The sequence below is a fragment of the Brachionichthys hirsutus genome, chromosome 11, assembly GCF_040956055.1.
Source record: "Brachionichthys hirsutus isolate HB-005 chromosome 11, CSIRO-AGI_Bhir_v1, whole genome shotgun sequence".
Lineage (NCBI taxonomy): Eukaryota > Metazoa > Chordata > Actinopteri > Lophiiformes > Brachionichthyidae > Brachionichthys > Brachionichthys hirsutus.
In genome coordinates this window covers 9646290-9764889 of record NC_090907.1, presented here as the reverse complement: position 1 = coordinate 9764889, position 118600 = coordinate 9646290, and the positions used below count along the sequence as shown (strand labels likewise).

Genomic DNA, 118600 nt, shown 5'->3' with positions numbered 1-118600 from the left:
AGTGTTTGGCGACCAGCGACCCGTCGAGCATGTTGCATTCTTCGCTCGAACTGAGGCCGTGCGTCGCCGTGCCGCCGTTTCCAAAATTGCGCACGGAAGAAGATGCGCCCATGAGAGTTTGAGACTCGTGACATGGTTTCGTATTAGAAAATCCAGCTCCAGCTGTTCCGTTCAATCTCGCTTTGGCGGATTCGCCGATCGAAGTATTGATGGTGCTCATCCTGTCGTTCGTTTTACTTTCCATCTCCTGAAACGCGACGCGCGCGCACCGTGCGCCGGAGAGTGGAGTCAGTGCGCTCTGCGCTCTGCGCTCTGGCGCGGACGACGGCGCAGTGATTTGTGGTTCAAAGGCTTCGCCGTAATCCTCCTCCTCGGCGTGGAAGGCTGTGATTTCGCCTTTCTTTCGGAGAAACGTTTGTTCCATTCAATAATAAAGCTGCTCAAAAACAGATCGTGTTTAAATGTTTAGCCTTTGATGGGGACGCATTTATATAAATTTGTTTACAAGAATATTTCGTAGTTCTCGACAAGGTTGTCATGTCTAAAAGTTATTTTTATTTTCCCTGTCCGCACATTTCCAAAAGCTTTCCCCATTGAGAATTAACATCCAATTCTAATACGGCTGGAAAGAGTCAATGACGCAAAGGAGACAGACGCAGGCTGCGACACGGATGTTACGTCAGAACTTCAGTAACACCGGCAGCCAATGAGAATGAACAGCGACTCACTTCGATTTCAAGGGTCATTAATGTCCACCCTGCTGTCTGTCTGTCTGTCTGTCTGTCTGTCATGTCAGCCCTGTAATGTCATTTTATTTGGCTTTTTTTTCTTCAGAAATGTAACACGTCATTTTACATATTTTAAATTGTTTCCATATTTGTATAATTAAGGCCGATAACTTTCTTAAAGTTCTACATTTTTAGTATTTGCTGTGTAACTGTAGGATATTTACCTGTGCATCTTCTGTACTGCGTTTCTTTATACTCGTAAGGAAACTGTGCGATGAAAGAACGCTCACCTCATTCCCGTCAATCTAATTTCTATTTCTGTAATCAAAATCAGATTACAGAGAGGGTTCACTGGTCACATTAATCACCCAAACTTGTGTGAATGCTGCTGATGCGTGCAGCTATGATGCCCTCAAAAGCCTTGGCCCTCTCGCCTGCGTCATCTGTTTGATATCAGAGGGAGTTCCGCAAAGTGGCCTACATAACTCTTAGATAACCAATTTGCAGTTCATTCTCATGATATGATGAATTCTGTAATAATATATTCTTTGATACAAGGGTTAGTATGTAAACATGAAACTCATGGTTTACTGTGATCACCAATATTTTAAATATTTGTGTCGTGGTTTTACATTCATGTCACTAGACCTCATGATGTTCATGTTACGCAACATTGTTTGTGATTATTTTAACAGTGTTGTTGTTGTTGTAGCAACATCTACCGGGTCTGTCCTTTAGGTTTCCATGGTATGAACAGTTCTGTCGCTCTGCTCTGAGACTATTGGTGGAGGTGGGCGGTTTGTCGCTGTGACATGTCAGACTGTTCCCACGCATTTGTCTTGCTTCATAGCAACCATAACAGTAAGAGAGCATCTGCTGCAATGGTTGAAGCAGCCCATAAACCCTCTGAGGTTCATGAGATGGAAATAAGTGTTTAATGTTGTTCATTAAGCATGGTTTTTAGTGGTAGACATTTTAATGATTCATTACATTTAAGAATTGATCTTAATGTCTTGTGAGAAAAATGAAACTGAAGTCGTGTAGATTTCTGCAAAAAACTATCCCATGCATAGCTTGAGATTCAGAGTAATTATAATCATAAACGTTCTGTTATTTTCATGCTACATCTGACTTTTTAATCTGCCATTTAAAAATACAAATGTATTTAATCCAAATTGCTGTTCTATTCCAAAAAAAAACTGTCCGTAAATGAAACCGTAACACCTGGTTAATAAGCTTCATCATGTTAGTGGTGCACATCACTATAATGATCATACAGAGTCTGTGTAGCAGGAAAGGTTAATGACAATAGAGATACATACATACAATTACATTATGTTGGAACCAGCAATGTTATAACTTTTTGTATTTAAAATGCAGAATGCTCATTTTTATCTATTCAACTTTAGCTCAAAGTTAAAGCCTGTTTGAGGCCCTTCTAAATGCCCATTAAAGAAAAAAAAGTACACTGTGTCCAGTAAACACAGCTCTAGCATTTACATTCTTAAAAACATTCTTCTTCATCATTTTTCTATTTTTATTTCTGCTGAGCATGCATAACGTGTCCCAGTTGCCTAATGAGTTTTGTCAGTGTTTCCAGATCCTGGTTTCCCCTTTCCAGCAGCTCATCGCGGAGACTGGAGACGTCCCTTTTGATCTCTTTTAGTTCGCCTGCGGGGCAATAATGAAACAGTTTCACGAGGTTTCACAATTCAGTGTGCTGAGAACCGGCTATACTCACCTTCATTCACTTCACCGTTGTCTTTGTCTCTCTGAGCTTTCAAGATGTATCTTTTGGTGAGGCGATTCATTATCTTCTGCATCAAGGAATGCAAGAAGAAAGTCTTAAACTGGTGCCATGATTTATGGAAAGACAGTCAGTTAAGCAGTAAGTAGGGCAGCTGCCAATTTGAGTATTTTTGCTAAAGGCATCACAGCAGGATTTGACACATACCTATTTTAGGTTTATATAGAGTAAGTTTTTTTTAACTAACCTTATTTGCACTTTATATATGATTTTGAAAAAAATAAGTTCTGAATGTTGCATTATTTATATTCATGTCTATGTGTATAAAACCAAACTCGTAATAGATGCACTGTTAGCACAATTTTTCAGGTGTAAATAGTTAATCAACACTGAAAGCTGCTTTACTTGGTGATGGGTTGGACACAGAGATGTTTCCACAGTCAGATCTTCCTGTCGCCTCAACTAAGAATAGAAACAAATATTGGAAGACATATTAATATATATATATATATATATATTAAAATGTTCTACTTAGGGAAAAGCTTTCACCTGCTATTGCAAGTTATGACACAAGGGGGCGCAGTAGATCAGTATCAAAAAAGCACCAATACATGACATTCATTCAATATGGAAATGTCATTTCTTGATACATATATATGTATATATATGTGTGTGTGTGTGTCTGCAGCTGATACCTCACCTTTTTAATCTCCTCTTTTCCATTTGAATTTTGCTTGTTTTTGCTGTCTGGTACATTCCAGAGAAATGCCTTTATCCCCAGCATAAGGGAAATGATAGATGTGAGGCTGGGTAGGAGGTTGAAGGGCACGGGCAGTGTCCCACCATGCTCAAAGTATGAGAACCAAAGCTTGGCTCTGGCAAACTTCCACTCAACATCAGCATCGTCCTGCATTTAATGTGCAATAAAATAATATTCAGAGGAAAAACAAGTAACTTATGTTTCTAAAAAAAACAAAAACACAGTAGCTTGGTATCATTGTCTAAATGAAATGAAATGTACACATTTAATCAGCAGCAAATTGTCTATTTTTGCCAAAATAATAACTACAAAATAGTCACAGTCTGTTCGTATGAAAGCAACTTTGAAATGTGGATCATCACTGCGTACCTCAATTTCTTGAAAGGAGCTGTTGAACATGGCGATAAGCATATTCAGCAAGACAATCACCATGATGATGTTGTACACGCCATACAGAACATAGCCGATGTTTTCAATGAATTTATGGTCAATGTTAAGGACCACTGATTTCACTTCTGACAAGCCGAATATTGCCCAAAATAATGTTTTAAAACTCTCTTCAAGCCTAGATGAATGGAAAGACAGCAATTAGAATAGCATTGTGCAATAGAAGCATTAGGATTACGCTGTATATGTTATATACATATATATACATATATGTATATGTTCAACAGAAATTGTATCTGAAGGTGCAGTATAACTGGAAAAAGCTTCACTCTGATCAAATCTTTTTTGCAAACAAACGGTTTCCCTGGAGGAGTAGATCCAGCACTTACGTTGTAAAAGCGTCGTTGTGTTTTGCGCCGAGGTAGTACGAGTAGAGATTGAACATTCCCACCATGAAAGCCACAAAAACTGTGATGAAAATCACCATGAACTTAAAGATGTCCTTTACTGTTCTCCCCAATGAAATCTGCAAAGGCCCAAAGCTCTCATTGGCAGGGAGAATGTATGCAATGCGAGAGAAACTCAGCACAACTGCAATTGCATAGAGGCCTTCAGAAATAAGTTGTGGGTCCGAAGGCATCCAGTTGATTCGAGCTGAAAAAAATAAAAACAATGCATTCAAATATCAACCTGACTATTTAACTCGAACTACGTGTGTTTGATTAGATTATGAATTTGAATGGCTATAAAAAAAATGAAATAAATACTATGAGGATATTTTGGTATTATTTGGGCTACACTTACCCAACTGAAAATACTGTATGTCAGAGGGCAAGGTCCCGTTGGACAGGTCAGCGTGGTGCCTGTCAATATAGCACTGGGCAGAATATGCATGCCAGAAAGCCATTAATCTAGCGATGAAAGACGTCATGAATATAGCCAAAATACTAAAGTCAAGAAGGTTCCAGGGTTCTGAGACGTACTCCCGCAGGTCCTGGGACCAAATATCCTTGCATTCGTTCCAAATCTTACCTGTTGGAGAGAAACAAAAAGCATTGTTAACATAACGGCTAATATAATTTTAACATGTGCAAACATTAAATAAGTGTTGTTGAATTTAAAGTTAAATTACATTGGGTTTACTGCTGCTGTAAATAAATCACAATAATAAACTAATTTTTACTACATGTAAGTATTTTTGATTTTTGATTGACATTATGATATGGTGTGGGGGTTGACTCATGACCTATGACCCATGACATGATGAGAATCTCCATCCAGGTGAAGGAGGTGGTCTTCATCCGAAACAGTTTTGAGGGGTGGTCGTGGATGGTCATGTTGGGCAGCAGTGATGTTCCAGCAAAGCGGTCCGCTGCGTTCAGGACCAGTAGGCAAAGAAACATCATAAACGAAGCCGCATGGGCCACAAACGTCAGGAAGGGCCCACGCATGAGTTTCCCCAGCTGTCATAAATCATGGGATGGAAAACTGATTAACACATGGGATTACTTCACGGTACAGTGTCTGACAGTTTAGGATCATTATGTATAGAATGACATCCAAATATAAGACGAAACACCAAACTGTCATCTGTAGAGCAATGGGCAGCGGCATGCATGCAAAACACGAGTGCTGGTTAACGACTTCCTGTAAAGCTGCACAGCCCGGCATCACAGCCGTCTCTGCAACACCGGCCTGATTCTAAAACCCTGCAGCCGCGGATCAACATAGCAGAGCTGTTTAAGATATAAGTTCAGCATTGGGCTCACCATTTCGCTTTGTTAAAAGTCTTTTAATACATTTAGAGAAAGTTCAGAAACCAACCTTACTTGATGGTGCGATCCAGCACGCCAAGGAGAGGACAGGCAACCCCGCTGTTACGCCAAGGACCAGAAGGACTTTCACTGCTGTGGTTTGCTGACGTAGTCCAGACACGTTCTCGTACCAGATGGAGAGGAGTTGCTGCTGGCAGTTTGGATGTGCCACAAACTGCTCCATTGGCAGTGTGTGTGTGTGTGTGTGAGAGAGAGAGAGCGAGAGAGAATGATGGAGATAAAAAAAGAGTGGAAGTGCATCAATTCTAATCTTGTCGATGGACGCGCTTACCTTTTTAACTTCATAGTTGATTGCGAGTTTTAACCTGATCAGGCTTTGCTTGCGGAGCGTTTCAGAGCTTTGACATGATTCAGTGTCCCCATTTAATACGGCCTTCACTTCCTCCGTGTTTCGACACAAGTCCAGGAGTCCCACCACAAAGTCTTTGCACTGCATGGACAGCTTCTTGTAATCATTCTGAAATAGACGAAGGCAACATCCGCTGTCCACTTTTGTCAATCAGTGTCAAGAAAACTGTCAGATCCTCGAATCTGCTCGAACAAAAATCTCTCCAAGTTAAATACTGTACCTTGAACTCCTTCTCAATGTTTGCCAGAACTGCAAGCTCATTCCCCAGCTCCAGAGCCGCCATCACGGGCTCTTCATTGGAGAGGGACAGATACGCTGGACTGGCCAGTCCTTTATATGCATTGATTCGCGATTGCGAATGACTAAACGAGTCCTGTCTCTGCTGTCCATTGCAGATCCTGCATTGACAGAAGTAGTCATGGGGCCGCTCTATACGGGCCCCCTTCATTAAGAGTGTCTGTACAATTTCGTACTCATGGCACTGAGAAGCCAGGATGATGGGAGTGATGTCATGAGAGAAGCGTGTGCCGTCTTCATCATAGGCAAAGAAGTCATCATGTGTCCCCGCCTGGCTGGGACTATTTGTCAGCCTCTGACCGTCTGCAAAGGCCTGATGGCTCAATACGTCTTCCACTATGCGGGTGTAGCCTTTACTTATTGCTAAAAGCAAAGCGTCTCCTATTCTAGCAAGGTCTTTCTTGCTGAGGAGGAGCCGAGTTACCTCCAAATGCTCATTAGCAACTGCTAGCTGCAGTGCATTCTGGCCCATGTAGTTTGCACAGTTGATGTTAAGCTCTGGGAATTCCTCCAGCGTGCGCCTCACCTCAGGAATGTTGCCATATTCTGCAGCATCTAAGAAAAGCTCCTCTGTCTTAGAAAGGCAGGAGGAAGACTGAGCACGAGACAGGTAGCCGGCGCCCCGGAAAGTTCTTGTCCGTGGTCTGGCCAGGACCTGCTGCAGTGTCATGGCTGTCCCTTTTTTTTGATCTATACCGAAAAAGATATAAACATTTTAGATGATAGCTGAGATTATCATGCGGCTGAGCCTTTGTGTAAATGTAATATTCATTAGATTTAATGTGAGTATATCAAAACACAGACAGTACATTAATGGACGAAGGTAAACGAGCATCCGTTCCTCCTGTATGTCCAAAAACCAAAGACCTAACAGTGACCTAAGCGTGGACTGGAAGACGGGGCGCAATAAACAGCTTGTCTCATCTAATTTGCTCGCCGCATGTGTGTCGCCACCCACAAACTCACCGTCTGCTCACCCTCGTTTCATTACCTGGAACGACCCGTCCACATCTCCGGCTGATCGTTAGTGCAGCGGTAAACTGTAATTTATTGATTAAAGCGGGGCATTGTGCCTTTCATTATACATTAGACCACAGTACTAATGACAGCGAATATGTTTTAATAGTCATTTGTGCCATTGTCAAATGAGCAAGTGGACCGTCTGGTCAGTAATTGCATTATAACAATGTGGTTATCTCAGGAACTAATTGCTTGGGCACAGATGATGATTGATGATAGTAACAGGCTTTTCAATCATAATTAGTGTTAATAAGATTTTACCTAAGTGAGCAACCTGGTGACCACATTATAAACTGAATTATTAATTCATCATAAATTTAGTCTATATCCACTGAGATAACATGAATATGGTGCCATGTTTTGTTTTTTTCATCAATTTGACATTTAAAAAAAACCTTGCTGTAGGTTTTGTTTTTGTTTTTTACTTTGTTATATTGTATGTTTGTTTTCCTTTACTTTATGTGCATTAGTAGCTGCTAGTTGAGGATTGATCTTACATTGATTAGACAGACACAAATGGCTTCAACATAATCACCTTAATGATGCACCGAATTATGTTTATTTAGCATTTTAAATAACTGAAACAATTTTTTCACACCAACGTGTACCTTGAAAGAAAGACACGACAAAGGATGTCAAAGCAGGAGCTCACGAGATCAGTCTGATACTGAGAATATCTTCAGTAAATTGTTTTACAATACAAAGGATCTGTCGACTCACCCCTCCGAGCAGACGATCAATGTCCTGATGTCTCTACAAATGCCGATCATCTGCAACTCGCTCAGTTGATCACCTGGACGTCCCGCCTTTCAGCGCCTACGGGAGGTCTCCCGGTGTTCCGGTGTTCAGACCTGAGTGGTTGAACCGTGGGCTGAGGCTGCGGGGCCAGCGAGTGACTTTCTTAATAACTAGATATCAGTAAAGGTACATCGTCACTAACACTTTATATATAGTGACACTGAAAATCAATTATACGATGGAGTGGCTCCTGTTGGAAAGGGCCTGATAAATGATCTATCTCTTAAAAGCAGATTTTATTTTAAATCCTCTTCTAATCTTAAATGTGATTATAGGAGGATGCATCTTCATTTAATGAGAAAAGATCCCCGTGGGAAAAAAAACACGCAAAGCGCAGAGGAAAAAACAAATAAAATCTAAAGTTACGGCTGGAACTAAATGCAGGAATGGAGCTTTCAGAAAACTATTTAAGATGATTGAGGTTGTCTCATCTATTAGTCATTCTGGTGACTCCCTCTCTCTCTCTCTCTCTCTCTCTCTCTCTCTCTCTCCGCCCCGATGTATTTGAAGCATTGAGCCGTGCGCCCCCTGCTGGTCACAGCTGGCACTGTCACCACTGTCCCCAGTTGTCAAGGAGCCGCGCGTCTTCGGTTGCTATGGGAACTTATACTATCATTGAAGTTAATGTGACGCTGAACCCCCCCCCCTCCCCCTCCTGACCCCACAGCAGATCTGGGAGCTTGAACGAGCCACGACTGACGTTTCGCGGGTCAAGAGAGGAAAGGGCTGAAGCTGCATGTCTGCGCCGCGTCAAGATCAGCCTGCGAAGATGAAAGTCCCTCAGGACAACTTCATCAAACACTCGTATCCTCTAAGCGTGTATTTACCTTGTCTTGTTATCGGATCTTTGTTCAAATTATTCATGTGGGAAAGCAAGCTGTTAACATTGTAACCGCTATATAATCAGGCTGTATAACCAAATAGATTTTTTTATTTTTATTTACAGTCATCTATTGGTGTAAGTCGGAGGCTGCGTTAGGGCTGACATGTATCCACACCATGCATGCAAACCGCTTGACTCAGCTGCTCACTTCCAGAAGGTCGAGGTCGGGAGACGAGGGAGGCCTTGAGGACGAGAGAAGGCGTTTGTTTGAAGAGCAGAAGTTATCCAGAGCCCGAGGTCGTAGAATGACGATGGAAACCAACCGACGCAGGAGGTCGCTTTTAATAATCATGCAATGATGCTTATATTTAATAACCAGCATCCTTTTACATTTTGTTACGAGCACTGGCAGAAAAGATGATATTGTGGATTGTAGACAAAAAGTTTAAAAGTGGTGCCAGCTGTCGGTCCGTTGTTAAATACTTGACTTTTTTTTACCGCTTTCATAAAGCTAGTATATGAGATTGTCACAATACAGGAATTGTAAAAAAAATTCAGGTTAGAAAAAAAAATACTTGCTACTGTTTTGATGCGTCATCAAACTGGCTATATATATTTATATATACTAACAAGAACAAAAGATTATCACTGAACACGGTTCTTCTAAGCCAGGGCTCTGGAGGAAAGACAGTCTGAGTGGAATATGCAGCAGAACCAAATGAGGGAGAACATCCTGCTGCAACGCAGACATCGAATACAGGATGCGACCGAGCGCTTCCAAAGAGCCCATCTTCCTCCTTCTCAGAGATATCGACATGGTCAGTGAGCTGTTTTACACATGCCTCACAGAAATCATGTACAGCAGTCTGGACACATTTCACTTTCTGTCTTCTGTTTTTATGGTGTGTTCTAGATTTTAGAAGAAATGTCCCAAATGTTGAAGATGCACTCAATCAAATTCAAGGTAAATTGAGTTCAGCCAAACAGCAATCCTATTTCCTGCCCAGCAACTCTAACACCACCAGGTAAACAAAAACAATAAACATTTACATAATTATTATTTACTAAAACAGTCCAGTCACTGCTGATGGATTAAACCCTGAGAATTTAAATTAAAGTTTGCTGATATTTGTGTTCAGAAATGTGGATTTTATTTTACTTTTCACAAATTGCATTTATTGATTTATTTCCTTTATAGAAGATGCACTTCTTCTGCCAAGCCTCCCACACCGTTTAAATCCTCTCATCGCCAAACACTTTCTGCTGTGGAGATTTCCACTAAACCGATTTTGGAGCAAAGCATGACTCCCTTCAATATTTGTCAACAAACTAAGAAGTCGCCGGAGAAGCAACAGGATCACAGTCCACAGGCATGTAGATTATGTACTAGAATATTGATAAAAGATTTGTTTATGGGACATTCTCAAAAAAGATTTTCTTGATTATTCATTGAGGTTGTTTCTGTTAGTCATCTGAGTGACGATTGTCCTCGTGGGATTCCTCCGGGTTCTCCGGTTTCCTCCCACCTCCAAAAACATGCAATTTAGGTCAATTGGCTACCCCTAATTGTCCATAGTGTGTGAGTGGTGGCCCCGTGGTGCCCTGGCGATGCCTCCGGGGTGTACCCCGCCTCTCGGCCATAGCAAGCTGGGATAGGCTCCAGCAACTCCCGTGAGCCGTGAAGCAACAAACTTGTTTGAATTCAGCAGATCGAAAAAGATATGAATGAATGAATAAATGAATGACATGCTCTAAAACCAGACTGTAGTAATTACTAAAATTTTAATATTTAACATTAAACAAGGATCATTTTTAATGTTAAATATTTTCACATACCAGACTTGGTATTTCCACCTTATTAAAAGACATTGAAGAAAAGTCGGACTTTTTTGAAATTCATATCTTAGAGCGAACAATCTATCCAAATAAATTGTTCCGTTTATTTTACATAAACGTCAGGCCAATAAAAAAAAACACAATCACTCTTCTCTGTGATTTTGGTTTGGTTTGGATCTGTATTCTACACATATTAAATCCTATGATTGTTTTCTAATAACTTTTCATTTGCTCCCTTATTTTAGGACAACAACCTGTTTGCTCCCAGTGATTCAGACAGTATTTCGAGTAAAGACAGTTTGGAGTACGAGCAGCCTGCCTGCAGCACACAAAATCTACAGTCATTCCATCCATCATTCCTGCTCGGCCGAGAGGAGCCTTTTCCAGCCCTGGAGCGGATCAAGCAAAATTATTTGTGTCCGACAACAGATCTAACTTCTTTCTCAGAAATGACGCTACATGCTGATAACTTACCCCCATCAAGGAAACTACACGAAGCTAAGCAGCAAATGCAAGAGGACTCGCAATGGTCCAATAATCAGCTGCAGACCTCTAAGGCCTCTTGGGGTTTTCCATCTGTTGAGCAAATGCCGGGACAGACAGATCTTAGTGTTTTCATAAACAATCTCAATAAGCCCAAAATTGAGAACCCCATTAACACAGTGTCACAGCAACGTGCCTGCTATGAGGGTTCAACAAATCTAGCAGGAAAGTCCGTTAATATAGCATCACAGGAACATCCTCGCTATGCAGTCTCGACAGAGCTCCAAACTGAGAAGTCCGATCACACAGAATCACCGCAGCACACGTGCTTGTACAACATTCAAGCAGGTACCCCTAAGTGTCCTGAGAAAGATGTACAACAGCTGCCCGTTTCAGCGGGGGCATCTCATTCCATACTTCAAGTCAGATTTGCGAAAGGAATCCTTAAACAGCAATCCCAAAATATGTCAGGGTCTCACATGTGCGTGTGTGGGTCGGGACCTTTGACCTTTCCAGAACAAGTAGCTCTAGCGATCAGGGATAGCGTTGAAATAGCCAAAGCAAAGACCAAAGGGTCAGAGAGCAGCAGCGTTCTTAAAAAGAAGCTGCACTGGTTTGATGAAGAACACGAGGAAGATGAAGATGAAGACAGAACACAGGACAGGAAACGACGGATGAATAGCACATCTTTTCGTCTTCATCAGTCCAGCAACGACCCAGAGGACCAACGGGAAAGTCACACTGTGGTCTCGTGTGCTTCCAAACCTGGACACGACATGACTCTTCCAGCTTCCACTGGTATTCGCTTTACAAGGCAGGCCACAGCAGATGTCGGGGGTCGAGTCAGTTTTCCCCAGCAGCCAGCAGAAGAGGTCGAGGTGCCATGCAGCAGCAACAGGGCCAATGGCCCCCACGTCCCTCAGAGGGCATGCTCTGCCAGAGTTGGGGCGGTTCCGGTTTCATCATCGCGTACCAGGAGAGGCACCGTCTTACGACCCGTGTCCGCTGCTGAGATGAATGCGATTGCAAAGACCCATGGAAAGATAATAGCTCCACGCCCACCTCCAAACAAGAAACTGCTGAAGGGACAGACAACCAACGTCATTAAGTTTCCATATCATTTCAGCGCCAACTCTGAACCGGCTCCGGCTTTAGAGCAGGCGGCGCACAAACACCATTCAGAGGATTTGTTTTCACAGGACACACTGATTGACATCAAAACTGTTCCAGGGGGCAACACACAAAAGAGCAAATGCACTTCAGCCCATCAGGAAACTCAGAGCTGCACAAGGAGAAGCAGAGTGGTTGACTTTAAAACTGGACTCCGTTTAGATTGCACTCCCACAGATGAGGAAATCTCACAGCTCTGGCAAGATGTCCGTAGCGTTTTATCCACCAAGGAGGGTAATGTATGCAGTATTTTTGGCTGACAGCCCCTCTCAAAACCTAAATTGTTTGTGTGCAGAGACGTGTCAGTCCATGTAGCTGCACAGCTTCTGCTCTCAAATTCAAAAGGATTCCTTTAAGTACTGGATACAGGACTGTGTATCGATCCCTTTTATGATTTATCCTTAGTGTAAATGACAGTCCTCATGAGCCCATGAACCTGCCCTTTTATCTGTAGCCGTCCTCTATCACATTGATGGTAGATGGAGTTGAGTATTTGTGTCTGCCACTTTTGTGCACCACTTGCAGGCACAAGTGCAACAATTGTACACACACACAATACAGGCAAGTTGAATTAGATGAAATTCCCAAGAGGCCATTTTCCATTTGAAGGCAATTGTTCGTTTTGCATCACTCTTGAATATTAGGAAATTTTAGGAAATTGATTAACATAATATAGAACATCGACTTTATCCTTTGCTGATATTGACAAGTTATTGAGAAATATGAGTAATATTGTGGAAAGAAGACCCATTGACTTAAAAAAACACTTATTTAAAAAAACTAAAATTTAAACTGTAACAGCTTAATCGATATAGGTTGAATGGAATAAACACAACAAATAAATGTTATGTACATTATTCCTGTAGCATGGCAAGGTATAGACAAATGCAGCACCTTCCTTGCATATTTTATGCTTGGTCATAAACCAATACAGGATGCTTTGTCAATTTTGATGATTAATTTTTTTCAACCTTGGTCTCTATCTTTTAATGTGTTTGTTTTGCAAATTGTTTATAGTCTTTACAAATCCACAATGTCGCTTACTTCTATGAACGTATTTGTGTTCTTATGTTATTTTAATGTTGACTCAGAAAAAAACAAGCTCAGGAGAGAGGCCGTGGAGAGTGAGCAAATTGTGAGGAAACCCAAAGTGAAACCGAGCACACAAACTCCTGGCTCAGGACACAAGAACTTTCCTCAGCCCTCACAGGTACGTGCATGAATGCCCTGTAGGGAGGAAGACTAGGAGTACGTATCTAAAGATCAGTGAATGGGTGTACATTTGAAAATGTTGAAAAAACAAATCACTATTCATTCTATTGTTTGTCACTTTGAATGTGTGCAATGCACTATTAAATAATTATTTAATTGTCTTTAACTTGTTTATTTTTTTATGTGTAGCCAACAAGACTGATGTCAGAGCCAGTACTTTCCAGATTTTACAGGAAGGCATTTCCAGATGAAGGTACTAAGATTACTGTCTGTGCTTATGTTTCTATAAGCCTTGAACCAGAACTTTCACTTCCATAAAAAACATTTTGGATCCACCCTCTGGATCCACAAGCACCTTGAGGCTCACTGATGTGAGCCTCACTGATGATTCTGGAGGCTGCTCTCTCCTTCATCCTCTGATTCTAAGGTGTCTGCGAGCTCAGCACAGAGTTTGCCCATGAAACCCCTGCAGCCCACTTTGAAAGTCTCAAAATGGGCCAGGTATTTGAGTGACGTCCTTCCTATGTCCTCTGGATACTTTAGCTGCTTCCACAGGTCCACCTTCAGTTGCCAATCACGAGCAGAGGCGAGCAACCTGGTTGGGACCTTGTGTGCTCTCTCGGAGGTTTCTCTCCTGCCCTGATGAAAGCGATGTTGTGCCTTGCTGGGTGGGAGCTGCTATTTGCTCCGCTGGATTGCCGTTGCAGATGGCGTCACCTACTGCCTTTACCACCTGATCATCTCTGACTTTATTAGAAACCAGAGTGGTCCCATCATCCATCGTCTGCGCGCCATGTTGCCACATGACCGCTGTTCTCCTGAGGTATTCGTCTTCTGCACGGGTCTCTTCCTGCACCAGCTGCTGTCTTTGTCTCCCATGAGCTTTGCCATATCAAGGTCTTGTGTGGCTACCAAAAATCAACTCGTTGCTTCCATCTAAATGGCTGCTGTGTTGTCTGTCCCACTTCCTTGTCTTTGAGGCATCAATATCTTACCCAGACTTTTAATGGACTTCTCTGACACTGATGGAATAAGAATTCCTTCCAAGTGGAAGAGGTTCTTCTTCCACTCTCCCCTTCCTCAGGACCAAGAACCTGGATTTGGACATCATTCTTGCCCATATCAAGAGCCTATCTCCCATAATCTTGGATAATGTTTGTACACTTTAAATGGCACATAGAGAGCAACGAATGAAAAGTGTAAACAGGAGATAATGCATGCTTCCGATGTGGTTTGTAGGTTTAAAGAGTGCAACCCAGTTACACCTGGCGAGAGAACATGCTGAGGGCTTCTCGGAAGAAAAGGACATTACCGTTGCCATGGAAATGCAGCAAACACATAGGCCTGGAAAGGTGCAGCAAAATTGCAATCGGCGGGGTCTCAGCACCATTTCCATCGAAGAAGAAAAAATCCTTCTTTCTTTGGATAGACTCGACCACAAACTTCACTGTAAGCAATTTGCTTTTTTTATTTTAATGACCAGAACTGATTATGAGATTGTTGTCTACATCTCCAGATATTTTCAGTGAAGACTAACCAGTATTACCTGTTACTGTTGCAGATGTGCAAGACTATATGGGAGTTCATAATGGCCTGGTACATGATGGACCCTCTGTACGTAAGAATGCATATTCATTGCTCCCGTCATTACATATAAGATGACTGCTATACAGGTTTTTTTTTTACTTACATACTATCCCTGCTTTCAGGCAAGGGATATGAAAATCCCAAACCATCACAAGCACTCTGCATCCCCATCTAACAACCGTGCTGGATACAAGAAGAAAATGTAATTTAAAGCTACTCACATAGGTTTTATTGTTCACTCTATCGCCTCCAACTGCCTGCTTAAAATGCCATTGTTTGTTTTTTTTCCTGAATAATACAGAGCAGAGAACTCATAAATGTACCCCCCCAGAATAAAAAATAACGATTCAGGACTGAAAATGGTGTAATTAACACTGTAGAATGGGATTGTTTTAGACTTTCCTTTTGTTTGAATCCCATGATTTGGACCAAACTTAAATTTTATATCTAATAAATCATTGAAGATTTATTAGATAGTATGCTCCTGAGACAATCTGATCTCAGAAAAACCGTTTTGCACTATTTCCTTTGACAGGAAGGTTCTTGGATTTTTTAAATCTATGAAAGTTTTCCTTTTTCTTTCACTTCAAACAGGAAATGTAAATTTTCCCTATACAGTATAGTTTCAAAAGGGAAATAGTTTGCTCACGTTGCTACATTAACCAAAACCAAAAAAATCCTATGTTCTGTTTTCCATGATGGGCTATTGTAAACACTAATACTCATACTGCTATTATTATTGCTGGTATTATTCCTGTCATTGTTAAATACTGCCACATTTTCCGAGATCAATATAACAATGTGAAAATCTCAAACCGTTGCAACCCCAGCGACTCACTTGGCAGAATGCTACAGAGTACATGCAGACTTGTATGTTATGTTAGTTTGCTTGATTCTAAGTCTCGGAACACAAAGTCAGAATGTCCCAGAGGATCAGAGGTCTGCATCTCGGACTGACCGTTTTGGCCGAAGTTCATTTAGCGCTTTATCAATCACATAGTAGGATTTCAAAATCTGTAATTTGACACAACGGAAGCAAATCCAGTGATCTGACATTCCACATCATGTGCTCCACTTTATTGATGTTAATGAGGAGGATGGCAGTCACATTCTGGATGGCCTGCAGCTGTCTGACCTTTTTTTTTTGTAAGTCCTGCAAAACACAGTTTTACTGTATTCTGGTCAGCTAAAAATAAATGCACGACATGCATTGCTGCACCCCCTTGACCGAGCCTCCCACACTTTCAAAATCCTCCCAGTTCCCTCTGTCAAGAACTTTGTGTTCTTTAGTCCGTACGTACAATACGCCGCCTCAGGGGCTAAGCATGACTTCCTGTAAGATCCATCAAACCGTCAACAAAAGAACCAATAGAATCACTGTCCATAGGAATGTTGGTTATTTAATTTCAATGTCCAGAGAACAATGTTTTGGTAGCATTGCCACAAACATTTTGACTGTTGGTTATTATTTAAAGATTACAAAATATCTAAATAGTTATAAATATATATATAACACACACACACACACACTCATTGATTCTGTATGTCAGCTGAGTGATGAGTGATCATTGGTATTCTGGGCTATGGCTTGTTCTAAACTGCAGTACTTAGCATCACTTTTGATGATGCCTTTCTTTAAGTATTTTTTGGGGGGGGAGGGGGGGGGGGGGGGGGGCTTAAGAATGAGACAAAAGTCCAGTATAGAGTATTGGTACTCTTTATTCTGTAGGTATTTGCATGCTAAAGAGTAAAAGCAGATATCAATATTGTAAAATAAAATATTAATGCTACCATGTTTGGCCTATGTGTGACTATTTGCTCATAGAACGTGTGCATTGATTAGTTGACTTCTGTATGTACAAACACAAGCATGTATTTGACAAATTCATGAATATATCAGGTGAATTGGTTTTCTGTTTGAATATCTTCTTCTACACAGATAGACTGCTAGAGGGCAGTGTGACACAAGCCCTTTCCGGCAACAGAAATACGCGTGTCCTCTTGGCTGCCTTAGAAGTTACAGAAAAGCCATTGTTTGGAGCGCAGAACCTTGGTTGGATTTTTCTGATGGCACCCGCCTCAATCAGTGGCAACTCGTACAGGACAAATGTCTTTTTGTATGCTTGAAAAAGAATGGATATTTGCATGAAATACAGATTATTATTTTTTCTTGTAAGTATCAAGATAATATGTCTCTGTGCATATTCCACACAAACTGATCTAGGGCCATTCCAAGAAGCACAGAAATGTCTTCATAAATATGTCCCTGTTAGGTCAGTATCATACTCATTATTCCACAGTGAGCCAGCAATCCCCATGAGCATGTGTTTAAATACAATGGAGAGAGAAAGAAATTAACAACCACAATAATAATGACGGCTATTATATAGAACGATTACAGTTTGTAGTATTTATAATAAGTATCACAATAAAAACACAGTTAATAATAATAATAACAAAAACAATTTGAGTAATAGTAATAATGATAATGATGTCAGTGGCGGTCAAAAAAGTAAAAAGACTTCATGTACGTGTGCCAACACAGAAAAATTGTAATTAAAAAATTAAAGTGTCAGCTCATAGCGTAATACTCAACCAACATGGTGTAATTTAGTACAGAAATCAAATGTAACTGCTGATTTAATCATAGCTAAGTCATTCTAAATAAGTTTGATTTACTATCTTATACTACATAACATTTAGCTTTTAACACATACTTGAAGTTGTACATTCAGTGTCCGAAGAAAGTTCACTAATATTTGTAATGCTTTGATCGAGAGTGTTTGTAACTGCCTCCTTAAATGCCCACACCTGTGCAGCTACTATCCAAAAACAAAGGCAGTTCAATCTGACAGCTGCAGATTCAGTTCTGTCTATCAAGTTTCTATTGACAAATAGAATCCCATCCTTCACCAAGGTCTAGGCAGGGTTTAACTTGAGTGGTGGTGGTGGCCCTTTGCATATTTCATTCAACCGTATATATTTTGTAAGACATGTTTGATGGGTGGGATGACACAGCATTTTGTACAGATAAGCCACATGCATGTCCTTTATTAAAATGCCCAGTTTTAGGTGAGCCAATGAAATATAATATTACACAGAAATCAAAGGAGAGTAAAGATTATTTTTTTTGAAAAATACTTCTCATTTTCAAGAAATTAATTCTGTAAAGGTAAGTTGCAAAACATTTTATTTTAAAATAGATCACCTCTATCCCAGCGATGATGCTATCTGTGGCTAACGCAGCTCAGTCAAGATAATTGCATGAACTCGAGATGCAACAGGACTCTGCCAACAACATCTTGGGGCTTCCAATCTGTTGAGCCTAATATATGCCTAAACATATACTCATTCTGCTCAGCACAACTGCAGCTATCATTAATGCAGATATATTGAAAATAACATGTGTGTGTGTGTGTGTGTGTGTGTGGCACAGGACATTTAGAGTTGATCAATTAGAGATAGTGTTGAACTGAACAAAGAAAAAAAAAAACAAAGGAGAAAGTGCAGCAATAACTTCAAAAAGAAGCTGTGCTGGTTTGATGAATAAAATAAGAAATAGGAGGACAACAAAACAGAGCATCATAACACGTGAAATCTTTGTCATCTTTTTCAATCACATAACGACCCAGAGGACCACCAGCGAAGTCTCACTATGGTCTCATGTGCTTCCAAACATGGACACGACATAACTCTTCCAGCTTCCACTGGTATTCCCTCTACTAAACAGGCAACAGCAGATGTTGGGGTTCAACTCAGTTTTCCCCAGGAGCGAGCAGAAGAGGTCGAGGTGCCATGCAGCAGCAACAGGACCGATGGCCCCCCCAGGTCCCTCAGAGGGCATGCTCTGCCAGAGTTGGGGCGGGTCCTGTTTCATCGCACACTCGGAGAGGCACTGTTGTACAAACTCAATCTGCCACTGAGATGAGTCAAATTACTAAAACCCGCAGGAAGATCTTAGCTCCGAGGCAACTTCAATGGAAAAATAAACTCCTTATGAATCACTCAGGCTCCATATGGCATCTTTCATTTAGGTGTCTGAAGAAGGTCTGGATGTCGGCTGTACACAAGGATAACTCAGAAGACTCGTTTCCACCTGACCCACATGTAATCAAAACACACTTTACGCAGCATTTTTCTTTTTACATTGCAGTTTTGCAAATAAAGTTAACTGTTGTTTGTTTGTGTTCTCAGAAACGTCTGTGTTCATGACACCAACGTTTTGGAAAAGATCCTTGTACACACAGATCAGGGAATACATTGAAATATATTGAAAATATTTTCAAAGATTACACCCTGAACATTTTACATTTTCATGCCCCCAAAATGTAATTGTTGCGTAAATGAACAGCCATAGTGCAATAATGGTTTATGCAAGTACCCTTATAGTGTAGTCGCCACCCTTAGACTTGGGTTGTGTGTGCAGCGTGCACACATGTCTCAGTTCATACAGTATTCAGCTTATGCATTTTCCTGCATTTGCTTTCAAGCTTAAACATTTTGCAGTTTGAACTTTGTTAGTTATCTATCTGATTTTGAATCGTCTTTATTGCAGACTGAGGATGTAAACCTATTTTATTATGTATTGTCTTAATGACACCATATTGTCATTTATCATGTTTATGCATACTGTATTATGTGTTCATGTTATTTTAATTACTAATCTTCTGTCCCCCCCCCCAAAAAAACCCAAAGCAAATGTAGAGGAGAGGGTGTGGAGAGGAAGTTGTGAGGAAACCCAGCATGGAGCACAATGTACAACCTCCTGGCTCAGGGCACAAAAGATTCCATCAGCCCTCTGAGATAAGTGCATGCAGTTGTCCTGTGGGGCGGAAGAATAAGAGCAATTACCTAAAGATCAGTGAATGGGTGTGGTTGTGAACTTGTTGAATCAGTTCCGACGTCACTTTCAGGCTATCAAGACAAGATTTCCCAGAGGGAGTCGTCACCATTTTTCCTTAAAAATCTATGTTTCTTTACAACTTACCTTTCCTGTTTGAATTTGCAAGATTGTTCATTACATAGATGATTTATTTAGTACAACTCGTATTTGTCTTTGATATGCAATTATTGATTATGTGAAGCCAACGAGACAAATGCGAGTAGTTTTTTTAGTTGGCAATAAAGTAGATTCAAATTTAGTAGCAAGTTCATAATGTGTGGAATTAGTGTCAAGATGTCGTCAAAGCCTTTTGTTTGGTCTTCAGAATATGACGATGTATCAGTCACAGAGCTCAAGACTTTACATGTCTGTCTGTCTGTCAGACATTACTCCACCTAGTGGAGTAATTGTCCACGTCCTCTAAGCTTTTTTTTTGTTGCTCTTGCTGACCCCATAATATTAAGCAGAAAAATCCCTATGAAAGTTAACACATTACTTTACACATTAAAAATAAATTCTTACATTCTCAACTCTTACTATGAATTTATTTAAAAATATATATATTCTGTTGAAATCAATTTTGAGACCATATAGTTAGTGTAAAACACTGATTGGGTGCCTTGTGTTTCAGCATCAATGTGTAACGCAGCCATCAAATGATCTGAGGGCTGGATAAGGTTTATAGAAAGAAGTGTCAAAATGAAGGTGTGTTTGTTTCTTTGATGACTGAAGAAAAAATGATAATGTCTTGTGGCTTAGACTCGACCTACTGGCTCAACAAGGTCCTGCCAAAAGGCTTACAGCCTGCTGCAATTGCGTCAACCCAAACTTTTCTCTTGCTTTAATATATTTCCTTTAATATATTAAAGGAACCCCAGTAGTGCAAAGTATCTAGGTTTGGTTTAGTCCTTTACTAAGTCATAAATACATGTTTATCTCTATAGGTGCATCTGGGACAAAAAGCAGAAGGAATTGATGTGATTTATGTAGCCCCGCCTTCACCAGCATGTCTAGTTTTGCACCTCAGACAGCCTGTTAGGACTTGCTGTAAGGCAGAGGAAGCCCAAAGTCAGTTTAAGAAAAAGACTCTGACTTGTGATGAAACTGTCAGTATGTGCTGGGATGAATGTTTCAATGAGGTGGCGTAAAAAAAGATCCTGATTATCTCACACCAAAATTGAGAAAAGGAATAAACATAGAAATGTTCTTAGCTTAAGCGGACAATTGAGCCTGCAGCATCAGACATCTTTTGATGAGTTTTGTGCAAAGAGATACTATAATGTACAAAAGATTGGTTTCACTTTTAATCCAATGGGCAAAAAATCCACTGTCAAGCATGTTCTCCTGTGTGGGTCAAAATTAGTGGTACAGTGTTTTGCATCTCCCTGTCTGAAAAGATCTCAAATGAGGAACAGTGCATGAAGAGTAAGAGCCAGAGTCTGAGTAGGAGATCATACACACATGCAATGGCTTGGTCTGAACATGCCTAAAATAGTGCTGAGACATATTGTATGGAAAACGGAGCTTGGCTCAAAACAACCTGGTTGGGAATCTGTGACCACCAAGATGTAGGAGCTGGATCTGATTTGAGGCAAGGCTCAACACATGGCCCAAAACAGGCTCAGATGGAGAAAGGCTGTTGATGCATTTTTCTCCATGAGGAAAGCAAAGGATGAACCAATATCAAAGAAATACAAGTATTACTGAATCAAAAATCATAGTTGTCTCTGATTATATACACAACAGATACGTTTTGTGTGTTTTGTGTTTTCATTAATCCACCCGTCATTGTATCAGTGAGTGAAAACGATCTGAGTGCACATGCACAAATGAACAAGTAATAGGTTTCCATCCCTGCAAAGTATCTGCACGACCATTGCACATACTTTCTACTAGGAAAAACATTGAATATTGAGTCATGGCCTAAGTCAAAACTTTATTGAAAAAACAATTGTTTTGTTGTGCTCTCTCATAAAACAATTCAACACATTCAATCAGGGAACATATCTTGAGTGGCAGCATGCTTGCACAGAATGCGTCAAAATGTGTGGCATCGATTCACAATCATGATGCAGCCGTTTGCGCAGACATTAAAACACAAATGCATTCATACATACATACATACACAAACCATAATAAATGAACAAATCAACATTGAGATGTAGTGTGTACTCCGTTTGTGTCTGTGACTGGCGTCAGAGCTGCACAGTGTCTGTGGGCTGTGGGTGTTTAACAGGGCTTTATAATAATTCATTCAGTTGATGTATGGGAAACAGAGCTGAAACAGAGCCTCACATCCATAAAATGATTTATCAATAGAAGAGGGCCTCATTAGCATAACAATTGTGGGAACTGCATGGATCTACTTTCCATGAGGCAGTAATAAATAAATAAATACATAAACAATCGAAAAGAATAAACCACAAGATAATTCAAAATCCTGACACATTAAATGTTAGTGGACTTAGATGTGTTTTTGTTATTTCTTTAACAGTACTTTCATGTGTTTATGTAACGCCTGTAACGCGGCTCGTGCCCTTCTGGGCCCCCCCCCCCCCCCACGGCCCCCCCCGGGCCCCCCCGGGCCACACTGACTGTACCTTTAAACGCTCCCGTCCCAATTGAGGCGAAGCCCCGCCCCTGGAGCAGACGTCCCGTGAGTCATAAAGTTTGATGTCCTGCCCAAAGTTTAGACCCGTCTGGAGCAAAAGTTTTTTTTTTTTTTTCTAGCAAGTGAAGTGCGGAGATTTGTTTCGCGAACAATGATTCTTCCCTGAAAGAATAATTTAGTGAGTTTTGCAACTTAGTCGAGGTTCAGAAAAGGTGTAACTCTTCGAGCCAAGAGTTTGTTGTGTTCTTTTCTCCTCTTTTTTTTTTTTTTTAAAGCTGCGTCTGCGGTTTTTTTTTTTTTTTTAAGTTTGGACCGGACGACAACACAGATTTCAGTGTGAGTTAGATATGCTTTGCTGAATTCCCAAGTATGCCAGCAGGAATAACCGGAAAACGCCGTTTTCCGCCTGTGATTTCAACAGTTAACAAACTTTAGAAGAAAGAAAAGTCGTCGTCGCTGAACTTTTAGAATGACTCCGGATATCTGACACTGAGTTTGTCGATATTTCCTTTCTGTCCCGCTGTGTGAACTGTGTAAGCTTCTGAACGTTACTTTTTCGGAACCACAAAGTTAATTTTGGGACGATGGATCCGAGCCAGCATAACCCTCCTGCCGGACACCAAATCGTGCACGTACGGGGGGACTCCGAGACCGACCTGGAGGCGCTTTTTAACGCCGTGATGAACCCGAAAAATACCATCGTTCCGCCGTCGGTACCGATGAGGATGAGGAAGCTGCCAGACTCCTTCTTCAAACCTCCAGAACCAAAGTCCCATTCCAGACAAGTAAGCCTGCCCCGTTCCCCCCTGCCCTGTTCCCCCTGCCCTGTTCCCCCTGCCCTGTTCCCCCCTGCCCTGTTCCTCCTGCCCTGTTCCTCCTGCCCTGTTCCCCCCTGCCCTGTTCCTCCTGCCCTGTTCCTCCTGCCCTGTTCCCCCCTGCCCTGTTCCTCCTGCCCTGTTCCTCCTGCCCTGTTCCCCCCTGCCCTGTTCCCCCCTGCCCTGTTCCCCCTGCCCTGTTCCCTCCTGCCCTGTTCCCCCCTGCCCTGTTCCCCCTGCCCTGTTCCCCACTGCCCTGTTCCCCACTGCCCTGTTCCTCCTGCCCTGTTCCTCCTGCCCTGTTCCTCCTGCCCTGTTCCTCCTGCCCTGTTCCTCCTGCCCTGTTCCCCCCTGCCCTGTTCCCCCCTGCCCTGTTCCTCCTGCCCTGTTCCCCCCTGCCCTGTTCCTCCTGCCCTGTTCCTCCTGCCCTGTTCCCCCCTGTCCTGTTCCCCCTGCCCTGTTCCCCCCTGCCCTGTTCCCCCCTGTCCTGTTCCCCCTGTCCTGTTCCCCCTGCCCTGTTCCCCCCTGCCCTGTTCCTCCTGCCCTGTTCCTCCTGCCCTGTTCCTCCTGCCCTGTTCCCCCCTGCCCTGTTCCTCCTGCCCTGTTCCTCCTGCCCTGTTCCCCCCTGTCCTGTTCCCCCTGCCCTGTTCCCCCCTGCCCTGTTCCCCCCTGTCCTGTTCCCCCCTGTCCTGTTCCCCCTGTCCTGTTCCCCCCTGCCCTGTTCCCCCCTGCCCTGTTCCCCACTGCCCTGTTCCCCCTGCCCTGTTCCCCCCTGCCCTGTTCCTCCTGCCCTGTTCCTCCTGCCCTGTTCCCCCCTGCCCTGTTCCTCCTGCCCTGTTCCTCCTGCCCTGTTCCCCCCTGCCCTGTTCCTCCTGCCCTGTTCCTCCTGCCCTGTTCCCCCCTGCCCTGTTCCCCCCTGCCCTGTTCCCCCCTGCCCTGTTCCCCCCTGCCCTGTTCCCCCTGCCCTGTTCCCCCCTGCCCTGTTCCTCCTGCCCTGTTCCCCCCTGCCCTGTTCCTCCTGCCCTGTTCCTCCTGCCCTGTTCCCCCCTGCCCTGTTCCTCCTGCCCTGTTCCTCCTGCCCTGTTCCCCCCTGCCCTGTTCCTCCTGCCCTGTTCCTCCTGCCCTGTTCCCCCCTGCCCTGTTCCCCCCTGCCCTGTTCCCCCTGCCCTGTTCCCCACTGCCCTGTTCCCCACTGCCCTGTTCCTCCTGCCCTGTTCCTCCTGCCCTGTTCCTCCTGCCCTGTTCCCCCTGCCCTGTTCCCCACTGCCCTGTTCCCCACTGCCCTGTTCCTCCTGCCCTGTTCCTCCTGCCCTGTTCCTCCTGCCCTGTTCCTCCTGCCCTGTTCCCCCTGCCCTGTTCCCCACTGCCCTGTTCCTCCTGCCCTGTTCCTCCTGCCCTGTTCCTCCTGCCCTGTTCCCCACTGCCCTGTTCCCCACTGCCCTGTTCCTCCTGCCCTGTTCCTCCTGCCCTGTTCCTCCTGCCCTGTTCCCCCCTGCCCTGTTCCCCCCTGCCCTGTTCCCCACTGCCCTGTTCCCCACTGCCCTGTTCCCCACTGCCCTGTTCCTCCTGCCCTGTTCCTCCTGCCCTGTTCCTCCTGCCCTGTTCCTCCTGCCCTGTTCCTCCTGCCCTGTTCCCCCCTGCCCTGTTCCCCCCTGCCCTGTTCCCCCCTGCCCTGTTCCTCCTGCCCTGTTCCCCCCTGCCCTGTTCCTCCTGCCCTGTTCCTCCTGCCCTGTTCCCCCCTGTCCTGTTCCCCCTGCCCTGTTCCCCCTGCCCTGTTCCCCCCTGCCCTGTTCCCCCCTGTCCTGTTCCCCCTGCCCTGTTCCCCCCTGCCCTGTTCCCCCCTGCCCTGTTCCCCCCTGCCCTGTTCCCCCCTGCCCTGTTCCCCCCTGCCCTGTTCCCCACTGCCCTGTTCCCCACTGCCCTGTTCCCCACTGCCCTGTTCCTCCTGCCCTGTTCCTCCTGCCCTGTTCCTCCTGCCCTGTTCCTCCTGCCCTGTTCCTCCTGCCCTGTTCCCCCCTGCCCTGTTCCCCCCTGCCCTGTTCCCCCCTGCCCTGTTCCCCCCTGCCCTGTTCCCCCCTGCCCTGTTCCTCCTGCCCTGTTCCTCCTGCCCTGTTCCCCCCTGCCCTGTTCCCCCCTGCCCTGTTCCCCCCTGCCCCGTTCCCCCCTGCCCCGTTCCCCCTGCCCCGTTCCCCCTGCCCCTTCCCAGACACCCCTGCTGCTCAGTGAACCTGGATGTTTGGGTGTTCTCCTAATAAACTGCAGCACATTTCTAGGACCGGTTGTTTGTAAATGAAGTGTCCCGTTACTCTTTACCCCTAAACGCAATGAAGCAGATTCAAACTGTGTGGAATCGGTGTCCGGATGTGGTCCAAAGCCTTTAGTTTGGTCCTCAGAATATGAAGATGAATCTGTTTGGGATCAGATATTGATATTTTTTTATTCGTTTAGAACGCAGCGGTGTCTGAGCCCACGCTGAAAAGTTTGGCTCTCACAGGTTTGATGTTTTCATGAGGCCATGATGGAAAGATATGTGAAGGTAGCAACCATGTGGGCATAAAGTTGAGCCATTATCCAATGCAGTGTAGCCAAAATCTTGCCAGTGTAGAATTGATCCTTTTAATTGATCCCCCCCCCATGGTCTCCCACAGCTTTTGGTTGTGGTCTGTATTTTTTTTCCGCCAGTGCGCATGCGTTGATGTGCAGCGGAGTCCAATAACTTTCTGGCATAAAGATGGAGGTGATCTAGTGGACGCACATAATAGTTCACAAGAACTCCAACAGAAAGTCCTTGGTTTTATTTCAATCAATGCATTTTCACAACTGATTCTCTGCCTACCTGCACGCAGGCCAGCACGGATGCTGGGAGCGGCGGAGCGCTCACGCCGCACCATGTCCGTGCACACTCCTCCCCAGCCTCCCTGCAGCTGGGGGCTGTTTCTGGTGGCTCCCTCTCAGGCATGCCCCCAGCAGGCGCACCCCCCCAGCATCTCCGTCAGTCTTCGTACGAGATTCCCGACGATGTGCCCTTGCCTCCGGGGTGGGAGATGGCCAAGACCCCCTCTGGCCAGAGATATTTCCTGAAGTAAGTACGCTAATAATAACCGGTATGGGAAGTTTGCAAGTCAGAGAAAATGGGTTTAGGAAATGGGCTTTGAAAGTGGATGTAGATGTAATCGCTGTATAGAAAGATGGTCGCCTTCGTGTTACAATCTGTCCGTATTGGGCAAGATATGCGCAGGTATTCTCGTACTTCAGGTCTGTTCAGAGTACATTATGCTGACAAACATGTTGCAATGTTACTGCAGTGCACAATACTGGCCAGTGTACCCCCCCCCCCCCCAAAAAAAAGAGGCAACAGTCAGATTGTATGCTATTAAGTTTGGTGGCCTCTACGAATAAGAGAAGGCTTCTGATGGCCTGCTGTATGCAGTGCTTCTCGTATTGGTCTCAGGTTTCAGTAGAAACAATGGACCATTGTAGCTGTCCCACGGCAGAGGACAGGCAACGCTGCGAAATTCATCGAGTAACCAGTAAATAACTTCCACAGCCGCGATGCAAAGTCAGCGTTTTAAACGATAGGCAGTGGGTGTAACAAAACCCTTTTAGCTTTTTGGGTTGTGAAGCTTTTCTTTTTTTATTCTCCAATACTTCTGTTTTTTTTTAAGTCTTTGAATGCCTCTTCTTCTGTAAAAAAAAAAAAAAGATGGATGAATTATTCATAAGTCATATCCTTGTCAACAATTAATATAAATATCTAGCCATTTTGTTGATGTTCCGGCTACGACATTTCCAGCAAAAAAAAAAAGACTTTCAGTGCCAGATGTTTTAAGGACTCACATCTGGAGAACATCTGCTATTAGAAGACACTCTTCTAAATTGTACAGCAGTGCTGGGGGTAGAAAATGCTTTTCTCTCAGCGGAACTTGGTCTCAAACTGCCCCAACTAATGCCCCTCCAGGCTATTAAGTCATTCGTTTCACAATACCAGGCTTTCCAAACTGAAATGCAATCATACATAATTTATAATTTGTTCGGTTTCTAGTAGTTTTGCTGGAACATGGTATTTATTGAATGTGTTCAGCAGGGTTTGTTTGTTTGTTTGTATTTGTTGTTGTTCTGCTTTTTGTACTGAAGACGGCCGAGGACTGCGGGGTCCTCACATCCTGCAGGATTACTTTTTAAAGTAATTGCCAGTTGATAAATTGTGAGAAGCAACATTTTTGCCTACAACATGTGACATAAAACAACATAAAGCTGTCAATCGTGATTCCCCCAAAAATGTATGTATTGCTTGATAGAAGGAACAAACCAATGTAGATATATATATATATTTTTTATAAAAGCCTTTATATGTAGATATGACAATACAAAAAGTGCAAATCATACATATCAAAGAGTGTAAAAAAAAAAAGTAATCTCAACATGGAATGTAGAAAACAAAAATCCAATTTATTTAGAAATTTCTTTCAAACTGTCATGTTGGACAAGCGTCCAAAGAGTAATACTCAGCATTTGTTTTGAAGTAAGGAAAGCTCAAGGCGGCCTGTCCCGTACGCTGCACATCAAAGTGCAGATATTTGATCTGGAATACAGGCGGCCTCAGCAGAGCTGCTGGAAAAGACACTCCCCTATTTATAAACAGGAGTTGTCTTGACTGAGACATGTTGTAGAAAGAGTGAAGCAGAGCATGAGAGAGTGTGTGGGTGGACTGGAGGGGGTTGGGAGCCCGTCACCAGCTCGGCGCTGAGCACAGTGTGGGGGCCTCACATTTCACTCAGATGACTGCTGTTGTCCTTTAAAATTACATCAGCTCGGGGTGGAAGTTTTTCTTTTTAAAAGAATAACGTCCTCCCCTCGCTGTTGTGTACTAGTACTCTTGGATCATTATAATTGGCCTCTATGATTCACAGCAGCTGCTCAGATGTAGATGTCCCCACTCCTGTGGGATTTGGCACTGTGGTGGTGCCTCTTTTGTGTCAGTGGCAGCCATGTGGAGGTGACTGTAAGAAGGGCTAAGAGAAACCAACCCTCCCTTTGTCCAGCAGAGAAACGGCGATCTATATTCAGACTTCAGGCCTTGTGGTGTCTCATGTGAGCCTTCCCAAAATAGACAAATTGTTGATATGAAATTTAAAGATGGTGAGGGGAGGACAGCGGCTTTAAAAGCTCGACTGCGTTCTTCGCATCTGAAATATTCAGCTCCTGTCAGTCAGAGTTTTGAAACCGTTTTTTTTAGGAATAACAACTTGTAAACCATTTGAATATTGAGCCCCCCCAATTTCTTTCTTCATTTTTTAAAAAATCATTTCTGAACAATAATTGTTTAAATTTTCGTGGACCTACAAATGTTCGGACATCACATCAGGCTCTGTGAAATCATGCTAAACATTCAATTATAATATGAGCAATCGTTTTGCAAAAAATCTAGTTGGTTTCTGCTTTTACATGAAAAACAGAGATCTTGCACCGTGAAAGGCCGAGGAGAATGTCAACAAAGTCTGTTGACCTTTCCTCCCCTTTCTTCCAGCAGTTTGCTGAGGTCTTTGATTTATTACAGCAGGGGCAGGGAGGTTGGGTCACCTTGCATGGCGCTCGGACGGGGGTGTGGCCAGTCTCCAGGGCTGGGTCATAAACTAATGAAGGTTTCTAATTTAGACACACCGGTAAAGCAGGAGGGGTAATCACTGTTTCCGGCCGCTTATTAAATGCAGCTGTGAATGGGCTTTTAGTCCGTGGGAATTCACCCCGAAGCAGAGAAAAGCTTTGGGGGGGGGGGTTGCTATTGTCTACCCTCAGGGGCAGGTAGAGCCATGTGTTGATGGACACTTTTGTCTGGATGGATTTTAAACTGTTTTGATGGGCTTGTGTTCCCACAATCACAGTTGCTGACATAACAGTGATTCTGTAATTGATAAAAATGTCGCCTGTAGCTGGAATGGTATCTTCTGTATTTCAAATGATCATTAATATTATTTTTCATTTGCCATGAAACCAAACAAGCAGAAAGACAACAATTGATAATCTACCTTCAGATTACAACTTCAAATGTTTCCTGAATATTGGTAGTACGATATTCAATTCAGATGGTATTGAGATATATATGTATATGTATGTATAGTATAAGTAAATATGCGCTCAAAGTGTATTTAAAATGTAAATTATTTAAAAATCAAACATGTTTTATGGTCCTTTTATCTGAAATTGTGTTTAATTGAGGCTTGGATGACACTGCTCTGATAAATGTTTTTTTATGTGAACATCATATATGAGTATTTTTAGCATCAAGTGAGTAAATTGTAAGTATACTCAAATTGGATTTAGAATAAAGCAGTTGAGAATGGTGGCCACTCGTTCATTCAGAAATGGTGCTGGGAAGACTGGGCTGCAGACTGTGTGAAGTCCTCATTTGGAACAACTTTGTGTTTGACAAACTTTTGGTTTATTGACCACACACAGACAAGGCCGTTCCTGTTCAGCTGGGGCCGGTCAGCTCAGTACACAAATGGGACTGTGAGAAAGTCAGACAAGTGTTTACCAAAGTCTTGATGTAACACCTCTGTTCTAGACACCAATGCCTATACTGTCACTAAGGGCATCTCTACAGAGATGTAGTATCTGAGAAGTGGACCCTCTCAGGTTCCAAAAGACTCAGACCGTAGCATTTTATGGGAAATTAATAGTATTTGAAACTCAAATTCAAAACATTTTTGTATATATGTTGTCAGTTCTTGCATCCATACATTAGAACTAATTTTACAAGTGCAATTTATTTGCCCATTTAAGTCACATTCATTAGTTTTGAAATGCTTTTAAATTTTCTTTAGAAGAAAACCCACCTTTGTAAAGTATCACTTAATTCAATTAGGAAATGGCTCTTTAAATAAACCTTCCAGTGCTGCACTCTGTCCTGGTATTTTGTGAACTGTTCACCACTCTGAGGTATAATGATACAAGTTATTCTTCAAAGGGAAATTTAAAGCCCCAATGGGGTCAGAGAGGTTGCCCCTATAATCTCTCTTAATGATGTCCTGCTGATAGAGACGCAGCCAGGCATCTCCAATCAACCAGTGTGGCGGTGGTCATCCTCGTCTTAAAGGCCTGATTGCGTTTGGCCTCCCTCACTGTGCTCTTTAGTTATCGACTTCACCCACCATCCATGCATATACTCCCTGGGTGGAGCCGCTGTGGCCTGAGGTCCCATTTTTAGCATTTGTAAACTTGTCTGTGGGGTCTCTCTCTCTGCACTCTCTCAGAGGGGAAAGGAGGGGTGGCGGAAGGGGGGGAGGACTGGAGAACAGAAATAATTCCAATATTCAGCTGAAACAAAATAATTTAGCTTAATCCAAATAGTCAGTTGGTACTTAGTTATTCCTCAGTTCGGGAGCCAAGGCGAGACTTCGGTCCATCTAAGCCAGTTCCAAGTCCGGAGATCTGCCAATACAGTTCTCTTTGCTGTTGCAAGATGGTATCCATTTTCTGCCGGTCCTCCGTGGATTGATCCCTGAGCTCACAGCTTGAGGTCCTCGAGTCAGGCCACCACACGGTCCCCCAAAGCCCCGAAGAACACTTTTCGATCCATGACCAATTTATCAAGAACTTCGGAAGCCGCTGTCTTGGAGACTTTCCGGTACACCAGGGCAACTTCCTTCCCAATTAGCAGATGCCCAGCCAACAACAAGCCAACGAGCCACATGCCTTCTACATTGTCCACAGATTGGACCGTGAGACAGACAGCCATCCATTTATCCCAGGCATTGATGGTGTAGCCAAAATGTGATCAGTTGCACTAAGAGACAAATTAATCAATTCCATGATTTTAGCTAAGAACCCAGCAACCAGTGAGTTCAAGGAAAAAAGTCATCAGACAGACGAGACGAGACAGAGATTGCAACAGATGGGGGGGGGGGGGGGGGCATGCAGGCAAGAGCCGAACGAAAATGCCCACATCAAAGACCGGAAGAAGAATATAGGGAACAGATGGCCCATATCAGGGGTCCGATACCCCATACTCCTGAAGAATCCCCCCAGGACTCCCCCAGGGACAAGGGTGAATGCCTTCTCCAAGTGTTGGGCAAACTCCCATGCACCCTCAAGTACCCTGCCGAGGGTGTAGAGCTGGTCCACAGTTCCACGGCCAGGTCGAAAAGCACATTTCTCCTCCTGGATCCCTGATTCGACTATCCGACAGACCCTCCTCTCCAGTACCCCTGAATAGACCTTACCGGGGAGGCTGTGTGAAAGAGTTGAAATACACACACAGTTGAAACTCTCTCCTTCATTGGCCTTCTTTTCTCCATCTTTCTCCATCCTCCTTGCCGCCACACGGTACTGTGTTCACACTGCTTGCCCTGCTCTGGCTTTCCCATGGACATGCTCGGGCTTCGCTTAAGTTCCAGGTACTACGTGCCAGCAGTTTATGAGTGATTTTAACGCGCAACACTGATTAAACGAATCGTCGAGGCAACATAATTGAATTCAAAGCTTTTTCCTTATCTAATTACTCGATTTAATCGATTAATCATTGCAGCACGAGATTCAACTACAAAGTCGATCCTCGAACTGCGGCCTAGGGTGTCCTGGTGCCAAGTGCCATTATGCTTGAGCATGCTGTTTGTTATGGACAATCTGTGACGAGTACAGAAGTCCAATAACAAAACACCACTTGGGTACAGATTCAGAGGGCCATTCCTCCGAATCACGCCTCTATAGGTCTCACTGTCACTGTCATTGCCAATGTGAGAGTTGAATTCCCCCAATAGAACGAGGGAATCCCCAGAAGGAGCACTCTCCAGTACAGGGTACTGGACTCCACAGACTCCAAAAAGGGTGCCACCCAATTTACAGAGCACCTGACCCCTTCGGTCCCTCCTATGGGTGGCGAGCCCACTGGAAGGAGGCCCCACGTTGCCTCTTTGGGCTGTGCCCGGCCGGGCCCCATTGGTGAGGCTCGGCCACCAGGCGCTCGCCATCGTGCTCCAAGCCTGGCTCCGGTAGTGGGCCCCGGTGATCTGCGTCTGTGCGAAGGAAACTAAGGACCATTTATTTCTATCAAGGGGTTTGTAAGCTACCCTTTGTCTGGTCCCTCATCTAAGATCGGTTTGTCATGGGTGACCCTACCAGGGCCATAAAGACCCCGACAACTGAGCTTCTAGAATCATTTAGACATGCAAACCCCTCCACCACAATAAGGTGGCAGCTCAAGGAGGAGGAATTAAGAATCTAATAACAGTAATGTCGAGAAGGCATGGTCAACAAGCAGTGCGCTATTTCCACACAACTGTGTTGAGTGTGGTTGCTGTCCTGCTGAGCTTGCTATGGTGTCAGAGACATGTAAAGACAACATTGAGCAGTTGTGACCATGGAGGATGCAGATCATCAGCAATTCCTATAACGGCAACTGGTGGCCTTCAGGCATCCCAGCAGTTGGCATGATATTTTGTTTTATGTTTCTTCTCCAGGAAGTCGAATATAGCCCTGGTGATACAGAGTGTTGGGAAGGTTGAGAGAATGGATTATCTTTTAGTTTTAAAGCCTGATAATTGATTACTTGCTCTTGGTAACTCATTTACCAGTTCTGTGTTCTCACGTACGTGCACTTTGAAAACTGCATTGTGTTAATGGGGAAGCTTTCACCTTGGGAATTTTGATTATAATGTCCTGCGTTTTAAAATGAATCTTTGTTTGTGGTTGGTGCTAAAAAGCTTTGATAGAAAATCCAATATTTGTACTTTATCCATGCTGAGAATTGGCTAAAAATTAGGGAAGAGAAGAACATAATCAGATCTCAGATTGTTGTATCTTGTATATTTCGATTAATGTTTTCCACTCTTCTCTCTTTGGCATTGTTGTACCAGGATGTGCAGGCCTCTCATTTATGATAAGCCCCCCCTTCCCCTATTCCACTTCTCCTCTCCCAGTCTCCTCCCCTGTTCTCCCTTCCCTCTATTATACATGTCATAGTTTCCAGAGTGGGAAGGAAGCAGCAAAAAGGGGGCAGGGAGGGTGCTTGCAGTATAACAGAACCACAGCAACTTGTACAGCCAATGGAATTCAGAGAGAATACTTCCGTGGAAGTTTTTTTTCTTTCACTCTTTTTTCTTCTTCTTTCTCCTATAGTTGTCTTACCCCACTCCCTTTGACCCCTCTTTCTCAAGGGGCCCCCTTCAACCTGAGCAGTTGCAGCCATTTTGCAGGGTTTGTGGTGTTTGTGTGGTGGTGAGGGTTGGGGGGGTGAGGGGGGGTTCGGCAGGGGATTTGGCAGCTCCTTTGATCACTAAAGCATAAACAAGAGGGGGCTTCAAAATGGGTTGCATTGTGTGTGGGAGGGGGGAGTGGAGTGCTGAGTCAGGGCCTCTTACTCTGGTCTGGGATAGAGAGCAGACGGGCGGGCAGGGATCACGGCAGAGGCCAAGAGAAACTCTCTGAATCTCTCACTTCAGCCAGCTGTTCAAAATATCTGAGGTAGTGGCACTATTGGATAAAAATAAACAGCGAGTTGTAAATAATCACAGTGGGTGGAAAAACATCCTGAACATGGTTATTACAGGGCACAAATTACTGAAAGTAATATCTAATTGCACTTTAAATGCACTCTTTATTTTTTTGTGTATTAAGATTATGTATCCACAGCTATATAATTAAACAGTTGTGTGTTGCATAAACACAATAAATGTTGGCGTATGGCGGTCTTCTAAAGGGGTCTTTTCCATTTTGTTGTTTCAAAAACCAAAACAAAAAGGATCAGTGAGTAGTGGGGTTTTATGTCGTAGCTCAGTCTGTGCTTTTGTCAAGCAGGTGAAAGCTTTGTAAATGTGGCGCCAGATTGTTAAAACCCCTGACACTCCATAGTGTCCGAGCCACTTCCAGGAAAAAGGACCCCCTGCGTTGAGCCCTGAGACTGACCCTCCCTCAATAGAGAGGGTCCCGCTTAGAAGAGGAGGGCTTCCTGTATTAGCTTTCCATCTTAATCAAGCAACAAGTCCCAACAAAGCACTAATTATCAATGCCTTCACAGACTAGGAACACAATGTCCCCCTCCCCCAGTCCCCGCTCCTGTCCCGGCCACAAAAAGATTGAGCAACATTGTTTGAGGATACAATAGTTGTTTGAAACCAATCGACATTTGCTTCATAGAAGTGTTCAACTTACTAAGAGACATTTAACTTAAATAATTTTAGCTGTCCACATTTGGGTATCATCTTAACTCAACTTTTCAAGGTGCGTTTTCGGCTTCTTGACTCCAAAAAGGAGAGAAAATGAAATAAATTCAGCCCAAACTAAGATTGAATTGTGTGTCCAAGAAGACGCAGCTGAGATTGGCTTCCTGAAAGAGTCATCGTTTACAGAAAGCGGGAGTTAAATCCAGTTTTCATTAAAGACCTTGTTGAAACTGTTCTGAGTCATCAGTTCCTGTACGCGAGCGGCTGCCGTGCACAGATACTGACCCCGGTTTGAACTTTGTGCTCATTACTGTATGAAACACATTGTTTGATTGTAGGTTTCCTGAATATTTCTGCTCTGTTGTCTCCTTGCAGCCACATCGACCAGACCACCACTTGGCAGGATCCTCGCAAGGCCCTGCTCCAGATGAACCAGGCTACCCCGGCCAATTCTGTGCCAGTACAGCAACAGAACATAATGAACCCAGCCAATGGTACGTTTACATTTCACATTTTGTTTTCTATCGGAGCAGCAGATGACTTGCCTTACTTCATCAGGTTGTGTTTACATTTCTCTGAGGTTATTTCTGGACATTTTAAGGTCAGACAAAATCCAATACAAGTCTGAAGCTGTCTAGTTTAGTTATTCCATTTCACCAAATCTCTGTGTGCATCGGTTCTGTCCATGCAGTTGGAATTTGCCCTAGGTGAGGTAAGACTCTTAAGTAGAACGTGACAGGTCCTGTCTGACATGTTTGGGAGCACAGTGAGTCACAGATTACGGAGTTTTACAGGTGAAGTCTCTCTGTATTTTCAAGTCGTCACGGCTCTGCCTGGCATCCTGCAAAAACAATGTTGGAAAGCTGGCTTTCTTATCAGTGACAGTCGACTGACACTTATTGTATAGTGAAAGATGAAGAATATTGTGCTCCCATTTGTCTCTGCATGGCCACATCAGACTATCCTTCTAAAATAAGTAAATCTATCCAACTACCGGTACTTTTAATTTTTACCCAATTCTATATTGTAATTGAGGAATGTTGCACAATTATGCCTGTAAAGAAAAATCTTTTAAAAATCATGCAGTGATAGGACTATCAATGTTCCTTTTGCATGTCATCCCTCAGGTCCCCTCCCTGATGGCTGGGAGCAAGCTATTACATCAGAGGGAGAAATTTACTACATCAACCACAAGAACAAGACCACCTCATGGCTCGACCCACGACTGGACCCACGCTTTGGTGAGTTTGATTTAGAGAGCAATTACTTCAGATCTTGATTTAACTAAAAAAAAAAAAAAGTGTTATATTTCCAAAATAAAGTTAACTGAATACTTCTGTTTTCCACCAAGTGTCTTATGGCAGGAAGTGCCTCTGCAGAAAAGAGATTATTATTGTGACCCAAATGAAATTCTTTCTGGGACTAATCCTTACGATTTGTCTCTGAGATTGTAACAATGAGTTCAGTTCCGTGTGATTCATTGTTCATCTTGGTGCACAACATTGCTTCTGAGTGACTAGTCATAGCCGAGGGTGTTAGACAGTCAAACCCCCCGCCCCCCGCCTCCCTGAAAATCTGTAGCTAACCTTTTGTCAGCCATTTTAGTGTTGGAGCAGCAGCTGAGTTGGTCATTAAGCCCCCTCCAGGCCAAGCTAAAGTTTGACTGTGTGTGGTGGCCAGTGTTGGTAAATTAGTGACAAGGCAACATACATGTGTGGAGATTTCTCTGTGGCCGTAGGAATGAGCTAATCCCCCCCCCCCCCCCCCCCCCCCACCCCAGCAGCATGGAGATGTCCAGAGGAGAAGGCTCCTGCTTATGTCGCTCTGACTCATTCATGCTTCAGGCGCCATCCCTTCATTACAGCAGCATTCCCCAGGGAAAGTCACTCTGGTTCACAAAGGCAACATGTGTGAATCAGCGTGCTGGGCTTTATCCTGTTAAATGTTAGTGTTGCTTTTGGGTTTTTTTTATCGAGTCTGGGTGCTTAAATTGTAAGCAATCGTGTGTCCCGCTCTGACGGTGGGCAGGAACGTTCAAAACTAACAGCAGTGGTGCAGCTGGGGAGAGATGGCAGCTCTGATCATCATACCTCTTTGAAGATTTCTTAGTCTTGAACGCACAAAGCCTGCTGGGCCTCTTGAGAGCGAGTGGAGCGGCAGGGAGTCATTAACTCATGATGCGTAATCGAACTGAAACGTTTGTACCACATCAGATAATTAATTTCTGCGCTTACAAAACTCTCGAGGGCCCTATTTTTAACCTCCACAAACTGTAATGTTGATCAATCTGCTGTTGAACCTTTTGATCATTTAGATTGTTGCTCCACCTCAAACTATTTGATATTGATAAAAGTGTGGCTTCGTGTTTGAAGAAATGCCTACTTTTATTTTTAACGGCATTTTTCTATTCCCGTTTTTCCCTTTTTTGTTCTTCAGCTTCAGAAATATCTCCAGTGCAGCTATGTAGGTCCGGAATCATAAGCCGGCTGCTTTGATAATGAAGGCTAATTTGAGCTTTGAGAAGAAAAGCAGCAGAGCGCCTTTAACTGAGGGGTTGTTGCCGGCTGGCTTTCCCTTGCGTGAGGCCCAGAACAGGCACAGCCCAATTCTGCCCTAGCTGCAGACAGACTTGAATCTCCGCCAGGCCTCTTTATTCTGTGGTCCAACTCTTAATCTGTTCCAGACCTTTTTAGTCAAAGACCTCCAATGTGAGAGGGGGGGTAGGGGAGCAGAGAGAGGTAATGCAAAAGGGGAAGAAAGAACACAGAGGAACAGGAACAGAGGGAAAATGTCGATGGGATAAGCATACGTCCTCTTTATCCGAAGCGGAGGTCAACAGGGAACATGCCAGGAGTGGTCTGTGATGGGGCTCAGTCATGGGCTGGCCTGTGTGGATGTGCTGTGGATGAGCAACAAGGAAAACAAATGCACTAAAGGTAGATTACTAAGAGGCCTTCATATCTTAATGCGAAGCGGTTAAGTTATGGCTTGATGATTTGTCTTTCTGCTGTCATAATACTTATTGGAAATGTTGGCTTCTTATTAAATGATGAGCCATGAGCTACTCATAATGCACAACTGTAATACTACTACTACTCCTGTACTTTTGGCTTGTTACTTGAGGTGTCACCACAGCAAATTAACGTTCTCCACTTCACCCTGTCCTTTGCATCGTCCTCCCCAACACCAGCCACTCTCATGTCCTCCCTCACGACGTCCATGCATCTCCTCCTGGGTCGACCTCTAGCCCTGTTCCCTGGCAGCTCCATCCTTGGCATCCTTCTACCGATATAGTCCCTGTCTCTCCTTTGGACATGTCCAAACCATAAAAGTCTGACGTCTTTGGCCTTATGTCCAAAACGTTTAACCTTCACTGTCCCTTTGATTGTCTCATTTCTAATCCTATCCAGTCTGGTCACTCACAAGGAGAAGTCCTCTGCATCTTCATCTCCGCCACTTCCAGCTCCGCCTCCTGTCTGTTCCTCAGAGCCACTGTCTCAGATGGGCTACCACGCTGTTTTTTTTTTTTTACTGCTTTCATTGTGAACGTTTCCTTGCTGTCCAGACTCGGGTCAGGCTAGCTTTGCTCAGACTATACTCCTGCACAAGATAAAGAAAAGCGTTTGTGTCACATTCAGATTTTCTCAACATCTCTTATCTCAATCCTAGAAACACAAAACCGTCCCAGGAGAACTTTGGGGGGGGGGGGGGGCAGTTACACCAACAGCAGGAAAATATTTACAAAGCCTTTGATGGTACTGTGCCCTGGTCACATAGAGAATTTCCCACTGCTTGCACACCCTCAACCCTACCTGCCCCAGGTGATCTTGGTGGTGAAATATCTCTGCCAGTGTGGTGGTATGATAACAGGACAGTGTTGCTGGTTCGTTGTGTTGCAGGAGTGCGTGAAAAAGACAAAAGGCAGACGGCGTTAACTTGTTTCCTATCTACTTGGCCCACCAGTTTCACTGCCTGTGTGTGCTGCTGCTGCATGCCTTCAACTACCCCTCTGAAAACACACACTCACACACACACCTTCTGCCCTCTTTGTGCTTTAATACCGGCCATGAACCGAACATGTCCTTCACTCCTCACAGATGCAATTCCTTGCTTTGATATGCTCATTGTTTGTGCATAGTTCATCCAGTAACATTGGCTACTATTAGCTGTTTGGTCTGTGAGAGAGGCCTTGACGGTGGCGAGCCAGGGAGAAACTGTAAGACTGCATTCACCAATAGAAGGTCTCTGTAGACGTCTTCCTCACTGATACACGATTGCTTTCATTCTATGCCTCCCTTTACATTTCCTTTATGTATCTCCGGAACTCAGACTCAACAAAGCTACAGCTGCAGCCCGTTTGCAGCACCTTTGCCTTTAAAACGGCTGATAGTGCCTTGATGTTGGAGTGAACGAGCCACAAAAGGCCTCAGTATCTGCTGAAGATAAGAACCAGGGAGATTTAACACACTCTCCCATGGCTTCTCTCAATGTGTGTGGGAGAGAGGGAGAGAGAAAAAGGCGGCTCCATGGCTCTGATTACATGTTTATGTGCTGTGTGTTGGGGTGGGGCTGACAGAGAGAGGAGATGGGGGGGCTGGGGGGGGGGGGGGGGGGTGCAGGGCATGTCCTCCAGACCCTCCCAGGGAGAGCCCCTAGCCGTGGCTCATTCAGATCCTGAGGCAGTGTAAACAGACAGTGATTGAATGGTGATGAGAAAAGGTGCCGGGGCGGGCAGAACGGCACAGAGAGGCCGCCCCGCATAAAAATTGTGACCCTGTCAAGGTTTTGTTTTGGTTGGTCCTTCAAACGCATAAGAAAACGCCTCTCCTCATTGGTTTCGTTCTTTTGCACCTCTTACTGTGATACTACTTGTTGCCTAATTTGCATGCATGCATTGAAGTCCTTGCGTAAGGTACGTATATCCAACATTTAATGGTGGATGAGGCGTCTGCATGCATGCTTCGATAATGTTGACAGGAAGTGGTGCAACATGATTACGTATGTTTGGTGAAAGTAGTATATGAATAAAGTTAATAATAGAGTCCTGGAGATTTGTGAAGAATCAATAAAACTTTTTATGATGCACATAAACTATAAATACAATTATTTACTGATTAGAACATGAATGGTTAAAAAACCCCCACATGTTTAAGACCTGTTTAATACAATTAAATGTCCTCTAGCATGCAATGAAATCCACAGATTATTGATATTAATGACACAAAAACATGTTCAGTGCACGTTTTAAGCTTTATAACTGTAACTGTACTGTGCAGCAAGAGTCCCTGAAATTCTTCAATGGATAGACAGAAACTACTTGTTGTGGAAAACCTTTCATTCTTTGATATTTTCTTTCCGTTTTTATTAGTTGATGCCATTTTTGTTGCTGTTAAAACCACAACAAACATAATGAAGAATAAAAATATCCGGTGGCCCGGTGTTTGCCAAACCGGATGTTTTTAAAATGTGCACATAATGCATCTGTTAAATTGGATTAAGAGGACCATATCAGGCAGTCGTTTTATAGGGATAAACTGATTTGTTGAGGAGGAAACAAAACACACAATGAAAGGGATCAGTCAGAAATAATGCAATGTACACAAATAACAAAGCCTGCCTTAGTCGGTGAGTGGGAGGGGATCAGGTCTTACAGGACCTGACAAACCCTTCGGTTGCTGTGTGGAAAACTTGTGTTGCGACTTCCCTCTTCCTACACAACCTGCTGCACTGGATCCACTCTTGGAGTTCAGCTTGCAGAAAATAAATAAATACCCAAGTTGTTGGTCTTGTTACACAGCAGAGCAGAATCACAGCAGCTGCAGAGGCACGGTGTGTTTGTAGTTTCGGTGAAAGTATACATCAATTATAAAAAAAATTTCCACTGATAAAGTAGCAGCTATGTGATCCCTGCGCAGAATGGGTGCACAGAATAAAAAAAAAAGGGGGGGGGGCATGGCACCTAATGCCCAAAGTAATTTCTGCTGTTGGGATTTGACATCTCAACACAGAAGGGGATTTTTTTTTTTGCTGAACTGAACTTTCTAGTTGATCTAAAGCCCTCATTTCAGACAACTTGTATAAATACGATATATCTGCGGGTGTTTAAATAAGCATTACATATTCCTCTGACAGTTGTAACTGATCTGCGCTGCTTTCTGTGTCTTTCAGCCTTGAACCAGCAGCGGATCACGCAGAGCGCACCCGTGAAGCAGGGAGGGCAACTGCCCCCGAGCACCCACAGTGGAGTCATGGGAGGCAACAATCAGATGAGGCTGCAGCAGATCGAGAAGGAGCGGCTGAGACTGAAGCAACAGGAGCTTCTTCGGCAGAGACCACAGGTCGGGAGTCATGACTCAAAGCATCTCATAATAATCACAGGCTTTTTGATAAGTGCTGAGGCCTCGGGGAGTAATGGCTTATCCGCATTAAAATGGGTGCAAGGTCGATAGTTTGGGTTTGTGTCTTTCGGTGTAGCTCTAAGACATGGACTGGTAACTGCCCCGATATTCTGTGGGCTCCAAAAGTTCTCTTGTGCTGTAAAATGGGATACGCCTTTAAATATGACTCGACACTCATCTATGGATGCAACTAGATTCTCTTTGATCAGTCTTTATTGTCGACCACCATGCAATCACGTCTCATGAGTCATATGTGGTAACTTTATTACTTCCTAATGCTGATGTGTCACTGCACCGCCCACACAGGGCGGCGCATCCGCGTCCAGCGGTTTACTCAAGGCAGTGTCATAACACCATGAACGGAGCGTCATGATTGTGAATCAGGGTGCTGGCAACTTTGTTTACTATGTTGTCTGCGTAGGTTGCCTAAAGGTCAGGGTAAGCACTAACCTGAATGTACACACACACACACACCAGGCTGTGGAAGGAAAGGGATGGCATGAGGGACTAAACTGACCGCCATGATTAAGTAGTTGACTTGTCTGCTTTCTGTGGGCCTTTTTACTGTTTCACTCAAAGCTGCAAACTTTGGTTGCATTAGAATTCCATTTGGAGCCTGAAAATGGCAACCTTTGGTCGCAGCCTTGAAGGGAATATTTTCAGAATGCCACTCTATGCAAATGGTCAAAACTCAACTCTCATAAAAAAGGATGACATCACAGTCTATGCTAGGGGTGGGAAAATGTTTTTGACTCGCAGGCCACAATGGGTTCTAAAATTTGACAGAGGGCACAGATGGATGGAGTGTTTGTGGTTATATTATTACCAATATAAATGACATGAAAGGATCTGGCCTTTTACATGTAGCAAAGCAAGGATATGCACGGCTCATTGTACAAATTACAGGGAAAGGGTAAAATGAATGAGCTTTAATTATAATAAAATGTAATTTAATTATTTAATTTGGACAGGTTTGGTGGGGCGGATTAAAAAGCCCAACGGGGCCATATATGGCCCGCGGGCCGTAGTTTGCCCATGCCTGATCTATGCCAAACTAGAAGCACTGCCGGACTGTCCTACTGTAGGACTGTTTTGCTTGTGCCGCAAACTCATCTATCAACTCTGTTGGGTTTATGAACACTCCTCCAATGTAGATTTGCTGCTTCACAACTGTGGTCTTATTCAATGTTGATTTAGAAATATTACAACACCAATCACTGCTCCGGCAGTTTTCAGATCAAATGTAAGCAGGGATCATTTCAAAAGTGTGAACTCGGTAAACCAGAACGTTTTCAAAGCAAACAAACAAAACAAAAGGCACCCCTGTTTTTTAGCAAAATGGAATTCGAAAACACCAAAATGATTCCTTCCTTTGTTGGTAAGAGGCTAGAAAGAGACCTGGTGACCACAGAGGATTCTGCTGGAGGATCATGACCTCTTGACGATGTTACGTCTTCAATTGGTATCTTCCTTTTTAAAGTCCTATTTGTTTGTTTGTGTAATCAGGCTGTTCCAGCACTTCTATTTCATATTTTCCACATCTTTCTCAAGAAGTTTATATAATTTTATTTCCTGGTCGGTATTCAAATGTATATTTAATGCTAGATTCAGATTCCAAGAAAGCTACAAATAAAAATGTTAGTTATGATGACGGTCTCATGAGCTGCCAACCTAATGGAGCTTTGTGGGAAATAAAATACGAGGAGATTATATTGTGTACCAGACTCCATTAGACGAGTGACTCTAAAACCGTTGACTAGATTCCAGTAACCCCAACATTATAAATATAATGAAGCCTGCTTATAGTAGATTGTCCCTTCGAGGAGGATGTGTCGTTGTGTTGGGAGTTCAACTTTGGGGCAGTAACATCCAAATCTATTCCACATGGCGAGAAGTATGATGACCATTAAAGTACGCAACGTGCTGGCGGCAGTCGAGCGCTGACGCTGCTCAGACGCTGCTCAGACACGCACAGAGAGCCAGTAAAAAGCCATGAAGGTTGTTGACGTACACAGCCCTGATAATCCCTGTAAATCAAACCCAGATTGTTTACAATGTGTGGATGGGATTCTGGGACGAGTGTTATTCGAGACGGAAACGCCTTTGAGTTCTTCTTCTAATAAAACTGAAATAAACCAGAAAAAATGGAAGAAAGAGGGAAGAAAAAGACTCGTTACTTTATCAAGGACTTCTTATCCTCAGAACATAATGTCCATTTCTCCTCAACCACAAGCAATTAAAGATTCTAGCCACCTCTTAGGGTGTCGAGCAACAGTTTTATACTCTTACTCACTTCGGTTGCTTCCTGTTGTCGTCGGTGACCCTTGTTTTGCTCGAGGGCAACGTGTCTCCCCCCCCCCCCCTAAAAAAAGACCAACACGACTTTGTACCCTTCGCTCTGATGGAGCACGTGCAGAAAACAATTGTCTCCAGCTGTCGTGGGTGGCCTCCCCCACGTAAGCCGACACCGTGCATGGGAAGAAGTGGAGAACACGGTGTGTAAGTGCTTAATTTAACTTTTAGTACAGCGACTGCGGAGCAACAGGACGTGAGGCAGCGCTGACATGTTTCTGTGAAGCCGAAGCCGTGTGCAATTAGCTTGTGAGTTTAAGGGTGGGGCTCGCTGTGTGGCTCATGGGATTTGTGCTTTCATGTTCACAGGAGCTCGCTCTGAGGAATCAGCTGCCTACCAATATGGATCAAGATGGTGGCACGAACCCCGTTTCCTCCCCTATGGCCCAAGATGCTCGGACCATGACTGCCAACAGCTCCGACCCGTTCCTAAACAGGTTGGTTTGGTACAGAAATCAGGGTTTGTTCTCAGAGGAGCAGCTGCTTGCGTGGGTGCGAGTTCATCCTTGTGCTCGGCTCCTCATCGGACCTGATATGCTGGATCTGTGCACTGTGTAACATTTCAGTTTCAGCCCTGATAACGACTGAGTTACATAAGCAGGGAAAAACACAGGAACAGTCTTTGGCTTAACCCTCTTCACATGGTGGTGACTCATCGGGACCAGCAGGCCTGTGCCAGAGTCGACTGCACAATGATGACCTCTGGTGTACGACTTGCAACATAAATTGTGTGTGTGTGTGTGTGTGTGTGTGTGTGTGGATACAAATTCAATGATGGAAGAAATACAATCCGATCCACTGAAGGTAGATGTGACTACGGACTGACGGGGTGATTCTTCCCTGCATTTGAGATTTAATTTAGTCTTCTGATCTTTTTTTGATTGTGTCTAAGAACGTGGCATAAAACATGCCGCACGGTGGCGTAGTGGGTAGCGCGGTTGCATCACAGCAACATGTGAAGACTGGGTTTCTCCTGTCACCTCCAAAAAAAAACCTGTAACTTGGGTAAACTGATCACTCATAATAATGTCCGAAGGTGTGTGTGTGTGTGTGCGTGTGTGCGTGGTTGTCTTGTCGTCTTGTCTGTGTGTGTGTGGCCCCACTATGCGCTGGCGACACACGTGTGGTGTGTATCCTGCCTCTCGCCTGTAGTCAGCTGGACTCGGCTCCAGCTGACCTGTGACCCTCGAGGTGGATAAAGCAGCTGTGGACGAAACGGTTGAGTCTTCTGGTCCACGGGAAGGTGGATGGAGGGAACCTTTCATAAACCATTTCTAACTCGCGTACCTCCGTCTCATGTATATGTTGTCGTGTGATTTGCCCTCGTGAGGCCAGCACAAATTAGGATTTAGGCTGGAAGTCATGGCTCGAAAGAGAAAATCAAACTTCCTGGAAGACGTGTCAAGGCAGGCAGCACATTCTAATAATGGCTGAGCCAAAGGCCTCGCTGACGCTGAAACGCAAAGCTTTGGGGGGTTTATCAACACGGCACCGAACGAGTGCAGAAAAACAGAGCGGCAGCAGATATAAAATAAAACAAATGGTCCAGCAGAAAGCTTTACGGACCCTGTAAGTGGTCATTCCTGTCACATTCCTCTGAGCTCAGGCCTCATCGCATTTGCCTCCTAAATTTATCCTAAATCATTTCATTCAAGCCTGAACTTTGCTCGGCGCTCGGATTGCTTCCACATCAAAGTAAGGTTCTCTGAATTACTACGTTTCCTGCTTTTAAGTCATACGTCTGATCAAAATTGATCGTGAGCCCCTTTCAGAAATGAGGCCTCGCCTCCGGTTTTCCTGTGTGCGAAGGAAGCGAGGAAAGGGCTGAATAGCAAGCAGGCCATGAGAACATGTGGTCTAGTCAGTAGATAGGCCGACCTAATCTCTCCCCAACCCCCCCCCCCCCCCCCCCCCCCCCCGTTGCCTCCGCTCCCCTGCCTTTACAATAGTCTCATTCATCCTGCCTCTGCCATACTCTGCCTACATATTTTCCTCTGCTAATTAGTATAGGCTTGTCAAATGTCTTCTCTCTGCCTCTTTGTCTCTCTGTTGCTGCTCTTTTTCATATATTCTGCATAGAGTGGGGAGTGGGGGGGGGGGGGGGGGGTTCATCTGTGGCATTGAGGTCATCCAAATCCTCTCCTGAGACCAAAAGCTTGACATTTCTGTAACAGTTTAACAGAAATCACCACATTTAATAGTGTTTGTGTGCAGTTCCAGAGTTTCTAACCCCGGTTCCTCTCTCTCTCTCTCTCGGTGTCTTCAGCGGAACATATCACTCCAGGGACGAGAGCACCGACAGCGGTCTGAGTATGAGCAGCTACAGCGTTCCTCGCACTCCAGACGACTTCCTCAACAGTGTGGATGAGATGGACACTGGTGAGGCTGGCGGCAAACTGGCCACGGGCTCCTCTTAGAGAGCTCGTTCATGTCGTATGCATGGATCCGACGTATTGATCGGAGTCCTTTTTGATTCGCCAGTCTTTGCCATTCTCTTGCTCGCTTCATCAATAAGTGTATTCATTGTGTGCTCATTAGGGGACCCTCTTCCTCCTTCCATGGGAACGCAGCCGAGCCGTTTCCCTGACTACCTGGATGCCATTCCAGGAACGGATGTAGACCTGGGCACCCTCGAGGGCGAGAGCATGGTGGTGGAGGGCGAAGAGCTGATGCCCAGTCTGCAAGAGGCCCTGAGCTCCGACATCCTCAATGACATGGAGTCGGTGCTGGCAGCTACCAAGATTGACAAAGAGAGCTTCCTCACATGGTTGTAGAGCATCAGAGCTGGACGCTCCTGACTTCTCTCCTCCACACACCCGGAACTGCTGCCGAAGGATTCATGGATGCTATCACACGGCATTTCAAGCGTCTCTGGACTTCTGCTTCTGTCTTGGCATGTCGAGGCCACCGTACTGGGGGGGCAGTGTTCTTCTCACTGGTCTGTTATCTCTTTACTTTGTCTGTGTCTTCAAGGCTGGCCCATGAATAGACATTTTCACAAGGGTCCCCAAATCTTTCACCGGTCTGTCAGTGAATCTGAGGCCACGGGGGGGGGGACTCCTTCCCCTGGCGCTCCTCTCATTCAGGATTTTAGATGCACGTTCTTGCCTGCAAGGGCTGCCGTCATCGGTTATTGCCTGGAGTCTCTTTCATGCAAGATAAAGCGGAGCAGCATCGACCAGAATTGCTTTCGGGACTATTGCATCTGACTTGGTGGCTTTTATATTTGGCCTTGTGTGGAAAATCTTTTTCCTTTTGTCTGAAAATCTTTTTTTCTTTATTTTCAACAAGCCTAAGAAACCAAAAATGATGTATTTGGAGCGTGATGAACAATACTGATTTGGAGGAAGAGGTGATGTGAGGCCCGGTTTAGACACGTCGGAGGGGAGGGAGGGGTTTGGGGCCGACTACGTTGCTGCTTGGCTGTGCCAGCAAGTCTAAGTTAAACCTTTTGATAGATCAAGTGCCTTCGGTTAGATTTATGAGCAACATGAACAACTACGACGCAATAAGCATTAGGCTGCATTCATTTACACTATTCAACGCTCAATGATCAAAATTGTGCTTTTGATTTACGGTTTTCGGGGGATTCATGGCTTCTTGTTTTTTCCTTTGGGGGGTGGGGGGGTTAATTTTAATTTTAAACACTACCTTCATTGTATCTCAGTCTTATTCACTCACGGTTCATTCTTTGTTTTATCTATTTAGTACTCTTTTTATATTTTAGGTTACTACACATGTATTATAGTTTAGATCGGTGGCATTTTTTCTTCTTCTTGTGTTTAACCTTTTTATAATAGATTTATTAATACACGTTTAACAAGGTTGACAGTCGTCACACACATCACTTTGCCAAGTCAGCCAAGATGCGCGTTGAGGCGTTGTTGTTTTTTTCCCCTCTGATTTTCTATACATTTGTGTTATTGTTTATTTGTTGATCACATGCAAACATTTGTTATCTTCCATAAACACTAAGCAAAAAGGCAGATCTATGGACTAAACAAACTTACACGTGTCGGATCAGTTAAAGCTTGTTAAATGTACAGTATACAATAGTCACAACATTGGAACATGCTTTCTAAAGGAGGGAGCCGAACCCTCTGCTTGATGCTGTGCTGCGCGTGAATTAAAGGGTTTATAGTGTACAGCTAGGACAGGTTTAAGCAGGTTTAAAAGTCACGTGGGGGGGGCGGCAAGGGTTTGACTGACGGTGAGAGTTACGCAGATTCTTGAATTTTTGTAAAATAATCAAACACTCATTCAGGAATTGTTGTGGTGTCTTCCAAAGATGTTTCTGCTAGCGACCGATAACACTAAATATTAGCTTCCGCTTTCAGAGTCCAGAACCAATATGATGTAAATCAGCTTTTGTGTGAACACGACGTATAAGCTAGCGAGAAGACCATGTAGGTTGTATGTATTAATGGACACGCCTGACGATGCTGTCTTGCTTCCGAGACGAGATGATCGACCCTGCGGTTTAAGGATGAGGTTTTTAGAACAAAGAATTAAGTGATTCTTCTTACAGCGCTCACGTTTACATTCTATCTGAGGAAGAAACTGCTAAAGCACCAGTGAAGACGAAATGCTGACAAATCAACTGTCGTAATCATATTGTTTTGATGTTTACAGCTCGATTGAATAACACAATGCATACCCTTATTCAAGGCCTGCAGGATGTCACATTGATGTTGCCAACCAGTACTTTAAATGGTTGCATTAACTTGATCAATTACTTGTTTTTTTTTGTTTGTTTAGATCAGAACATGAACAATTTTTAACTGTGTGAGAAACCTCTTTAGTTCTGATTTTATTGATTACTAAATTGTGTTGATAATGGATTTAAGATTGATAAACAGTGTTGGTGAGAACAGTTCAGCTAAAATGAGTGGTACACTACAGTGCTTGTAATGCACAACTACAGTTTTCATTTTGATGCAATGACACATTTTTATCACACAAACCTGATTTAATGCTTCCTTAGTGTGTAATTTTTGGAGCATATTATCTGTTAACTGTCATTGTAGCGTTAGGACTAATCACACAAGTTTATTAATTTTGTATTTAGAGTTTTCTAAATGCACATGGAATGAATTTATATTCGATAATGATCTGTTCTTTTTTTTTTTTTATAGATAATGTGCATGTGTTTTAGATCAGTAAATTCTGTTACATTATATCTTGCTTCATATGATACATTGAAATTGGCCTGAAATAAAGTATATACTTTGTGGTAGTATTTGACTTAAGTATATACATACCGGTACATAAAAAAGTAATTTGGGTGATGCAAATGGATGTCACTGGTGCTCACTTGCCTCTCAAATGTGGATCAAAGTTATGGCCCAGGTTTAAAAGGATAAGTAGCTTGAACAAGCTAATGGTTTTCAGGGAAATGGACAACTTTATAAATCATTTCTGCGAAGTGAGTCACCTGCCATCTAGTGGTCACAAAGAGGAACCGTGCAAAGTAAATCAGTGACGTATTTATCATACATCAAACTACTACTGTCCTCTCGGCTTGTCCTCCCTCACTACGTCCATGTATCTTCTCCTGGGTCGACCTCTAGCCCTGGTCCCTGGCAGTTCCATCCTCAGCATCCTTCTACTGATATAGTCCCCGTCTCTCCTCTGGACGTGTCCAAACCATCGAAGTCTGGTCTCTCGGACCTTATCTCAAACATCCAATCTTCACGTTTGCCTCATTTTTTAATCATAAGTATTAAATACAACTAAATAATTTCAGATCAAACAGACGGCTTCTTTCAGGAAATTCTTGTCTTCCTTGCGTTTCTTCTTCTGACCGTCTTGTGGGCCCTCTCGTGGTCACACAGTATAACTACCGTATGTATGTAAAAGTAAATTGTCACTTCAGGTGAATCATTCAAAATACACCCAACGTTATCATATATAGCCAACGTACTATAAAAAGTTATCTACTGATTGCTTTTCCTTCACCAGTCTCTCCAATACTGGAAATATAATGTACAACTAGAAAAAATAGCAAAATGCAGCATACTCTTCCAATAAAGTGAAATGAAACAGCACAAATAATTCAGGTAAAATTTGGGTAGACACTCATTTCAGAGAGACAAGGAAATAATTATTGACAGCAAACATTTTGTCAAAGCTCATGATCTCTATGCCGTTAGAAAATGCACAATAAATATTTCTAATTTAAGAATTGATTCTTTCATTCATCCATCCATCTTCCACCGCTTATCCGGGGCCGGGTTGCTGCGGCAACAATCTCAGCAGGGATTTCCAAACTTTCCTGTCCCCAGCCACCTCCTCCAGCTCTTCCAGGGGGATCCTGGGATCCAGGCCAGCCGAGAGCCACAGTCTCTCCAGCGTGTCCCAGGTCTTCCCCCCGAGGCCTCGGCCTGGAACATCGCCCCTGGGAGGCGTCCAGGAGGAATCCTGAATGAATAAAACATGCATAGAATACCAAAGACAAAAATGTAACCACTGAATGTAATCCATTTTTTATGGATTCTCCAGTGTACCTCCAAAGGCTGATGCTTTGATGAATTATAGTTGATGAGTTATTAGTTGTGAAATAATTAACTTTTTGTCTACTCTATCTGAACTATCATTCACATTCTGTGAGGATATTTTTAAGGTAAACACACACAGATTGAAAACCAAAACATCTGTTACAGAAGAAAAAACTTTATATGTTCAATTAAATCAACTTTATTAATTACATGTATTATAATGCATCACTACTATCCCAATAATTATTAAATATGATATAAAAAAAAACAAAAACTAATGGTTACATCATTTGCATCATAAACTACCACAGATGAGAAAGTAAGAAAACGTGTTGTAGCAAAATGATCTGTTTGGCAGCAAAACTTCTCCAGGGTAAAACCATGTCATGCTAAATAGAGGATGAAAACCATGATGAAGTAGACAGCAATCTTCTCTTTTCACAGTGTGAATTTGGTGTTTGATCCTATATGACAGCACTACAGCATGAGCAGGACATAAAAAGATCACAAAACAGTGACGAGCTGTTTCTGATACACCAGGAATAAAATATGCAGAGTACTAGTGATAAAACACGTGTTCCTTTCACAGTAGATGCAATACAGTTTACTCGAATAACAAATAATGAGCTTATAAAATCCCATTTTGACTTGATTTTAAAATGTTACCCCTTACATCAATAACCTATAGAATTTGAGCTATAATTTTAGCAGCCTGTGACCCATATTTATGAGTGACTGCCCAGAATCTCATCCAAATTTATATCTTTCATCCAATCATCATTTCCAGATCCAGACTTGAGAAGAGAGTCTATGAAGTCTGAGTCCGTGTTGATCCCTGGCACTGTGTTGTCTCCCTCAGGGAGGAAGTCAAAGGTCAGACGGCTGGCCCGGCTATTATGGTAGCTGCTGGAGCCGGGACTGGACTCTGCAAAGTTACCCGCAGACAGTCTCTGCTCGGGAGAGGTCTGGTGCAGGTTTCCCACTGCTGCTGGGGATCCCATCATTGGTCTCGGGCCCGTGTCTCTTACCGAGGGACTCTGAGGGAGCATCCCAATGTCTGGCGCTACCTGGTTGGGCGGACCAACATGCCTCTGTTGGTACAGATTGTTTGGCATCTCCAGCTGCATGCCTTGTGACTGTAGTGGGTTGGATATCTGCCTAACAGCCAGTCCAGTTGTCGCTTGCTTCTTGGCTGAGCTCCAGCCCATGTTTGCATTTCTCATCAAGCCCCCCAGACCCTGTCCCGGTGCCCCTGAGGAATGCAGATCACTCGTGGCTCTTGGGTGTGGTACACCTGTTGCATTATTCATTTCAAAAGAATTTCCATGCTGATTTGGCGCCGGGAACCTGGATTTATTCTGACTGAGCAGAATCCGATTGGGATTGTTATGCTGTTGACAGTGGCTGACACAAGGACTTGGATGATAGTCGGTTCCAATTCCAAATCTGCGGTCTGATAGCGAAGAGCTCATCTTTGAACTCAACCTACTTGAAAGACAAGGTATGGACTGTTGATGATTCTCAGAGTTGTTGCTAGAAGTCTGGGAGATTTGACCTGAGGAGAAAGAAATTTACAAAAATTATTTTCTCCTGTTAACATTATAGTCTTCCCAACTCACAAATCTGCCGCACCTCCAAAAAGATGAACTCGGACCACATTTCTTGAATGCTTGTATTCAGGCGGCGGCCTCGTGAGATGGCGACTGAACTGATCCTGTGTGCCGTCTTTACCCTGAAAAGGAAAGGCAACGCAGTGAATACTGATTATGGGATTAATCAATCGCAAATTCTCAGAGTCCGACCTCCTTATTAATTGGTGAAGGCTGTATGATGCAAGATGTAACGTACTGAATCGCTAATGGTGTGCTGCTGTTGGATCAGCTGCCTCTGCATGGCCTGAGTTTTGGCTGCGCCTTTCTGCTGGTTGTTAGGAGCCGGGGGCCGTGGCTGAGACATGACCCCTAAGCTTCCAGTGGTGGGTAACCTCGGACCAGGAGCAACACCCTTAGAAGAAGAAACAAGACTTTTTTTTATGTTAGCAGTGGACAGACATACCTTTTTTTGACTCTTCTCAAGGAAGAGACAAACTCAAATGATGCAATATTACAGTTTGACCACTAGAGGGAAAGATTGTACAAGACACCAGATGAGTCTCAAAGACCCTATTCAGCTCCAAAATGTGGTCAAGGCTACTCCCTCTGCAGATGAAAAAAAAAAGAGGCTTTATTTGGAATGGGGAGTGTGAGCCCTCCTCAAGGCCTTGTCCCCCCCCCCCCCGCCCCCGATAATCGTGTCTAAAGAGAGTGGAAAGAATCCCTGAGACAGCAGGAAGCGTGTGCCAATGGAGAGTAATGTACCAGCACCATGACTACCTCGATTTAATAAGCCCTCCTTTACTGATCACCCCGTTGTGTTTTGGCTCCTGACGCTTATCACACACTGAATACATAGTGGTGACAAAACTCAAATGAAAGTGAGGAATTCAAGCCAACTTCAGAACGTGTGCTTTTCAATATAAGCTTCCACCATCGTGGGTGACTCAGATGCTTCAGGCTCTTCCAACGCATTTGTTAGCTCGTCTGGCAGTTTAAGGCCTCAAGTCGGAACAAGCATTTGCCATGAAGAGGTTAATATGCGCCAAAGCCAAGTCAACAATGTTAGTTATTATTGCGTCGACTTGAAATGCTTCCCAAGGCCGAAATGGATTAGAAATCGGCCGTCGTGTTTAGCAGTGGCCATTACCGAAAGGAGAGTCTGTGTGGAGATGCATCTCCACAGGGCGGTGATTTCATGGTCCATCAAAAGAAGAACAGGATTTAAGTTTGGTGTCTTGAGAGAGCAAGCGAATGAAAAATAATATTGAGGACTAACGAGACGGGATTAGTGAATGAAGGAGGCTCAACGAGCCATTTGTAAGGCTATTAATGCAGCTCTTGATCTACGCAGACACTAAACCGAGCACGGCTTCTCTTGTTCCTCTAGAACGCAGTCCTCAGCTCCGGTTCACTGTGCCCCCACCATCAACACCGTGAGAAAGGGTGGCCAACAACAGACATCGTCCTAGCAGAGGTATGTCGGGCGGGGGTGGGGGGGGGGGGGCTTAGAACCATCTTTGTTGAAAACAAAACACACGAGGTGTTTAACATTGTACAACGGAGTAATCCTCTCCGTCACACTCGTGTGTCGTGAAACTGGTTTCCGTGTTTCCCTTCTCATTCGTCACAAGCTCGTTGGAAATGAATCCCACATGTGGCTCCGGCCGAGCGATTTCGTGTCCCTCCCATCCAGCTGTACGGTGATCCAGGCCCAGCCTTGCCGGCTCTCACACTGCACCCCCCCCCCCCCCCCCCCCCCCCCCCAGACTGGAATCATGACGCTGTCTCTCGGGAGCACCTCGGCATCTGGACTTGGCTCCGGTTCCCTTTCCCAGGAAACAAGCGCCCCCTTCACAGCACAACTGGACTGGTAGGAAAAGTTTGAAGACGTTTCACCTCTTGTGGGAAGTCTTTTAATAAAGCAGGTGCATCTTGTCATGTGTCATTTATTAACGGGACACTCCATGGCAACCCCCCCCCCCCCACGCAACCCCATCGAGCTGCTCAAATATGCTTTTCATGGCAACACCAAGGCCGTGTTCGCCGACGTCGACAGTATGAATAGCCTTTTCTGTCTTTAACCCAAGAAACGCAGCCGGCAGCCTGATCCAACCCAAGTTCTGTAACGCATCAAGTGTCCGCCGCAGCACAGAGCCAGACGTGCTCATACTGAAAGTAAAAGGCTGTGTTTAAAAGCACATCTACAGATTTATTGTGACGGATCGGAATCGTTTGACTGATTTCTACACTGTAAGAAACTTCAAACGCCGAAGCCCACAGCTCGTTTCTAACACAGGGAATAAGGGCGCTCATTCAGGACCGTTATTTCTATGGCATTACTAATTCAATTCACTGAGAGACTGCACTCTTTTCCCCCCCCTCCCTCTTTGTGAGCTGTCCTTTCCACAAGAGCTGGACTTTTAACCCCGTCTATGCTGACTGGAAACACCGATACCATTAACATCCATTTAAAACATGTATTGTATCAGGTGCCACTGGTTTATTCTCCCCGCACACAATTTTATGTTACTTAAGCTTCTTAAAGAATCTTTTAAAATATTAATATTAAAATATGTTAACAATTTCTTGTGTAAAGATACTTAGCACGTTATTTGGAATCCTGATTTTTTTATGTTTTGCTTGTATCAATTATTCATAATTATTATTCACCAATTTGTATAATTCTACCTCATTAATTCAAGTTCCTATTCAGAGATCTTTCCTGATCCCAGAATGGCAGTTCATTTATCCAATACATACATATATATATGCAACTTCAAACTTCAAAGGGAGGATGTCAGTCATAAATGATGGAATGCATGTCAATATATACCGGTACATAAAAATAATTGAATCTTAAATAAACTCCATTAAAGTGTCTGCTGTCTGCGTTGGTAGCCTGATGGAAGAAAGGACTAAACATAACAGCTTTTCTTCGAGGGGACATCTTTACACCAACCTGAGGCCACAACAGTGAATTATCTGCAGACACAACACAGGTCGGGGGGGGGGGGCGACTCCTTTTCAGGACCACCCGTTTCTCCCAGAAGAATCAAAGACCTCTTTTACTGGGCAACATTTATCAGAGGCTTTAGAGTTTAGATTGTGAATATTTAGTTTGGTTTTCAGACGGCGTGCCAAGCCACACTGTCTAGATTACATAGCTGTATGATGAAACTGGTTCTCTTTTACTTATGTATGCTGACGTTTTTGTCATCCTGCCTTGGTTACCCCCCCCCTCTGGATCTGTAGCGGTTATAAGAGCTCTCTCGCGTAGCATACGTTTCCATTTTATGCAAAAAAAAAAAAAAAAAAAAAAACTAAACAAAACTGCTACATATACCGTTGGTGCTAAAGTGAGAGAGGGACGGCCTAAATCTCCCCAATCATAACAAATCAGCGATCCAACCTCCGGCACCAGGCTCAGCAGATTACTGTCATTTTCCACCACTTGTCCCTTGGAGCTAACAACTTCCAATTAGCGAATCCCACTGTGCATAGATCTGCGCCTGATGGGGAGCCACCATGACAAGGAGAGGAATTAGAAGTCCTGCATGTTAATCTGCCATGCTCTGGCAATCTGTATCATTGTCAAAAACACTTTCAGGGGAAATACATATTCAAAATGGGGGAGTCGCGACAGCAAAGGCGTCGACTGCAGCGCGAGAACACTGGCAATAAAGTCCCAAGACAAACCGCGTGGCGTTGCCGTCGCTTCAGAAGGCAGGTCGGCTGCTGCGAGCAAAGTGACAAAACAGATTGATGAGGAAGACGAAAGAGGGGGAGTCTGGCTGCTGCGCTGCAGTGTGCGGAACGCTCTACGGAGCGTAATGAAATATAGGTCAGAGAAACAGGAAGTCACCCGTAAGGAAAATAAAGTATTGAAGAAATCAAGCCTACACATCTTCATATGGCACTTTGCATCGTGTTAAAATTGTAAAGTGGGTAAAGACACTAGATTGAATTTTTGTTCTAAAACAAGAGACGTGTGAAAAGCACATTGCTGCAGCGCCATTTAACCCGCCTCGCTCGCCATGATTACATCTAAAAGGACGGCGTCACTTGGCCTTGTACCTCCAAGTTTCAGAGACTAGCTTAATCCATGCAACATGCGCTCTATTTCTGACTTTGTGAACCGCTAACGTTCACACTGCTCAGTCATCAAGTTATACACAAGGACATCTCGTTCCAACGAGAAGCAACGCTGGGGCGGAGCTCCTACCTGTCGCTGTTGTGACAGTTTGTAGGGCAGCGCTGCATGACCCAACTTCTGCTGCAGGCAGTGCACTCCTGACGTGGAGATCTGTTGGTTCTGGAAGTGCAGCGCTGAATGTGGTTGACTCTGGCCGGTCAAAGATGGCTGGTGTGGCTGCTGCTGCTGCTGCTGCTGGGGTGAAGCCTTGTTCACAGTGCTCGTCATGATAGGCATCGGCTGGCTAACAGAATGAGGTGCTTTGGGGCTGAAGTGCAATGTGGGCTTGGTACTTAGAATGTCCAAATGATGGGAGCCATTGTGGTCGTTTGACTTGTAAAGGCAGTTGTTGATTCCTTTACTCTGGGAGCCAAGCCTCTGCTGGCTAAGAGACGGAGGGCTTGAGACTTTGTCCTCGGAGAAGGTGCTGGTGGAAGGTTGGCTGCTAATGGCAGGAGTCCAGCTGCTCAACCCTGGAGGCGATGCTTGGTGGTGGTGGTGGTGGTGGTGGTGGAGCAGAGGGTTCGGTTGCTGCTGGTTTGCTGCCATCTGCTTCAGCTGCTCTGCGTGGGATATTTCTGGCCAGCAGGGCATGGCTCTGGGTTGCCCTGCCTGCACATTCGCTTTCTGCGACAGGTTGGTAGAAGAGGCGCCGGTCAGCGTAAACGAGGGTCCTGCTGAGGCTGGCCGAAGCTGCGGCAAGCCACCGGGAACTTGGGCAAAGTCCGAGCACGGCTCTATCTTTATGGGTCTCTCCAATGGGGAAGGCAAAGCGGCCGTTGCTCCTGCTGAGCTCGGCCGACCCATGTCCAAGCCAAAGGCATCGTCCTGCTTCAGCATCCTCTCAAACTCCAGGTCATTAAGTGTCGGCACAGTCTTTGTCAGTTCATCAAAAAGATCCTGCAGCTCTGGGTCAATCTGACCGCCACCTTCGTCCTTGAAGTCAAAGATGACCTCTGTGTTTGACTGGCCACAAGAGTGGACTTCAGAGGGTTCTTTCTTCATCTCTTTGAGGGTCATGTTGAATATGTCTGACCCAACTCCGTGAGGCATCATGTAATTCTTGTGCTGCAAAACCATGGCTGAGGACCCTTGGGCAGAATGAGACTGGGCTGCATTATGGTGGCAGGGCCCTTGTCCCAAACCACTGGTGTCCACGCGGACCCGTTTGAAGTCTGATTCGGAGAAGCCACACGAGTGCCCATTCTGCTTTGGTGCTTGTCCCGGCCCATGTCCCTCAATCTTCCTACGTAAAGATCCCTGAAGCTGCAAAACACAACAGAAAAGAATTTTACAAAAAAAGTAAGAAATAAAATTAAAAGAACCCCAAATGAGACATTTTCTTCTGAAACTGAATAAATTATTCCACTTGATGCACAAGCAAGTCATGTGAGAAAGGGTGAATTAAATGTCTGCTATATCCAGCTCAAATTATCGCCCTGTTAATTATTCAAATTTCACAATCTCCTCCGAGGCATGTAGATGGTTGCGCCCTGGACTAACCAGTACATTTCAACAAAATTAAATACTGTTTTCATTCAGTGGAACTTTTAATCTACACCAGTGGTGATGTTTCAAGTGCTTTTATTTTTTTATTTTTTTTACATGCATTTCAATTTGTAGGAACATTATATTGGCAGTTTTATTTAAGCACTGCCGCAGCGTTTATGCTACAGTGCAGTTTGTGTTCAGTGGATGTGCTGAGAAGCTCACCAGGAATCTGACAAGCTGTAGAGGTGAAAGTGAGAACAGCAGTCTGTGTTTCCCCTCATTTGCATACATTATACCCCCCATTGTGATCGTCAGATAGAGTTTCTCCTTTGTGGCTGAGACTCTGCTTAACATGCTGGTGCAGATATCGGACTTCCTTTGTCCTACCCCCCACCCCCCATACACCCCCACGTCTTCATGGAAGAAGGCAATCAGAGTATAGTGGTCATTCATAAATAAGCTCCAAGCAACAGACCTGCAGAATATGAGTCTTAATAACATATTCCAGATATTTTCAGGGAGAGATCTTCATCTTTTCTCTTTTTGCTATGCATTGTGAGCAATTTACTGAGCGAGTTGCCGTCTGTCCAGTGGACATCTCAGGGACACTGCTACATACATATTAAAATGATTACCGTACTGATTATGCAGCCATTTCTTTTGTGTGTGATAGCTACATGGAAACAAAATGTCTGATTGCACAGGAGAAAAGCATCAGTGAGATACATATTTAACCGTGGGAACAAATCTGAGACATTTCCACCCGCCGACACACATTAAGATTACGATGAGTCACAGCCGGAGGGTTTGGAGTGAATCCTACATTTCACTTCAAACTGAAACATTAAGAGGATTAATGGAAGTAATACAGATACACAGTCACATCCTCATATTGTGTGATTCAATTATATGGATAGTTTTTTGTTAAAATGTTGTTTGACATGCAACTCAGAAACTCTTATGAAAACATGTACAAATTTACAGGACATATTTTGGTGAATGTTTTGTGAAAAGGTGTAACTATAAGCACTCAGAGAGCACAAACCTCCACCAAGCAGCTCATTCCCCTCCCATTTGGATTTACACCATCATCCACATGGTGATCAGGATCATCATCAAAAGATTCCAAGTTGTTCTTGGTATCTTTATACACCAAAGCCTCCATTATAAATTAATGGGAAGATCCAGATTTTTTCTTATCCAGGCGGGTAACCAGATCGCTCTCATAATTTAATGGGGCCGAAGTTAGACCAAGATTCATTCTCAGATTTCTTCCCCCCCCCCCCCATCAAGATCCATCCAGCAGTTCCTTCCATTATTCTGTTAACAAACAAACACCGTCAAAAACTGTCTGGCTGGATGACAGCAGTTTTAGACAGTGAATTAAAATGCACTTAAAATGATGCATAAATTAATCTACAGTAGTCTCATTCAAAACCCGCTCTTCTTCTATCTTTACAGAGGCGCAGGCTAAACAACGTGCCCCTCTACAGACCATCGGACACGCCCCCCCCCCAAAAAAAAATAAACACAGATTAAAACAGGTCTTGTAGTGTGCACAGTTCAAGCTCGCTCGCTCTCGTTCCACAGGGCTCTTTCTTGAGAAGACAGACAGGAGTACTCTTCATGGTTCAAGGCACTGCCTGAGAAAACACGTCATGAATAATGGAAAGGAAAGAAGATGTGTTGCAAAAAGCCATTGAGAGACACGGCTGCCTAGCCGGTGTGTGAGCCATTTAAAAAATTGACTCCAGTCGAGAGCTCGCTTCATGTTCTCGTTCTCGTTCAAAATTCAAAGACGGAGCTTTTCAAGATTCTTTTTTTGCAGTCAGGATTAGATCACTGTTCCATGTCCATCCTTCATTTAGATAAACATGAAAATGCTATCTAAAGCTTTAAAAAAAATATTAGCATTTCCAACAGATAGGACTCTCCCATGCACGCAGGGCTCACCACTCAGAAGCAGTGGACTCCTGGATGGCCTGCAAACCTCGGGACAGATCTCCAAGTGATCTGAAAATAGACTTTTTGATTAACATTTAATGAGCTTAGCAGCTCGGAATCACTTTGAATGTGACTCCTGGTGCATGAGAGGCTCAAGCATATGCATTACATGCCGATCATCTCAGATTAAAGCCTGAGCACATTTATGTTTTATAGGTTATAATGAGCCTGCCATTCATTTAAGGATTTTATTAAAAGAAAAGAAGTGGAAAAACCGCTCACGAACACGAACAGCAAAATAAACGCAGCCCACATTCTTATTTGTGCAAAAGATTTTGAACAAATCCTCTTTTTGCAGCATCCATGTTTTATTCTGCCGACTTAAACGGAACATAGTTTCAACAAGAGACTCCAAAATTTTAAGCACGGCCGCTGAATGATGCTCACGGATGCCCTTTGAATGTGACAGAGGAACCTGACCTTGGTCCTGTCAAAATGAAGCCATGCACATGCATCCCTGGGAGCTGGAGGGCTGGTAGCTCATGTGTCAAGCCGAGCAGTATGGTGATGCTGAGCATTGTGGATGGGGCTCTGGGTGAGCCATCACAGGGACACAACACGAGGCCTCCTGCAACCATCTGTCAGGCTACCGGCCTCAGTGCTGTGCTTGAAGGATATTAGCTGCAGAGAGGAGTGTTCAAAGGTTTTGTATTTGTATTTGCAAATGAGCGTGCAGCTTAAAGGGGAAAAAAGATGCAGCTTGCCAGTCCTTAATCTATTCGCCAGAGCCCTGAAACATGTTGCAATCCTCTCCTGATCTCCTGAGAGTCAGAAACCTGCCTCTTGGCATTTGACATGGAAAAAGAGTCCCAAAAATAAAAGGCATATATGTGACTATTGTGTTCCTAGGGAGACATAATATTTATACAGTTCTGCAGGTTGCATACTGCTGTAAGTGGGGATTTCAGCTCCTTTACTGCCAGAAAAGAAACAAGAGTCCTAAGACCAGTGCCAGTGATCAGCCGTCATAAAAATATTCAGCTATCTTCCTAGAGAATGCCGAGGGCTCAGAGTAATTATAGGGTTTCTACTCTCTCTTTAAAGCTGCAAGACATGATACTATATCCAGAGAAATTCAATAGAACATCACAAATGGCTTGAAAATTCTAATCACTTAAAGGACCGTAAGGAAGCGGCGGCTGAAAGGATCCGTACCTTCACAAGGTACTTTGTAGTTTCAGTCGAATCAGGCCAGCGGGCTGTCAAGTTCCGCTTTGTCTGTTCATCTCGGTTTATTAAATCGTTTATTCTGGTAAAAGGAAAGGTGTGTACACAAAGAAAGAACAATTTCATGTTTCATTATTTTTCTCCCTTAAGATACATTTGGTTTGGTTTGGGGGGGGGGATCATTCAGGACACTAAAAAACACAAAATAATTGTGAATTTAAGCTAACTGAGTTTCAAACCTTGCATAAAGATCAGCATAATAGGAACGAGGCACAATAAAACACAAAGTATGTCACTTATACTGTATATGCCAGACCAACATATATTATAAGGTTATGACAATCTGTCAGGAAATACTGAGCTAGACAAGCACGGATTTGTATTTTTATTTTTCCCACTTTTTGCTGAAAGTAATTGCAGACAAACAGATGTCGTAATAAAAAGTTCTTCAAAAAAATAACTTCATATTCCCCTCGATGAGAGAAACATTTAATCGGTTTCTACAAAGCGTGTGCCACGAGGTTGAACAGGGACAGGAGCTTGAGTTCACGGTGCGCCTCCCTAATCAGGCCGGCGCGTGTTGGGACGAAGCAGCACACTGCAGAGGTGGGCTACTTTTGTCTCATCAGCACTTTGCATCCCCACACTTCCTGACACAGTTGCATTAGACGCAGGCTGCCCTCCAGAGAGCAGACAGAAGAGAAGGATGAGCAGCAGCAGCAGGAAGAGAGAGGAGAGAGAGGCAGCTTTGTGTCTGCCTCTGGGAAATGGAAAGTGATGATAAGAGCTCCTTTGAAGAGAAATCACCCATTAGATTTACTGAAGGCAGATTTTTATAACCGTTGATGTAGATCAGCTCAAACATTTCACGGAAAAGAGAAAAACTAGCTACTTCAATACAATCTTGCACAAAATAAATCAAGTGGATCCATTTCTCATTCAAGTATAATCTCCCTCTACACATTAAAATGCCAGCAGGACAACAACTCCTTGCATTTAAAGGAGTTAAATGTTGAATTTAATGCGATAATGCTAAAATAGAGGAAGCTGCTCCCATAATATGTTTAATACTTAATAAAAAAAATGCACTAGTTAGTATCTACATGCCATAGAATACTCTCATTGTGTAGCCACTATGCAAGGACAATAAAGGCTTTCTATTCTATTCTAAGTACATGTGTATCTCAGTACATGTGTATCATATATGTGATATACCATATATCCATTTAAGATATCATCTCCCTCTGTGACCAATAAAACTATTCTGATAAAGTACCCAAAACATAAATTATTGTTGGTCTGCAGGGGTAGATCGGATAGTACTCCGTCAGGTACTCCAAGAGCACTGATTCCTGGATCGAAAGCAGGAGGAGAAGAAATGGAGTGATCCTGGGAACAAATATAAGGTATACAAATGTGGGCGGATGGGGGGGGGGGGGGCAAGGTAGACTCCGTCAAGGCATCGCTACACCACCAGCTAGGGCGTGCCACTACAAGCGTACCACGGGCCGCCCGCATCGCTGAGACAAGCCGTCACATCACATCACCCACGGCCAAGTGGCTCACGGAACTCCTGACACTGCTGTCGCCTCCCGTCTCCGAGTCATTCTCAAGCACAGAGACACTTGAGGAGGAGGACCGAGACCTCCCTGGACAATCTGTTGCTACAGGAGTTAAAAAGGGATCCCATCACTAAATTACAGATACAGAAAAAGTTTAGAGTTTATATTAATGGAACAGAAAACTGAAAATCATTTACAGTTTCAAGCTGTCGCACAAGAGCCAACTCTGTCTTCACACAGAATATGAAAGATGGAGAAATAGACGTCCCACCGTATATAAAGCTAAATCAATGAGAACCACAAGGCTCTGGCCTGCCAGCTGTATATGGGTTAAGCTGTTACTGTAGTGTAAAAGCAAGCTTAAATCCTCATTGGTCCAGCATCATATGTCTAAAACGCTGTCTGCTCTGCCAATCTACAGCAAAGCTAGTGTGTGTCAAGCACCAAAAACGAATGACAACGCTGCATCGTCAATGATGACAGTCATGTAAATGAACTTGATCTGCTTAATGGCTTGAGGCAGGAGGTATGAAACAACTTTAAAGTATGGGAAACCGTCTGGCGTAGGAAGGTTCATATAAATCAGAACATTAAGGTGTGTGTGTGTGTGTGGGGGGGGGGGGGGGGGGGGGGGGGTTAAGAATAAGAAATTATTGATCCTTGCAGGCAAGATCATTAAAGAAAAACAAAGTGAACCCCTGTAGCTAACAATCTTGAATGTTAAAATTAGCTAGCGCTTGCCAAGTAAGAAAACAAGCAAGTCTGGGCCTTAAGGCGACATGGACCTACAAAATATTGGTTCATGCAACGAGTTGCAAATATCTCTTCAGTCTACTTACATACAAATATAATGCGTTCAGAGTCAACCAATAACCTGAAAAAATGTCACATAAGAAAACGCAATTCTTTAAAAGCGTCCCAGAAAACAAATGATTGGTTTAAACAGGTCAGAAGCTCTTCTAGAATGTTTCATTGCCTTCAAGAGTTATTCCCACCAGCCATCACACACTCTGCTTCCCTCCGGTTTTGCCACAGGAAAAGGCCCATAACGGGGAACAAGTTCCCTTCCTGTTTTCAAAGACTATTCCTATGGCACGCAAGGGCCGTTTCCTGCTTGCTCGGCTCATTTCACCATCTTAAACATCTGGCTGCTCTTCAGCATGCAGCTGCCGCATGGTGAGAGCAAACACTGCCACTGCCGAGTTGAGTAACAGTTCGAAACCATTCCAGCCGCATCTATAGGCCACTGCAGAAACAACACTGATCTGCAGATGCTGCCGATGAAATAATCTTTAATTGTAACATATTATTTAGTACCTTTTGAAGTGCTGCAGCTATTTGGATCATAAATTCATAGACGCTCCGTTTCACCGACTGCTGTTCCAATTCAGGAAACAATATCAATCGATCAATGTGGTTACCGTCTCACACAACAACATCAATCGTCAATATCTGATGAGATTGCCGCAAAGTGCTATTTAGCAACATTTCTCTGGCAATTCCCAAGTGAAACAAGGATCCATTTGATATCCTGTGGGAAACCTGGGCTGAGTGTTTAATGCTGCGCTAATGCTGCTCCCCTCAGACAGGTCTTGATGAGCCTCACGCTATTACAGAGGGGAAACACATTTTGTGTATTAACTCGCCTCAGTGGAAACTACAATTGAGTCTTGTCGTCTCACAGCTTTCACACGATTTTTTCGTCCATTACGAGGCTCCGAGACGATCCTCGGCTCGTTTTCTCTGAAAAGGGACTGCAAGAGAGTAAGGAGGAGGAAAAAAAAGAAAAATGAGTGGGAAGCTTTGTTTGACTCCCACTTCTATCAGTTCTGACATTCCAAATAAGGTCTGCGAAGACGGTCCGGCACCGGCAGAGATGGACACGGAAAACACTGCAGAGCTCTCTGAGACTCCGAGGAAAAAGTGTGTGCTGTGGGGAGGGAGGAGGGCAAGGGGGGGGTCATGGTGCAGAAAATATGTGACCTCGGAACATTTATCAGCAGCTTGACATTTCCCAGAAGCAAAAAAATAATAACAAATAGGAAAAAAATAAAATGCTGATTTATCATAGATACTAGCTATAAAAACAAACAAATCATCTCCTAACTGTTTTGCTTGTTCGAGAATAGCTTGGTCTAAACTCTTTACACTGCTGAGCTGGTGAAGCTTTGAAGATCAGAAAAAAGAAACTGAAACCCTTGGGAATCAGGTAGAGAAGCAAATTAACAGCTGTCCTACACAGCTTTAAGCCAAATGCAAAACAAAACAAACCAATGAAATAGTTGATTTATGCGAGAGGGGATTGAACCTATAGCAATTGACATTTTACAATAACATCAACAAATAATAATATTAATGTCAAAAGTGTTTTCTCTTAGTGATAAATTCAGTGACAATTTTCACCAAAGTCTCCATCACTAAAAAGTAGGGGTGTAGCGGTTCACGGAATGTATTGTACCGTTTCATATTTTCGGCATATTTTCTCATTAAATGTGTTACTTAGCGCTCCGTGCGGAACTGAAGTCCTGGGGGAGTTTCCGCACGGACGCCTCTGAGTGTCGGACACTACTGACTGAGAGGGAGGGGTGCTGGTAGCTCGCAGGCGGGACTAATGACTAATGGCATCCTGGCAAGAGGAAGCCCCTCCCACCTGGAAGCCCCTCCCACCTCACTACTCCTGTTCAGGAACACTTTGGCTTCCCTGCTAAAGTTACGGATGGACTAAGAAGTTAATCTTTCTAGCCAAAAATTTTACGTTTGATAGTCGGAAAATTTGTCATATTCAGGCTGTTGCTGCTAAGTGTTCAAAGTTTACAGTGTAACTTGTTTATTTATACATTTAAGATTTTTTTAAATTGTTACAATGCAATAGTCTTAAAAACTCAGTCTAATTTATTTGAAATATTACCCAAATCGGTCGCTTTTATTTATTTATACAAATTCTATTGTTTTCATTTTTTTTATATGTAAGCATTTTAAGTTATTTTTTTCTGCATTTTTTGTACCGAAAAGTATCCAAACCAGACACCTTAAGAAACCGAACTGAAATGACATTTTAATGTACCGTTACAACCAACGTTCCCTCTAAGCTGCGCTGATACGGTCTTCACGCAGCGAAAATCTACGTTGCGCACACAAATACAAGTCCAACCTGAATTAAAAATAACAAACATGTAAAACAAACCACGCAGACAGGGGTTTTCGACCGGGACAAAGTGCGCAGCCTCTGGAGAAAAGGAAAAGACTAGGTTATAAACCTGCAGACAAGGAGTTCCAGGACTCTCGCGTGACCACAGTTGCACACATCCTTTGCTTGTTAATTGTATCTGTTTTATTTGTTGCTTTTATCTCTTGTTTTTATGTTATTTATTTTTATAGTATTGTGCCCTTTGAGATTTGCTTTCAAATGTAAAGTATGTTTGAAATAAAATGTATTATGATGATGTTGCTCAAAGTTGTCCACGGGTCTGCTCAGGGAGTTTGTGTGTTCGGTTATACCCCGACAAAAAAAAAAAAAAAAAAGCTATCTAGCATCTTTTATTTCATTGTTTTGATTATCACACAAATGCATATATTTATGTTTTTGTTTTCTGAACACAGCCATTTCAACCAAACAAGCCTGAATAAATCCAGTGTTTGCTTGACACACCTCTGTTTTCTACGAGCGTGCACAATGTCCAGCAGAGTGAAAAGGCTGCAACTGAGGATGCTGCAAGTTCAAGTTGGATTCAGGAGTGTCTGAAAATGATACGATCACACAGACATTGCTTGAATGACAGTTATTAGCCTCTGGGCAAACAAACAAACAAACAAACAAAGCCATACCCCCTGCAACATTATGCTGTATACAAAACCACCGAGCCCAAACACGAAGCTGCATAACGCCCACTATGTCGATTTAATCAGTGATTAGTGGTGAGACAGCAACACAGATCCGGTTGGAATAACCTCTTCACAGAGTATACTGTATACGAGTTTCATGTAACACTGCATTAGTATTACATGCATCATTCAGTGTACATTGATAAACAGCTTTTGAGTAATTACAAAATAGAGATCTTTAAACCAATTAAATGTTGACAATGTGGTTAACAACGTTGACGCTAGACATCTGAGAGTCTTTGCCACAAGATTCAGATGGAAAACGTTTCATCCAGTTAAAATAAATAGCATTATTTAAATTGACCTAGATCTGATAAGATGAGAAGTGACGTCAAAAAGAAAGTCAGTTTACCAATTATAAATTTCAGACAAAAGCGACCAACAGCAGGGGGCTTCTGGAAAGACAAGAGAATGTCACAAAGGAAAGTATCATCTAAAGAAATTGAAAAGGACCACACATTTATTTTCAGAAATGAGACTTGAGATTTCATGTATATGTAGAATAATTAAACAGAGCCCTGCAGGTACGGAGCTCACAAAGTGGCAGGGAAGCGTTCAAGGTTGTGGCTCTCTCTGAATGCAAGTTCCTGCAAGCAGGCTGTGCATGTGAACCAGGTCTTTATGCATGTCTCAGCTAGTCAGAGACACACTATGCTCTCACGTAATCTTTTAAGTGGTGAGAGGAAAAAAAAGAAAATTAACTTTCCCATGATGTGATCATAGAAAGAAAACAATTGTTTGATCTAAAACTGATGGATCGTATTTACGCCAATCAAGATAATTGTGGAAATTCTTTTCTTCAAAGAACCAAGTTGCAGTTTATTCTGAAATGGCCAGTAGCAGTTCGAGGTAGGAGCTCTGCAGTGCTAAAACGCATCCAGTTTATTCCAAGAAAATAGATTTCCTGCTCTTGCATACAGGTTTTGGCAGCGACTTAAAAACCCAAGTCTCAATCCTACCACTGCCAAACGTATGTTCTGCTACAGCACAAGTCTGAAAGGAATTCTGTATTTATAAATGCTATGAGAATAAAATATATATTTGGCCCTTAAACAGAGTATGCCACTATGTCCAAATTTCTTTCATCATCTTTTGTAACACAAAAAAAACCTTAGCAAAATGTAACCTTATACAACATTGCATTTTAAACTATGAATGAATGAATATATTTATTAGATAGAAAAGCACTCGGAGCACGGACCTCTGCCAAGCAGCTCATTCCCCTCCTAATTGGATTTAAGCCGTCCACATGTTGATCTGGATCATCACCAAAAGGTTCTACATTGTTCTTGGTATCTTTGTACACCAACCATGAAACGTAAAAGTGAATCAGAGTTGATGTGCATTTTTTTCAGATTTTTAAATCCGTAAATGGGGCTTTCAATATTAAAATGTTATTTTTCCTAACGTCATTCTGGATCCGATCTGGATGAAATTCAGCGGCGAGATCGAGGTCCCCCTACATGAATGTGTCAGATTCCATTAACACTGGTCAACAATCAAGCTCCACTGACCGAAATGTTAACAAACATTTCAAACCAATCCAGAATCCAGAATCTCTTTTGGACTGTCACCAAAATGTAGTCATCTGTTCCTGGTAACATTCCTAACATTTCCTGGAAATTTCATCCAGATCCATGCAGAACCTTTTGAGTTATCTTGCTAACGGACGGACGGACGAACGGCGGGGGGGGGTCACCACAATGCAACGTTTCCTCTGTGATGTCGTTAGTAGAACTGTCATTGTAACATAACAAAAAACAACTGACTTCAGTGCCACCACATTTGGGACGACACATTAAATCAAGGCTGTGCACACGGAACAATCTGCATTTCCATCCAGTGATGTGATATTTGGCCAGTGTGGAAGAGATTATCCTGCTCGCTTGTGTGGATTTCACAGCTCAACTGGCAAGGCATGCGTTGCCTGACTAGACAGCTGCTCCCCCTCACTTTGACTACTTCAGGCTAAACAGATGAGCTTAGAGATTCAAACTCTGCCAAGGCAGCATAATAGAGGGAAAATTCCCCCTTACTCAGGGAGTTAATTCACTGGGATTGACAATCAGTGAAAAACTGTCACGGTTTAATTTTAAAAGTTGCTGCTGCATTATTTACAAACGACACGGACAAGGACATGAGACTTAACAGATTTCAATGAGATGTATTCTGAATGAATTTTAAAATGCCATTGAGCATTTAAAAAAATACTGTTTATAAACAGAAAACAAGAATCTACAGTCGTGCTTTGACACCCGAGTGTTCCGAGACACGAGCATAAATTTGAAACACAAGTAACGCCCAGGTGCTAAACGGACGAGCGCTGCGAGCGCGCTGCACTCGTTCAGTTCAGGTGTTCTCCACCTCCCGTTCTCGTCTCCTGCACGTCTCCCGTGTTGCGTTGCCATTATCTCCTTTGGCTGTATCTGTGAACATTCCTTATGAGTGATGGGCCCAAAGAAAGCGAGTGGTGAGGATGGCAGTGAAGAAAAGACGCTCGATGACGATAGAGATGAAGCATGAAATCATCGATCGTGTCCGTAAGTGATTTGGCACACCAGTATGAGCGCAGTACACCAACGATGTGTACAATCCTCAAACAGGAGGCCGCCATCAAGAACAATACTGTATATCATTTATTATATCATTGTGTGTGTGTGTATCTATATTGCAATTAAGACGGTTTTTTCCATCATTATTAACGTTGATTTGGGTGTTTTTAGATGGCCAGAACAGATTAAATTGCTTTCAGTTATTTTATATGGGAAAAATGTATTTGACAAAAGAGTGATTTGAGTCACGACATCAGTCCAGGAACGAATGATAGTCGTATGTCATGGCATTACTGTATTGGAGATCACTTTCATTCTAATAAGGGCAGGCAGTGTCACAGAAGAGGAAACCAAGCTTCTAACAGCACCCCCAAAAGATCTGGTTCAGCCACGCAGAGAAGAGAAGTAATCCTGTCTGACAGGCTTTCCCACTAGTCAACAACACAATCCCCTCGAGCCCAAAAATGTGTTTTCCCACCATTAAACTATTGGCAGGACAATTTGAAGTACACTGGTGAAAAAAAGAAAAAAAAAACACAAAAAAACATCTATACAACTACTGAAATTAAAACAAGCCTTCCATTGGATTAACACAAGATGTGAAATGTAAAAAAAAAAATCAACAGTGGAACTCATGGGTATGTTTAACTCAAAGGACCCGGAGTCATCAGCTGTGTAGTCTTAATAAACCACTTATCAGAATAAACCACTTATCAGTGAGCGTAAAGACTGGACTCTGGAGCAATGGGGAAAACGGTCATGTGGTCTGATGAATCCAGATGCACCTCCTTCAAGAGCGATGGCTGCGTCAGGTGAACGAGGACAGTCGTCTCCCTGAATCACCATGTTTTCCCCATCATTTTCCTCCTTGATGGCACGTGCTCAAACGGGGAGGGAGCGCGCGCCAGAGAGTTCACACGTGGACCGTCAGACACCGACCTCATTGGAGTGGAGAAGACTTCATGGAGCGTCCCGACTCTCCCATCATCGATAGTAAAGCTTGCCGAACAATTAACTCCAGATGAAAATAAATATTGTGACATTGCATAAGCATATCAGAAAGCTGCTGTGGTGAATGTGCGCTATTATCAAAGCTAAAGGCAGTCCAATGAAATAATGTGACCTGTCTATTTTTGGGGGGCGGCAGTGCAATGGCAATTGTATTTAGTGATGAATGTAATGTAGCAAACACCTGAACACCCTTCTGTCACCTCCCCTCTATTGGCTACTAGAAATAAAAAAATAACAAATGCACAAGACAATTCCAACAAGCAGTGTTCCATTCTCGCCTCCTGAAGAAACATGGCAGCAGACTTCACTCTTTTTTTAGACATAAAAAGGATAATACAACATTTTAAAAGCAATTTTTTTAGGCTCATGCATTTATAATAATAACAATAAATCAGACAATTATATTCACTTCACCAGAGTATAAAATCATTGTGCGTTTTCTATTGCCACCCTTTTCCATCTCTTCCCCCTTGAGGTGAATCTGCAACCTATTATATAAGCAAGAGAGTAAATTTGCGAGTTATCACGCAGTCCCACACTGTGGTTACCGTCTCATACAACAACAACAACAACAACAACAACAAAAAGACTCATTTAGATCCAGTCAGAATGTTATGTTCAAACCCCAAGCAATATTTATATTTGAAACAAGGAACCAATTATTTCAAGACAAAATCACAAGTTCCTTTTTCGTCATCTGGCTGATCTTGAGATACTATTAACCAGTATCTTCGTTTTAGTAAACATATTATCGTTACAGGACACAAAAAACGTTCTTCAGTACATGACCCCCCGACCAGAACATCAAAGCAATCCATCACGTGAAGACAGCTATGAAGTTGGTGCATCAGGTGTGACCATGCCGGTGTGTAACAGAACCACAAAACACTGTGTTGTTCGGTTATGGCATAAAAAGGCTGGCGTTGTTACCGGATGTGGGGAAAAAACATCCAATGGACTCTAAAAAAAGCACAGGAAGGAAACTGGGGGTGGGGTGGCAGTGAGCAGCAACGGGGGTGTGGCGGAGGAGAGTGGGAGGGAGAAAGGAATGTTCGCTTCACTCTCTTTCTCCTTGTTATCCTGTACATACATACACACACACACACACACACACGCCCCCACTTTCTCACAAACGACTATGAAAAGAACGCAGCATCAGTTTTTTTTCTTCCCTCAATGAGACGGTGGAATTGAGCATTCACTTTGATTGTTTGCCATCATTTTTAAAAAAAGAACAATAAATTCATCGGGATCTGAAGTGCTCTCTGTCCATGCGAGAACACAAGTCGGATTCCTGGCATTTCAAACTCACATTTGGTATTTCAAAAAGCATATTGCAAACAATATTTTCTGTTTACCCTTCAAAGCACAATTCAGTTCAGCTTTGATTTAAAGTTGCATTATTTTATGAACGCACAATGGGATGCAGAACTTGAAATAAACATTCACTTCGAGTCAAACGCAGATGGAAATAGCAGGAGTGTTTCAGAAGGATCTTTGAGACCGGCGTCAGTCGACTGGAGAAGGTCATACTAGACATGATTTGGCTTTGATTGAATTTTAAAAACAGTACGAGCGTTTTCTAAAAGCTGCTCCCATGTAAACAAGGAATCCCCTTTATCAACCATTTAAGAGCCTTTCATCTTCTAGGAGGAACACACACTCCACCTGGATTCACCAGGTGAATTGAAAAACACAAGGTGTTTGGAGATTTAAGAGAATGTGATACATTTCAAATTGGCCAAAAATAAAATGACACACAAGGCGATGGTTTCATTTTTGCTACCCTCATGGATTTTCCCCAATCACGTAGATTTTGTGTGATCCTGCTAACGAAAACTGCCAATGTATGCCATGAGTAGGAGCAGAATTCACTTTAATACAGTCACCAAACCAATGAGAACATCTGCAACCACGAGTCTGCTAAATGGAGCGCTGATCACGACCAGCGCTCCATCCCCCGGTTTCACTGGCTGGACGTGCAACAGCTTGGAGACAAGACGGAGGCGCCAGCACCCAGGATGGGGACACCTTAACCACAGCAGAGGACGAACACAACCGTCCCAGCTGACACTGGCAGAGCCGAGGCGAGAAGCCAAACCGGCTCCAGCATGTTCCACCTGGAGCCCCGATGCTCCACACAGGCAGCTCCAGCAAGTCGGGTTTCAGGAAGCCGCCGCAATTTAGAGAAGACAAGTTTGTTACTGCGAACTCAAATTATCCAACCGTTGACAAACAAAAAGAGTTTAGCCAGATTTATTTATTCCTATAATTTGTCCGGAGTCAAAGTCAAAACTCAGTGCATGAACGGAAACGTGTGCATTTCTAAGAGAAACTCAGCTGATCGAAGCTCCGGATGCTTTGCATTGACCTTTCTGGTAAACTTCTGGCTAGTCTTTGTTTTCTCCTGCATTGGCTAACCTGTTGGTTCATTTCAAGTAGTCTTGCACCAGCCTTGCCCTTTTTGTTCGCTATATATTCACATGTTACAAAGTCACAATATTAAAACGGATGCCATGATCAACATAAACATTTCCAGTTCCAGTATGTAATAGAACGTCAGTAATTCAGTGACGCATATCCTGGTAAACGTAGCTCCGTGGCAGGGTGATGAAGTCGTGCCATTACTGATCTTTATTTAAATTCTGTAACACTACTCTGCAAATATTCAGCGAGTCAGCTTTTAAATAAGAAACAATAAATAAAACCTTTTAATCTCTGAAAGGATCAAATATTTAACATTGGATTTGCCATTTGTCAAATTAAGGATCATTTTAATTAAAAAGAGAGACAACATTTATGGTATGTTTGACAGTTGTGATGTTTTTATTATCGCTGGTGAGACGAAGAAATGGAAAAGGCGACAAAATGCTGCAATAATGGACTTTACCTTCATCAATAAATAAACAGTTCCTAAAACAATGACCATAACAGGATGTCAGAAAGGCAATCGCTTCGTTTATGAATTATGTAATTCATACATGTAACATAGGTAACATTTCCAAGAACTGAACGGCGACAAACAACAGAACAGCATCACCGCAGAAACGGAGTTGAACTATGACTTGGACCCCAGAGAGCACAGGACTGGGAGCGAGAGAAGGAAAAGGGAACGCTTGTGCCTCTTTTCAGCGCCCTGAAGCCTGGGAACTTCAGCGGCTTGGCCGGGCTCTGAGAAATATCCTGAGCTGTAATGTAAACATGTGTGAACTCTGATCTGGCATCGCCCTCTCCTCCCAGTTTAACCCAGGACTCTGGTGCAAGGGGGGTTTGCCAATGACATCAGGAGCCCACGTTCTCATTTTTCTGAACAGGGTAATGACCCTGAGGAGAATAGGCTGTTTCAAATCCTGAAAAATTAAAGCCGCTTTGCTCCGAGCTCAATAGTTTCGCTGAAGGAAAAAACAAAGAGTGAGACGAGTGATTATTCCAGGGCTTTGCGTGAGCCTATGAAGCCACGGCACTGCTATTTGAGCAAAGTAAAGAGAGCGAACATGGCAACAAGCGCCTATCGGCAAACAGCGATAATCAGATCTGTTTACAACAGTAGCAACAACAAGTTCAGGAAACGCTGGAATATCAGGTGGCTGATTGGAAGATAAGTGTGAGAACGGTTCAAGATAAGCTTCTGTTGATGGCACAGCTGCCATCTTTAAAAGAAACCCCTTCAGAGTTCAGGTGGTGCTCGACGTGAATATTAAACAAGCTGAATTAAACACCCATCTATTATCCGACCTCATCACCAACACGTGTGTGTGTGTTTTTCATTGTGCGTGTAATTTGTGTCCTAAATTCACCATCCAAAAAATGTTGCACAGAGAAAATGCACCTGAACATGTTTGTTCCCACAAGGTTCCAGTTTCAGCTTTGGGTCGCAAAGCACTTGTGGAAAGAAACTCCAAGGCGCTACCCTACACCCCCGCCTCTCTCTCTCGCTCTCTCTCTCTCTTTTTCCTCGGCACACAATCCTGCCCTCTCTTCAATTTTAGTCGAGCAGGAAAAACTCGACAAACCTCAAAGAGCTCTCACAGTAGTAGAAATCGCATCGGCCAGGAACAGACACTTTTATGATGCCTCTCTGGGGGAAGACATTATATATATATATATATATATAATATACAGTACATATAACAGTGATCCAAGTGGTTTGCCTTGCTAAAGCCACAAAATCTCACTTCCTTAGTCACATGGATTTAATAGTAACAATAGAACACTGATGTATTAGTCAACCTAAAACTCCCCATTGCCTTCAGTGGCACAAACAGGATTTTTTTCTTGAAGTCCACATAATGCTTGAAATTCAAACAGAGTGCTGGCAATGACGATAAGCACGCTGGAAGCCCAAATCAACAACAAAGGAATCCACAGTGGGGACTCTCGAATCCAAACCTCTTGGGAACGGAGGTATTTCAACACAGTGAAATGCTCACTTGGATGAAACACTGAATAGCTGGGTAATTCATATTCAAAATGTGAAACAAGTAACCATGCATATTCACAAGTCTATTGCAGAGTCGAAAGCCCCTTTCACACACACACACACACACACACACACACACACACACACCCTCTCTATGCCTGAAATGTTCAGATGCATGTGCTGCTGGGGGTCATTTTTTGAATCGGAGCAGGAATTAAGACTCAGGATTAACTGCACTACATATTTCCCACCTCAGGACTCAATAACATTTCATGGAAAATGCCGCCACCATAGGAAGAACAGAAGTCACCGGTTACATCCCTCTGAATAAAGATTATTTCATGTGGAGTGAGCAAAGCTATCACACGCCTCCGGCAATGATGCATGTTTTTGTATTTAATGCACACAAGTACTTTCCTGGAGGTTTGAGAATACACAAGGTCATTTTTTTAAAAACTTGTTTTACCTTTCTAGTGAATTCATCAGGTTGTTGCAACGCAACATGCACCGCATTAGGCGTTTTCCAGAACGTAAAGTTGTTATCTTGCACATTCTGATAGATGCCATGGACCTGAGGCAGGGTTTAGGGGTCATCAATCAGATGGCTTTTAAGAGAAGGGATTTGAACCTATATGGGCAGTAGCTCCGGCTAAAATACAGGGTAGCTTTACCATAATGGCCAGGCCTCATGCAGCAACACCGTTACCTGGCCCACCTGACGTGTCAGAGGCCTGTGTACACATTTGTACTGGATCATCCTCATAAAACAGCAAGTAAAGACGGGCACACACCACGATTTCAGAAGCAGCCTTCAAAGACACACATCTTTCCCAAAGGCTTGCTGAATAAAACATGAGACGTGCAGCCGGGTGGATTGTGTGTGTGCGTGTCTGTTTGGGGATGACAACAAAAACTGGAAACAGATTATCTAAGAATGCCTTTCATCTGAGATAGATTCTTACTGCCCAGCTGGGTGACTGGACATGTTTGTAATCCCTGATTCATATGTTCTTCTTTATCTTCTTATTTTTTTTTGGGGGGGGGGGTTCATATATGTAAGCAGTTTTTGTTTTGTTTTATACATCGAACATATTCGACAAATATAAATTAGTCCAGAAAAGAACAGCCTACGATATTCAGGAGGAAAATGAATATGTAAATCTTGGCAGGTACAGAGATGTCCTAGATTCACAGAGCAGTTTCAAACGCAGCGCTGCCGCTTCCGTACAAACACTAGATTGCTGAGCTTTGTGTTTTAAGACAACGAAATTACTTGCTTAAATATAATCAGTCAAAGCCTGTAATATTTTTTAGATTTAAATTTCACCAACTAGTAAAACCAGATTATTCACATTTGCTTTAAATAGTGCTTGGAATTTCAATAAGAATTTTCTAAAGTCGTGGCAAAAACAGGAGAATGCAAAAATATTCAGAGATAAAACAGTTCAGACGAAGGGAAGTTGGATAAGGACCCGATGAATGAGATTATTAATTTAAAAAAAAACTACACAATCAATAACGGACCATTTGCATGCATGGTGAGGTAATAAAAGCGTGTTTACCAGGAAATAGAGGCCTTCGTTTCATGCAAGCTTTATCCAGAAGATGACCCAGTAGTTACTGAGCTCATCAATATCAACATACTGTGCAAAGAAATGTCCTCCAGAAGCAGTCATTACCTGGAAACTGACAGACCACAGCATCAAACTTGTGTAGGATATCAACCTCCCAATGCTTCTGTAGATCAACTTGATGCTGAAAAATCACAGGACTGTCTCCAGAAAACACTGTCGCACGACTTCCATCGCATGACATGACAAATACTTGAGGCATAAAAAGATGCAATCTGAGAAGAGTCCAAAGCCGATTCTTCGTGTTTGATTGGTCTTGAACATAAGGATAATAATAAGGATGCAAGATTTATCAAACTTGCATCATAACAATTGTGTTATGTTAGCATAATAACAATAAAGAATCTTGAAGAACATACTTATGGAATTCTTACCTGAATGAATCTGGAAAATTCTCATGAAATAACCGCTAACTTCAACCACATCACTGTGAGGGCAGGAAGATCTTGATAATATTTTTTCCTGAACTCATTCTGAATCAGATCCAGAATGAGTTTTGCATGAGAGTGCACATCGGACACCTTTATGACTGTGATTATTGGTGGGTGAATTGAATGGATATTTTAAGATATATTGGATGCTTTCTCAAAAACAAATCATAAGTAAATGGGGAAATCCAGATGGTCTAATCCAGCGATCTGGATACAAACAAAGACCCATCTTCATCACTATGCATCAGTAGAAAGCGATAGAAAGGGGCTGTGTTTAAACGAGGAGCGCTTATCCCAAATAAGAAGCGGAGATTAACAGATGATTTTACTGTAGTGTATAAAAGACCTGTCTTAACGTCTTTTAATCAAAGTAGCGAGATGCTCGATTCATCTGGTGGCCACAGCGTTACACAACGACACGAGCGTAATCACATCCGGCTTGCAGCGGCGTCGTGCCGCCGAGCAGCAGCCGCAGCGACCGACAGCTACACCTCAAGAGAAAAAAATAATACACAAATATTGTTTTTCCCATGACAACAGAGAAGGATCTGTGATACACACGTGAATACCGTCTACATCCACAGGGCTGGGGGGTAACGCGTTGGGCCTCACTGTGGGTGGCCCCCATGGACCGGGGCTAATTGTTTCACATCACAGCTGAGCCAGATCAGACCACCGGCAGCTCTGATGCAGGCAGTTTAACAGCCGAACAGGGGATGCCAGGAAGCACTTACAGGACACACCCACCTCACAGTCACGCTCACGTACACAGTACTCCTCATCTATCACTCACAGTAGTAGTAGTAGTAGTAGTAGTAGTATCACACATGACTACAAGCATTTCTCCTTGATCATGCTATTTGAGTAAGATGTTAATCCACTAGTCAAATAATGGTCATTATCTCAGTGGCAACAAATTTGTGTGTCTCTCACACACACACACGCGCACACACACACACACGCACACACACACACAAACACACACAGATTAACTTTTGCAGGAAAACATCAACTTTCTGATACATTAATGTTAACAAAAACTTTCATTCTGCATGTTTGACTGGATCAATCTTAACCTGTACCAGACAGTTATTTTATATTTACATGTTAATCATCTCTCAAAAACATAAAAACACACTTGAAGCATGACCCCCCCCCCTTCATGTTTTCCCCATCCTGTTCATAATCTCCAAAACCACTCGGCTTTATTTTACTTTTTATCTTTTTGTGGGATGGAACTGACAGCAGTCTCCAATTTCAACATGTTGTTCAAGGTTCTACAAGTCTCGTGTTCCCAATTCAATGGCAATACTGCTTTACTGTATAGCTGAACACATTTAACAAGGAATCTGGAAAGAAAGGACAGTTCTTTGGCCAGATTGAAACTATGTGGTTTTGTGCTTCGGATCACTAGATGACCATGTTCTTGCTTAAAGAAATAAAATTAAAAAAATTAACTAGTGGTCAATAAGCAACACGCCGCTCTGTCACTAGAACAAAACTGGGAAATATGAAAATCCCCCCCAGAGCCTGCAGGACAGTTAATCAGCAGGTATCCTGCTGCCTGCAGCTTTGTCAGGGCCTGTTTGACTTAAAGTAAACACGCGCCGGAAATGTATTCAGTGGCTCTAAACATTTAAATGGGGGGGGGGGGGTCTTGTGCTTCAAACTGTTTCATGGCCGGCACATCTTTCAAGAGGGGGGTCTTAATGAACCAATTTGTTAAATGCGTTATAATAGGCCATGGCTATGTGGCGTGCAGCAAGACAGCACAACTGTGCTAGAGGTGATTGCCAGATCCTGGCGTGATGAAACTGAACGTCTGTAGCATGAAATAAAAGGGCTTGTGTTTTGTAAACTCTACTCTGACCTACTTTTGTGCTGCATGAATGTATTGATAAGAGCATGAAGGGCAAAAAAAATAAAAAAACCATCCAATACAGCACCGAATGAACAGCCAAACGCTTTAGACAGGTTGATGCAAGCGTTGTGAAAAATCATTTCCCAAGTCGGATCGCATCTCCCCATTTCTCCCATCGCGTCTACGAGAATCTCCTTCGTTAACCTGTTCCCAGCGAGCTCCATTGTTAACCGACGCTCACTCTGCGCTCCCGGCTCGTCATAATCCATTGTGTTGTTTGCCCCTGACGTGGTGTACAATTCCATCTCAGATTCCGATCTGAAGAGTCGAAAACATGCCCACATGTGGCCGTCACAGAAGCCTTGCTTCTGTACATTCAGATCAATGTACCGGTAGTATTAATGTAGTACTACCATGCATCATGAAGTACTTCAGCATCCCAGGACATTTCCTGCAATTCATTTAATATTAATCCTTAACTTTTTTTTCCCCCAAATAGAATAAGTTTATGACCATTTTATGTGGTATTAACCCCTTGATGGACGCAGCACAAACATATTAAGGATGATTTCTGCAATGGCTGCTGTTCCGCTTTCATCCAATCATGAGTTGTGAAACGCATATTAACCCCAGGGTTGATAAAGACGTGCACCAGCACTTCATTTCCTCCTACCCATAATGCTGCCCTCAGCACTTTTATGTGGAGCACGCTACTCCAGAGTCAACACATCAGTAAACATTAAACCGTGCATGATACTGATGTTCCCCGACCGCTTTTATTCAGTCAATGCAATCCATGCATCGCGCCAGCCATGAATGCGTCGTGGCTTCGTAACCCTGCGTGTTTAAAATCATTGGCCGTTTCTTGTATGTGAACGTTTGGGTGAAGGTATGAGCTAATCCTATGCCGTGTTGTTGTCGAGGCAGTTCCAGTTCCGTGGAATAATGAACCGACAGAACAACCATCACCGAACTTATTGGGGTTTACTGGGAGAATATTTTTTTTACACGTTTATTTTTCCAATCAAGCATCTCAAGCTAATCTAGGGCAGGAACATTTGCAAGCTTCCACCTTGTTGACATTATACTGAAACACTGCGTGGAAAATAAACCAGAGCTTAAATGCTGAGCGCCCAAAGATGAAAGGAAACAAACTAAACCTCGTGTCTTACTTTGTTGTGCGCTTAACAGATCCTGTACATGAAGCCATTCCCATCAGCGGGGGAAGGCTGGCTGAAGTTCCCCTGCGGCGCGTTACTATCAAGGCTCTGTTGTTGAGGACAAACACGCCAACTTCATCCATTATGGTGAAGATTTATTCAAATAAAGTCGTGCAAATCATCAAAACAGGGCCACAAAGCTGCATCGAAATACAGGATCTCTGAGGGACAGACAAAAACACCCTCCTTCAGGAAAACCTCTGAGAAACGGCACTTAGCCCGCTTTGAAATTCACGTCGGCAGAATAATCGATATTGAAAACGGTGCATGTTAAACGGGTTAAAGAAGCCACAGAATGCATCCCTCCGATTGGCTCAGAGGCACAGCCGAGACGCAGGAAACACAAACGTCCCCGCGGCCCAAATGACCCCAAAAACCATTTCCTCTGGACGCAGTTCAGCTTTTGTGGTCCAGTTTCATCCCCTCAATGTCAAAGAGTCGTTTAATGAGAACAATCAAACAGCTGTTTTTAGTTCTGATCATCAGTCGGGCTGGACCGAGAATTAACTGCTGATTGATCAAGAGTCGCAACAGAGGAAGCTTTCATGAAGTAATTTAGGCAGAAAATAAAGAATAGATAAATAATAGGTCGAGTAGAAGTGTCATAACAGAACTCACCGCAATACGCGTGGAAATCTTCTGTTCGCCCTCACGGCCATTGTGCTCCCCGTTTGCCCTGCTGTACTCTGGCTGTTGCGGGTTCGAGCCCCGGCCGGTCTTCGCCTTCCGGCTCCCGGGCCCCTGCTGGACGATGTTGAGCAGGTGAAGCGTGTTCTCGTGCTCGCGGTCCGAGCTCTCGGCCTGACCCCTTTGGTAGCGGTTCTCGCAGGTCGAGTGGTGCCTCCGGCACAGCTCGATGCGGGCGCGCAGGCGCTCCACGATGGCGCTGTGGAGGTGCGGAACCGCGGACCCCCGTGAAGTGGCGGCCACCGGCCCGCCGGGCAGAGGTCCCAAACCGACACCCAGCATGGGTACGAACGGCCCCGCGGAAGACTGAGCAGGGGTCGCTTCTCCCATTCCCGCAAGTCCACGACTCGGTTACCGAGGCTGAGCTCCACGCGGTTTAAATGGACGAGAGGAAGGGAAGCAGTTCGGATCCCATGAGGAGAGAGAGAGAGAGAGAGACTACTCTGGTCTGTACGACGCACGGAACCGCGCAGCAGATAAGACTTCACCGACTGCGTTTGCGGGATTGCTGCTCCTCGAACGGACGATTTAAAAGATAAAAAACAAAGCGCATAATATAAAATCACAACAAACTCACTCTGGGGGTTTCAGATTGTCATCGTTGCAGAATCCCGTCAGCGGCTGTAATTAATTAAAAACACTGATCAGAGAATTCACAGCCGGATTGGATCCACGCGTGTTGCGCGACTCGAGCTCCGCGTACAGACAGATTCCATCCAAGAGACGATTCAGAATCATGGCACGCACAACTTCTCCTCCACGGACCCCCCCCGACCCCCCCCTCAGCGCATCGGCAAGTAGTTTTGCTGTTAAATGAGCCGCACTTATAGCAGCAAGCAGGAAACACGGAGAAACGCCGACTGCGCAGAATCACGATGTTGTGCGTAAAAGACGCACCAAAACGACCAAACTTCGAGACTCACGTTAATTTGTTTTGTTTTTCCTCCCTTTCTCTTTCCATCCGGATTATTAATGTCGGGGTTGTAGATTACAAATCAGAACATGCCGAAGCACGTCGCGTAGACCGATTGAGCTCACGCACACGCACGCACACACACACACAGCCAGTCCAGTGACAATCGTCGTGTCCGTGTGGTGCACCCACCGAGGCAGGAGCGGAACTAAAGGACAGACCCTCATTGTACGAGCGTTCCTCCACCGGCGTGAGACGCGCACGTGGACCGTGGCTCGGTCCGAAGGCGCGCTCTAGTGGACAGGAACGCGAACTGCAGCAGGAATACAACAGTGACCTCCGCCGAGGAGGTTATGATGGTTCAGTTTGTTTGTTGGCAGGATTACGCAACGCGTAATGGACGGATAGAGACAGTTGTTGGCCCCCCACCCCCCAAAACAAACCCCAAAACACGGAGCCTCGTTTATTCTAGAGGCCACTCCATTTATTTTGTGATGCGTTTGCTTATTGGAAAGATTAAGAATGAGAGATATTTATTTATGGTTTCCCCTCCTTGTGATCGCGTTAACGAGGAGGGGAAATAGATTGCGCTCTCACAAGTCGTGGTTTGTGGTGCAAGATCAGGCTGCTATAAAGCCTATTGGAGTACATGAAAGTTATATATGAAAGTTTCACCAAGTATTTGGCCACCGGGCTTCAAAACAACTTCAGATATAGGCTGTGATTAGACTCATTAGAATGGGAAGCAAATCCATGACTTGAGAAAGATAAAACTTTGATTGAACTATTAGCTCGGCCCAATTAGACTAAGATTCGATAAATGTATTAAATTGTTGCACCAAGAAACAAACAAGTAAATCACCAACGTAGGTGACAAATGGGTAATAATATTGTGGCTGGCCGAAAGCTCGACTTGTGATTTATACTTGAAGAGGATCCTGAGCACCAAACTTTTAGTTCTGGGTTTATTCTGTGACAGTTTGTCTACCATAATACAGGAATAACAAAGTCCATTCAAAATCAACGGTACCACATTACCATCACGATGGCATCGCTCCAAAGATCAAGACCATTTTCATACATCAATGTTAGTAGAGAGAAAGTTCTTCTCATTTGGTTTTTTTCTTTATGCATTATACGCAATTGGAAAAACACACAATAAATTAATAAATTAACACACAAGCAATTAGCAAATGCTCTACAGTAGTAGAAATAACAGTGGTTAAAATAAAAAAAGTTCACTTCTAGTACAGTATTGTCAACCCAGTGACGTCGGACAGTAGATCTGAGCAGAGTATTCCATTTTGCCCAGTCAGGCTGTCATTTAAAATACAAAAACTAATAATCTTCTACAACACTTACACATCTCATCTGCTTACAACGGGTCTCTCTAAATAATAAATTACACATCCGTCTCACTTCCGAGGCCGACAGATTTTCTTCAGTCTTTCCGTTTCATTCTCGGCCCTCGCTCCTCGTGAGCCGCAGTTCAGCTGCGTAGGGATTTGAGCAGTGCACATCAAACTGCCAGTATATCCAATTCACACACAGATCCTTAGATTTGTAATTTAAAAAAAGACATCAAATTCACAGCATAACAAATTAAAGCTGCATCCATGTGAAAATGACTCACATTTTAAGTAGAAAATAATGATTTTAAAAAAAGCAGTAAAAAAACTGGTAGAAACACTAAGAAATAGATCTTGATTTAAAAAACAAAAACAAATCAATAACACCATTTTGCACTGCATGGCCACATTATTCATTTCACGATCAAATAGGGATTCACCCTAAAGTGGTTCCAGCCCACAATGAAATACTGGACTTACATCGAACTAGAAACTAATCACGCAGTTGTCCTACATACAACATGGCTCTTGCTTGGAAATATTGTAAATAAGAGAATTTCTCAAAGACAAAATGTACAGCTCAAACTGAAATGAAACCATAAAGAAAATTAAACAAGCAGAAGAGGCTAAGAAATTTAGAAAACATTCCCTAGCTATTTTATGGGCCTACGATCACTGGCAAATCTTCATTGGGGTAGGATTCCTTTCTAAGAAAAGCACAATGTTGCATCACTGTGGTGCACTTTTTCTTTTGTCTCAGATAAGTGCATAACTGTAAACAACATGCATTGCAAATATGGCATTATTATTAATTATTTACATACAGGAAACAATGACTCTTCAGAGACAAAGCTGTAGCGTGCAGCATATCTAAAGCCTAATACATGCATCATGGATGAATCCCAGAAGACATAAATATGCTACTCTCTACTCAGCTTGTGTTGATTGTCTCAAGAGAGAAAAGACATAGGATATCTGAACTCCTTGGAAAGTACTCCCGCTTTTTGTTTTCTTCTTCTTTTACCTCCTCCAACTCACATTTCTGGGTCAGATTTACAATGAAATGTATTAGAATGTTACCTGAAGAGAAATGGCCACAAAAGTAAAACCTACGAAAATAACAGATGCTACTTCTTTCTCTCCTGGTTTTCTTCATGCTTTACATTTGGGTGTTACTGACTTTATATCCGCACCGACATAAATGGCCTGCCCAAAAAAAAAAAAAAAAAAATAAAAAACACAGCACAGCTTTGAACTAAGATTTGGCCTCCTATTTAAGTGAAGCCGAAGCAACAGCCACGTGTGATTATCATTACAGCTTCTGACACGGCTTGTATTTGTAAGGCTGAATTCGTTCACATTCCTCTTACTGGACATGCTTTGCTCAGCTGAAACGACTGCTCACAGTGAAAATATTCTCTTTGTTGCTTTTGCAGACTCAGCACAAACGGCAGCTTGAAGTAAAAAAAAAAAAGGAGTCTGCTTTGCTGTCTAAGTTGGCATGCTTCTCGGCATTCCTGGCATCGCTCAGCATTATTCTTACAGCATGTTAATACTGTTATTGACCAGGCTGCCTCTAGCACTCTTTTGGACGGAAATATTCGAGAGAAATGTGAAGATTTAAAAAAAAAATTATATACTTGCAATTCATCCAGTTTATATTGATGAGAAAGGATGATATTTGAATACACAGTATCAACTGTCCACACGGCTATTACAGTCCGCATGAGGAGCATTGGCAGAGTGCGTCACTCGTATGGCCTGATATCTTTGCATTTTAGCAGTGCTCTGCAGTAAAAAATAAAAGATAAAAACTCAAACAACAGGCATATAATAGGTTATGGCTTACTGTCCAAATAGTTCTGTCCTAAACAAGTCCAAACAGTATTTGCCCGAATGACAAACACGATACTTGAGATGTTTTTGTCATTGATCTTTTTTTTGGTACAGGTTACTGTCAGGACTTGACCCCCTTGGCAGGTTCAGTCGACTGCCGGACATCAGTCCACTCCTGCATGGTGCTTTGCAGTGCTTTAGTCTTCTCTTTGTCAACTTGCACATAGTCCACCTTCTCATCGGAGGTCACAGAGGATGTAGAGGGCTGTTGAACAATCAATAAGGTAACAGTCAGGTTCTGTGTAGGGGGGGGGGGGGGTAGGAGACAGGCAATACAGACATTTGTTTCAAATTAAGTCAACAAACTCAGTTTACTTTTCTATGTGGGCTGGGCGATCCGGGCTGGAAATCCAGTGCCAGATAGTCCACGTTGCCGCACTTCCTTGGGGCCGGGCTGCTGGTGCCACTCAGAGCTGGGGAGGTAGACGCCGGGTTCTGCTAATGGGAACAGGGGAGGTTTCACTCACACAGGGTGCAGCCAGAAAGCATAAGTAGCAAGTGGATCATGAAAACAAAGAACACAATGCACTCCCTCCAGTTATCGGGACTCACCATAGCTACGTAATTCTCCTCACTGTCAGCCGAGTCTGTGCTGGTAATGCTTTGTGTGGAAATGGGTCGACAGTGCTGGGAAGACATGGAGTTCATAGCTGGCCTGGAGCAAAGCAGACAAGGCCATGAGTGCGTCTACGTTTGATCTCATGCACCAAACTGTGTCATTAAAATCAGTGTGTGTGTGTGTGTGTGTGTGTAACCGCTACGAGGCTCACATGGGCCGTGTCCAGGACATGGTGACTGGACTCTTAAATGGCAGCTCATCAATGATGCCATTGTTCTTCAAATCAAGAGGTGTTGGCTTCGCTATGGAAAACAAGACCAGACACTGTCAACAACGATTACAGTTCAGTAAAAACAATTAACAATGCAGGTTTTACTGATAATATTTAGCCAAAAATAGCAATCAAAAGAAATAAAGTTATACACTTTGATTAGTGAGAATCTATCTGTCAAAAGCTCACATTTCCTGTTGGGTTTGAGGTTTCGGTTGATGGGTGGTGGCGTGACATCGCTGAGACGACTGGGCCGATGACACAAGGAGGCACTGCTCCCCTTACGGGCAGGTAATGTTGCAGAGAATCCTGGGAAATCAAAGTGATGGGGCCCAGGGCTCATCGGGATGTAGATATTCTTAGGACTGTCAGCCTGGGCAGCGCTGAGTGGAGAGGAGCCAGGATTCATGGGCACATAGTTGTCATCAGAGTTTCCACTGTCTGAGCGAGTCAGGGGGGCTTTGGTTCGCTAGTGTCAAAAGAAAGACGGGACATGACTCTTAAACTCAAAGAATGCCACATTGCAGAATAACTGCGACACCTACTTGGATTAGATATGGCAGAAATACATTTTCGGTGTTTTCTGCTCAATGATAGATACCATCATTGCATTTATCATTGACGCAATGATGGTATCTGCCTGAGGATGCTGTAGTTGCAACCCAGATTTATACAAGTTGGGCCTCTTTAAACTATAAATACAATCGTTTGCCAATAAACCACGTTTACCCACAGCCCATGTCCTATTACCCTTTCACCAAGCAGCTAACCTCATCCCATCGTTGTTCATAAATGATTAGACTTTTAGAGGAAGGCCAATCAGGCAAAGATGGCAAATCAATCAAATTGTTTTTTTTGTTGCAATGATTGATAACAGATATCAGATATCTGATATCAAAACAGATATCAAATAAAACAACTGCTGTATTCTATAAGCAACGATGATCATTTTTGGGGGGCTTGGAGGAAGTGACTTACCAGGTAGGAACTGAACCCGTCATTGACAGACTCCACAGATTGGCCCGAGTTGTTAAAATGGCGGTGATGGCTGTTGGTCTCAAAGGACGAGCCTGTTGAAGGAAGTCGGGAGAGAAGACCGTATTTATCACTCCTATAAATTCAAACCAAAAAATATGCTAGACAGAAATGACAGATTTTTCTCTGCATAAATTCATGCTTCTATTTAAAAGCTCAGAACTAACAAGTGGTATTTCAAATACTCCACAGGGTTCCAATGTTAAATTCAAGTTTATAAACAGCCCATAGTCTCGCTAACACAGGTCACATGTCAAGTAGTCGTTCGAGGCCCGACTAAAGCAGAGAACGCAGCATGAGGCAATGCATTGTGTTATTTATTAGGCTGGAATGAAGCATTCTGGAACAGGCTTGAATTTCATTAGCTTTCTCAACAGAACAGTGTCTGCTGGACTGACTGTTTCTGCAAAGTCACTATCATTAAATAAGTAAAATGACAGACAGAGGAAGAGGGAGAGAGGGGGAGGAAGAGGAAGCACAGTCATTGCCACACCACGAAAGAACGAACTGATAAATTCAGGCTCACATTTGAAAAACAGGAAACTATTGCAATGTCGTATCTGTATGAATCAATCAGAGTTGTTTTTAAAGACATAAGCAGAATTCAGAATTCATTTATTAGTAGAACACTTTGCATTCCGTGTACCTCTGTGCAGCCTGATGTTCTCGACAGCAGGGAGTGTATTCCTGCGTGGAATAACTGACACTGCTGATGTCACCTCTCCATTCTGGCTCTCTACCGATTGGGGACTCCCCCACTGACCCTCTGACCCCTGGCTAGGCTTAGGGGGCCTGGGAGGAGGAGGAGCACAGGAGGACTCAGAGCTGGGTGGTGTCAAGGCATTGTGATTCTTATCAAATGTCCGAGGGATCTGGTAGAAGGAGCCAGGTGGCGTCGGGAGGTCGTAGTTGTCCGTCGGATGCTCATTGCTGTGCATGGTGGCGAGGGCGTTGCAGGGCGTTTTGAAGGTGTAAACTTCTTCATCCTCCATGTCCGGGTCACCTAAGCTGCCGTGAGCCTCAGAACCGTAACCACGTGGAAACACATAACAGGCCTCTTGGGGGGAGTCGTCATGCGTCGGTATCTGGTGTTTTCCTGGCTTGGGCAGGCTGTAGAAGCCGTGCAACTGAGCACCCATGCCATTCAGACAGTGAGAAAAGCCATGGGAGAGTTTCTGCACTGCAGAGTCACTCCCCACAAAGAGGTTGCTCCGTGTGACCTGGGAGAAACTGGCACTTCTGTAACAATAGCAAACATGAACATGTGACATATATCCAAAATGATCATTTCTTGTGTCCATTATACACATTTGTCTACTCTATATGCACATTGTGGAAAAGTGCATGCAATGCAAATATAATATAGATATAACAGAAAATGGCCACAAGATGGCGCTGTAGTTATTCAGAAGAAGCACAAGTCTCACAACATATGAAAATACACCTCATTGTTAATGCCTGAGTCCCATTGCACAGTAGCATGCCATTTTATTATTAATATCTCTTGAAGTTGATTCCATACATGTTTTCAGCATGTTGCAAGGAAAGTACATCTGTGTTTAAAAAAAAAAAAAAAAAAGGAGGAATGCTATGACTTTCCCAGCTTTTTAGCCCCGGTTACCCTGGAGACATGCCTCATGTATTCTAGCTCTTTTGTTGGGCTTGACATTGGGTATGAACTACAGCCAGCTCTACAGCTCAGACATTTCCAGCCAGTTAGCTGACCAATGGTCCGACAGATGGCCGATGCAAAGAGGAGACATTCTCAATGAGTAGTTTCTTTAAGCCTCTACTAACGTCTCTTAAAATTACTCATTTGCGTCGGCTCAGTCTTGATCATGATTATTGCAATTTTAAATAAACTGTGACAAAGTAACACAAGATTGACAGACATTACATGTTGCTATTTTTGACTCAGATCAGCATTTCATTTTTCTTCAGAATCTGAATCAATCAATATTTGTGTTCAGTATTCCCTACATTACATCCCCGCGGCTGCATGGGGGGCCTTTTTCATATGAATCATAGCACACTACCAGATGCCTGTGTTAATTAGCAGATGCACAAAGCAGAAGCAATCGAGGGAATGACAGAAATCTCTGCATAAGCTGATTGTGTGGTTTGATTTCCTGGGCGTCACAGATGTCCAAGGCAGCAGATTTATGTGCAAATCGGGTGGCTGAGAGGGTAATTCTACCCTGTTTGAGTCTAAACCTACAGGAGTGATGAATTCCAGCCTCACCCTCATTGATCATACACTGTGCCGGCTATCTATCGAAGGGCATCGTTATGAAAGCTGCCTTTTGATTCTTGGCAGCAGGCATGATGGCAGCAGAAGGTGAGGTGAATGTTAACGGAAAATCCAGGAGTGCATTTAATAATTTGTTCCTTCTGTCCTCCAGCTTAACATATAGCTGAGATAGCCATGCATATATATACACGGTTAAGTATTCAGACACGTCAATTTGTGCATATTACGTACACTTAAATAAGTCAATATTTTTATGAATATATCAGACCCCATTTACTGTATATAACCGCTCAACAACACAAATTGGTAGTTCTAGTTCTTAGGGGCCTCTAAACTGAGGAAACACAGTGAATCTGTATGTTGACCTGCATTAACTGATAACAGGAAGCGGACACAGGATGCAAGAGGGTCGTGACCATTACCGTGTACTCTCCGTCTTCCTGCTCATGCACTGGTGGAGTAGAAGGTAGTCCTGGGGTGCACTGTTGGACATGGAGCTATGATGCGACTGGCGCATGGGCTCAAAGGTGAAGAGGACAGGCTGGCTGGAGTGTATGGGGGCAGAGGACTTGCGGTCTCCAGTCAGAGGAGCCATTGAACTGGTGACATCTGCTCCAACTGAACGGGGCATATGGTGTAACCTGCCATCTGCAGACAGGCGGAAAAAATTGGAGTTACTGATCATTCAATCCAATCCCCCCCCCCCCAAAAAAAAACAACCATCAACACTATTTTCAGGTTGGACATGCTGTTCAGTCTTATATTATCAGAACATCATTCCTCAAACATTTTCCTTTTTGTTTTTGCTGTAAAAATCCCTCTGGTCAATGTAATTCATTTGTTTTCAAGCTGTTGTATAATATAACCTTGCATCCAAAGAGTCTTGTACTTTTAGTTTGTCCTCCAATCGATAAAGCAAAGGGATTTGCCTGAAGGGAGGACAAAACAGTTTCACTCTGCTTTTTGAAGCTCCAGGTTTCGAGCGGTTCTAAAGCATATGTTCCAAGTAATCCTTTTTCGCATGGGTAATTGAACTTTGCTTGATTTTATTGACTTGATCCTTTTTTTTTTGCCCTGTGGAATTATATGGAGAACATGGTCTTACAGTCTAGTTTATGTGTGGCATCCTTTGTAAACGAAAGGAAAAGACGGAAAGAAAAGACAGATCGAAGATGAGGATGCTGCAAATAGACTTGGCAGGAGGCCAGAATGAGGAGGTAGAGCTGTAGGAGTGAAAGGCGGGCGGCCCACTGATCCATGGTCCTGTGTGCAACACAAACTCATGCCGAGAGGAAAAATAACACCAACCTTCTCTGCCGATATTAATCTAAATCTTTCTCTGTACTCAGATAAAAGCAAGGTTTGCTACGAGCTCATTGACAACAAAAAACAATTCCACATCACAATGTGATTTTAAACGTGGCTTCATTTATACATTATTTTTTGCCATCCACCAAGGAGTAGTTTTCTGTGTGTTAGAGAAAATACACCCATGTGGTATGAGATCATGTGTGTGTGGGACGGTTATTCTACAGTCCAGCCCACTGATTGAGGTCAGATCTAAGCCTGAGGCGGGGAAAATCTTCTGCTGCAGGGTCTACAGGCGAGTGGACATCAGTGAAATGGTCATACCAACAGGCAGACACAGACCCCCCCGCCCCAATGATCCTCAATTACGCCATTGTTCAATAACATTCCACTCTCCACAGGCTGGTTGGGAATCATCTCCTTTCTTTTCCACAAAAAGCTTTGTGAAAGCTTTCATCCAGTGTGGTGAGCTCTAAGCCCACTAACATGGGTAGCTATATTGATTTGTCGTAGAAAGACAGCCCCCCCCCCCCCAAGAGAGAATCACTGGATGGAAACACATACTTCAAAGATGGTAAGAGAGGAAAGACACCTGGCTGGTCCAGTCTGCTGATGAGCCTACATGGCTCATCCCTGACAGTAATGGCTCTGATGATATACGTTACCTATGGGGAACAATCGCATCAACTCGGTACCGCCAGAGCAGAAGAACACGAAATAGCTAATAGATTAGAAACTGAAATGTTCTACACAGTGCTTCTTGTAATGTTTTCTCCACTGGTTAGTGCACTGTGACACTCTGTAAGGTGGCAAGATGTTTATTCAATAAATGGAGAAGTAATTCCTAACACTACTTCGTACAAAAAATAATGAAAATAAAACAGCTGACTCAAGTAAATCAGAGATCGACTACAGTGTTTTTGAGTTGCGAGCCTGTCGTCAGAACCAGAGGTGTTTTTTTTCTTAGACTGCAACCTCAACATCAAAGTGTGCAGTTAAGAGAGAGGGCGTTCTTCCCACGGCGTTTCTCTGCTTTTAGTAAATATCATACCATTGATTGCAACGCATTCAAAGACCCTTTTGCCTGGTGAACGGAATATTGCTATTCCGGGTCAAAGACCTCCAGAGTTCAATTATGCTCCGCCATACATCACCCAGTGCCTCATCTGCTCTGTGACTGTAATCTAATAGAAACCAGCTGCTGGTCTCAGGAGGCCAAAATTAGAACCCTGCTAGATCAGTAAGGACAAGAACGCCTTTGTGCTTGCGCTCATTTCCTCAGATTATCATATCTCCTTGTCCGAGTCTTAAAATGAGACATAAAAATAGAAAATACCACCGACCTGTAGAATTTAAAGGACATCTGCTAGATCCATGGAGGAAGAGAATATTTTAATTTTCCAATAGTAACAATAGTAATTTATTAAAATCAGGATTACAATGATCTCTTAATTATTCTATAAAAGATAATCTCAGCTGCCGACCTGCCTTCAATTTCAGTACAAGAAAGATGCAATTTCCTTAATGGTTTCATGTGTGATTGGGATATAAATATAGCGCCTCAGGGCTGACACGTCCCCAATGACTCTTGCAAATTAACCTCAGAATGCGACGCTTCTGTGAGTTGGCCTGGTGGTGAGGGAGGCCATCTCATGCCACAAAGGTCACATTTGATTCCCCCCACGAGTCCTGACAAAGTGCCCTGAAGTCAAGTTAATAAAAGGGCACCAGCAAAGTGACTCAAATGTCTAAAGGTTTTCTTGTTCCACAAATGACTCCAATTATAATAAGTGACTTGTTGTACGTTATTGTTTTAAATGGATGTGCAAGACTTGGGGCTTTTCAGACCAATAGTCATCCCATAAGGCTGCTGCACAGTGGGTCCCATTTGCATGTGTGGTTATAATGAGAGGTTGGGAGCTATCCATGACAAAGACATAACTGCATATTAAAGATGTTTGCTGCTACAGAAGTTTGTTAGGTATAAATTAAGGCGAGCCGTTAGCACTGAGAGACTATGACACCGGAAGAAGAAACATTTCCTGACTCTACTGGTTAATCTGGATTTACCAAAGTTTCAAAGCCGTTAGCAAAAAAAATGAAATAGTTGTCTCATTCCACGCTGGAAAAGCAAAAGAGCATCAAGTAGAGGAGGAACACAAGACAATTCCCTGATCACATTACTCCCCTCTGCATGTCCACTCCAAGCGTCACTCGTGCACCACCCCTCAACCAAACTGTTAACATTAATTTGCCTCAGAACAATGAACTAATCCACTAAATGGCCAAGGTTTGCCAGGTCAATGGATGAGTTTGGCTCGAATCTAAAACAGCAGCTCCGTATTACAGTTAGACACCCACTGGCCTCATTTCTGCAAGGAAATGAAACATTCAGTAGATACCTTTGCTATATAATAGTTGGATTGACACATCAAAGGTTGAGACAATTTGGGTTATATGTTTGTTTCATTCTCTCATCAGAAGATTAAAGGTGCAATGCAAGGCAATTCTTTTTAGCTGAAATAAATGAGCATTATTGAGATGCACACATTTTGGGCCTCCACAACGTATGTTTAGAATTTCATTGAAATTTGTCTGACATTCTTTGACGAGATGTGGAAAGTGCATTGTTACCCAACCTTTTTCAGTCACATCAGCATTTCATCGTGTGGAAATCTCTAGCCAACACAAATGAAAATGGATTTAAAAACACACGCTCAGCATTCCTCTGATGGCTAATGCAGTAATACTTGCTCACATCAAGTGGGTATTAAGCAAGAGGATGGTAAATGTGACTTACTATTAGTAGGAAATCTAAGCCCACCTGGATGCACATGCAATAGCTCGATTCTGGCATTAATAGATGATAGGTAGACACAGTTTCTGGTCTGCAGTCCTCAGCCACTCCGCGTCCTTCTTCATGATGTACAGCAAGTTAGAAAATAAGCAAGCAGAGCTTTATTTTATCTGAATGTGAAATTTTCTCTGATCTCATCTAGTTGCCCCTGTGCTGGGAGTGGCACGTCTCATCAGCTTCTCTTTGCACATGAAATCCAGGGATTTGAAAAGAAAACAATTGGATGAAAAGAACTAATAAAATCTATTGTTGAACTGTCCACCAGTTGATGAAAGTTGACATCACTGTGTTGTTCTTTATATTCCACTGACCACACATCTACTCACTTCTTCCATCTTTCAAATTTTTTTCTTTCAAATATTTCTAAGGTCTTGTCTTTTAATGCAGAGTGTTAGGTCTCCATGTGCCGAAGCAGTTTTGAAGACTCCGTTGCCTTGTTTGCTAGCTTGTCATCACATATTACGAGGTGGGGAGTCAGCTTTAGTTAAACCCACGTTTGCATGACTTCTAGTCTTGTCCAATAAAAGAAGCTTTCTTTTCTTGGAGATCGTAGGCTCCCCTTTCTCCTCAGTTGGCCTTTTCCCCTTTGCAAAGAAGCACTCCAAATATCTTTTTACAAATGTTCGCTAGTTTACAGGCTTATTTTGAGTAACGCAACATGTGACCAAGAAGATTCATAGGCGATTGCTACGTTGGAGAATCCGGTCGTTTTTTAAAATAAAACACCCGTCAGAATCCAATAATCAATACAACAGAAACGATATGGATTATTTATTCTTATTCTGGACATGTATCTTCCTCTGCTATGCGTAGTTGCCGGGTATATAAACATTCATGATAGGCATCGGCCAGACGTAGGTCGTAACTCGGATGGTAACTGTACTGTATTTTCCAGTTTCTAGTTTCAAGCAATGCCTTCAGTCCCTGTTCGTGGTATTGTGTGATGCTAGGCAGCGGCAGTAATACTAAGATGTCCTAAGACAGCACTGTGGCATCAGAAACCTGACCTTCCACTCCATGGACTCATTATTTCAACAAAAATCAATGCAAATGAAGGGCACTTTTGGAGGGTAAAAGGAGTCAGGCATGGATGAAACGGGGGGGGGGGGAAGGGACTATGTATGTTTGTATGTACTTGTTTGTAAAATAACATTTCCTGATAAATCCCTTTTCAGAATACTTTTAGACATTTGCACTTCAACTGTGATAACACAATATACTGTATACAGTATATTCATTACGGCTGCTGTTTTGAGAAACATACAATGACTTGGTTTTTATGTGTCACACATGCTTTTTAATTTTCAGTATTTCAAGCAATTACACAGAAATAATGAAACTACTGAATTCTGGAGTAGAACCAGATAAACAGATGGAACCTTGTATTTGCCACAAGGTTCAAGAGAACCCTCAGGCTAACTATTTTGATCATGCACGTCTTGTTTTGGAATTTGGATAAGGGTTTAATTTAATTAAAAAGCAACAGTGGGGCCTTGGGGAGAGGCATGCACACTCTAGAGTACTATTCATGTTTCGTTTGTTTCTGTAGACTTGTGCAATTTGCAAAAGTTGAACACAATTATCTGGGTTGGGATTTTCTACCATTGTTTTCTTTGAGAAAGGGAATTCCAAACCCGTTACTTGACACACTGGCATAGAGCTGCAGCTGTCCGCCAGAGGGATAATTGCCAAAAATATTTACCGGAAAAATGTGTTTGTGAACAGTTAATCTGGAATTACCATCTATATATTTGAAACAAATATAAAACCTTGTTCGCTAAATTGTTGATAAACTAATAAAAACTCCATTGTGTGAAACACCTGTACTGCTAGTAAGGTGCCGGGATTCTCTTTAGGCTTTTGTCAAAGATGTGCACTGTATTGATAAATTCTGAACAATTAAAAAAAAGATGATATCCTGAAATGGCTGGGCCTACACATACTAAACGTACTCCTGTAAAAACTGCATGTGCTTTTTTTCGAGTCCACCACATGCATGCACGCGCACAAAGTACCACCCTGCTCCACACCGAGTCAATATTTGTGAGAACAGTTCATACAAGGTGCTTTTTTATTTCCATTGCTACAATGACAACAACCTCATATAACACAAGGTAACAAGTAGGAGTTATATGAAGGAAAGGAGGGATGGATCTACCAAGAACCTTTCCTTCAGAAAAATGGCTACTTGGACTGAACTGAAGTGTATACGTTACAAAAATTAAACGGATAGCAGGAAGATGGAGAACATCTGGTTCAATCATTTCAGAGCAGCAATGAGATGATGCAATGATTTATTTCTTACTCTTTACATTGGAAGCTTTACCGCTACTCCAGATACATCCGTTTTTCCACATGCTCTGACAGTTGAAATGGCAGCGAGCCAGTGGCAAATCAAACGGAGCTATGTCCTTGAGGATCAGAACCTAATACCTTAATTATTAGAAATAAAAATAAAGCTAAAAGTGACATCTTCAGCAAAAACACTTAAACACTGAGAGCTATCAGTGCAAGTGAGGCTCATGTTTTGTATTTCACAAAAGAGTTAAATGAATTTTATATTTAACTTGCATACCTATCTCGAACACTGAAACAGTCATTGAAACAGTTCAATCTCAACCCCATTGCTCAAGTTGACACTCCCAATTTTGCTAGGAAAAGTTGAAAGTTTCTTTTTCAGAGAATAAGTGAGCACACTAAAATAGAGCATGGAGAATGCATTTGGATGAATACAAAGAGATAACAGTTTCTGATGACAATTCTCAGAAACAGGAACTAAACATTTCAGTGAAAAAATGACTTGGATGACCAAAAAAAAAAAAAACTGACATCCAAAAACTTGGGGTACTAAATCATTAAACACATAAAGCTATGTATACATATATATTAACTTCACTACTGGAAAGATGGTTCATTTCCATTTTAAATGGTGCCACATTTGTAAGGAACACGCATTTGTGGGATGCGCTTGTGGAAAGGGCAATTTTATTTCATTTTTATTACATAAACACGCACATAAGGTTGTTTATTCTAGCATGACAAAGGAGACACAATCAGCTGTGTTTGCATGTGTTTTTTGGGTGTAATGTGTGTATTCGATAGTATTCATTTGAGAAGACTTGCAAGTCATTGCGCTGTTTTTATTAACATTTTAGATAATACGGAATTGTACTGTATGTAGTTTACCTTAAAATAACAGCTTTAAAAACATTTTAATGGCCCAGATTCTGATTAAATGGTGCCTCTGTTACGCCCACTTTCTGCTCCAAATTCCCCTTACACGTGAAATTTTAGTACCATACCATGTTCACTGGTTTTCTCTCTGGTGCCACTAGACCTTAATTAGTCAACGTCATAGACCTTTAAGGAGTACTTGTAATTTATTTCAGATCCATACCGCCATATGTTTTGAAGAAATTAAGAAAAATGTCAAAAAGTGCCCTATCTCGCAATGTTAAAGAATCCTTTAAAAAATTCTAGAATCTGGATCCGGATCAACGCCATTCTCGGGGAGGACCGAGCCGCGGACAGAACCTTGCTTGTGTAAAAATTTCAAGTTGATTGGGTTACTAGTTTTTGAGTTATGCGCGTGGACAGACAAACAGACAAACAGACCCAATTGCAATACCCTCGCCTCCCCTTCGGCGAGGGCAATAAATAGGAGTGCCAAATTAATGTGAAAAGAGATTCTTAATCACCCATGCAATTATTTAAATATTAATTCCTTCTCCACACCGACTCATTCTCCCAGCTACAACCTGCTGGCTGCTGTTGATCCATTTCAACATTTTCAAATGGACCTTGACAATTATTTAACTTGGACAAGGGGGATTCCCCTATGATGTGCGCATTACATTATCATAGCCACTCCATCCACACCTGGACATGTTTTGTGTTCCAGATGATCAACCATGTGCTCAAAGACCAACGTCTACCAGCTGCCAGATGGTGTGAGAACAATAGCAATCTGGAGTGCAATCTGGATGGGTCGGAGTAAGAAGTGTTGTGAAAGATGTGCCACAATGGAGACACAATAGTAAAATGCATTGACACCACAAACACTCAAGCCTTTGTTATGAGCAGACATAATGACACACCACATTCTCTCATACAATTATGGAAGGCTATGAAAAAATTGAAATTAATGAAAATCTTTGGCTCAAAGGGGAAAGGACGGCGCTTCTCTGTACCAGACTGAGACCATTTTGCATGATTGTGTCTCTGCATGAATGCTACTAACTTTTCAAATGAGCCATGGCCAAATAGTTTCAATGATATGAATGTCTAAATACAGGAACCCTTTATTTAACAAACAAACGAGGAGAACAAATCCACAACACTCTCAAACAATGAGTCCATTTGTTTGGCAGATGTTCCACGTCCCTTCAGTGAAATAAAATAAGTGGAAAAACCACAAATGACAATGATATCCTGTGGCTATACTTCTGATGCTGAATTTCTTGCAAGAACAAGGATGCTAGCTGTTACAAATAATGAGTAGAATGGAGGACTGATAAAAGAGAGGGTCATTTGTTGTACTGCTTTTGTGCCTTAAACATCAAAACACGTTCCATCAATGCCAGGAAAGTCTGGAAAATGAAAATAGCGTGGAACCTCGGTTTTCGAACATAATTCATTCCGCAACAACCGAAAATCTATTTCCCATGAGAAATAATGGGAACTAGATTAATCCGCTCCTACGGCAGACCTAGTCAAACCGCAACGACTCGGGATAGTCTACCTTCCTCCGTGCGTCTTCGGTTTGCCTCGGCTCCTCTCGTGTGTTAGAATTCCAAAAATCATTTTGAACTCAGTTTTTTTGTTCGGGAACCGAGGTTCCGCTGTATTTCACAAAAATTGGTTTGGGAACCGGGGGGGGGGGGGGGGGGGGGGGTTACCTGTTCAAGTCCTGGCACAGACAAAAAAATATGGAGAGTGGACTGGTGGAGAGGGACCAGTCCAACTCCAGGGCACTGCCAAGGTGCCCTTAAGCTAGGGACTGACCACTGCCATCTTTGGCACAAATGTAAAAATATTGTTTAGGGTCATCTTAGCCTTTTGCACTTTTTATAAGATTCTCCATCTCATTTGAAACTTTGGCCTAATTCAAAATTACAAAACTAGTAACCTTGGTAAAAGGTCAAATGAATGCTGGCAGGGAGCTGAAAGCGAGAACTTGAAGAGGGGCAGTGCAGTCAGAACGTATCAGGTTCACCTACCATGGTTGTCGTCCGACTGGTTGAACCCACAAAGCTGGCAGATGGAGCGGACCCACTTGTTCATCTCCTCCTCAGTCTCTGCTACAAGATAAAAAGTCCGATCTGAGGTCTTGATGTCGAACACGAAGCTGTCCTGGAACTCCTTCCTTTTGAAGGTCAGGCCAGCATCCACCTGCTCACAGCAGTGGAGGTCGATGACTCTTATGGGTTTCTTAGAGTGGTCATTCTTATAGTACTCAAGAACATCGGGGTCACCACTCATGCGGCCGCTACGAAGTATGAACCATCGTTTCTTCCATGCCTGGAAAATGAGATTGAAAAGTAAGAACATGACCTTTGTACACAAATGAAAGCTTTTACCCTGTGGCTAATGCAACAAGATTATATATGTATTAATAGATAACCTTAATAAGTCACATCAAGTCTGAGGAAGAAAGTCCCAGAGCACAAATCTTCTCCATCGATGCTTTAAGAAGGCTTGCAGATATACCTGTTTAGATTTTATTTGCTTATTTTATCTGTGGCCCTTTGACATTTATCTTGATTATGGAGTCCTTTTTAATGAAATGATTGCAGGACTACACAAAAACTACTGGTAAAAACATAACCTCCCTGGTCATTGTAACCAATCAACTGCACATATTCAGTTCAATTGTTTAGAGTGCGATGAAGTCTCTAATCTAGTATTCTATTGTTAAACAGAGTACATTTTTGTGTAATAATAGATATTTAAAATGTGAAAAATATACATTTGTATTTCATTCATATAAACAATCTTACAGTTTCAGTTTCTTACTTACTTTGTGATGCAGGAAGTTGATTTAGAAATGCCCTCAAAAAACCCCGAACTTTGTCATCTTAGCTGTTTTTAAACTGACTTCAGAGACAAACGGCTGCTAAATTGAGCAGGTCACTGTGCTTTCACACATGTGGGTGTCTGTGGTTTGTATGCATGTTGGAGTTCGGTGGGGAGGAGGCAGCAGGTGTTTACGCTCTCCCAACGTATTTCCTGTGATGATATCCCTGTCAGTTCAGAGAAAAGCAGACATCCGCCACGAAAACTTCATTACGTGACAGCAGGATCCTCCCACTTCAAGAAAGTACAAATGACGTCTGGTCCAATGAAAATCAAGCTGCATCTGCGCACACACTCTCACTTGTGCTGAGGTTTCCATGGAGAGTGTAAATAAACATGACTTCTCATAACCACATGAAAGCCAGAAGAAACAGAAGGCTCCAACAATGCAAGCTGTTATGACGCAAGAGAGGCCCACAATACAATGTATTGATTTTAGACCAATAATACCATTGCTGCATTTATAAGATGGAAACGCATACAGGAAGAACAGTGGCCTTGATCACAACTGCTCCACATGTGCTTTCCAGCGGCAGTCTTAAACGGCGTCTGTGTTCTGTCTGCTCAGAGACTAAAAAGGAAGATAGACCAGGAAGGGGGATGGGGCTGGCAAGGGGGGGGACTTTTGGACATCTGCCAGTGATGCACTTCCGCCAGGCAATGCAGGCTGCTGACACGCAGGATCCTGCAAGACCCCTTTGCCTCCATCAACACAGACACTATGGGGCAAGGATAACTGCCCCATACCCCCCTTAAAGCAGGCCGACATCATACAACCGCACAAAAACACGGGGCTGAAGGGATCACATTGCATCTCTCCTGTGCTTTCCAGAAGGGTCAGCATCTTCTCTGGAAAGATGCAGATTTCATTTTCAGACAGGCGTTACCTCTGAAGGCAAATTAATGATGGTCGGCTGAGCCGTGAGCACGGCTGTGTGGTAAACGGGGTCGTTTTTGGCTTATTTGGACATACAGACCAGTTACATTGATATCTGCATCTTCCAGGTGCAGCGGTCACACAATAGAGAAAATTATTTAGTTAAACACTGCAGAAGCATTGCCAAAGCAATTGTACAATGTGACTGATCAATCACTGTAATGGAAGGGTTTCTGTCATGTGCTAATCTATCAAATTAGTTAGAATTTAATATTCTTAACAGCGGTCTTACCCATTAAACATCTTCTAAGTAGAAAGGACTTTGCGTTTTCCCTCCATGTTGATGCTAATGTTTCTTCATATAGCTTCATACATTAGCAGGGAATGAGGCACTACACCTAATAATTCCGCATTTTGCAATTTGCAAATCCCGAAAGTTTCAACACCGATCTCTTCACACTCTTGAGACATACGAGAAGGAAGCAACACATTTTCTGTTTTAGGTTCAGGAAGTGGAGAAGGTGATTGTATCTTGGTGAGCAGCTTAAGAACTCCAGAGGTACTGGCATGAGACTCATTTTATTTTCTGCCAGACACATATACTGATTAAATGGTGTGGATTGTGGAGCTGCACTGTTGCGTTCGTCTTGGCATCAGCCTCAGTCTGAGGAACCCCCCCTTTCCCCATTCACACAGCTCTGTGACATCACATCATTCACAGAGCTATAACTCTAAGCTCCATTTAACTATTATTACCTTTTCTGGAAAGAGAGCTCGTCACTTAATTGAGACCTGGAGTGCTGCCCAGTTTTGAGGTCAGTGTGACCCAGTTGGGTTATTCCTGGCATCCTTCAGCAGTGACCAGCATATTAACCCGGGACAGCTACATCTAAATCATCTCTCAACCACGGAGGCACTGCTCATTTAGAACATCTTACAATACTGAATATGATAACGCATTGCTGCAAAATTCGAGAATACAGAATAATTTAGTTTGGTACAGATGCAGCCGTTTCCCCTCCATCACACAGTCACTGAAAGATTGCACAGAAAATAAAAAGGACAACCATAAGTACAGTTAGGTTAAAATCAGCCTGGTCCAACTACAGCTCCTTCATTCCTCCCATCTCTCATATGCACTCCTCCGAATCGGAGCCAACGCCCCTCACAAAGTAAATCACGGGGGGAGCACGACAACGAAAAGCAGCGAACCCACCCACTGCCTGTCCTGCAGAGCATGTCTAAGCCCATCGATCACTGTTGAAGTGCTGGGAAGTGAGGGCTGAGGTTGTAAAACTCAGCTGAACTCTTTCAGCACTTTTACTTACCCCTCCCCCTCATCATGGCTTTGGCTTAAGCGGCATCGCTGTTCGGGAGGGGGCTTGACCACGACACTACCCTGGACCACTGAGAGCTGTATACAAGATCATTAATCACATCCTTAACTGTGATGCCATCATAGATTCATATTACGGTCTGTGTAGCGTACAGCAAAGTGCAGAGAACGCGACAAAAACCTCCACCGTGTCTTGTGTCCTGCTGCTCTCCTCAGGAGAAGAGAAGCTAAATAAAGTTCCAAATTAAGAAGAAAAAAAAGGTGCAAAAAATACTAAATAAAAGATAATTCTGCTGGACAAAATGGAAAACTTCTCAGATTATAATGATCTGAAAACTGGACTGCCTTGCCAGCAATCAAAGCTCTCTGAGAATAGCAGTCATCCGCGTCTATGAACACAGAGTGTTTAGTCCCTTCAGTCTTATTCAATCATCCCATCAAGGCTTCATCGTACCTTGTTCCAGCATAACCTCATTTGTCCCGGCTGATGGCAACAGCCACAGACACAGAGAGACAACTGTGGACTACAAAGGAGGAATAGATGTCTGAATCTATTTAATGACTGGGAAGGAACACTTCTAATAATAAAACCACACAAAAGAATATTTATTTGCAAGCATAATTCTAAATATAGCACCAAAACTGGTTTATCTTGCCATTTCCTTCTGGGTTTGTTCTCTCTGCATGTTGACGAGCAGAAATGCTTTGTCCTATTTTAGCAAAACAAACACCATGGGGAAACAAACAACTTCACAAAAAGTATAGATTTAACACACTGGAATGTGCTAGTCAGAAATACACGGTGAAACACATCACTCGCTGTATTACTACACAGATAATCCAACATTGTAAAATGTCATAGTAGTTGGCTGTGTCAACAAACAGGCCTGGCGATAAGCGTCGGTCCACATGTTTAAATGCTCATGAGCAAACATCCCAACTAAACATTGTATGTTGTTTACTCCTATGAGAGCAGGAGGTGGAGACAGCAGGTGATTGTCTGTGTGTTACCTGCTGCTGCAACACACACACTGCACAGCTGCACAAACACCCTCAGTGTGTCGCTGCAGCTGAGCACTGGAATCGATTTGCTTGTGTGCATTTTCTCTGCTACTATCTATTAGCAGCACTGGGGATGATCGTAGCATGTACCTCAGGTGACATGAAAACGTTTGGCTGCAGTCAGTCTAGATGCCCCGGGTAATATTTATCACTGAATGCTTGTTTACTGTGTGATAAAACAGCAATTACAGTGAACTGAAGATCGCCCTACTCAATTAAAACAAAAAAAAGTTGAGTCAAGCCGGAAGCCATCCGAGTTCTATTTTCAACTGATCATCTAAATTCCAAGGCCTCATTTCCACAATGTTTTTGATGAAGGCAATCATGTATACAGTGAAATGGAAAATAATAAAATATATTGAACTGCTGTAGTAATTGTGTCAGAGCAAGAGTTGCAGTTTTAGCTTTTCAAAATCAACGCCACAGAAAAAGATTACAGTGGTGTTGCAACAAATCCACACATTTTCAAAACTTTGTGTTTTCAAAGCCTAAATAGGCCATTTTTACGTAAATTAATGGCCAGAAAACATTTTATATATATAAATACACATACACATCCAAACTGACAAGAACATAACTGGCATGTATGAAGATCCACAAATAATCTTGAACATGCACAATCCAGATCTGATCTGGAATAATTCGGTAGTGAGATAGAGGTCCGCACCCTACACGATTGTGTAGAATTTCATAAACATTGATCAATAATCAATCGAGATACTGAGGAACAAATGTTTAAGATCCATTTTGCAATGTTAACGAAAATTACAAAGTTAATCTCTTCTGGATTGTCACCAAAATGTGATCATCTATTCCTGTTAACATTCTGAACATTTCCTGAAAATTACATCAAGACTTGTCGGTAACTTTTTCTTTATTATTATATTGCTAACAGGCAAATAAACGGCGGCAAAAACATCCTTGGCGGAGGTAAAGATAGCTCTGTCATTGGCTGCTGTACAAGACATCGTTTGTTCCCCTGCAAGAGGAAGAGAGTCTTTTCTGTGCTTCGCAGTGTCATAGATCTGTATTTACACACTTCATAGACGGCTCCACGCCTGGGCTCAGAGTAAGAACATAAGCAGACAGTTTATAGCAAAGTTTATAACACATAAACAAAGCTGGAGTCCAATGGTGGGCCAAGAGTCAGTGTAAAACTTGCCTTCTCACCAGCTCGAGCACAATAGTACTCGGAGTTGTGAAGACATCCAGATGCTTCTGTGTTGTTTACAATTGTCCTGCTGCTCTGCCCCACTACTGCTACTGCTACCGTACTCTCGGCTTGTCCCGTGAGGTGTCGCCACAGCAAATTAACGGTCTCCACTTCACCCTGTCCTTTGCATCGTCCTCCCCAACACCAGCCACGCTCATGTCCTCCCTCACTACGTCCATGCATCTCCTCCTGGGTCGACCTCTAGCCCTGCTCCCTGGCAGTTCCATCCTCAGCATCCTTCTACCGATATAGTCCCTGCCTCTCCTCTGGACATGTCCAAACCATCAAAGTCTGGTCTCGCTGACCTTATGTCCAAAACGTCTAACCTTCACTGTCCCTCTTATCATCTCATTTCTAATCCTATCCAACCTGGTCACTCCCGAGGAGAACCTCAGCATCTTCATCTCCGCCACTTCTAGCTCCGCCTCCTGTCTGTTCCTCAGCATCTCCGTCTCTAAGCCGTCCATCATGGCTGGCCTCACCACCGTCTTGTAGACCTTTCACTGGTCTGCCCCACTAATAAACTTTAAGAATAAGTGTTAATACAGAAATCGACAGCCATTTCAGCCTAGACATACTAGAGTACGAATGTAATATAAATCAAACTGCTTAGGTTTCTTAAAAATTAAAAGCACTAGCCTTGGAAGGCCAGTGGCTGCATTAACGTGGCATATGCAGTTGCAGATAAATGTGTGTATTGTAAGGCAGTGTGAACGGATAGCCACGGAACACCAAGACAGACTGGGTCGTCTTGAGGGTAGGACTGATTACCTCCTGACGTTTCCCCTCGTGTGGAATTGCCATGTTCTCTTATTATAAAGCCAGACAAGCAATTTAATGCACAATAGAGCCTGATTTGACTCATATTTCATGACATGAAAACAAAACAAAAAAAGGAAATGCGATCCTTCAAACAATGTCATGCTATGACTGATGGAAAGCTTCATCCGACAGGTATGATCGTAATAAAAGAGGGATGCTGCAATTGCTATCTGCAGCACTCATTCATTCAGCTCCTGAGTAAAATGAATCGCACAAGCCTACACGCCAAGAACAGCCTCAAAAGGTCTCTGTGCACATAATGAGCCGCAATTTGCAGTTGAACACTTCCATCAGTAGGAAAATAAATATGCTCTCATCAAATGTTTGAATCATCAAATGGCTGGCTCATTTAGTCTGAGCCCATCTTGACACTTTGAGTAACGGGAAGCGTTATCTTTAATCAGAACTCTTTGTGTCGCTTCCTCTGCTTCTGCAATCTGCCGCAGCTCATGCACGTCTGTGTAAGGAGGACATGCTGCGAGCATCTCCCGCCGTCTCCAACTCCTAACCAGGGTAGAAGCATTCACATACAAGGGGACAGTCTGATCGACACAACCTCGGCGCTCACACCATCATTCTAGCTTAAATGTCAGGGTGCTTACTTCCCTCGCCCATCAGTTTGCAACCATTACAGTCTGCATTCAGGATATTGCATATAATAAAAGATCGAAACACACAAATGTAGTTGGAGAACACACACTTCTTACTAATATTACTTAATATAATATTTACAGGGCTTTTTAATTTTGCTCTTGGCTTTTGTGCATCATTGAACACAATTTGTTTGTTACCCACAAATATGTCGTCTTTTGTGACTCAATTTAAAGATCTGTATGTGGCACACTTTAATTAGCAGTGTTAGCATTACATTAAAACTATTAAACAAAGGTTTAAGAAGAAAACAAGTAATTTCTTAGACAAAATGTGGCATAAACTATCTTGCATGTCACTCTGGTTTGTCCTTGTGAGAGCATTCAACTACTAATTAAACTGACATTTACGCCGCCATGCTTGCAGTGCTGGAGTCAATAATCTGTTATCATATGTTACTAAAATGCTGTTGCTGTGCTGTCATTGGTGCGAACAATAAGAGGGGAATTCAGATTTTATTAAACCAAACCAGATATGCTGATGTGATCATTTATTAGGACCAAAACAATAAATGTCTTAACATCAGATTAAGGAATGTCCAGTGTCTCTTCAGTCAATATGCTAGGGCTGCAAACCTCCAAAATATCTACCTGTGCGCATCATATCACTCAGTGAGGTCTTTGAACCAAGAAGAAAAAAATACACCATCCTTATCTAAGCTTTCTTGAAAGTACAGTAATACTTTGACATATGAGTACAATACGTTCATGGACTGAGCTCGTAATTCAAATTGCTCGTTTGTCAAATACATTTTTCCCATATAAAATAACTGAAATGTTCCGGCCGTCTAAAAACACCCAAATCAACGCTAATAACAATGGAAGAAAGGTTTTTAATCGCTATATAGATGCACACACACACACACACACACACAATATGCAGTATTATTGTAATATAAAATGTTTTATTATGAGTTTTACCTTCAAGACAGACGATAGCGCCAACAGAACACTCGTATGTTGAGGTATTACTGTAGAAAAACTTCAGTACAGCATTCAAAAACCAGTTGGTATAGTCTTGCCAGATGGAAATGCATTCATGTACTAAGATTGAACGTATCTCTTTCCCTGTCACGGGGCCTCTGTCACAACACTTCCTGTCGTACCATCCGAAGGAAGTCTGGCCTCTGCTATTGGTGGCAGAAAACACATGAGCTAAACCAGAGTTCATGGCAAAGGACAGGATATTATGACAAAGAAGGCCTCGAAGAGAAGAATGGATAAACCCGGGTCGCTCAAGAAAATGTTGAGAAAGTAGGACTTTGCCACAAAGGACCACAAAGGTTTAAGCACTTTGTGCATTTATTTATTTTCTCATGAATGCCAATTTAGAATAACGGCAAAATGTCATTCTGTGGGAAATCGATCAATAACAGCACGGCTGTTGATCTATAAAAACAAATCCAGTTGATTCCAGCCTTACTTCAATCAGAAGGAGCCTTTCTAAGTGAATATACATTATATGTATATCAAACTAATGTAACTGTGATACTGCAATCAGATGAAGCCATTGCAGCTTTATAGCTTTTGGGGAACGGCCCATTGAGGGCCCCCCCAGATAAAGTGGAACAAGGAAAATGTCTGTGTGAGCACTGGGTGTCCTGTCAGAGCAGGAACTGGGTGGCGTTCTCAGCTGACCTGTAAGGGCAAGGACTTCCCGAAGCCCCTCTGCAAAACAACAGAAGACCCATCAGCTGACAGTGGGACACGGGCGGCTGCTGCTCCGCTAGGCCTGCCTTGAAAACTCGCCGCCTGCCACCCTCTTACGTAGCCCCAAGATCCACCAGGGCGAGACATTCTATGGCCTTTCGAATCCAGCAGGACGCGGAAAGCAGAAGCAGCAGCCATCACCTTGCAGATATGATCCGTCTGGAATGTGGCACTGCTTTACCGTATGTGAACAGACATGTTTGTGATGTCAGACGACAGCGGCCAGATGGGAAGGGTTTGGCCAACAATAGCTTTATCGTGACCTCAGAGCAGGAATCCAGTTGTTTGCACTATGACGTGCCCCGTGCATCATTAATACTGAGCATGCGAAGTATGAATCATCGGCGCGTGACTCAGCCGTGATATTTCATTATGTCAACATTAGAAGTCACAAACAGGTGTACCCTCCAAGAAAACAAAAAAACATTCAAAAACATTTCCCCTTTCCATGTAACGTGTTATCCCATATTAATTTGACAAACGATGAAGTGTTGCCTAATCGACAGCTACAAATAAAAGATGATTCAGGGTCGAACGCTAGCAGACATGACGACGCACGCCGTCTGACCGCTGTCTGATGAGAAAAATAATCTCAACTATGCAAGAGGTTCTGGATTAGTCAGTTGTTTTCATGTTCCTTCTGCTTATCCTGGATATTGTTCAAGAAAAGCAACGAGGCCACGCCCACCACCGGAGCCCGGATCAGCCGCTGAGAGGAGACGATCCCGACCCAAACCATTCATTTAGCAGCTCTGACATATTCGAGCGCAAATATTGTCTTGGTGGCGATGCAGCGTGTGTGAAAAGTGACTACACGCGGGGGGAGCACAAAGTATGCTCACCATGTGTTTGTACAGCAAGGAGTGAGTCATTGCTCAGCGTTAATCACTTCTGTGAACAATTAGCAAACATTTAACCAGGACTTGTCATGCTTGTTGCCGAGGAAACATGTCGTCTCCTGTCTTAACTACCGGGTACATCCAGGCTTCAACTGCCACAAGTGCTTTGCTCCACGATTTTGCATGCGATTTGCATATCAGACGTGCGGTGGTAGTACCTGTTTTTGCTCTTTTCTAACTCGGCACTACAGCGAATTTAACATGCACAGCTGTTAAATTGGTTATTGTAAGAGTGTGTCCTGCACAATCATTTCCACAACCAACTACTGATTTACCCAAGACGGGCCTCGTCTTCTATAGGTGGGATTTGCGTTAGAAACGGTTGGAATATTTACAGCGGTAGTGTTCGTTAAGGATTAGAACGCCGTTTCATTGTTGTAAATAATCTCCTAAATGAGGCCCAACAGTACGAAGCCTCGTCACATTTAACACGGCGGCGACGGCGCTGGAACAATCCTCGCCTTGGCACCTCTCTCCATTCAAATATAATGGCGGATAAAACATGCCACCTCCTTCTCTGAGGAGCACAGTGCACCTTCAGGCCTGAGTGTCTACGTGAAAGCATCGTCAGAAAACCCATCAGGGCCTCCGCCATGTCAGATGACAGCGATACTGGCGAGTAAACGGCCCCGATTGTCCGCAGACTGACTTTAAGTGGAAGGAATTTCAGACGGACAGATTATCACATTCACAAGCCTGACTTATTCTCCATCTCATGACACTCTTCAACCTTGTGTGTGTGCGTGTGTGCGCGTGTGTGTGTGTGTGTGTGCGTGTGCTGTAGTTTATTGCTCAGGGTGACAAACAGGGTGAAAAGGGCCGAGAGGCTGCTCGCTGCTCATTTGCTAGTGCACGGCTATTATGTTTACTCCACGATGCCTTGCAGGGTTTTTTTTTTTTTTTTTTTTTTTTTTACTCGTGTTTATAAAGTACTTCTATGAACCAAGCAAGTTTCCCCCCCCCCCCCCCCTCCTCCTCCTCCTCCTCTGCAGCATTGCAGCTGCTGTCCCATCCTGACCACGGTGGTCTCTGTATAAACATGAGCCCGTTTTAAGTGGAAGACAATGAGGAAAGTGTGGGGGGGGGGGCATTTGAAGACATTCAAGGATGGATTTCCAGATGAAACAGAGAGATGACATCATGGCAAAGTCTGCTAATAGGAACACGGAGGGGCCTGGTAACACAACACCACACATAAACAGGGGACAGCTGTATTTATGGGAGATTGTCTCATGGTTCTATCTGCCTCCATAAATCCCATTATCTGATTTGGACCCCCCCCCCCCCCCCCCCCCTGCACCAAGCAGGAGGCCAGCCGCTTTGGTTTGCAAAGGCTTGAAGGTGTGGGGCTATTATTTAGTGACACGCGCTGGAAACTGGTCACACCAGCGCTCGATGGGACGCGACCTCATCCCCAGTTGGATAAAGCCGAATGGCAGTTTGTGTTTACGTTCGGAGAGGCGTTCAGTCAAAATTAAAGACAGCTTCAGGCTACTGCTATTAGAAAGGCTTACCTCAATGACGTCACAGGGGCCCTGAAGGGATGGCCCTGAATATGTCAACTGCAAACTGTCCACATTAAACAGGGATTCCTATTTACTAATGTATTTTTAAAAATAAACAAGTAGTATTAATAATAATAATAATAATAATAATAATAACGCGCACGCGGCGCCTCCCGATAGGTCAAAGTGGGCACAGGTTGATGCATTAATGAGATGCACCTGTTACAAACTGGACTTTAAAGGTCTTCTGCCGCCGCTCAGGCGCAGATTGGCCGTAAATGCGCCCCTTCCTTTTGGGGGATGACAACAATGGAGAAACTAAGTGAAAGCGTGAAAACACTCACATATCTCCTGAGTTTCTTCTCGGGCGGGGACTTTCTCAGCCAGCCTTGGAAAAGGATTTCCCCGCCGCTCATTTTGCGTTCCGTCTGTTGTTGTTCCCCGGCCCGTCACTTAACACATGCCGGCTCCCTCCTGAAGGCTCGCCCGCGTTCAAAGTGCCGTCGGCGGCTCGTTCTCAGCGGTCCATCCCGCTCCCTCCATTTGGCACCAAGTCAGAAGAAAGAGCGCCTCGTCCGGTGCCGTGCGGCAGCGCCCACGCAAAGAACCCGACCGGTTGGAGGTGAAGAAGAAGAAGAAGAAGAATTAGAGCGCACCGCGACTCGAGAAGAAGAATTACGCACGCAAGGTGACGGCGCGGCGCGGGGAAGCCTGACTGACGCAGGGCGAGGAAGTACCGTGGAGCGGCTGCGGTTTGTTTTCCCAACTCAGACCACGCCCACAGAGCAGAGAGGGATGGGCCGCGCCGGGACGAACATTTATCGATCCCCGATAAGTAGCGTGAAGGTTAGGCGGAAAAAAAGCGCGCTCGCGTTTCTGACCGAACTGAAATGTAACATTTTCTTTGTCAAAGTTCGCGGAAGGATTGGATATTATTTTTATTCTAAGATGCAGGAATTAATCTGACTTCACATTATAAATCCACCAGTTGATTATGGTTCAGCATATGAATAGCTTGAAGATTTGTATTTATTTAGGATCGGATTCGGTTCCATATATATATATATTATTTTATTTTTGCTTGAAAAAAATAAAAACTGAAGTCAAATGAAAAAAAAATGAATAGAAGAGTTGACAGCAATATAGTTGTATTTTATCATTTGGCTGGAATTGGAACAAGCGCCATCTTGTGGAGGAATAACATACTTGACTATTTCTGAAAAGGTTTTGAGCGGTCAAGAGTGATAAACAGATAAAATAAATGCTTTGTCGTATACGTTTAATGGACATACTGTACATGCACAGCTGATGAGAACATCCTAAAATAGTGTGTGTGTGGGGGGGGGGGTCATATTTAAAGACAAATTAAGAACAAGGTTGAGATGAATATTTATTTGATATCAGACAGAATAAACACATTTCACTGAAAAAGTCTGGACTAGACCAAACTGTGTTTTATAGAAGACAAGAATGGGAAAATCTTGGAAAAGGAATCACATCTTTTATGTTGTCAACACCAAGAATGCATTGCAAATATCGTTCAAATCCCAGTCCGAAGCCACCATGAGGGACAGACCCGAAACGCCTCAAATCCAGATACCTGCAAATAAATAACGTCATTGTAACCTTGTTGACTTGTAAGTGTTACTTTTTAAATGCTGTTCATGGAAATATGTTTGATTTACCAGCTGTACGTGTCTTCTAATCCAACCCTGGAAAATGATAAGAAACTTAGGTCAGAACAAAAACAATATACGATAAATCCGCCAAATAGGTGTTAACGTGTTATTTTATATATATGACAAGTATACTATGTAACAACAACACACAAACATGACTGCATAAGCACCATACACGACAAATGTTTTGAGGTTTTCTACCGCTGTATATAAGTTGAGTAATGGGGTAAGTTAAGTACTATTGCAGTAAGTTAAGTACTATTGCAGAACTTATCCTCTGCAAAACTCAAAAGTACCCTCGTGTGGCACTTCTGGATTTATGCTTGGTGTCGCTGAATGAACCTAGAAAAATATTTTTTTATGTAATATTTTTTCCTAGCCTCATTCTGGATCCGATCCAGATGGAATTCGGTGGTGAGATGGAAGCCCCCACCCTACATGACTGTGTCAAATTCCATAAACATTGGTCATTAATAAACTGAGATATTGAGGAACACATTTTGAAGCTCCATTGACTGCAATATTAACGGAAATTTCAAAGTGATCCAGAATCTCTTCTGGATTGTCACCAAAATGTAGTCATCTGTTCCTGGTAACGTTCCCAATATTTTCTGAATACAGTATTTCATCCAGATCCGTCCAGAACCCTTCGAGTTATCTTGCTAATGGATGGTTGGACAGACAGACAAATGCCGGCGATTACATAACCTCCACCTCGCCTCCGTAAACATAAAGAAATCTAAAGCCAATAAGTAGATATGACAACCATCTCTAAATTTAACAGCATGGGCCTCCCAATACCCTCAGAGTACATGTCTTTACTCTTCCAACTGTGCCCTCAGCACATCCAGCCTCTCTTCTCTCAGCGAGCCTCCACAGAGCTCTCCAACTCCTGGCACGAGAAGGTCCACTGCAGCTGCCTGCACACAAATGGAAAGTCGCAAGGCATATGCAAATCTCTGCAATAACTCAAGTGCCATTACGAGAAAGAGACCGAGCGGTAAAATCACTGATACACTCCTGAGGGTGTAACTCTGCCTTACTGTATGCTCCGGGTGGTCCTTGTTGTCTCTCGCATAAAAAGGCTTCAGCTTATAAGGATAATCAGTGACAAAGACTGGAATGTCGCCACAATGTTTCACGAGGTACTTCTCATGCTCCGTCTGAAGGTCACATCCCCACTGCAGAAAGGAAGAGCATAAACTCAAAGTGGGGCTCTGAAGAATGAAAATATCGGTAGCAGTCGAGGTAAATGTCAAGGAGGAAGTTCAAACCACTGCCCCTTACCTGCGTCGGGAACATAAATCTCTCCGAGCTGTGGTTCAGGATCTTTATAGCTTCACTGTAAGTAATCCTAAAAGCATATCAAGCTTGAATCATTCGGCATGAGTTTTATCTTCATCTAAATTTGTGTCTTTAAAAACAGAAACAGACTCACGTAGGGAATTGCTTCTGCAGCATAACATCAATAGCATCCTAGCAGTGCATGAAAAATCAATCAGGGAAGAAAAGAGGTAAATTGACACAATACTGACACTGTTGTGGTTGATTGGTACAAGAAGCCAGGTAGGTAGACTCACCCTGTGTCCTGGCCTCACATCCCTGTGAAACAAGTCCACATCCTCTGCACACTGAGCCAAGACATGCTCCGTGACAGATTTGAACATGTCCTCCATGACCTAAGGAGCAGGCCCGGTTTAATAATTAAAAGCTTTTATAGTCCACTTTTCACAAGGGAAAAATAAGGTAAATGTAATAATACGTCAAATCCAACACAAAGAACCTCAAAAGGTTAACGAATCGCTTTAATGCTTTTAATGCTACCGTCGCTCCTTCTCTGTATGAGGAGATCCTTCAACAGCGGGTGCTCAATAATCAACCGAGATACTGAGGAGCAGATTTTGTGAATCGCCATTCACTGCAATGTTAACGAAAACTTCAAAAGGGATCCAGAATCTAGCATCTCTTCTGGATCATCTCCAAAATATAAACATCCCTTCCTGGTAACATCTACCGGTAGATTTCTTTCCATAACGTTTTGAGTTACGGTGCTAACAGACAGACATAACCTTCCTGGCGGAGGTAATAATCTGATACTTTGATTAATGTCATAATATGTGTTGTGTACCTTTGTGAGATCCTCCAAGGACTGTGTGAAAGAGATCTCAGCCTCCACCATGTAAAACTCGGCCAAATGGCGTCTGCTTTGGGAGTTCTCTGCACGAAAGGTTGGCCCAAACGCATACACCTTAGAGAAAGCCCTAGAAGAGTGTGAATGGCAAAGCAGAATTAGAAATATACTTCTGTCAAAGCACTCGTTACCGTTTCTCACTCGCTAACATAGAACAAAGAATTAGGATTTGTAAATTTCACTAAATATAAGGATGATCACAAGCACATGTATTCATATAGTTTCTTTCACCCTGACATCACTTCCAAATGAAGCTGACCAGACACAGTCAGGAAGGCCGGGACGGAGAAAAAGTTCTCATCAATCTCCGGGATTGGTGGCTGCAGTGAAAGAAGAGGATTCCAACAATAATCACGGGGGGTGACATTAAATACAAAATCATGAATTCACCCAAAAATAACACAGAACACAGACTCACTTCAACCTGAAACAGTTCCCCTGCTCCTTCACAGTCATTGGAGGTGATGATTGGAGTGTGAATCTGAACAAAGCCATTTTCCTGAAAACATTTATAGTAATAAAATAAGTTTGTTTTTTATCTCTTTTTTAAAATAATGAAAATCTTTTTTTCTGATGCCCTCACCTTGAAATATGAGTGAATTGTGGCACTGGCCTCAGCCCGTATTCTCAACAAGGAGCTGAATGCACTTGTTCGGCACCTGAGATGAGGGAACTGGCGAATATACTCAATGCTCGGTGTCTGTTTGATTTTAAAGGGAAAATTCTACAACAAGAAAACAATGCAATAGACTTAAATTATGCTTATTAAATTCTGTCTCTCAAAGTCAAGTCGTATTTTTCATACCACAGGGTTACATTCTCCAATCACATGAACTTCATCTGCTTGCAATTCAACTGGCTGACGTTGATGCGTACTTTTCTTCAGGATACCTGTGACTTCTACAGAACTACCAAATGTGAGCAACCTTGAATTCAAGAAAAGGAAAAAAAAAGACAGGTATGCAATATTTTAAATCTATGCATCGTGCATACGTGTGAATCAAAGTGAGAGCTCACGGATCACTGAGGTCCGAGCTAGTGACAATTTGCAGCGGCTTTGAAGAGCTTCCATCATTCACATGGAGAAACAGATGTTTCTTCTGAAGTCTCACAGAACGAACCCATCCCTAGAAAATAACATAAAAAAGCAATCAGCTGTGTTTTCTGACAAATAATAAGAACGTTACGAAGGAATATCTTGCAAACTTGGTTAATTACCTGCACTTTGACAGTCGTCCCCACTTCAGCGCCTGAAAGTGCTTCGGATATTCTTAGTTTCGTCGGCGCCGGTTTGCAATAATGTCGAACACTGAACCATATTCTCCTGCTCGCCGCAGCGGACGACGCCACAGAAAGCATCTCAGCTGCAGCCGAACCGTCAGAATGATCAATGTTGCGTCAGCTTCGTGACACAAATGAAAGATTTCGTCCTAATTTCATGATATTTTACTGGGACTTGACTTTCACGTTGTCTGACAGTAGCACTTCCTGTTTGGGGCTTACGCCCTTCGTCACGTGATTGTGATAAACCAATCAGATGTCGGTATTTTTGTGCACTGGGAAGTTAAGGGTTTTTTGTTTTTTTGTTTGATTTTGACAGACAAAAGCAGTTTTACAATTAAAAAACAACATTTGAATGTGATTTTATAAAAAGTGTGTGAAAATGTGCTTTGTCATGTAGACATAGCCATGTATGGAAGTACATAACCTTTAAACACATAAACAAAGGCAGAACGTATATGTTAATAAGTAATCTGGGAAGAATTGTGGATCATCATTAAAGGACCACCAAATAGGTTTATTTATTCATTTCGGAAGAAATTCATATTTCATCATATGTGGGTTGATTCCAATAGTGCAATGCAGCAAACTGCACAGCTTTCACAACCACATAGAGATCCTCTTTAATCTTACCTGATGTATCTTCCATCAGTGAGAGGAGCATTTGTGTAAACCTCGTTAATCCAACACCAACAACGACGCTGGGTTCTATTCCCGGCATTTGCTGCTGGAGTAAATCAGATCGTGCCAACAATGTAATAAGATGCCAAAGACAATTAATCACATGGTCTCGCCTGTCAGGTCTGGAGCCCCTGGTCTGGGTTTGCTGAAAACGCAGAGGAAAGTGTCTCCACCTCCGGCTGCTTAAGACACATCATCATTAAACCCAATATGATGAATCTGAAAAGTCAGTAGGGTCATTCCTATTAATTATCATTAGAATGAATGAAGCAATTATGTGCATGGTCTCATCTTAATAGGGGACAAGTGATTATGTTTTCCGAATCATTCAGAGTGTAAAAATTAGGTTGGAAAATTTGTGAAAGTCTTTCATGTCCGTACATGTTTATTGTCTTTCTTGAAAAGTTGAATCATGAGAAGATCAAGAGAAGACTGTCATTAATTGCCTTTACAACACAATCAAAATCTTAAAACCAAAACTAAATAATTAAACAAAGAATATCCCTTTATGGAAAATGTGTAATATTTTACTCTGCCACATGGTAGTGCTCTAGCTCTATGACAAAGCTCCTTTCAAATTCCTGCTAAATGTATATTCATATAGCATTATCGGTGAGTTACCGGGAGTTTATTATTCATTTGCAACAACAAGGTCCACTGAAATAGAAACTAGCTGCCATTGTAATGTTCTTGCTGCAGTGCTATTAACGATGATGCAAAGGACCATCTGGCTTTCATTGAGAGCAACCCAGTGCAACAGCAAATTCAAATTGCATCAAGTAACTGTTGCCTATAGATCATAAGAAGAACAGCAATATTGTGGTACCACAACCCTCTAACTACAGCTTTATTTTAACTTTAGTTTCTAATTCTCTTTTTGCCATTTTTGCCTGACAACTTGATGGTGCATATGGATAATGTTATGAAACAACACAACACAAATCACCATGCAATTACAAAAAAGGTGAGAAAAGTGACATCAGTATGCATACTCTGCTGTCTGCATACATGTTTTGCACAACTTAAAGAAACATTTTAAAGTAAAATTGTATCTGTTTTACACTACGCGTGTAATAAAGCATAAAGAGAATTACCATTTGCATGGTAGAGTCTACAGGAAGAATAGTTACAGTATTGGCCTGTCAACCTTAATTAGGCTTACCAACTTGTCAAAATCAATAAATGATTACTCAGCAAAACAAAGGATTTAGTTGTAAAAGCTTGGGTCTTTGGAGGATCATTAAAACTTAGAGGTCAAGCGCATCATCTTCTTTCAGCACTCTTTCCACAAGCTGCAGCACCTGGAGAGCATCCTTCCACAAGCCTTCATCAGCGCCTCTTCCAAATATTATGCATTCGTAAATGGAGGTGTGCATTGATTTAATGTTAATGCTGATCAAACACCTATATGTTGATTTCCATTATATTGAGTTTTGTGACAGGGAGCAAAACATAAATTAAAAGGGGGAAAAAAAACATCACAGAAATACATTTGTACCATTGAGCTGTTTCTCCTACAGCTCTCCGAATGTGTGAATGCGCCACTTCACAATCAAAGAGAAAAATGAGGACAAATTGATACAATGTTTTTTGTAACATCTGATCAGACAAAAATGCATGAAACATATTTCTGAAGAAAGTAGCTGGCATTGCCTATAATTATTAATCTTTTTTGTTAATGATTTATCTTTTTCCCTCACCACATTTCAAGCCCAGGTGTGCTGTGAGTGTTATTTAATGTTACTTGTTTAATGTGTATTGTGTAGTTGGTGTTTTTCATCAACACATATAATATATCATCTCTTTCAATACCTTGTGCAGGACAATCAGTTTTTTTATGCTGAAACAATAAATGTTATTTTTGTGTAATTTAGTTTGCAACTAAGTTTCTTCAAAGCAAGCATGCTGGTCTTCTACATTTTGTTAAAGCAGCTCTAAAATTACTATTGTTAGTCAAATTTAAGAAGTTCCTGCGGGAATGTGTGGAATCTTCTTTCTGTACTCAAACCCCCGCACACTTCACGCTCTGCCCGAATGAAGAAGAACACTATCGTTAATTCTCTGATTGCAATATCGTGTTTCATACAGCACAGTTTCTATTTCTGTAACTTACAATCATGACTTTACATTAAATATTGTTCCACTGACTCACAGATATCAAATCAGCACCCAACATTCAGCTGGCGATTGTCCCTTGTGAGGCTATGATGTTACTAATCAACACAACTGTAGATTCAAACACCGAAGTTCAATGGCATATTTAGTCATGTCACACAAAGCAACCTCACAACATCAACCCTTAGCAATGTCGCCACAGTTTACAATCTGATCCTTCTCGTTGCTTCCAGGAGTCACGGACAAGCCTCTCCTGAGATGATGACAAATAGAAAAGCAGGAAAGTAATATCTAAATATCCTGACTCATCATACTATGTTATTCTCACCAACACACACACAGGCCACAGCCAAATTGAATAATTTATTTCCATACACAAAGCGCTCTTTACAGCTGCATCCCACATCATTTCCAGGAGGATTCAGTGCAAGCTCTGCTTTGTTTTCCCAAGTCCTTCAATTTAATCTCCAATGAGGATAGAGCTCCCACATCTTCATTTAAAGGACAATTTACACAAATTATCCTAAATGTTATCTCTAAATTGTGATGCAGGAATACTACTTATATCTAGGTCATCCTAGATAAATATAAAACCTAATTTTCTTTTACCTTGTGAGAGTGAAAGAACACCCATGTGTGCTTACTTAGATAGTGCAGCTAGCATTTGTTGCTTGCAGTTATCCAGTTACAAGTTGTCATAATGATTACCAAAAAAATATATTAATAATGCTGAAAACAACTTAAAGATTATGAAATAGTTTCGTTTTTTTTCCAACCGAAACATTTGGTGTCTTGAACTATCATTCCACTCTCTGGACTACAAAATTTACGGTCCAGTTTTGATAAGAAGTCCTGTAATTTTTACGATCTGTAGTGTAGCTCTGCTGAACGGCGATATCCACTCATCTAAGATTGGTAACGCATGGAAATGCTCTGTTGTTCAACAAACACTTTGTGTACACTGCACAAACAACAAAGCAGATCAGCAATCTATGAACAGCAATCCATGCTTTCTTGTCAGAGAATTCTTCCACGTCTTTCAATAAGATGTTTCTTTGAAGCAGGAACAAACCAAAGCGAGTGATAACTGATGGCATGTTTGAACACAAAAAGTTGTTTCAGCACAGCAAAAAAGAAGAAGCTTTTATTAGCCTCGACACACAATGTAATCTAATTTGAATTGGGAAAACTTCAGCAGATTCAGTTTGACGTTCACTCTTCCGTAGGCAAGAATTCCCGTACATGTAATCGCCAAGGTCAGAGTGCTGAAGTCGCTGGTGTGATACCCTTGAGGCAATTCAGAGCCTTTGTCAAGGGCAGCAGGAAAGTTAGATAATGCTCTTTGTGTATAACACATTTGTCTGTCCCAGTTGTGTCCGACTGTCCCGCTTTATTTATTCGATCAAATCACATCAAAACACGTTTCTCCTTCTCTTGCTTCTGTATAAAGGCAATAATCCCTCTTGTTGGGAGTTTGCAACTGATGTCTCAGCGGACGCCTGGCCATAAATCCATCGCTAATTACTTGAGTCTTTACTTTAGACACAACAACTACCCTCTTAATCAGCCAAACAGTGAATGAATGTCTTCATCCTTCTATGGGGACTTTTGATTAACACCAAAATGACGTTGAAGGCATTCAAACCAAATTATTTTACATTTTTTAGTGTGTTCTGGAAATAAATAAATCCTTGATAAGATTTTTTTTTTAATACAGATTGTTATTTTTGACTGCACCCCCTTCCTCCTAAAAAAAACTGTTTTTGCTGCAACATGTTGCTTAAGTAGGAATCACTTATCAGAACTGATAGCTGGTAAGGATTTATTTTTACATAGAACTAGTATGCAGCTTCAATATTAAGGCACGCAGCCCATATGTGGTAGTGGTGAAAGCCAAGGAATTATAATTATAATGTAATTCTGCTCCATTCCTTACGCAATAAACAATAAATTGGCACATTTAGAACAACAGTGCAGAAAACTCCACATAAGCCAGGAGGGATAAGAGAAGTCTGAGTCATCAAATGAAAGGGCCTTTGGATGTGTCCTGTCATCCTGCTTTATATCTAAGTTATTTTAAGATGTCACACATTGGCAACATGCAGGCTTTCCCAAAATCCTATTTTTCAAATGTGAAGTGACAATAAAAAAGAACCCCGGGTGAAAAACATTTTCACCAGCAGCAACAAGCATTGTCTTGTCACGCTTTGCCAGCAGTGGGGTGCAGGTCGGCAATTTATTTCAGTTCTGTGTTGCAAGAAAATCGGTTCCACAATAAATAAATAAATAAGTATATGAAAAGGAAACATATCTCTCTATGAAGAGTGCTAAAAAATGTCTCCTTCTCAACATTAAAGCAGTTGGACTGGAAGGCCATTTTGGATAGGTAAACGAAACGAGGGGCCAGGCATGTCACAAACCAAACACGTTATGTGGAAATAAATTCCCCATGGCTAATCTACACAATAGTATTTGTACTGTACGTAATGGGCCAGAAGGTTCTGTCACTCAAATAATTACCGTATTTTTTGGATTATACGTCGCTCCGGATTGTAGGTCGCACCAGCCAAAAAATGCATAATTAAGAAGAAAAAACCATATATAGGTCGCACT

At 43.0% G+C, this 118600-nt stretch overlaps 7 protein-coding genes across 7 annotated transcripts in view; 3 read left to right on the top strand and 4 right to left on the bottom strand.

Moving 5' to 3' along the window:
- cdon (cell adhesion associated, oncogene regulated) overlaps positions 1–122 on the top strand; it is a 7016-nt gene extending 6894 nt beyond the window's left edge. Inside the window, exon 8 of the mRNA XM_068745783.1 lies at positions 3–122. Within this exon, the coding sequence (XP_068601884.1) occupies positions 3–122 (120 nt within the window). The remainder of the gene's footprint in view (positions 1–2) is intronic.
- Positions 123–2265: 2143 nt separating this feature from the next.
- LOC137901738 (short transient receptor potential channel 6-like) lies at positions 2266–6773 on the bottom strand. The gene is made up of 10 exons (XM_068745782.1): positions 6027–6773; positions 5729–5914; positions 4869–5085; positions 4427–4654; positions 4012–4276; positions 3605–3800; positions 3157–3382; positions 2881–2936; positions 2470–2545; positions 2266–2399 (listed from the first exon to the last, which is right to left on the bottom strand). The coding sequence occupies exons 1-10, from the start codon at positions 6771–6773 to the stop codon at positions 2266–2268; spliced, it is 2331 nt and encodes a 776-aa protein (XP_068601883.1).
- Positions 6774–8657: 1884 nt separating this feature from the next.
- LOC137901848 (centrosomal protein of 126 kDa-like) lies at positions 8658–15238 on the top strand. The gene is made up of 11 exons (XM_068745892.1): positions 8658–8725; positions 8959–9078; positions 9417–9562; positions 9658–9769; positions 9943–10114; positions 10826–12488; positions 13325–13443; positions 13635–13698; positions 14685–14894; positions 15007–15041; positions 15155–15238. Exons 1-11 carry the CDS (start codon positions 8658–8660, stop codon positions 15236–15238), a joined length of 2793 nt encoding a protein of 930 aa, XP_068601993.1.
- Positions 15239–22662: 7424 nt separating this feature from the next.
- yap1 (Yes1 associated transcriptional regulator) lies at positions 22663–46023 on the top strand. Its single transcript, XM_068745415.1, has 8 exons — positions 22663–23310; positions 26187–26422; positions 34875–34993; positions 35627–35740; positions 40668–40837; positions 43559–43686; positions 45516–45628; positions 45788–46023. The coding sequence occupies exons 1-8, from the start codon at positions 23110–23112 to the stop codon at positions 46021–46023; spliced, it is 1317 nt and encodes a 438-aa protein (XP_068601516.1). The 5' UTR covers positions 22663–23109.
- Positions 46024–49948: 3925 nt separating this feature from the next.
- Positions 49949–79790, bottom strand: maml2 (mastermind like transcriptional coactivator 2). The gene is made up of 5 exons (XM_068745578.1): positions 79384–79790; positions 55564–56799; positions 51595–51750; positions 51379–51478; positions 49949–51301 (listed from the first exon to the last, which is right to left on the bottom strand). Exons 1-5 carry the CDS (start codon positions 79780–79782, stop codon positions 50472–50474), a joined length of 2721 nt encoding a protein of 906 aa, XP_068601679.1. The 5' UTR covers positions 79783–79790; the 3' UTR covers positions 49949–50471.
- Positions 79791–83671: 3881 nt separating this feature from the next.
- Positions 83672–108456, bottom strand: gab2 (GRB2-associated binding protein 2). The gene is made up of 10 exons (XM_068745223.1): positions 108385–108456; positions 97111–97411; positions 88149–88374; positions 86122–86714; positions 85419–85510; positions 84630–84909; positions 84381–84471; positions 84163–84265; positions 83926–84048; positions 83672–83815 (listed from the first exon to the last, which is right to left on the bottom strand). Exons 1-10 carry the CDS (start codon positions 108454–108456, stop codon positions 83672–83674), a joined length of 2025 nt encoding a protein of 674 aa, XP_068601324.1.
- Positions 108457–109468: 1012 nt separating this feature from the next.
- Positions 109469–118180, bottom strand: nars2 (asparaginyl-tRNA synthetase 2, mitochondrial). The gene is made up of 15 exons (XM_068745224.1): positions 118165–118180; positions 113129–113274; positions 112928–113037; positions 112716–112836; positions 112494–112634; positions 112329–112409; positions 112142–112230; positions 111848–111980; positions 111300–111398; positions 111158–111195; positions 111007–111073; positions 110763–110900; positions 110542–110639; positions 109726–109752; positions 109469–109640 (listed from the first exon to the last, which is right to left on the bottom strand). Exons 1-15 carry the CDS (start codon positions 118178–118180, stop codon positions 109496–109498), a joined length of 1449 nt encoding a protein of 482 aa, XP_068601325.1. The 3' UTR covers positions 109469–109495.
- Between the last annotated feature and the right edge of the window lie 420 nt (positions 118181–118600).

Coding starts and splice junctions, on each gene's coding strand:
- LOC137901738 (XM_068745782.1), bottom strand. CDS start 6,773: ATGACACTGCAGCAGGTCCTGGCCAGACCACGGACAAGAACTTTCCGG. Junction 4,655..4,868: donor CATCATGTCATGGGTCATAG/GTCATGAGTCAA, acceptor TCTCTCCAACAG/GTAAGATTTGGAACGAATGC. Junction 3,383..3,604: donor GCTCCTTTCAAGAAATTGAG/GTACGCAGTGAT, acceptor CATTAAATGCAG/GACGATGCTGATGTTGAGTG.
- LOC137901848 (XM_068745892.1), top strand. CDS start 8,658: ATGTCTGCGCCGCGTCAAGATCAGCCTGCGAAGATGAAAGTCCCTCAG. Junction 9,563..9,657: donor TTCTCAGAGATATCGACATG/GTCAGTGAGCTG, acceptor GGTGTGTTCTAG/ATTTTAGAAGAAATGTCCCA. Junction 12,489..13,324: donor TAATGTATGCAGTATTTTTG/GCTGACAGCCCC, acceptor ATGTTGACTCAG/AAAAAAACAAGCTCAGGAGA.
- yap1 (XM_068745415.1), top strand. CDS start 23,110: ATGGATCCGAGCCAGCATAACCCTCCTGCCGGACACCAAATCGTGCAC. Junction 26,423..34,874: donor GGCCAGAGATATTTCCTGAA/GTAAGTACGCTA, acceptor GTCTCCTTGCAG/CCACATCGACCAGACCACCA. Junction 35,741..40,667: donor ACGACTGGACCCACGCTTTG/GTGAGTTTGATT, acceptor TGTGTCTTTCAG/CCTTGAACCAGCAGCGGATC.
- maml2 (XM_068745578.1), bottom strand. CDS start 79,782: ATGGGAGAAGCGACCCCTGCTCAGTCTTCCGCGGGGCCGTTCGTACCC. Junction 51,751..55,563: donor AACTGTCACAACAGCGACAG/GTAGGAGCTCCG, acceptor TCTTCTTCTAAG/GGTGTTGCTCCTGGTCCGAG. Junction 51,302..51,378: donor CCGAGTTCATCTTTTTGGAG/GTGCGGCAGATT, acceptor CTTTCTCCTCAG/GTCAAATCTCCCAGACTTCT.
- gab2 (XM_068745223.1), bottom strand. CDS start 108,456: ATGAGCGGCGGGGAAATCCTTTTCCAAGGCTGGCTGAGAAAGTCCCCG. Junction 88,375..97,110: donor CCAGTCGGACGACAACCATG/GTAGGTGAACCT, acceptor GCCTGTCTGCAG/ATGGCAGGTTACACCATATG. Junction 84,049..84,162: donor AGGAGAATTACGTAGCTATG/GTGAGTCCCGAT, acceptor TGTTCCCATTAG/CAGAACCCGGCGTCTACCTC.
- nars2 (XM_068745224.1), bottom strand. Junction 112,635..112,715: donor TTGGAGAATGTAACCCTGTG/GTATGAAAAATA, acceptor TTCTTGTTGTAG/AATTTTCCCTTTAAAATCAA. Junction 109,641..109,725: donor TTAGAAGACACGTACAGCTG/GTAAATCAAACA, acceptor ATTTATTTGCAG/GTATCTGGATTTGAGGCGTT.